This window comes from Pieris brassicae, chromosome 5, assembly GCF_905147105.1.
Source record: "Pieris brassicae chromosome 5, ilPieBrab1.1, whole genome shotgun sequence".
NCBI classification, from domain to species: Eukaryota; Metazoa; Arthropoda; class Insecta; order Lepidoptera; family Pieridae; genus Pieris; species Pieris brassicae.
Window position 1 is genome coordinate 9,864,214 of NC_059669.1, and position 135,787 is coordinate 10,000,000.

At 33.4% G+C, this 135,787-nt stretch overlaps 11 protein-coding genes and 1 long non-coding RNA gene across 33 annotated transcripts in view; 4 read left to right on the forward strand and 8 right to left on the reverse strand.

Moving 5' to 3' along the window:
• The first annotated feature begins 7,234 nt into the window (after positions 1-7,234).
• LOC123710047 lies at positions 7,235-8,559 on the forward strand. 2 transcript variants are annotated; one of them, XR_006753787.1, is made up of 3 exons: positions 7,235-7,476; positions 7,551-7,675; positions 8,364-8,559. It is a non-coding gene; the product is annotated as an uncharacterized LOC123710047 (long non-coding RNA). The 2 variants fall into 2 exon arrangements; XR_006753788.1 differs by having other exon boundaries at positions 7,243-7,476; positions 7,551-7,910.
• Positions 8,560-9,008: 449 nt separating this feature from the next.
• Positions 9,009-10,919, reverse strand: LOC123710330 (glutathione S-transferase theta-4-like). Its single transcript, XM_045662152.1, has 5 exons — positions 10,683-10,919; positions 10,530-10,617; positions 9,903-10,053; positions 9,656-9,836; positions 9,009-9,203 (listed from the first exon to the last, which is right to left on the reverse strand). The coding sequence occupies exons 1-5, from the start codon at positions 10,792-10,794 to the stop codon at positions 9,040-9,042; spliced, it is 696 nt and encodes a 231-aa protein (XP_045518108.1). The 5' UTR covers positions 10,795-10,919; the 3' UTR covers positions 9,009-9,039.
• Positions 10,920-13,120: 2,201 nt separating this feature from the next.
• Positions 13,121-14,737, reverse strand: LOC123710320 (glutathione S-transferase theta-1-like). The gene is made up of 5 exons (XM_045662137.1): positions 14,387-14,737; positions 14,209-14,296; positions 13,956-14,106; positions 13,509-13,689; positions 13,121-13,337 (listed from the first exon to the last, which is right to left on the reverse strand). The coding sequence occupies exons 1-5, from the start codon at positions 14,496-14,498 to the stop codon at positions 13,195-13,197; spliced, it is 675 nt and encodes a 224-aa protein (XP_045518093.1). The 5' UTR covers positions 14,499-14,737; the 3' UTR covers positions 13,121-13,194.
• A 3,699-nt stretch (positions 14,738-18,436) lies between these two features.
• LOC123709459 (ubiquitin carboxyl-terminal hydrolase 5) lies at positions 18,437-35,723 on the forward strand. Its single transcript, XM_045660840.1, has 17 exons — positions 18,437-18,688; positions 20,777-20,896; positions 21,517-21,714; positions 22,184-22,290; positions 22,604-22,769; positions 23,339-23,506; positions 24,572-24,733; positions 25,125-25,228; positions 25,872-26,055; positions 26,737-26,948; positions 28,451-28,573; positions 29,766-29,880; positions 31,426-31,539; positions 31,859-32,006; positions 32,154-32,360; positions 33,709-33,818; positions 34,793-35,723. The coding sequence occupies exons 1-17, from the start codon at positions 18,560-18,562 to the stop codon at positions 34,859-34,861; spliced, it is 2,436 nt and encodes an 811-aa protein (XP_045516796.1). The 5' UTR covers positions 18,437-18,559; the 3' UTR covers positions 34,862-35,723.
• Positions 35,724-35,895: 172 nt separating this feature from the next.
• On the reverse strand, positions 35,896-37,143 carry LOC123709460 (28S ribosomal protein S18a, mitochondrial). The gene is made up of 3 exons (XM_045660841.1): positions 36,970-37,143; positions 36,604-36,897; positions 35,896-36,422 (listed from the first exon to the last, which is right to left on the reverse strand). The coding sequence occupies exons 1-3, from the start codon at positions 37,070-37,072 to the stop codon at positions 36,280-36,282; spliced, it is 540 nt and encodes a 179-aa protein (XP_045516797.1). The 5' UTR covers positions 37,073-37,143; the 3' UTR covers positions 35,896-36,279.
• A 4,209-nt stretch (positions 37,144-41,352) lies between these two features.
• Positions 41,353-56,199, reverse strand: LOC123709816 (perilipin-4). Of its 15 annotated transcripts, XM_045661380.1 has the most exons (25): positions 56,156-56,199; positions 52,814-52,993; positions 51,434-51,568; positions 50,236-50,301; positions 49,493-49,579; positions 48,993-49,079; positions 46,906-46,992; positions 46,597-46,695; positions 46,441-46,527; positions 46,309-46,374; positions 45,828-45,914; positions 45,657-45,755; positions 45,500-45,586; positions 45,328-45,426; positions 45,109-45,261; positions 44,937-45,023; positions 44,751-44,849; positions 44,594-44,680; positions 44,429-44,527; positions 44,275-44,361; positions 44,110-44,208; positions 43,962-43,997; positions 43,563-43,670; positions 42,893-43,086; positions 41,353-42,553 (listed from the first exon to the last, which is right to left on the reverse strand). In XM_045661380.1, the coding sequence occupies exons 1-25, from the start codon at positions 56,175-56,177 to the stop codon at positions 42,464-42,466; spliced, it is 2,427 nt and encodes an 808-aa protein (XP_045517336.1). In that variant the 5' UTR covers positions 56,178-56,199; the 3' UTR covers positions 41,353-42,463. The 15 variants fall into 15 exon arrangements, with proteins under 15 accessions (XP_045517336.1, XP_045517339.1, XP_045517338.1 ...); XM_045661383.1 differs by lacking the exon at positions 44,594-44,680; XM_045661382.1 differs by lacking the exon at positions 44,275-44,361.
• Positions 56,200-67,909: 11,710 nt separating this feature from the next.
• Positions 67,910-82,751, forward strand: LOC123709815 (centrosomal protein of 131 kDa). 2 transcript variants are annotated; one of them, XM_045661378.1, is made up of 16 exons: positions 67,910-68,189; positions 68,320-68,431; positions 68,849-70,841; positions 71,808-71,897; positions 72,433-72,562; positions 74,037-74,144; positions 74,655-74,813; positions 76,141-76,185; positions 76,726-76,931; positions 77,567-77,703; positions 78,777-78,865; positions 79,113-79,324; positions 80,840-80,952; positions 81,450-81,508; positions 81,797-81,939; positions 82,539-82,751. In XM_045661378.1, the coding sequence occupies exons 1-16, from the start codon at positions 68,019-68,021 to the stop codon at positions 82,672-82,674; spliced, it is 3,903 nt and encodes a 1,300-aa protein (XP_045517334.1). In that variant the 5' UTR covers positions 67,910-68,018; the 3' UTR covers positions 82,675-82,751. The 2 variants fall into 2 exon arrangements, with proteins under 2 accessions (XP_045517334.1, XP_045517335.1); XM_045661379.1 differs by having other exon boundaries at positions 67,910-68,021.
• A 1,648-nt stretch (positions 82,752-84,399) lies between these two features.
• Positions 84,400-86,005, reverse strand: LOC123710143 (hairy/enhancer-of-split related with YRPW motif protein 1-like). Its single transcript, XM_045661872.1, has 3 exons — positions 85,886-86,005; positions 85,645-85,740; positions 84,400-85,398 (listed from the first exon to the last, which is right to left on the reverse strand). The coding sequence occupies exons 1-3, from the start codon at positions 85,964-85,966 to the stop codon at positions 84,400-84,402; spliced, it is 1,176 nt and encodes a 391-aa protein (XP_045517828.1). The 5' UTR covers positions 85,967-86,005.
• Positions 86,006-94,460: 8,455 nt separating this feature from the next.
• Positions 94,461-107,282, reverse strand: LOC123709878 (ninein-like). 4 transcript variants are annotated; one of them, XM_045661472.1, is made up of 12 exons: positions 107,061-107,282; positions 106,861-106,972; positions 106,604-106,735; positions 106,238-106,296; positions 104,563-104,719; positions 103,865-104,033; positions 102,960-103,142; positions 101,640-101,787; positions 100,903-101,325; positions 100,027-100,710; positions 97,386-97,473; positions 94,461-96,828 (listed from the first exon to the last, which is right to left on the reverse strand). In XM_045661472.1, exons 1-12 carry the CDS (start codon positions 107,089-107,091, stop codon positions 96,639-96,641), a joined length of 2,376 nt encoding a protein of 791 aa, XP_045517428.1. In that variant the 5' UTR covers positions 107,092-107,282; the 3' UTR covers positions 94,461-96,638. The 4 variants fall into 4 exon arrangements, with proteins under 4 accessions (XP_045517428.1, XP_045517426.1, XP_045517425.1 ...); XM_045661470.1 differs by having other exon boundaries at positions 94,461-95,439; positions 96,619-96,828; positions 100,027-101,325; XM_045661469.1 differs by having other exon boundaries at positions 100,027-101,325.
• Positions 107,283-108,113: 831 nt separating this feature from the next.
• On the reverse strand, positions 108,114-117,200 carry LOC123710485. 3 transcript variants are annotated; one of them, XM_045662420.1, is made up of 13 exons: positions 117,000-117,198; positions 116,672-116,830; positions 116,005-116,117; positions 115,376-115,520; positions 115,052-115,240; positions 113,285-113,411; positions 111,438-111,547; positions 110,924-111,121; positions 110,102-110,288; positions 109,512-109,627; positions 109,119-109,298; positions 108,459-108,563; positions 108,114-108,302 (listed from the first exon to the last, which is right to left on the reverse strand). In XM_045662420.1, the coding sequence occupies exons 1-13, from the start codon at positions 117,141-117,143 to the stop codon at positions 108,204-108,206; spliced, it is 1,872 nt and encodes a 623-aa protein (XP_045518376.1). In that variant the 5' UTR covers positions 117,144-117,198; the 3' UTR covers positions 108,114-108,203. The 3 variants fall into 3 exon arrangements, with proteins under 3 accessions (XP_045518376.1, XP_045518377.1, XP_045518380.1); XM_045662421.1 differs by lacking the exon at positions 108,459-108,563 and having other exon boundaries at positions 117,000-117,200; XM_045662424.1 differs by lacking the exons at positions 115,052-115,240; positions 115,376-115,520; positions 116,005-116,117; positions 116,672-116,830; positions 117,000-117,198 and adding an exon at positions 113,629-114,058.
• Positions 117,201-117,241: 41 nt separating this feature from the next.
• LOC123710484 (arginine-glutamic acid dipeptide repeats protein-like) lies at positions 117,242-124,617 on the reverse strand. Its single transcript, XM_045662419.1, has one exon. It carries the CDS (start codon positions 124,256-124,258, stop codon positions 118,766-118,768), a length of 5,493 nt encoding a protein of 1,830 aa, XP_045518375.1. The 5' UTR covers positions 124,259-124,617; the 3' UTR covers positions 117,242-118,765.
• A 2,856-nt stretch (positions 124,618-127,473) lies between these two features.
• Positions 127,474-135,787, forward strand: part of LOC123709703 (zinc finger protein 568-like) — a 15,400-nt gene continuing 7,086 nt past the window's right edge. Inside the window, exons 1-5 of the mRNA XM_045661208.1 lie at positions 127,474-127,999; positions 128,302-129,553; positions 129,840-130,061; positions 133,910-134,082; positions 135,284-135,443. Of these exons, the coding sequence (XP_045517164.1) occupies positions 127,668-127,999; positions 128,302-129,553; positions 129,840-130,061; positions 133,910-134,082; positions 135,284-135,443 (2,139 nt within the window). The 5' untranslated portion in view covers positions 127,474-127,667. The remainder of the gene's footprint in view (positions 128,000-128,301; positions 129,554-129,839; positions 130,062-133,909; positions 134,083-135,283; positions 135,444-135,787) is intronic.

Here is a 135,787-nt window from a genome sequence, read left to right on the forward strand (position 1 = left end):
TAATTTTTATAACTTTTTTGTAAGTTTTATATTTTTTTGTAATTTTTTATAAGTTTTATAATTTTTTTGTAAGTTTTATTTTTTTAATGAAGTGAACACATATGGTGATAATCTAGTATTAAACTAGTGTTGGGTATTATATTCTTACAAATCAATGTTACTTACATAATATATAATATAATGCATTTAAATTAAGTTATTATATGATACCTAAGCGAAATTAAAGCTTGACCAGTTTAATTCTTATTTACATTTACAACATTAATTATTGTCAAAATAACTTAACTATACATAATATTAATTAACTTAAATCAATTCCTTTTATTAAAGTATATGTTAGTGATAAAAAAGGCAACTTTGAACATTACTCGCTAGTGACTTGTCAATCAACCCTCAATTACGCTACACGGTCAGTCGTTACATTTCGCAACTATACAATCAAACTTTGCGAGGCGGTGAATTCAAGAACAACTGTGGAACGTCAGACAGTGACGTAATAAGGGTGAGTTCGTCATGATAGAAATTCAATTTGATCTCAAAGCGTATATTCAAAGCAGCTTTTCCCCTTTCCATCAAAACATATAAAAGTTAAATAACTTTAATAATAATATTATATATATATATATTAAACTATATTAAACATATTAAACTTGATAATAAAATAAATATAAATCGAAAAAAGGTTATCACTATTGTACTAGTTGTCAAGTTGACCTAGTTGTTTAATATGGGATTTAAATTGGGTAGTTCTACCGAAAAAAACTTAAGAATATGAAAAAACATAATTAAATTAATAATATTCCAAATAAGTACGCCGGTATGACTCCCAATAGTAACATCAACTTCGATTTTGAATTACGTACCGCGATATTTGTTAACAACAGAACTATCCAAATGGAATGCACGAAATCACAAGTCGCTACTGGAAGTTACAATGTAGTGGCACGCATTTATACAAAGCCTAATCCTAAAGAATACATATACCGAGGTACATAATAATTTTATTATAGCGAATCACAGCCAAATGATAATGATTTTTCACCCATATATTCAATACATTCACAACCTATATATAGCCTTCGAGTGCACACGCAGCAGTTTTACTTACGTAAATAATCCTGACATCATCTTTTGCTTGCTAAATTGTTAGTTCAGCGTGTACAGTATTTATGCGCATTTTTATTTTTTATGTTTTATTATTGGTTGAAAAATATCTTCATTAACCAATATAAACCCGAAATGATTACAGTATTTACGTAACTAAATATTTCGAGTGATTTTAAGCAATTGTGATCATAGTAGACGTATGTAAATAATGTAAAAAATTCGCGATTATATATTTTAAAAAAGTATTTAAAACTGCTATTTGTATTTTACTTTAATATCATTAAAAAAATGTTTATTAATAATATATATATGGTTTATTCGTTGACTGACTTGTTATTTTACTTTTGTGAATATATTATAATTTGCAGCATTGGCCTAGTAAGCGTGCGTGTAGCTCTCAATATCGTATTTTCTATTCCCGGCTGTGCACAAATGACTTGCCTTAGACCCAAATGTCGACGCTGTATTTCAGGCATAGAAGGCCATTTTCTACTCCTACTAGCGTTTAAGAAAAATTATTACGAAACAGACGGAACTCTGAGTCCCAAACCTAAAAGCTTGAAGCGCTATTGGTTTTGTTTTTAAATAAATTACAGTCTGTGGTCTTTAATTAATAAATTTAATTAGAAAATGAATTGTCTGTATTTAGCGAGCACAGTAAATGTCAGGCTTATTAAGTATTTACATGTAACATCACTATTCAATATCAGCAAAAAAATCTAAAGATGACTGTTTGTTACTGATAAAGTTATATTTTTGACCGTAATACCTTGTTTGAACTTAAAATTGTGTATTACTATATAATATTTTATTGTACTATTACGCATGTTATTATTATATTAATGCAAAGTTATTTTATAGCGGTTGTATAGGTTGGATTTTACAGCTAAACTCGTGCATATCGTAATTTTTATCTAACATATTCTACAATAACTGATGTTAACTGACCAGGAGCGGAAATGTATTTTAGCGTTAAATCGATTAAGATCGCAAATACCAGTCTATAATTTTATAATACCATAAACTAAGCATGAGCACCGTAAGAAACGCGTTTAGTTCCTTATATACAATCTACAACTATATTAATATAAGCATAAGATCCTATGAAATAATTTTAAAAAAAATATTGAAGTCGTCCTTATATTCCTCTACGCATTTACCACTACGCTACGGCGTAGCACGTAGCAGCGTAGTCGTAATATAATGTCGTAGTTTAGATATGAGTGGCTAAAAAAGAATGTTGAAAGAAAGTATAACAATTGTAGCGTTTTGCAACAAGATTTCTTTTTCTCTAGATATTTTTGAACATTGTGTTTATTCCATTGATAAATGTTTTCGTATCAAAGTTTGGGATTGTTTTTGTGCGTTAGTAACAAATTCCACAAACTAAAGGTACGGATTTTATTGACTATTTTAGAAATTAGCTCACCGTTAGAAATATATTTTAAAAAATAATCTACCAGCCAGAAAATTACTCAAGTTTTGTTTTTATCTCACATTCATTATTTGGGATTATAAATGATTAAAACCAATGTTAGCAATTAAAATTAATAAACGGAATAATAAAACGGAGTATCGATATTCTAGTGTGATTATACATATACCTTGCGCGATGTGCACGTCTACTCTACTATAGCTCCCATATTTTCCCGAATTATTTATTGTACATATCATATAATATACTTAAAATAATTTATATTTCCTAATTTATCGCGGACGGTACATTACCGACTACGGGGATCACTTAAGGATATTAACCGATTAAAAGTTCGTGACCATAAATCCATAAAAAGATGCTTTGAATTGCCATTTTTTTATATTTTTTCTGCCAACCTTGTTTGATTGATTTAAATTAAAGTATCTGCCTGTATTCCGTTCTTGACTATTTTTTTACATGGTACAGTATTAGTGGACAAGCTAGCGATTCTAATAATATATAGTTTATATTTATATGCGAATTGCTTGTTCGCGGACGGCGCAGGAGTCGTATAAAACTTTAAAATCGACGACTGGATCACAGCTTACCTTGCTTTTACCTGAGCTTAATGAGACAAAAAACAGTTGTAGCGCCTCTATATGTATTTTTTCTTTAATACAGACCAAACATCTGTTGTGTTACATTTATTTTACTTTAAAAATAACTATCTGAGGTATTAAAAAAAGTAAATTTGTCTCGGAATCAGATTTTGTGTAGAATAAAACGAGAGTTTTCTAAAATATACTAAAAAATTCGGTATTCGTCATTTTATAATTTTTTTTGTGAAATATAGGCTCTGAATAATATATACAGACAGTTTAACACCATCAACCTTATATTTAAGCCAATAACATATATGCGCGAGCGCATCTCCTAATAGTAACGGCTAATATAGACACATATTTTTTTTAATAAATACATTTACTGTCACATACTACAATAAAAAATCTTATTTTAAACAATGAAATATAAATGTTTCCATATAATTAAAACATAATGTATTTTTTAATAAAATTAAAAAAATCTAAAATGATTTTATTTGGAAAAATTAAATTAAAATTACTTGTCTGGTGTAGTAGACCTTCTTCTTGGGTTTTAATGAAATTAAACATGCATACTGACCTGATTTCTTCTGACGTTGTTTACCTGTAAAATTCTAATACGTTAATTATATATATTCATGTACTAAGTTATTATATATTTGTAATACTCTCTGAAAATTTACGTGAGTTCTCTTAATGAGTTTGATTTTAAAACAGCTCTTTTCATATTCCTCAGTCCTTGGTAAACTTCAGGCAAACTTTGAAGGTTTGCTAACGTTAATTTATTTATTCATGTAATATCAATTTATTTCCTTAATTAGTTGTATAAAACGAAAGAATTACTAGTTTTAAAATATAAAAAGGGTTTGTAATATTACAAAATTTATTCGATAAGCTTACCGTATAGTCACATGTTCGTTCATAGTGTCGTTGAAGGTTGTACTTATATACTGAATAAAATAGACAGTCAGTCGCTTCACCGTACGATGCAACAGAGCTAGACCACTAGTCTGGTAGATAACGCTCGCAAAGACTTTTATATACAGTAAGATAATGTCGAATCTATTTCGTTCCATCCTAGCTGCCGAACCTGTAAAAATACTTACGGTCACATACTAAAAAAAATGAATTCAAACAGAACGTTATAAAAAAAATACAATCTCTATTTTCTAATAAAAACCTATTAAACACGAAAAAATGTTTTGTGGGGAACCGAACCGAAGCTTTTATGCGCTGAGCCAAAAGTGTTTTACCGAATCAAAAAAAATATTACGAGTGAATGGTGTATGCCCGATCGATTTCTGTGAATATTTTTTATATGACGATATTTATATACTTTTGCTGATAGTTCACTCATCAACTGTAATTTTTAATCGCAAGAACAATCAAAATCATGACATATGATATAGGTCTTTTATAAAAGACCGATAAAATACGAAAAATTTAAGGCAAGATTTTTTCATTTTGATTACCTGTTAATTAATAATCTACGTTAAAAGCCTTGAATTCGCTCAAATAAAACCACTTATTTAAAAAAATTTAAGAAAGTGAGAGTCATTTGCTCAAATCGACGCAAAATAAAAAAATACTTAACTAAACATTTTATAAAGTCTACTAAAATTAAAATAATATTTATGATACAGTTGAAAAATTTAGGGATTAATTAGAAGGCAAAAATCATAATTTTTTAAACTATTAATTAAAAGGGAGAAGGGAAATTTGCACTAAAGGAATAAACAAAATTTAAAATATTATTAAAAATAAGTTAATGGAAAATTCTTACCTCTTGGTCCCAGGAACTCTTTTCACAAAAGCTTCCGCGGGATAACTTTCTTTGAAATTATAATCAAAATTGTACGCCGCAAAATTAAAATGGCTTTAAATTCACAATAATATAAGCTCAATTCCAAAAATTAATATTCACTAGATAGAAAGTTTGGAACAAAGGAGACTTATTCAGAGAAATACTTGTTCGTAGTCTGAGGAGCTGTGATAGACTGGCGGGAAACCGGGCAAAGCTAGCTTTTATAGTTGCATCTATGGCGGGATGACGTAATTACACGCCCAACCTGTAGCATTGCACCCAGATTTCAGGGAGGCCACCCTTTTACACCCACTGGACCTAGGGTTGCTAGTCTCCATTTTACAATTCGATAATTTCTCTAAATTTGTCACATTTATGCATATATAATATTATAATTTTCGTTAATAATTTCATTGATTGATCGTTTAATGGACTTACAATAGAAAAGTTTACTTACAAATGATATATCGAAGTTGCTAAAAGTATAATTCTAAAGGTCTAAAGCTTAAAATAATGCTTTGCGAGATAGAAACACATACCTTTAACATATAATTTCATATAATACCTATATACTTATTGAATTCCATAATTCCATTAGTAAATTCTCTAAAACTTTAAACTTCCATTACCAAAAATATCTAAAACAGAATAGAAAACAGTAATAGTATTAGTAACAGTATTGATCACTCAAGATTTTAACCCATAGCAACAGCAAAATATTTAATGATACTGGTAATGACGAATAGATAATTATCAGGGATTACAACACCATGGAAACGGAACGTGTCAGATTGGGAAAAGGAAAAAGTATTGTATAAACAAATCATCCATAAATCACGTATATTTTTAGAAGGGTCGTTGTAGGAAAATCTTTTCAAGAATCGTATAATATACCCTTTAATGGTTTCGAAGATATATCGCTTGGAATGAGGCTTTTTATTAAATCAACTGAGTATTATATAGAACCAAGTCAAATGATACATATTGGATATTATTTTAAGTTTATAAGATATATTTAATACCTTTAAATATTTCTTATAAACCTATCTCAACAAGCACTTGTTGCACAGAACACAATATTCGCGTATTGTAGCGGCTATTTTATCTTGACAGATTAACTGATCAGCTGCTTGTTAAAGAAATGCAGAAGTGTATCTTATAATGTTGCAATATTAAACGTGAATACAGTAATATAAGATGTGCAACAACCCTTACATAAATAACGATATACCAACTGCGCCATTTATTGATTTTTGGTTATTGTAAGCATTTCTTGGTAAAAGCTTACAGATATATGTATATAACAGTTTTCGAATTATGAAAATCCACATGTAGGCGTGGCTAGCTAGCACGCCCATTCTATGACCACGCCTCAACACCCAACCCATCCCAAGAAATTTTAAATTTTATATAAGCAATTTAGTAAGCAATTAATTTCTATAGAAGAACAAACAAATCAGAATGAGCTTAAGATAAATTGTGCATATGGATTTTGTAGATGAAGAATTGATACTATTATAGCCTAATATTATTCTTGCTAAACCTAATAATTTCAGATCATCAGATTGATGGAACTGTTGGACCAAAGTAATATTCTACATTTATCTGCAATCGTATAAGTAATGACTATATGAATATAAATCACAATTCCTTATATACCAAATATATATTTAAACCTAGTTTAATAAAAATTTAGTAAATATTACTATGATATTATCATTAAACTCCAATACGATTGTAATACAACGATAATAAACATTACTGACACAATGAACAACGTTGACCTAGTGACATAGTGCGTCCCTGAATCCGAAGTTCATGCGATTTACATAAAGAGCACCTACGGTAAAGGTAAATATTGTAAGAAAACTGATTACAAAATGACTGATCAAGAGAAAAAACGATACAAGCTGTAGAACCGTTGGTCTACATTACACATGACGTGGCTAAAAATAGTCACGAAGTTTTTCGTAGCGCTCATCGTAGCACTTTATATACTCGTAAGTGGTTTATAATTTCTTGAAATTGATTATGGATTAACAGTATCTCTTATTATTTCGTTTCCCTTTCTACTCTAGTCTATTTGGATTAAGACAGAATAATTTAAAAGTAAATCCCATATACAAATGTTTTTGTTAAATATTTACCAGGTCAGCGACCTATTTTAATCTAACAAAATCAATCAATAGTATCTTATAAGATCTATATCTAAGATCGTAATGTCCACTTTTACTTGTCTATGATGCAATGCATTTGAATTTGGATTATGTTTTTTTACTTTTGATGTGCGGTGTCATTATGAATTGTGTATTTTCTCATATATATTTAAACACAATGTTTTCAAGTATTATTTACGTTTTAAGTAATTGCTATAGCCGCTAGGACACCCTATCAATTTAGTCTATTGCTTAAATGTAAAAAATATTTTTTTAAGGTCTCTGATTAAAATAATATAGTTTACCTACCGTGGCTAAAAACGAAACCCTAGCTAGCTAAGGAGGTGGCGAAAAAATAACGCAGGCCTATCATTTTTTTTTCATGAAAAGGTTTTTAACTTTAATAGGTACCCTATAGTAAATGGGGTGTGCTAATAACGAATTTGTTGCGTGTTTGGTTTCAGGTAGAGCACTGGAAACACAAGTTTTCATTGAAACTGCCAAAAATATTGAAAAAGTATTCATTAGAAAATTACACTGCAAAATTAAGTGGGTCAAATCAAACAATGGAGTGTAAATAATACTCTACGTAAGACAGTCGTTGTTTTTTTATATAAAATAGTTCCCTTTTTTCCTGAAAACTGCGTTTTGAAGTTTTCTTTTTGTGGATTTATGTAGTCCCTCTTCAAGCAATAATCAGCCATCATGCTAATATCCCTTCTTCCTTGGTAAAGTTTCTCCATCACCTTTATGTATTGATGGAACCTCTCTCCCTGTTCCTCGCGGACTGGTCCAAGATTTTGAAGGAAAAGAGTGTAATGTAGGTAAGGATGTTTTACGCTCATATTTCATCCCAGTTTTTTTTATAATTTTCGACCATGTTGGGCATAATTTCTTTGGACAATCTAATCTATGTTAAGGTTCCCATTTTAGGGTCTTAAAAAAATTCCTTCTTTGCTCGAGCATGAAATTTGTCGCACAGGTATTTAAAGTAACCTTGTTATTTAAAACTTTGACGAACTGCTTCATCAATCCTAGATGTAAATGGGAGGCAAAACAACTAATTTTGGGTCAACTAATGCATAACGCTGCACATTCTACCATTCTGTTAAGAATAACATAATGTAAATTTCCTCGACTGTATCACTCGCACAAAAAACATAGATACCGCTGACCCAAAATCTTTGATATTATCTTAGTCTCCATAGAGTTGCCAACAATATTAGCTATATATATTTTTTTAGCAACAGCTCAAGATTTTTACACGTTTCTTTCAGGTGCAGGGAGTGAGCAACAGGCACCGAATTATAATTATTACCATTGTGTAACAAGACATTCTTCAAACTTCTCTTAGAAAAATCTATAATTAACCTCTATGATGTGGAATCGTAATTGTTAGCTCCGAGTTTCATGAGTACTTCATGAATATTATTACACTAGTGAACCCTCTTGAAATAAATAAAAGAAATATGGTGCTCTTTTTACTATAATATAAAATATCTCACAAGGTTTTTTAATTTATAGAAATTTTATTTTAATTGCTGACGTGATGGGCTGCAAACAATATACTATTAAGAATCAGCGTACAATACGAGTATGTAAAGAAAACTTATCAAACAAAAATCATGTCGGCCTATGTAATTGGTGACCCCACCTACTTGCATTAAAATTAATCAGTAAAACAGAACAAAAATGTGTCAAACCTATGCCATAGTTTGACAGTTCCTTAAACTTGATTTAAGATTGCTTCAATCAATTTGATTGACGTATTTGAATGCGGGGCACGACTTTTGTTTTTCAATATGTATTGGGTTTTTGTAACAGAAAATTGCAGACACAACCACAAATCTTAGTTATGTTTCAAATGAAAAATGATTAAATCCCAAAAACTTTAATAAAACATTAAAAAATATATTACATCATCTTAAAATATAATTGATCTCTTTTAACAGGTTATTTTGTTATTTTTTTCAACTTAGAAGCATTTATCTTAATAACTTTATTTAAAACAACGTGTGCTTCGTCATAACACGGATTAAAATGCTCCCGTACTTTAGGCCACCATTTTGCAATGTTCGGAAAGTCCGCCGCCGGATCGAAATCGAATTCAGGTAGTTCTGTAAAAACGGAATCAAGTACCTACAGTAAGTAGATGTAAGTCAAACTCTTAACCATTATTGTATAATATCATTTATCACCATTTTGAACCAACTGACAAAAAAACGATAAGATATTAAAGAAATAATAAAATCTGTGGTGCTTGAAACATATTAAGACTTGAGCTCAAATAGCATCTCTTTCTTTGATAATTTTAATTTTTATAGACAAGTATCCATATTCTAAATATATTGTGCATTTCATGCATTAGGTTCATCACAAAGATCTCCATACAAGTGTTAGTTAGTTATAAAAGACAAATTTATTGATGGATAGCTGGAATTTGAACACAAATTTGGCTGTGATTTGCATGCTTAAAACACTAAACCACCACTAATCTTCGACTTAAAAAATATGATTTTGATTAAACCCACTTTTAACCCAAACCATTTTGTCCTATTCTGAGACTTACTTAGTTGCTCTAGGTCCACTGCAGCAAAGAGATCAGCAACATTAATAGTGTCACCTGTCACAAACTTATTGCATCCAAGCCATAGTGAATCAAACTCTTCCAGGGCATTTATCATTTTCTGTTTATAGCTGTCTACTTGCTTGGGGTCTGGACTTTTCCCAGTCATAAGTGGGTTTATAAACTAAAAAATGCAACAAATCAAAAGAAGCCATTACATAAAATATAGTGAAATAATTCAAATGTATACCGTAGTCCTAAAGAACAGGTTACCAGGTAATTTTAAACCAACATGTTGCCATTCTAAATATTCATCTACTCTTGCTTGTCCTTTACTGTCTTCTGGATATAAAGTTTTGGGTATCATGTTCTCTTTAGCAAGATATTTTGTTATGGCAACACTAAAAAATTATTAAAGCATATTAATAACAATGTAAAACATGTCGGAAGCTCAATAAGCTGATGTATGTTAGAAGATTAGATGAAAACAATATCTAGTTATAGTAATTTAGGTCTAAGCTTTTAATATGGCAGGTATGCAGATATATACTGCATTTGTTTGTTAATATTTTTGAGACATAACTAGACTTTAAATCTAGCAACATGTAGCAATTATTTTGGAAGGGCAACTAGTAATTTTTTTAAATATTTTTAGCTTTCAAAAGTGCCTTTTTAAGAGGTCTAATTGAAATTGATTTGATTTGACTTGTTTCTGTAAAATCGAACTTTGTTTGAAAATGGGCTCTGTTAGACTGGCTTAGTTTTTAAGATCCTCTCATCTGAAATCTCATCAAAAAACTTATCATAGTGAAATTGCAAGCTGTTTATGAAATATTGAAAAGCAATAAAATTATATTAATATATATGTAGAAAATACCTTTCCATTAAAATAAAGCCATTGTGATCAATAGCAGGAATCTTTTTGAATCGGTTTATCGCTTCATATTCGGGCTTTAACTGATGTCCTAAATAAAATTAATTAGATATTGAAGTAAATAAACAATAAAATATATATAAAGCTTGTGATTACCTTTTCCCATGTCTAACAACTTCGGTTCAAAATTACACTTCGATTTTTTTAACAAAACATACATAACCCTACAGGGTGGTGACATAAAATCATAGTACAATTTTAAACTCATATTAACTATTTTGTAATAAAAACTTTAGAAAAATAAATTCAGTTAGAACGTGGTAAGAACTAAGTTCAAACTTTTAACTTTGGAACTATGAACTATGGACTTGATAAGTCTTGAAATCATTGGATTTTAGAACCACAGATACCTAATATTTGTTTGAAACAATCGGTTGTTTTTTTATAGATAATATTAATTACATCTTACATATATATATATAAGTAAGTAGTCCTTTTCATGAAAGAAGTCCCGTGGTGATCTTTTGGAACTAAATTTGACAGGTCGGCATTGTTGTCGTTCGTCGATGTTATCAATTTCGTTTGTTGTGGTAGATTTTTGTGATATCGAAGGTGAAAGAGCTCTGTGAAGCGGAACAAAAGAATGGAGGTGTCTTAATACCACTAAACAATGTTCGGAAGAGAGTCGCCGGATAACGGATAGCTTGCAGAGTTGCGATATAATATTTTTTTGCTGTATTGATGGGACTATTTTATACATAGGGATATAAATACATTTTTTGCGACAAAATTGAACAAATACATAACGTGATGAAACTAGGTAACTGAAATTCAAACAAATATTACATAGTAAATAAGCATTATAAACTTAAAGTTACTATTAATTTTGATTGTTAATTATTTAATTGGAGGTGTGTCAGAGAAAACTGTAACAATAGTCACAAAAGTAGGTTAACAGCGGCGAGTACTTCGAAAAAAAATTTCACTCCGGGGAAGAGTGTCGAACATTTAGATTAGGAATATTTAAAAAATTACGGCCTTATGGATGAAGAGATGGACCGAATAATTATATCTATGGCTAGTGATATTGAAACAAAATCTGATTCTGTTTCGATCCACTCTTCAGACAGTTGTTCCTATGGCTTCTGATAACAATTATTCAATAAAACTAAATAAAAAATTGTAATGCTCTTTTTGCTTACCCTTTTTTCTCATCTTTTTCCTGTAAGAAGGTAGAACACCGCTTATATAAGTGAATAAAAATATACTTTTTACATAACAGATAAAAAATAGAGAGTAAATAGAGATAAATAGGCATTTTTATCAAAATGTCCACCAACCCACTCATGGGATGACCCATGCAATAAGTCCAAATAACTAACTTTATTATGGTATTGTGACTCTGTAAGTGTCGTGTTATTTTTACTTAAGACTTATCAGAAATAAACATGTTTCACTAATCTGAACTATTATTATAGTATGGGCTTGCTTGTAATGAAATTACAGCCTATCTAAAATGTATTTATTTCTTAATATAATTTAAGAGCTTATATTGTTAAGAAAAACACTTTTTAAACGGATTAAAGCTATGTATTATTATTAAAACTTATAATTATTTACATAATTTTAAATTTTTTACCGACGTTTCGCGTGCTTTTCAGCGTGCGTGGTCACGGTGACAAAAGACAATAGCTTATATTGTTTCATCGAAGTATGCAGGAAATAGTATTATTTGATAAATGCCATATGTTAAATGTAAAAAAGGTAATTTTTTTACTCATAAATGGTAACATTATGTCACGCGACTACAGCGCTGCGTCTGGGGGACTTCTTTCAGTTTCATGAAAAGGACTCTAGTTTAATGCTAAGTGTTCATTATAAAATTAAATGTAAAGTAGACACTAAACACCACTTGCGTTAAATTAGCAGTAAACACGTAATTCATTAGATATATCAGCATATACATTTTCGCAGATTGTTACTTTGTATTTTTCACTAGTAAAAATAACTTAAAAATGTCTAGCGCCACTATTATCATTATTTAAGCTGCTTAGTACTTTAGAAGAGATTAAATTAATAATAAATAAAATAACATAAGTCTATCAAGTTATTATTATGATAGTTGTAATAAATAATATTAGTATGTTAGATTTAAGATACATTCAATCACAAAATTTTAAAATTAATTTGATTTGCATGCAGGGGCATTACGATTTACGACCATGTCATTCACGTATCTTATATATATTAAACAAATACCCTCTAAGTTACAGCCGACATACTGCTTGCTGAGCTCCTCAATCAGTCCATTAATGTACAGATTGAACAAGGACTGAACTTAAACATATTATTTATTCATTCTCGCCCCAGAACCTTAAGAGCAGATAAAATATAAATAATTACTAGTAATAATAATTAGTTACCTGACAGAATAATAAATTAACTAAAAGAATTCTTTATAATCTTACATACTATGTACCTACTATGACTATGTGGTCAGATTCATTACTTCACAAATTAGTTTTTCTTCATTAAAGTTGTAAATTAAAAATGCATTATTCAACAGCCATTAAATATATAATTTTATATAAATTGATTACACCCGTATCATAAAAAATATCATTTATTTCTTACATACTAATCAAATATAAAAATAATTTCATACTTTTCACAATTTAGACATATTTTTCTGCACAATTTTATTTAAAATAACATGTGCTTCATCATAATATGGATTATAATGCTGTTTAACTTTTGGCCACCATTTTGCAATGTTCGGGTATCTAGTAGCAGGTTCAAAACCAGCCATTCCTATAACATAAAATATGTTGACATAAGTTTAAACTTGCAAAGTAAATTTACATTTAGTTTAGTTTTTAGTTGTGTTACTTTACAATTATTATTACTTCATACCTTGTCAAAATTACAAGTCAGCTGATCAATGATTAGTCTATTTCTTGCATGTTTTGGACCAATACTTACTTGGTTGCTCTAATTCAACTGCTGCAAAAAGATCTGCGACAGTAATACTGTCTCCTGTTACAAACTGATTCCGTCCTAGCCATAGAGTATCAAACTCTTCAAGAGCATTCATCATTCTCTTTTGATAGCTCTCAACTTTCTTGGGCTCTGGCTGTTTGCCTGTGTATATTGGGTTTAAGTACTAAAAAATTTAAAGTAAAATGTAAGCCTAGAGTTAAAAAAAGTATATGTCCCTATATCATTGTTGATAACAAGTAGTAACCTGGAGATCCTGACTCCAGGGTTTACTTTTCAAAAGGTTTTATTTTCCAGCATTAAATTTCTTTTTGAGGACATTATTTCCTTCATAAAAATTAGGAATACATAGACCCACAGACTCCTTGGCAGTATGAGGTTATAAGAATCCTAAAGTCCAGAAAAAATTACTAAAAAATAAAAATATTGTACCTTAACCCTGAAAAACATAGCACAATGTAATCTTAATCCAATTTGGTGCCATTCTAAGTATTCATCTACTCTTGCTTGCGCTTTGCTATTTTCTGGATATAATATTCTTGGTATCACATTTTCACAAGCTAGGTACCATATTATTGCCACACTGTAAACATTATAATATAGCTAATGTTGATATTACATGTAGTGATAATTGAATTTATCGTCGAAATCGTGAAGTATTATGAATAATTTAAGTTTTCGTAACCTTTCTGTTAGTATAAAGCCATTATGATCAATAACAGGAACTTTTTTGAATCGATTTATAGCTTGATATTCATCTGTGTAGTGCTGGCCTAAAAAAACAAGTTGTTTGTATAGTTTAATTTATTAAACAAAATATTTTTGATACATCGAGTACACTGCAACATGTTTTTAAACGTTACCTTGTCGCAGATCTAAACATTTTGGTTCAAAATTACACTCAGATATTTTTAATAAAATATACAAAGCCCTTGACGGTTGTGACATAAGATCATAATACAACTTTAATTTCATTATATTGTATTTGTGATTAATGCTTTGCTTTACTTATAATATTATATAACTTATTACTTAGGAAACTAGGTCACAGGTAAGAATTAAGAACACAGCTTAGAAACTTTACTACTACTTTGTCAGAAACCGCGGTAAATTAGTAAACCAAGGAATATGGTGATATTTATTTTCTATTGATGTAAAAACGAGATAAAACTAGGCTTGTCGTATTTCAAATTGCGTATAGTCCGGGTCCGGTTTGAAATTACAGAAGTCATAGTCATTGTGATATTGATGTCGCAGCAAACTAGCTTAATCAGCCGTTCAAATAACAGCCTAGCCGTTTAACTAACGGCCTGAAAGCTAGGCTGTTCATTGAACGGCTAATTAAGCTAGTTGGCTGCTAAATTGACATCGATAGTTGATTTTATACGAATAAGCGAACCGACCATCCGGTGCCCAAGTAACAGTGGATGTAGTTATGGAAAGTTACAAAAGTCGTCAAAAAATCCATAGTACGCCAATTTAAACTGTTTCATAAATTGTTAATATGATATTGAGCTGTAAAAAATAGTCTAATGGATTGTGTAGAGGAGGTTATGTGCTAGCTATCCGCATCAACACGTATAAAAAAATAATAAAGTTATTGTGCGCCGGATGAAATTTAACAAGACTAACTTTAGTTAGACTTAGACCGTCGGCTGACGTAGTAAAAATTTAAAATATGGGAGCGTTTCTAGAAAGCTAAATGCTTTTACACACGTATTTCGAGACGCTCAACCTTGGATAAAGACGCCGGTTTTGAAAATATAAACTTCGACGTTTCATCCAAGAAGACATAAGTATGTGCGTTTTTCGTTAAAAATCAGCCTTTGTCGCTACGCCTCTTATCCAAGACAATCTCCTTAAAGCCTTAGCTAGCACTGGAATACTGGGCGAATGATGTTCAGTTTCGCGTCACGTGATGCTTGATTGACTTCTTAGTCAGCCAAGATTTATTAGGCATTAGGCTAGGCAATCGATCGGCGTAAAAACACCAGGTAAGATGCTTCCTCCCGAACTAGAAACGCCCTGTTCAGGAAGGACGCTTTTTATTCACGCGATAGCGATAAATACTATTTTTAATTTCAGAATAGTTATATAGATTTGGGTAATGAAACAAACATATTAGGAGAAAAATATATAAATAATTAATTGTAATAAAACATACATACACTTAGTATTTTGTTCTCCTTAAGTAAGACTAGTTTGCTAAAAGAGTACTAATATTTCTTCTTTATGATTAATGTTACCATAGCCATACCATACCAATAGACAATTCTTAATAACATCTCTTTCTTTTAATTTCTTAATTGGTATGAGTGGTTTGCACTTCAAATTAAAGTAACTTTACAGGATTTAGAAATTAATTTCTTAACAGCATTCATATTACAATGTTGTTGTAAAATTTCTTGAATAAAAATGTGTATTTAGTTCTGTAGTGGTTTAGAGTGAAATTAAGTATGGTTTTAATCGGTTTTTATTTGACCTGTCTTCTTATGAGTCACTGATGAAATGATTAGTTGTTTTCGCTTTAGTTTGTATTTAAGCATTGGATTAATAATAATTATTGAAGTGAAACTTCTTTAATTAATATGAAAAAATTACCGTCACATTTTTCGGTTACACGCCATCTTTTACATGTCCCTACCACGGTTGATTTAATAGATCATTTTTCGAAAATTAAGGTCTAAGAAGTTTCACTTGTTACGTGTGTACATGCACACATTTTTTTTATTTATTTAAGTAGACATAAGTCCAAATGGTTGATTATTGTGTTAGTTACGATATTTTTCTAAAATATATAAGTTATACATAGGTTCGTTTTAACGCATATTCAGACATAAAAATAAAAAAAATGCCGCCGGTCAAATCAACGCAATAGTTTTTGTGCCTACACATGAAGGTTATTGCGATGACCGATGTATATGTAATGATAAGGTAGCTTTACCGCAATCAGCGCGAGCATGCTATTAGAGCTCTCCCAGACGCGCCTCACCAGTGATGTAGCTAGCTTGCGCATTGTGCCATAAAAACCACTACACCAGTCAACACCTACCCAACCAATCCACCATTTTTGTAAATGCGCTGCAATAGCAAGGAACACCATCAACATAAAGGGGATTGTACGATCTTTTTGTATAAACGACCACAGGCTACAGGCATAAAACGATGTACAATATATTTTAAAGCAGTGACTTAAAATAAATGCGGACTTCTGAGCGTTACATTTATCTGTCACCGAGAAAATTAAACAAAATTTACATTGAAATGGCATGGGATCAGAATTTGATAAATGACTTTACGACCACTAAGTTTATGATCGTGGATTAGGTGTCTTATTCACCCAAACACATGTCATGGACCGTTTGGAGCGTATAGTTTCTATGGTTAAATTCTTATTCTTAGACTGGGTCTTCATTAATTGAACATAAAGGTTATAATGGTCTGGAGGCAGGCGCTTGCTTCATCCATAAAATATGGCCACAGAACATTTAGATCAGTTACGGTTGTTTGTCGCTAAGCACCGGCTCTTAAGTATTTGACATATGAGAAATGACCTCTGTTTTCTGACATAGTTCAAATTAGTGATGTACCGATCCGATTCGAATTTGAGGTAAAACAGATACAAATTTAAATTTATTAGATTGATGGTATATATGTCGCAGTAAAGTAGTTAAATCAGAGACTTAATTGAATCTCTAGACCGTTATTCAATCAAGTCGCTAAACTACCGTCAGACAAGTGAGTGGACGAAACGTTTAACGAGTTTCCTAGATGTTCCTAGGCAACAAGATTAATCTAACCTAACATTTACAATAAAGTAAAACACGGAATTTGTTTTACATTGTTAATTAACACGCTGGCTTTCAGTCAGATAGTTAGTTAAATGTTTTCGACGCTGCTTTATTTAAATCAAAATGCTAGCGACTTGATTGAAAATTGACATTTAATTAGTTAATTAGACAGTTGTCTAGGGATTCAATTAACTCCTACTAAACTACTAACAAAAAAACTACTTAGTGCGACATACATACGGTGTTAATTAAGGTACGAGCATAATCTAATTTAAGTTTATATACCTGCTGATGCTAAGGACTCAATAAATAGTCGACCAGGCACACACAACACGACCCATGAACAGCGACACTGACAGTTTAGTGAGCATGTCGATCCATGTGTGAACTGTTAACGTTATAAAGATGAAATAAATATTTACGACATGAATTACGGCATTCACTTAACATTAAATTACATGATTGGTTTTGACAAAACTTCTTGAAAATTATTATTAAAATATTTGAACGAGAACAATCTAGTCGCAAGCATCAAGAAACTATTTAACAAAAAAAGTTAAAAAGCGTTATGTAGTAAATTAACTTGTACATAATCATTAATTTATTTAAAAAAAAAACAAATTTTAATATTGATTTTTAATAAATTAATCATTTAAATACATATTTTCATAGAAAACTGTTATTGATAGAAATCTCTCTAAAATATGTGTATTTTTGAAAATTGTGAATGATTTCATTTAGGAATGATACATGCAGAACTTGAATTTTCTTTAATTGTTTACAGACTTGGTACAAGATAGGAACTGCCGGACATCTTTGCCGACAGCAGCGTAAGGGTGGGTTCTTGAAAATATTAGATACTTAACAGAATCTAAAATGATTTCGACATCCACATAACTGTTGAACAAGCAATATATATAATATTATAGTAGTAGTATTGTAGTATAGTATATAATAACAATATGTCATTACAAATAAACTATATATTATGTCTGATTGTATTGTACAGACTACATATTAACTGTGTTGAAACTACTTATTTATAATTTATCGCTCAGATTCTATGTATTCGATCCAACCTGAAGCTCAGTTTTGTCCATCACACCACTATACGAAATTTTATATCAATTGTTGTTGTCACTTGTATATACTGTCAAATTTGAATTCTAATTCACAAATTAGATTTACTGTATTCTTATTTCTTATTGTTAATTAATATTACCATTATTGCTCTTGATTTGGCCTATGTATGAATCTTGTGAAGAAAGGATGGTGCCAATAGAACTTTTAACGCCGCATTTGTCTACAATAAAAATACCAACATCCCAACAATTAGTCTATAAAGATGAATGTGTTCTTTCGTTCGACAACCCGGTGAGTTGCATTTTGTTTCTAACCTTCTTAGTTTTAGTTTTAAAAACAAATTATGTTATTATATCCAAATATATGAGTAACTCCCGACACATACTGTTTTAAGAATTAGATAAACAAAAGCTAACTTCAATTGTGTTAATATGAAAAATGCATCTTTATTTCCTATAAATATTCCTAATACTACATTGAATTTATACCGTTAGCAGTGTTTTTGTTATGCCGGAACTATGATGTTATCATTAAAGTGTTTAGTGTTCATAAAATTTTTCACTGCTTGATATAAATTTGCAACTGTACTAAATATAGAAGTCCTGGTACCTTGCATTGAAAATGAACATAATATCAATGACAAAAATGTATCAAACATCACTGGTGACCAAAAAAGTACATTATACAGTATATCTTGAGTCACATACTTTTTTACTGCACCTTTCTTTACATTCATTGTATGTATTTTGGTCAAAATTACTAAAGATATAGTAATTGGTACAAAAAAGCATATAAAAGATATAATTACCATGTATAAAAGAATATTCTTGTTATTAATGATACAAATTCTCATGCAGTCATTAGATTTTGGAATCCTTGCTGATTTAGTTTGTGCATAGTAAAAATCTGAGTTATTATTGTAGTTGTTTAATATGTTGAACACATTATTTAATACTACACCTATTTCATCAGTTGTATTTTTGTTGAACTCCAGATCTAGCACCTGTGAAATGTTTGGTCTTAGAATATATTTATGAATAGGTAGAGTATAGTTTGAATCACATTCTCCATTTGTTAGGTCCAATAATGCAATACAGTTATCATGAAGGTTTCTCATTTTATTCAGAGACACTTCATGAACATTCATTGGGTACAACATTAATGCTGTCATTATAGGCAGAATCCATTGTAAAAATATTGTTATGTATGTATAATTAGATTTCGCAAATGTAATAACTGCATTTAAATTTGTGTTTTGACTTCTTGAATTTTCTCTTAAATCCTGAACACTATCTCTACTCTTTTCTTCTTTTACGTTTTGATAGTGCATATAGTTATCAATTACAAGGCTCACAAAACTATTCACCAGAGATGTAACCAAAGGTCCATAGCCAAGTAATAAAGCAGAGAATCCACATGGGATTTTTTCACTATGTGATGGCTTCAGCATTCTTGTATCAAATTCTTCCATGTTCACATTTGCTGGTTCAAGAGAATAGACTGCCCGACATAAAAATGCCAATCCAATACCGATAAGAATAATATTTTGTGATAGTAACACATGGTAAAATTTACCGTTTCTTCTTAACACTCTTTTTAAATTCAATAAGGCAATACCTAAACCACTTAGAATAAGAAGTATTCCTAGATATAAGTCAACAGATTGAAACATGTTGTTAATGTGACAGCTTGTTTAAATGTGCCGACAGTAGCCCCCATAGTTTGCAAAGTTTCTTGCCAGTGATAGCTTATCAGTATGCAAATTATAGGGGCTTTTTTGAATCATCAAGTAACTTTTTCTACTTGAATATTTAATACTTTTATGGTAAAAGTTGTTTTTCTAATCCTGATTAAAATGGCCTGGTTATATAAGGGGCAAGAGTATATATATTAAGCCATTCAATTTTTTTTAATTGAAATTTGTCTCATTGTATAAAGCCCCCTAATAACATACCTAACCTATGGGGCAGATACAGTTCGACATGCTTCTATTTAATTGATAATTTTTGTGTGATCAGTGCCAAATCAAGGCAGTATCATCACTGTTTTTATCTGCACCGTATGAGTATGCTCAAATATATATGCTATATTTGCTCACATGGAAAGAAAATCTACCAATATATTTGATGGATTTAAGTGTCTTGTATTCTTTCAATTATATTATAACCTTGGCTCTACTTTTGTTGTTGGGTTCTTTTGTGATCATGATTAGTAATGACTCAATTTGTATTAATCCGTATCTAGATGAATATGTTATTTATGAAGAATTTAATTTTGGCCAAGTTTTAAAAAATGTAGTCTGATAACAACAGAATCTTATGGTATCCAAGTAATCTTAGGGTGAATATCTTATTTTAGTCTTTTTTTCTATTTTTTCAGGAGTCAGAAACCGGACTTTACGTGTCACTGACATCTTTCCTTGGCTTTGGTCGTAATTACGTGGATCATTACTATCAGAAGACGAAAAATGCTGTGTTCCTACATATTACGAGGAGCAAAGTATGTAACAACATGAACTGTATAATAATCAATTTTTATACGATACAACACACTTTGTGTTTCATCAAATTGGAAATACATGGTTCCACCTGTTATCTTTATGTTAATATGCTACAAACTCAATTAATAGGTCTTCAAATCAATCTGCTTTCTGTGCCTGACACATGTCGATTAAGATCTTCTTTGATGAAATTTTTCCACCATTTATCTGCTACTGGTCCATATAAATTAAGACATACATAGTTTTACTGTCTTATCTAACATACTACCTCACGTCTATTAACTGTCATGTTATGTTATTTCAACATGCCTCAGCTGGAGTTTCCAGATATGTGTTGTAGCGATATTTATTTGGGCAAAGACTGCTTACTGTTTTATTTCAATTTAAAATGTAACATCAATAGATTACGTATCCTCGTAAAAAAGGACACAGGGTTAATTGGGTCTTGTCTCCCTTCACACTCTCGGCAACTAAAAAACTGGGTTGACACCAACTAAGGATATATTTCACCTTTTTCCCGTACACCCTTAGATACACGACTGCCTCAAAGAGGTCTCGGGAAACTTCTAATGTGACTACAAGATACTAGACACAAATGAATATTTCCTCAACTTTACAGGCTCTAGCAGCTCACGAGGATGCAGAGGAAACCGGCGATGGACCTGAGAAGAAAATTACTCGACTTGCGATTGGTGTTGAAGGAGGTTTCGACCCCGAATATGGAAAACGGAAGTACACATACACAGACCACTATAATGTGGTTGTCTTACCTGACTACTACATGTTCCCGTGGCCCAATGATGCGTTACCTGAAGTGGTAAGTCGGAAAAATGTAGTATAAAAACTTTAATAACTTTTGTATGTTGATATTGCTAAATTCGGAGTAAGACAAAAATAATTTCAATTGATTCGCGTCTAAGACTAAGAAGAAACTGTAATAGTATTGTCTTTTGTTAGTGTCTAGTGTCTTTTACACATTTAAAGAAAACGCTTTTTTACCGGATTGAAGCTATGTATTATTATAAACTTGTAATTATTTTACATAATTTTAAATTTTTTCCCGACGTTTCGTTAATTATAAGTTTATACATTATTAATACATAGCTTCAATCCGGAAAAAAGTGTTTTCTTTAGACACTGTAATGGTACTTGGATATTAAGAAAAATAAAATAAAGTAAAATCCCATTGATTGGTATAATAATTCTAATTAATCTAAGTACTTAAGATAACTATGTACTTGAAAATAAATCTGTGTGGACGGTATAATACAAAAAGTAATCTCCAGGTCAAGATGTCGGTTCAAGGAATCATAGATGCGCAATCTCCCTTCAAAATAGCCGAAATGGCTGCATTGCAAGGCACTTGGGATGGAGAGAAAAGAGAGGTTTCCGTGTAAGTGAATTTCTCTTTCTTTCTTTATGCTAAATAAAATCATAAATGAATATGACTATGTATGATGGAATTTGTTTTGTTTTGTTCATCTCTCAATTCTCAGAAACTCAATTTGTTTTAAAATATCCTTGACTTAATCCTTTTTTAAAGTGCATACTTCTCCCGCAAAGGACGGCAACGCACCCACTAAAACAAGAGTCAAGTTAAAATCTTTTTCTAATTATGTAATCATAAATTTTTATTATTTACATAATGCGACCACAGCGTTGCCAATTATGGCGGTTACATTAACCATATAGGTTTACAATTTCAGACACTCAGTCAACCTCAAACAGCTAGACAATGGTGTGAAGATCCCACCGTTGGGTTGGAAGTGTGAAAAATGTGATCTCACTACCAATTTGTGGCTGAATCTAACAGATGGATCTATTCTGTGTGGCCGAAGATTTTTTGACGGTTCCGGCGGAAATGATCACGCAGTGAGTTTTAACGCTAAGTAAGCGTTCAAGTATTACGTAACAAGTCAAAAGTGGGGGGGGGGGGGTGACGAAAACGTCATACCTGCAAAAATGCGTCACGAATACTTGAATGCTCCATTATCAATGGAGGGTAGGAAATCGAAGCCTATTTTTATTAATTAATTTTTCAAGTATTTGAGTTCTCCTCTGTACCTATTGATGAAATCATACACACACATGTAAAATTGTATTTTTTGGCATCACAGCTGGTTACTCTAGATTTAAATGGGGTGTTAATTCTTTATTAAGTTTTCGGTTAAATATAATAATAAGTTTTGTGTTTCTTGAAAACCGTAATAGAAGCACTTTGTAGTAATCTTGTCGGCTTGGATCCTATATTCTTTAATTACACATAAACAGGTCATTAATTAATGGAACTGTCAAACTGCACAGAGCATAGAGATTACACAATTCACAGACTATAACAAACAAAAATTACACCTTGACACAACAATAAAAACTATTTCGTCAAACACAATTCATCGTACATGCGATTTCCTTATAAGTATTAAGTTTTTGTTATCGATCAGGTGGAGCATTATCGAAAAACAGGCTACCCTCTAGCGGTGAAATTGGGAACTATAACAATAGATGGCAAGGGAGATGTGTTTTCATATGCCGAAGATGATATGGTGGAAGATCCCTACTTGGCTGATCATTTGAAGCACTTTGGCATTAATGTACAACAATTGCAGAAGGTATGTTTGAACCATAGTCGTTATATTAGATACGCCAGTGCACTGGTATCCTCAAACTAAAGTGAAGATCCTCGGCCAGCATCTTTTTCAAACTCAAACTAACTTTATTCATATAGGTAACTTATGACCGTCAACCGGGAAGATGTTAAAATGATTTTAAATTTTCATTTACTACCAGTTTGCAAGTCATGGGTTGTAGAGCGGGCAAGAAGAACTGGCTAAAAACAACTGGCTTTTTAATCGACAAGTTTTGAGTCATACAAATAAAATAAAATAAAAAATAAAAATAGCCTTTATTCGAGTACACATAGTTATACTAAGTTCATGTCAGATATGTTTTTCCTAGTACTCGACCTCCGACGGAGTGAAGGCCTCCTCCAAATTCTTCCACTTGTTCCGTTCTCTGCGACAATTTTCCAATTTTTTCCCGCTAACCTATTTATTTCGTCTTCCCAAGTTTTTGGTGGGCATACTCTCTTTTTTCTTTCCACTGGGCCATTCCTATTAAGGGTCTTTTTGACCCATCTGCCATCACAAATGCTATCCATCCAATCCATTTTAACCTTTTTTGTATATATTATAACGTGTTTTATTTTTGTACGGCTTCGTATCACATCGTTTTTTACCTTGTCTTTTAGTGTCAACTGAGGAATCGAGCGCTCCATAGCCCTTTGGCATACTCCAATCTTATTTATTAACGCTTTGTTAAAATTATCATACAAATTGTTTGGAGCAAATCAATCCCAAGCATTGGGATCATTTAAATAATCGTCAATTCTTATATACTGACAATGCACATTGGTGTTGAGGTGAGCTTCCTGCCCGTTTGCCTCCAGTTAAATAAAATAAAATGGTTATATTTTCCGGGTTTTAGGTAATTTAATTAATGATCAACCGTTGGGTGATGGGGTGACTGTTTGTGATAAAAAGCAATTGTAAAATAATGTGATGTAAATTTAAGGACATTTTTTATTACTTATTTTGAGAACATTAAATAATGAATCATATTAGTATAAAGCATAAAATTTATTTATTCATATTCGTATATTTACGTTATCTGTTCAGACTGAGAAATCGATGGTGGAATTGGAATTAGAATTGAACCAGAAAACCGGTGAATGGAATACGCTTCAAGAGAGTGGGAGTGAACTGCAACCTTTGAACGGGCCAGCTCTAACTGGATTGAATAACCTGGGAAATTCGTGTTATATCAACTGTGTGATGCAGGTGAGTGAACGATGCTTTTTGCTTCTGATTAGAAACGTACCGTTTTACGATTTATGTAATAAATAAAATTTACGATATTTAAAATATCTTGATGTACACAGAAAGAACTTATGTATAACGCTACTATTACGTATATTAAGCGGTCGACTTAGAGTACTTCGAGAAAAGAGCTTGCCAATTCATAAAAGGCTGGCAGCGCACTCGTGAGCCCTCTGCCATTGAGAGTGTCCATTTGCCCCTTGTTCTATAAAAAACGCTCTCAAGACGAGATTTTGATTTGTGATTCGCATTAGAATATGTACCATAGACAGCCTACATCTGTATACTAGAAAATAACATAAATGGACAATGAATACGTTCTGGCATGTAACGACGTATTATTAAATTCCAGGTTTTATTCCGGATGCCAGATTTCGTCCAACATTTCGTTGATGGCGTCGAGGATATTTTCTTAAATCTCCCCGAAGATCCAGTCAACGACTTCAATATACAGACGTTAGTTATTTTTCATGTTATATGAGAACCTGTCATTGTCTTAATGTCAAAGTCAAACGGTTTTGACAACCATTTACAAACCTTACCATCGCTTAAAACTCTAAATAATGCATATTTTTTTATATTTTAGGAATATAGATTATGTTATGAAATATTTTTTTTTAATACTTGTAAAGATATGATTGGAAATGAATGAATCGATTTTAATTAAAGATAAATTGTTTCCGATGTTGGGTGATTTTAATAAAAACGATCATAAGAAAACACTTTTTAAACGGATTGAAGCTATGTATTCTTATTATACTAACATTATTTAATAATTATTTACATAATTTTAAATTAATTTTTTTCCGACGTTTTGCGTGCTTTACAGCGTGCGTGGTCACGGTGACTGAAAAGACTATCTTTATATGTCTAAGTTTAGTCATAGACATAGCATTTATTACTAACAAAACACAAAAAAAAAAATATTAATCAAAAAAGGAATATGTGAGTTGTGACTGTAGCTGGCCCTGGTTCAGCACTATGAGTAATTCTTATATTTATTAACAAACATACACGTCACACTGATAATAGATAAATATTTTTCAATTCCAACAATATAAGTTTGTAATCAGTTAAATTTTGATGATTGTCTTTCTAGGGCAAAAGTTGGCGTAGGCCTGATATCAGGGCGGTATTCGTTTCCCGGGGATGATAGCGGGTTCCAGCCAGGAATATCACTCCATATGTTCCGACAGCTTATTGGCAAAGGTCACCCCGAGTTTATGACCAAGAGACAACAGGATGCGCACGAGTTCTACCTACATTTCCTTACTCTATTGGAGGTAAGATCACAACTATTATTTAAAATCTACTGAAATTACTATTCTTTTTATTTCTCTTTACTCTTTTTGTCTCTTTCCTTCAAGTCTTCAATTTACGTAATAAAAAGAAACAGATCAGCGCTTTGATTGAACTGATTTTGTTTAATGAAGATTTTTCTATCCTAACGCTTATATTGCAGCTTATGTGGGTCATTCCTTTAAAAAATCTAGATTTACAATCTTAAAATAAAAGTATTAAAATTACTGTGATGTGGTGAATTGATATTAGAATTCGATTTTTAAAAAATGATTATGGAAACGTCAACATCATTTACGTTCACTTGACGTTTCGAGACTTCTTAATCGCAGACTACCACACCATAGATTCTTATTTTTTTAATCCAGCTACAAGTCGATTCGCCGAAATTTTGATATTTGTAGCTAAATTCTAAGTTGCCTAACAAATTGAATCTTACTTAGTTAAATTAAATTAATATATACATAACCTGCATATTATACGTCACCTGCAGTATAACATGTATAAACTTAACAGGGGAATGTAAATAAGTTTGGAACACACACGGCGTAATTTTTTTAAAAATTTTATATTTATATATATACTGCTGTTTGCACATTTCACCCACTTGGAAATTCTACTGAATTTTTCAGCATTAAAATAACTATTTAATACTGTTTTTACAGCGCAACAGCAGGCATAAACAAAACCCCTCCGACTGTCTCAAGTTAGTCGTCGAGGAACGTATACAATGTACGGAGTCCCTTAACGTGAAATACGTCAGAAGACCAGAACATTATTTGCCTTTGCCGGTTCCAGTCGCGGCGGCGACTAATGCCACTCAAGTAAGAGAATACGAGGCAAGACGGGTGGAGGCAGAAGCTAGCGGACAGAGATTGTAAGTACATAAAAATTTTATAATTTTTATTAATAATAAAATAAAATTCCTTAATAAAATCTTTAGTATTTGTCTACTCTACGGATAATGAGCGCAAAGAATTATAAGTATTTCTCTATATTAAAATAATGAATGTGTTTAACCCTAGGTTAATATTAAAATTCGTATTACAAGTCACAATATTGACTTGAGCACTGTCAAATGCGTCAAACTTTAGAAAAAAATGATAGCTCTTGTAACAAGATTAAAGTTATTTCTAACGTTCTAGAATGTTTGACGTCATTAGATTATTTGAAACTATTAAATATATAATATATATTACCGAATAGTTCCATGTGTTCATTGGTTACTAAATTTACAGTATACTGGATTGTCAATTCAAAACTTTATACAGTGGAATCTCGAACTCGAATGTTAAGGGAACTGCAAAATAAAACTTAACAAGAACTTTGAGATACATATGATTTAACTGCTAAAATTTCGAGTTACACAGGCGCGATTTCTAGAGTCGAATTTGAATAACAATTCAAGTTAAGTTTTGTAGTATATATTTTTATATGAATGTATTTATTCATTGCACGTGTACAAGACAAAAACATTAGATTAGAAGCCCCGAACTCGAACATACATTTATGATTTTATTGCTATTATTTCGGGGAATTCCAAGTAAGACGTCATTATATTTTACGAACTATGATTTACAGTCTCTTTTTTGAAATTCGAATTATAGAACGTATTTATGTATTATAAATACTTCGTTGGGAAATAACATTTTGTTCGAGTTATCGAGATTTCACTTATTGTTGTTTATTTGTGATCTGTAAAGTTAGCTTATTTTAAACGAAAAAAAAAAACAAAGCAATCGTCGTAGTTTGCGTAAAGCCGCGCAGAGCCATAATCGAATCAGCAGTAAGCAGCAGTTTCTGAAGTTCCAAAAATCCGAAATTCGTCGATATATATTTATTTAAATCTATAAACGTATAAACAAAATGCTGTAACAAATCCAAAGGTGCAACCCCTTATCGTTTATAAGCAATCTCTTTTGGGTTTAAAGTCAGCCAAAAGTAGCACAGAAGTAGAAAGCGTATACGTGCACATATTAAGTACGTATACATACACGTATTCCCTATATTTTATAAACCGGTTTTTTGCATCGGCTACCTATTGATTGTCGATGTTTGAATGGGTTCTTGGCACTATAGTCATTATAATAATTATACTTCAGTGGTATTAGTATAAGTTTTAAATATGTTTGTCGTCCTAATGGACAGATAATTTGTGTCCGGTTTATGTTTCCATCACACTATTGTAAACTTCTCCTTTTCGGATTATGTAAACAGTAAAATAAAATAAAAGATTTTTAAAAGAGGTATAGTCGTATGGAATTAGGAAGTTTATTTCATGAGTGTGTATCGAAGACTTAAAAGGACTTGGAAAAAATTTGAGATTCCAGAATTCCTTTGATTTGACAACCTTTAACGAGTACGACTAAACTGTTTCAGGGACCCATCACAGACAGTCCGTCCAAACATCCCATTCAAGGCTTGCCTCGACAGCTTCATGAGGGAAGAGTCCATTGATCAATTCTTCAGTTCCGCTGTTAATAAGAAGGTCACAGCTAAGAAGTAAGTAAATTTTGAGTCAAACAGAAGACGCGTACACGCAACGCACACATAGAAGCGCGCTGCTTCTATATAATGCGAAGTCACACCAAGTTCGTGGCGCTTCCCGACAAAAAAGGCTCGTAGGAGGCCTCGACATATACTAACGGATCCGGATGATCCAATTACCGTAGCTATAATATATAAAAATAAATTAAAAGCCAATAATAATAAAAATAGCGAAAAATAGATTAGGGTAAAAAACCGCCTTTACCGGGGAAGGACCTTTACTACGTACTTCGCTCTCTCCAGTGAGCTTCCGTCCTGCCCTTCAGGCGATTGACCACCCCGCGACGGCCCAAGCCGAGGTTTGAGTCTCACAGAAGACACCCTTGCGCTAGCCGAGGGATAAAAACACAATTTAAGGCCGAGCTACGCTCGCCAAAACAGCACGAGCTGAGCTGTAAAGGCTCTTAAGGCTAACAGCGATATTCCTTTAAAAAAAAGTTCGTGGCTAGATAGATGTCTGTGTAAGTCTGCGAGTACGATAGCCCTCCTGGCTAGGCTAGGGTCGTCTGCTCGTGGATCTTCAATGGCTTTTCTATGCTCCGCGCCGTTAAGTTAAGCCTTAGCTAGGTGAACATAAGGGTTGCGATGCCCCGCGTCCTATATATACGGTTCAATATGAGGATATATTGTATGTAAACAATATTGTATCAAGGAGAACAATACATTACTTTCTTAAGGACAATTTGAATTTACTCAACAAGGGTGTTACAGCCTTTATTTATCGACATCTTATTTACATACAAGAAAAGTGCGTACCGATTCTGGTAACGCGCTTGCAATCCTTCTGGCAGTGAGAGTGTCCATGGGCGGCACTTAACATCAGGTGATACTGCTGCCCGTTTGCCTCCTGTTACATAAAAATCATTTTATACAAAATAAATATATGTACAATATTAAGATTTGGTCCACCATTGGTTGGTGTTTTTTACCGTCATCCAAATTTTGTCAACTACCCTCTTTCATGGCATCGGTCCATTGGTCTTTTGGTCTGTCAATGTTTCTTTTGGGCCAGTTCATTCGGTTACCGATTTTGAGCATCTGCCATCTGTATAACTGGCTACTTAACCTACCCATCTCCATTTGGGTTGTAGGGCGTGTTGCTCAAGAACTTTGCATCAGAAACTTTCATTTTTTTTTTAAATTTCAGGATAACTCGTTTAGGGACATTCCCGGACTTCTTGTGGATTCAGCTGAAGAAATTCACTATCAAAGAAGACTGGACGCCCGCAAAGCTCGATGTAGAAGTAGATATGCCGTGGGAGGTAATTTTTACATTTATTAAATTAATTTTCTGTATATAGAAATGAATTGCTGTTCCTTGTCTCGCTGAAACTCGACAATGGCTTGATAATGCTTGAAATATTTGTGGAAGTTCAGGGAAGGTTTGTATTTTCTCTTCTTGTATGAATTGAATTTTCCAATTGAAGCTGTTCCTAGCTCAGAAATTAAGTTCTTTTTTATTTTTAGAAATAAAAAATGGTCACTTGGTTGGTCATATATTTATAGATGCTTTCAGAAATTTATGTTTCATAGCTGTAGGTCATAAGAGGTCCGATCTCTGGTCCAATAATAACTTTAACATAAATACATATATGTAGGTGATAAATTCAACGGGTCATCTAGTATTATATGTTATGGAATATTTTGAATGCAGCCATATAATACAAACTAGTATTTTCTGTATGCATCGGTTAGTGTAGGTTTTATTAGATGCTGATTAATAACAATAATAATTTACCTTTTTCTAACTACTAAATTATTTTTCAATAATATTTTTCATAGAAATTTTTAATTTGTGTGAAGAACCAACCTAAGAATTCACCGGGCACCTCTCAGATTAAACAGTACTTACTTATATATACCTGGATATATTAGCTAGTGGGCTTATTTTAAAGAAAGCATTGTTGAGTGCCTCATACCTAATCCACTGTTCTGTTGGTATTCTTTTGTAACATTTATGTTTAACAGAATTTTCATATATTTTAGAAATATGTAATATATACTGTAAATAAAGTATTACGTATGATGTGGTAAACTTAAAAAAATAAAATATTACTAAATTAAAATACACTAGTAATTTTATAACGATAACGACATGAAATATAAGAGGTTATATATTTTAAATAATTATACCTACTAGTAGAAGAAAGTAAAAACTTTATTACACATAATCTAAAAGTCTTCTCGCTTATGTACTCCTTTCAATGGTCCAGTGAATAGGCTCGCTCTTACAACTTAATTACAAACATTGATGTGTTTTACAACAGTCTACCAACTTACCGTAATTTTTGCAGGCTCTTAATGTATTTTAAGTTTTCATTTTGTTTGTTTGTTTATTACTGTTATTTTTTAATCTCTTAGTTTTGGTTTATTACAATTTTTTTTGTTTTGTTTTATTTTGTGGTTGTTTGTTTAATTTTCTTTGTCCTTTGATATACTGCTTATGTTCTAATGTAATTGATGTGTGTGTGAAACTACTGTTGTACGAAAATACTTTCAGTTTTAGCATAGGACAGGTTGGGATGTTGCTTACGATTGTTAGTGACTGCATAAGTTTTGAATCGATAGTGATAATATTGTTATGAAAGGTCCTCTGAAAGATAAAAGGCATTTGTAAGGTGTGGTGTGGTCGGTGATTCCAAAAAAGTAGGTCTAGCTGTTAGAAGTTTTGTTTCATCATACAATTTTGAAGTAGCCGAAAACCTATTGTGTTAATTTAAGTATTTTTTGGCTTATAAAGTAATAGATGCTTTATAAAGGTTCCACTGAATTGCCTTGAATTTTAAATTACATTGTTCATGTTTTAGATAGACCTAAAGAGTTTACGAGGTCATGGACCACAGCCCGATGAGACGCTTTTACCGGAGTCAAGTCCAGACACTCCCGCGCCGGTCTACGATGAAGCTTTGCTGGCACAGTTAGTGAGTATGAAGAACTTTAGTGTTAGGTGCTAAAACCCCACGGCGCCACCAGCAATCAGCCGGTGAAATCACGGCCTCCTGTGCCCATGAGTGGTTCACGAACTAATGTTACACTTACATTTGCTTTCAAGAGATTTTTTGACACTTCCCAAGCGGAGGTTTTTACTTGAGATGCTTTAAAATGCCGTACTTTTGGTAAAAGTAATTCAATTTCTTTTCCTTAATTTATATTTTACTAACATTTGAATCTAAGACCGCATGACGCAACATAAAAGCCAATTTGTTTCTTCTATTAAATATTTTTCCGATTTATTTTTAGTTGGACATGGGTTTCCCAGTCGAGGCGTGTAAGAAGTCGCTCTATTATACAAATAACTCCGGTATGGAGGCTGCGTCTAACTGGCTCATGGAACATATGACTGACTGGGACTTTGCCAACAAGTTTGAGCCGCCCGGATTTAAATCAGGTAATATGGGAATCAATAAATAATTTTTTTTTTATAAAACTACTCGGAAAATAGATTTTTTAGATCCTTTTTGCCATACTTAAAGTAAAAAACGCCAGACTTTTTCGTTCTTTATTTTTAAATTTTAAAAAACATTTTTTCCCATAGACAATGCGGTGACAGTAGACCCAGCAAGCGTGGAACAGATAACTGGCATGGGTTTCACAGCAGCCCAAGCGGCCAAAGCTCTCCAGGCCACGGAAGGGGACGTTGGCAGAGCGCTTGACTGGATCTTCAGCCGGGCAGAACAACTGGATGTTGACGAAGAAAGTGTCCCGAAAGACAATAATTTCGGATGCAGAGATGGTGAAGCGAGTAAGACATTTTTTGTAATTAATTTTGTTTTCAGTAACTTAGGTTAAATCACTTATTAGTATTAAGTCAGACTAGATTGTAACATCCAATGATAGACATCAGTGAAGAGAATTAAAAAAAGTGTGCGTGTACTATTGTACACACGTAAGAAGTGAAACTTCTTTATGACCTTATTTTTCGTTAAATGATCTACTGAATGCAACTTTACAGAAATTGGTTAAATAAAGTTAAATTAGATAAATTTTTAACAAAAGGATTTTATTATCATAGACATGAATACAAATAATACAATTATTTCATTTTACCTGATTACTACTAAGGTTATTACAGAATTTCACTAATTGTAATAAATTTATTACTATAATTGTTATCGTTATAATATATTTTTGTTATAAATGCCTTCTAATATCTTCGAATCAACCGTGGTAGGGACAAGAAAAAGATGTAACGGATAAATGTGACGCGTACCCAAGAATGTGACGGTAAATATTTTTCCAACGCCGATAAAGAAGTTTCACTTCAAAAACAACATATTTTTGTCTACTTAATTTTTTTATCAATATTAATATTGGTGGTATGTGATCAGCCTTCTGTGCCTGCACGGCAACTAAGCAAAGCCGGTTTATCGCGATTTTATCCTTCACTGTAGGTATAAGCGAGTGTTAAATTGGCACATTACAAGGGCTGAACAAAGGGCATACAATCTCTAAAATTACAAGGGCTGAACACTGCATTAATATAATGAGTCACTTTTATAATAAAACTTCTGATTTTACTGAATAGAGACCAGTGTGGTGATCATGAAGTACAATTATTGTTTACGCAGCATTTCATTTATTCATATTAGGGAGCGTTCAAGTATTACGTAACGAATTTTGGGGGAGGGACCTCTTCTAAAACGTTACGATGCGGGGCGGGGATTGAATTACGCGTTATTGTTAATATTATTTTTCACTTTCCAGTACTTTACACCACATAATGGTAAGTTTTAGGTATAAAGAGACACGGGTTGGTCACGAAACGTTTTACTATTGAAAACAGAAAAGTTACGGCGCGTTTCATGGGGGGGGGGTCCAAATCAATCTCTTAAAATTGCATGACGTAATACTTGAACGCTCCCTTAACTATCAAAATGATTATGTCGAATAACGTAACAGAACATAATAAAAGGTAATTTAGCACTGCACAATATTACCTTGGCTTAATGAGTGAAGAAGAGTATGGAGCCAGTTCCTCATATCCATTTTACCCACTTGATTTGACAACTGTTCATATTAATAAATGATTTTTTTTATTCTAACTCACGCCTCTTTCCGCACTGAGTACATTTGACTTCTATATCTTTAAGGGTACAAGTTGGTGGCGTTCATATCTCACATGGGTACGTCGACAACGGTCGGCCATTATGTATGTCATATATTACGTCAAGACGCATGGGTCATATATAATGACAATAAGGTAAGTTTTAGCTAGTTTAAATGTTTTATTTAGACAAAGTTTTGAAGGATTGGGATAGTTATAATTATGGAGGCAAGGCAAAGTGGTATGATGTTATATTGAAAAAACGTCTTTACAGATCACCCTAAAGCAAAAGTATCTAAAATAATAAGTAGTACAAAAAAAAACTTGGCAATTAAAAAGAGTGGCGGAGAGTTTATTGCCAGTTCTTCTCTTCCGTTCTATGCCCTTGATTTGAGAACTGGCAGTAAATGTAAAATTAGAAGCATTTAATATATACTTCTTTTTTATTGACGTTCATAAGTGTACATTGTGTTACCTATATGAATTAATGATTTTTGACTTTGAAGAAAAAAATTAACGAATAATTATGGCACCATAGACAAACATGTACAACTTCATTAAACTAATCAGCAAATGCTACAGCGCATTCAAATTAAGGAAAGCAATGAAGGATAGAAGATATATTATTATGTATATTATAGCCATGTTAAATGATATCTAAGATTTAATGAAAGATTTTTGAGATTGGTTTAGTAGTCTTTGTTTATCTTTTAAAAATAATTTATATTATAATTGTAGACTAGTAATAACAGCGATCTAGTTCAATTGAACACAGCGGCTAATTATTCTCACTAAGATGGGATATCCGACACAGCCCCAGTATTTACGTTATACACTAACTTTCTCCCTTACTTTGAACCTGGGACTTCATGTTGGCGAATAAGACGGTTAAACCAGTAGTAGTCACATTTCTAACAATGTTAAACTTAGCATTTCCTCTGAAGCTTATATCTGTTAAAGTTATTTTAAAACCTTTCAACAATCTAAAAGCATATTTTACTAAATCAAGTAAATATTATGCAAATAAATTCAGTTGATCAGTTGAGAACAGGTTGAAGAACATTTATATTTTTTAATATAATTAAAAAATATAAATGTTCTTAAATATAAATATAAATTTCTTTCAACAGGTGGAGTTGTCACTGAATGCACCCAAAAATCTTGGATATCTTTATCTATACCAGCGTATTGAGCCTTAACTTAAGTGATATGATGTGAACAAATTACTATTTGAATTAACTTAAATGGGCAAAAATGTAAATTTATTTTTAGAAGTGGTCTATCTGTAGACAATTGCTTCGTCAAGTTTTCATTAAATGTCATAATTCGTTTGACATAAAATTCAGTGTTAGAACAAATCAAAAAAAAATTTACTTGACGCTGCCAAAAAGAATTTTAATTTTTATAAATCTACTCGCAGTGCTAATATGATACAAAACATACTGTATGTAAAGCATTGTCTCCAGTTTTGACAAAAAAAAAACTTTTTAATATATGTATAAGAAACCTCAAATGAGTTATCCCAATTAAAATGCATTTGTGTATTAAAATAAACTAATAAATTCTAATGTTTTTTTTTGTCTCTAACACTATCACTGCATTGTGTTATTATATGAACACAATTTAATTTTTTGTATTAACTTGATGTAACAGTTCCCAAAGGCCCAATAAATTTTATAACTTATTAAAAAAAAATATTTTTTATATTATTAATTATTAGATTGTGCTGCCAATATCCATGCTGGATAAAAAGTGAACCATCACAGTAATATACTTACTTACATATTCATAAATACTAAATCGGTATACTATAGCTATTTAAATAAAGTACTCATGTGTCATTTTTAATCACAGCATAAATAATATGAAAGAAAGAGATCAATAATTACTAGGTTGTACTGTGACCAAAGTACTTAATATTACATTTATCAACTGTCTCTCTCTGCCTGTATCTCTTTGCTTTGTTATTTGTATATACTTTAGTATTTACTGTGAGTAAAAATAATGACTTTAGTTTTTCTTACGCAAAAAAACTAGTGTGGATCTATATTTTTTTTACAAAAGTTGGCAATAACATTAAATTTGAAAAAAAGTCTGATACTTATAGTTGTCACAAGTTTTGAGCTTTTAAATACTTATACTAACATGAATTGTATAACTTTATTTTACAGGTTTATTTATATCAAGTTTGCCTTTGTTCATTTCAGAATCTTGTGTAAAAACAAATAAATTATTGTCTAAAATTTGTTTTTTTATTTATTCACCAACAAATAATATTTAATATAGTTAATGCTTTTAGTTACCACAATAAAGTGGGAATACCCTTTATGGCTGAGATGTCTGTAAGGGATAATCACCTCTGAACTGAGACAATGTTTACTTTCTGATCTTTGACTTGCCAGTTTTATCATTATGACTTCACCAACCAAGTAAATGTTAATTGTGCTACATGTAAAATCTATTTTATACCCATATGCAAATACCTGACCTTGGTATTGATTGACTGATTACCTCAAACATTTTATTTTAGGCTGGTACATTACATACATTTTAATATTTTCTATATGGTTTATTTCCTAATTAACTAAATATCTCTTACATACAATAATTTCTATACTCAACGCTTAAACCTGTCATTTTGGTTTGGAATTCTCTTCCAAAAAATGGTCTTCTCATCATAGTATGTATTAAACTTCTTGTAACCATACCTCTTTTTCGGGTCTTTTTTACAAAAAGATGGTGTAAGGTTAATCAAAAGACCTGAAAAAAACAATATAAGGAAAATATCATGTCTTCTGTTCACTATAACACTGTTAGTGTACAGTAACTAAGCTTAAGCTTTGGTTTTACCATTCTGTATTTACTAACAAGGAGGCTATCAATGTCTGTTTCAACCTTAAACAAATTAACTTCTACATGTTAGTAATGTCTTAAAACAAACCTGCTTTTTGAGCCATTGTAACCATTCTGCCTACTTTTTTCTGCTGCATACGACACAACCCAGTAATTCGACGCGGTAACATACATCCATCACTGCGAACGAACTGGCTTAGTATCAGAACATCTGTGTGCTTAACATCCAGATCTAATTTACACAAGTAACACAAGGAATTTTCACTGTCTTTGGTCGGTACTAAATCTGGAATCTTCTCTGCTCTTACTATCAATTCTGATCTCGGTGACGGCAAGCTCACACCTTCAATAATTAATTTATTTCCCTCTTTGTATTCACGTACTGCAAGAAACAATAAAGTATAAGGTTATGATTTACTTCACAACTATATAGTTTTTCCTTTTTGTAACTTACGTTCTTTTATATTTAATTTACTAGTTACTGATAATGCTCGAATGTAGGGAGAAGTCACTGCATTTTTAAGAAAAGAAAATGCTTTAGTTGATAGTAAAGACATTTTCACCAAGGGAAAATAAAAAATACGAAGCAGTGTACAAGATTATCGGATTCAGTCATAAATAGATGTTTGAATTATGCTTACGGGCTGTCATACCGGTTATAGCATCTGTGGTTTATTATTGTAACTGACGTTTGACTAGAGTCCGCGCCACTAAAAACGTCCCGCGGCAAAAAATACAATATTTAACAAAATGCCAACTTGGGGTTTCTTCACCAAATTTAGGAGGGAATTAGATCTCCAGGGGGATTTTAGGGGGTACATTTATATAGGGGAATTTATAAGGGGGTTACTTAGTTACAATTACTTAGCGAACATATCCACGACATTGAAAAGTAAGTGCCTTATCATTGCAAGGATTACATCGTACGGAAAATATGAAAAGAAAAGTTGCAGAAAAGAGTGTTGCTCAAAATGCATAAAATACTAGTATTAACGAAAGTAGCCTTTATAAAAATTATACCTTATTTTACTACATTTTCTTACGCCATCGTAAGAAATTGAAACATGTGAACGAATATTTAAAAAAATATTGGTTAATTGATGTAGAAATGGACAGATTTGTGATTTCCCCAGAAATCGATAGCAAAACAGATTCTGACAGAGCTGATAATGATAACAGTGACTGCAGTATGTTGAGAATTAAACCTAACGGTCACCATAACTATTAGAATTCTAAATTATTGATTTATTGCACTATATAATATACACGATATAATTATATTTATAACTCTACTCAAGAATGCAAATTTTAATTACTAGTAAACCTTACATTAAGAAAAAATAAATTATAGGTAGGTAATTGATGAGAATTATGTTGGCAACATTTTGTTTGTGGCGCAGACTGAGTTGACATGTCGTGCTTCCTTTTAGTTAATATCCTCGGAACTTTTCTTTTACTTTTACCAAGTTACTATTATATAAAGATAGGAAGTTATTCTATTTTATGAATCAATGGAACACCTTTTATCCATACTTTATTATTTATAGCTTGAAATAATAAATAATAATTAAGCCTCATTTATTCCTTGAAAAATTTACAAAATATAGACACATAAATACACATATATATATTTTTTTCAAGGACTTATTGAGTATAGGCCATCTGCCATTGTACATTTGAGCGGTATGGCCGCCTATTTCCACTTAAGTTTTTTGCAAAGGGATAGTGCACCACCAATAACCTTTGTTTTGTTTCTTATTTGTTTAGTTCTGAACTTGTCCTTCAAGTTTAAATTGAGAACACTGCGTTCCATTCCTCGTTGACAGTTGTTATTTTTCTATGTGTGATGCCGTCAATTTTTAACAGCTATTTCCTTACCCAAGTAGATGTATTGTTGCTCGTATTCTAAGGGGTATTTATTAATTTGGACAGGATCTTGTAGGTGATTTGTCATTATTTTTGTTTAATTCTAATCCTATTGCTCGGCTGACATATCAGAGTTCGTTTATTATTTCCTCTAATTGTAATGATGTTTCTGAGAATAAAACGATGGCGTCAGCAAATCTTAAGTTGTTCTTAAATTAACGTCTTAATTAGTAATTACCGTCAATAATTATACCTTTATGTGTCCAATTAAGCTTTTGCATTATGCTTTGAAGTACTGTTATAAATATGGCAGGAGAAAGTGGGTCACCTTGTCTAACCCCTCTTTTAATGGGTAATAACAATATTTTGGGTCCCCTTTTTTCTAGTTTGATTCGGATTAGACTTTTTGAGTATATATCCTTAACTAGTTCAATCAGCCCTAATGGTACCTTACATTCGTGGAGGGCATTTCACATACTGCTATGTGAGATGGAATCGAAAGCTTTTGCGTAATCTATAAATGCCAGATATAGTGGTCTCTCTTTTTATTTATACTTCTCAATAATTTGATCCACAACATATATATGATCAATTCTTGAAAATGCTCGTCTGAAAACAGCTTGTTCTGTGGGCTGAAAATCCTGTATATGCGTGGAGATTCTGCTCTCTATGCATGAAACAAATAATTTGTAGAGATTCGGTTGTAAGCTTATCGGTCTAAAGTTACCAATGTCTGTAGGATCACCTTTTTTATATAAAATGATTATATCTGACTCTGCCCATGCATTAGGTATAACTTTTACCTCAAGTATTTTGTGTTGTTATAATTGGCGTTAATAACAATTTACCTTGGATTATGGCTTCGTTGGGTATTCCATCCAGACTACAAGTCTTTTCTTTTTTTAGGTTATCTATCTTTCTTAGAATTTCAAGGGTATCAATTTTTTTTACTATTTCTGGTGAAGTAGGAAAACTGTGAAAATTTACATAATGTACACATGTATTTCGTTCCTCACATAGATTTTGGAAGTACTTTGTAGCAATCTCAATTATCTTGTTTCTAGAAAACTCTTTTTTGTCATTTTGGTTAAGAGTATTCACTTCCATAAGGCCTTTCTTAACGCTACCTTTTTTAATTGATTGATTTTCCAGTGTCTGTAGTCTATGTGCCTCATATACCCTTTTTATATTCTTGTGTACAGATTTATAAAGAAGGCTAAGCTCTTCCTTTTCCCTTCGTGACTTTGTTTATGTTGCAATTCACTCTTTCGTTTTTACATATTGCTTGTGTTATCTGAGAGAATTCTCTGCTATCTGAGAAAATAAGAAAACGCCATCTTTGAATTTTTATGGTTTTTGCTGAATTTAGGCTTTTTAAAATTATTTGTTTTAATTTTTCATAACAGGTCTCGATGTCATACCAAATTTTGAAACTAGTGTATTGTAGACTGGATGCTAAACTTTCGAGAAAAAACTTTTCATTACATATTCTGGATACAAAAGTTTTATTCGCACTATACTCAGCCCTACGCGGTTTTATTTTTTCCAATGTGACAATGCTTCTAATTAAGTTGTGATAACTTGGAAAATTAAGATTACATATCACTTCTGAGTCTGAGTCTTAGGGCGAGATCTATAGATTGCAATTAGATTTTGCTCAGAATTAACTTTCGAGTTAAGTCACAGTCGGTATTTATAGAGCAAAATGCGAATCTCTCTGAGTGCTAGCTTAGCTTAATCTCAAGTCCACGAAATCGACGACTTACCAAAAACTTTGACTATAAGCCTAGCAAAAATAACGGCCCAAAATTAACTTTACCGTCATATCTATTACTTGACTTTTTATTTTTGTCATAATATAAAATTAACGGTGATGCCATCGTATATTGGAGTTCCATAGACTTCGGGAAAAATAGGATTTGAATTCAAAGAAATGATAAATGATCTTGATTGGTCGTTACGAGTAAGGGTTGTTGATTTTCTATAAATATCTATAAGATTTTTTGTTATGAGACATTACGAAGGTGTAGAATGGAGAATTTATTTTTTAACGTGGTTTTGAAGAAATTAAATGGTGAAATCAATGCTCAAGTGGCTGTAATTCACAACGTATTCCTGTTACTATAAAATAATTGAAACTTCTACAATTCTTAAGCTCATCACTTCACCTCTCCATAAGAGCTGTAAGTGCGAGCGAGACAGACAGATTAATATGATTTATGACCCGAAGCCTGAGTTCATAATGCGTCAACTATAGCTGTGCCGCGTACACGTTTGGGAAGCACCATTTACACGCGCCTTGCGCATCCTCACGCTGTAGGTACACCTCCGTTGCGGAAATCTAACGTCTAAACCGCAATAGTTTTGCGTTGTAAGTCATTTGCCAAAAGTTATTTAAAAGCCAAAAATTAGCGAAATTCTGAATTTCTGAAAACTGACTATGAAGTTGTCACGAACGCGTCTGTAGCAGTACTATGCATGTGAGACTTATCTTACAGTTACACACTGGGTAAATTCTGAAGGATGCATTATTTATAATTAGTTATAAAAAGTTTTAGTTATATATTTGTATTATGTATTTGTTTTTAGTTTAATTTTTTTAAGTTTTCTTTTGTATTAGTATTGTTATTGTAAAAAGAGGAAATAAGGAGATCAATGAAAATTTAGGTTTCCTTTATGCGCTTCGTAAATAGTTACGTTTACAAACATCATGTATGACAGAAACGTACGTCTTTAAAACATCTAAAAACGTTGTTTTAATTTGGAAGTAATTATTTTAAAAGAACAATTTTTAAAATGATTTTTTTTTCAAATCGTTCATCAAAGTGTTTTTTATAATTATTTATACAAATTTTAACCAAATTTCCGGACGTAATGTTACACATGGAAAAGAGGAGGTAATATATTTTATTAAAACTCGGCAACGAATACAGGAAAATATCAGAATAATTATGAAACAAATAAAACTCAATTGGGATGACAAGGATTTATTCAACAACAAAGATCAATGTAAGATGCTTATCTAATTATAAATAATTTCCAATAAAATATATAACATAGAAATTTAACATAAGATCCATAACTGTATGCATAAATATTAAAATATACGCATATAGGTAATATATAGTTTGCGAAATGATTCATTATCAAAAATTAATTGTACACGTTGAAGGCATGATACAGTAATTTAGCACTTAGCTTAATTTTCCATATTTTGAAGTTTGTATGATACGACTATTGTGCAACTATCGGAAAGGCATCATTGGACGGCATTTCTTAAGCCAAGCAAATGGATAAATTGCATACAAATGCGCATATATTCTTATAACTAGCTTAAAATATGAGTTGACAGCGGTTAATTGTCAATATGTTAGGCTGAAACTGAGTAACTAATGTCAAACACCTAAGAGATTAAATTATTTGAGACAAAGGGAAATCTAACAAATTGCAATCTCATTTAAGTTTTCTGAAGTATCTTTAACAGTTAATAAATTATTATAAAGGTTTTGTGCTTCGTCGAAAGCTTTAGCAAGAACAATACGCAAATCAGCGATGCCAACTTCTACATAATGTTCCTAGGACTTCAAAGTCTAGGGGCTTTTAATCGATATCAAAAACTAATAAAGTTTTTGTTGTACACTCGGTTTGAAAGGTAAATAGTATAAAGTAGCTGTCATTTGATTTTCTAATATTTAAATTTAAGTTACGCTTGGAGTTTACATTTTGTTTAGTTTCTCGGTTGTGTTCGAGGCTTAATATTAATTGTATAGAATGGTTCGGTTAAAGAAAATATTCTTAAAAAATTACGCCCTAAAATCAGCTGGACATCTTAATTTCCCCAAATTTGGTGGGAAAGCCTTCAAGTTAGCATCGGTAACGTAAAGTCGAATAGCTATTGCAAAGAAACTACATATTGTAAGATCGATTTCGAGCTGTCAAAACTGACAGTATCGTATTGACGTAACGTTCGTGCTAGGGCCTCTGTGGTTTATATAAAATCTGTGTATAATTATTTTTATTTACAATGCAGTCTGTCAGTTTCCCGAATGAATATAGCAAAGGAATACAATATGTAATAAGATTTACTTAGAGAATGGAGTCATGCCTTTGCTAAGAAGACCTGCTGCCGCGTCAGCGCCATCTTTTGCTGTTGATGTTAAGTTTGAGACCAGCTGTAACAGGAAATGTAAGATTTTCGTTTATATCAAAAATTTTACAGTTTTTTAGTATTGCAATTTGACAATGGTTTTTTGTTCTTTATAGGCCAGCAGCGCCAATCCGAAACAATAAAACCTCTGTCTGATATCGAATCCAAGTACACCAGGTTACAAAACGCTGTATGTTTTGTAAGTTTAATATAAAATAAGGTTTAAAAGTCTTGAAAAACTTTTATTATTTAAATAATTATGAAGTAGCAGATTATAAGGAAATAACTCACAATTAGTTTCCACATAGAACCCCCTTGTATAGGAGCAAATCCTCTTAACCTCCATCATACATTTGGTACTTACATTTTCACGTTTCTCATTGAGGTACTTGTCGGCATCCTTAATCTTCCCATCAACGACGTGGCTAGCATTCTTCAGGCCTTCATCAGCGGCTCCTTCCATACGTTTTAATGTGTTGTCGATGGTACTGTGAACAGCATTGCTTGCATCTGCTGCAGCCTTTTCTGCTGCCTTCTTGGATTCCTCTACTGCTGCATCTGATTGAATGTTATTAGTATAATAATTGTCACTTATGAGTAAAAGTACTAGCAGATGTTATATAACGGAAGAATAAAAACTTGTTTATATATTATCTTCACACGTTTAGACAACATGTGTCATTGTTAGACTTGAGTGTTAGTGCTAAGCTCCAGTGTGTCAAATTGGAACAAATTTTTTAACTAAAGACAAAGTAGAGCGCTGTCAAAAATATGAAACTTCATAGACAAAACTTCGTTTGACAGCGACTAGGTAAACAGAAGCTTTATTTCATAATGCGCTATGGATTAAACAAGTGTGAAAGCAAACGGCCTTTAAATAGGTAATATATATAATAGGGCAAGAGGCACATGTTATGGTAATTTCTTATAAGATATTGTAATAAAATAATAAAACAAACACACAATTATATAACCAATGACCATTTCCAGAAAATCCAAGACAGCAACATTCATTGTTAGCACATAAAACTTACTAGCAGCTCGTTTAGCCTCTTCCTTCGCGGCCTCCGCAGCCAACCTTGCCTTCTCTTTTGCATCCTCAGCAGCCTTCTTGGTGTGATCTACCGTCGTGTTAATTGTATCTATTGAACGACACAAAATTTTAGCTACATGTAAAGCGACAAAGTTCATGCTTATTCCCAATAAAACACGTTTGTGTTTGAAATACAATATACAATGTTAGAAATAAACCACAATTGATATTAAATAAAACCATAGAAATTTCATTCTTTGATGTTCCTAGACCCTATAAGCGTACCTGGACACATTAGAGACACTAATTCCACAACAAAATTCACACAAATCGGGTTAGACACTTTAAAGCCAACAGCGACACCTGTCTTAATACATTTAAAATAACCCCAAAACCTTACCATTGGAACCGCCCGACACCACACTTGAGACCGTATCTATAAAAAGTTAGCATTAATTAGAACGCATGCAGAAGAATAATAAAATAAATAAAAGGGAAAGAAATGTTTAAAAACTAAGTTTATACTGTGAAACTGTTCAAAGAAATACCTTTTGCACCCGTAACGAGTGACGCACTCTTGTCGTAAACTGCGCTAGCTACATTCTTTGTAGTGTCTACTGTATTTTGGACTGTGCTTGTTACTGAATCTATAAAGTAATTATATGGTTTTTATTGAGTTAATAAATCACGACGATTTAACGCAAATTGGATACCTTTTGCACTACCAACTAAGGAAGAGCCCTTTTCTACTGCCGATGACGCTACGTTTTTGGTAGTATCAAGAGTGTTCGCTACTGTATCTACAAATGAATTAACTAATAAGCATGTGATAGAAAAAAAACTACGACATACGAAATGTTTAGCTACCTTTTGCTGCCTCTACTAATGAGGATCCTTTTTCATAAACGGATGAAGCCACGTTCTTACTAGCATCTACTGTACCGTACAATGTATTTGTAACTGAATCTACAAAAATGATAAAAGTGAAATAAAAAGTATAAAACAAAATAACGAAATTTTTAAAATATCTACCTTTAGCACTTCCTACTAAAGAAACTCCTTTATCGACAGCTGATGTTGCTACATTTTTAGTACTATCTATCGTGCTAGATACTGTGTCTAAAATTAACGAGAATACATGAATAAAAATGTATTGTTAAGAATTTATGTCAAAGGTTTCATAGCTGACCTTTCGCTGAGTTAACGTAAGAAGAACCTTTATCGTACGCAGATGTTGCTGCTGATTTAGAAGTATCTACGGTAGAACTGACTGAATTTGTAACTGTTTCTACAAATAAAAATCAAAGTATAAATAATTGATAAATCTTCAAGAAAATAAACAAATAATAAAATAAAGGAAAAATCAAATGTGTACCTTTAGCACTATTAATTAAGCCAAATCCTTTATCGGCTGCTGATGTTGCTACATTTTTGGTAGAATCAACAGTGCTTGCTACGGTGTCTACAAATTAATAATAATACTTAATACTTTGGCAAAATAAATGCATTTTGAAACAACAAAAACATAGATAAGCGCACACGAATACCTTTAGCAGTGCCTACTAATGATGTGCCCTTTTCTACAATATTTTGTGCCACAGATTTGGTTGTTTCCACTGCGCTTTGTGCTGCAGTTTTAGTTGTGTCTACTGCGCCTTGTGCGACTGATTTTGTCGTATCTACGGCATTTACTACGGTGTCTAAAAGCGAACATAAAATGTTAGAGGCTAGCGAACGAGTTTAATCAAACGCACGCAAAAAAATACCTTTAGCGGTGCCAACAAGAGCAGTGCCTTTTTCAACAGCGGCTTGAGCAACATTCTTTGTTACATCTAATGTGCTTTGTACAGTATTAGTCACAGTATCTAAAATTAAGACGATACGTGATGAAGCGTAATGAACAATTTGCTTAAATCAATTAATTTACGTCAAGTCTACCTTTAGCTGCACCAATGTAGGACGACCCAGTATCAACAACTGACGTGGCCGTTTTTTTGGTAGAATCTACAGTGTTGGCGACAGAGTCTATGAAAATTAATTTATATTTAATTTATAATTTTAATATGGCAACTAGATGATCATCATTTCAATTTACCTTTAGCTGTATCGACATAAGATTTTCCAGTTTCAACTACAGAATTGGCTGTGCTTTTTGCTATATCTATTGTGCTCATTAATGTGCTTTGAACTGTATCTATGAGACATAAATGGATTAGCTTAAGCAAGCTTTTGTAAGTTACAAGATACTCTTAAGTACGTGAATTACCTTTGGCAGAGTCAACGTAAGATTTTCCGGTTTCCATTGTGCTTTGAGCAGCTTTCTTTGTACTATCAACAGTGCTTGTAACAGTATCTACAGGGCAACATAAGAAATAATATCTCTAAGAATTCCCAACGAAAATGTAACAAAATTAATAACATTAATAGCAAAATATAAAACTATATGCAAAAAAAAAAACACTCAAAATATATTACAACAAAAACAATGATAATTGGATTTGTTGTTAATATAATTAATGTTATAAAGAAATCTCACAATGAGTTTGGCGTTGATTTAGACGCCAACTTTGAATTAATTTGTAATGTAATCAGCGTGCCTAATAATTATTGTTAGCAGCAGAAAATCACTTTTATATACGAGCGCGCATATTTATTAAAATAGCTCTTACGGATGCCACATGTTAAGATTAATGGAAAAAAACCGTTTGTTAGATTCTATGAAGACTACATTTCACATACAACAGTACCTTTAGCAGAATCTATATAGACTTTGCTTGCTGCGACGCTTGCATTTTTGTTCACATCTACGGTTTCTTTAAAAGATTATCGATTAATAAAACAAATCGATTTTGTTTATTAACTCATTAATATTTTATTACCTTTAGCAGTATCTACGTAACTCTTTCCAGTATCAAAAGCAGATTGTGCTGATTTTTGTGCAGCTTCTACTGTGCTTGATAACGTATCTAAAATAACATAATGACTTAGATATTTTGTGGCTTTCTTACGATTTATTAGATAAGTGTAATAACTACCTTTAGCACTAGTGACATACGATTTTCCCGTATCAACAGCTGATTGAGCAGTTTGCTTAGTCGTGTCTACAGTTGATTGAATAGTATTTATAACAGAGTCTAAAAATATTAATTTTCTTTTATTCAACCATTGCAATTTTTGTAATTTCCTAGAAGTGTTTGTTTGTGTTCTTAGTTTTAATCGGTCCATTGCCAATCATAATACAACTAGGTATTCTAATCTTCTAATCGGATATAAAAAAATCACTTCCGTTCGATTTGTTAAAATGTTTATTAAAGGAAGGCACATTAAAATAGAATCTGTGTTACCTTTTGTTGAATCGACGTACGATTTTCCTGTTTCAAAGGTACTTTGAGCAGCCTTCTTTGTGCTATCTACAGTACTTGATACAGAATCTACGGAGCGATACAAGAATCGTTTTAAGCAGTTAACATTGACGATGTCTAATGGTGAAAAAACGCTTTACAAAAATGACCGTACCTTTAACAGGATAGGGTAGTAAAAGAGTATAAAGCACGCGTGAGGATAACATAAAGACACAGAATTTTGTTATTAGCACAGTACAGCACAAACATTTATAAAACATTTCAAAGTTCGTTCCGGAAATATAAATATCGCACAGTAACGTTAAACGAACCTTATTTTTGGCACAAAACGAATATTTCTGTCGATTGGTAACAATTATTTCTTATCGAGGATCTGAATTATCGCAAATACTCTTACAATATAACAGCCTTATTCAAGAAGTATATACTACAGATACTAAAATAACTAAAGTGTGACTGTCACTGAAAAGCAAATCATCACTAACTTTTATCATTCGCAATATTTTGACTGTTACCTGTACTAACTATATAACTTTTACATGTATCATTACTGATGGATCTTTCTTGTGAGCAACATTTACTCGTCTAATTGTTATTTATCTGAATAATTTAAGTAAAATAAAAATATTTGGTGAAAAAATTGTAATTTTCAGTTAACTCCTTCTTTATATTACACAAAATAATGATAATTTAGCAATAATTATTCAATTCAGATCATAAAAGTATGTAAATTTTTCACTAATGTTTTTATGACGTTATCACGTAAAATTGTCGACCGTAAACCGACTTTACAGACAACCAAAAAACTGGACTGGACCTGAAGTACCACCTAGGTAACTTTTACTAGTATGATACACGAGAAGACAGTAGTTTGAGCAACATTTTTAGTACTCGATAATTTATCTAAACTAATAATTAATTTTATTTGAAATTCTATCAATCTATATTTTAACCGGCTTTGGATAACTTTCCAAGTTTTACCTTTATCTTTATCTAACTAACCTTTGCCGCTGTTATCGTCCTCAACTCTTACAATAAATATATTTTAATAAATTCAATTGCTATAAATAGGAACTTCAAAAACATTGTTTGTTTATATACCTTTAAGCTCACCCCACCGTTTGTCTGTATTTATAATCGTTTCTAAAAATAATTAACTGATAAGATTACTAAGTCGTTTGTCTGTGTTGCTAATGTGTTTTATTATCACAAGCGGAATGAGCAGTTTTCTGAACAACATTAACTATCATTGATAAAGTATCTAGAATATAAAAATTTTAAAGCACATAATCCAATTAATTTTAAAGCACAATCTATGGCAAGTAATAACATTTAGAAGACACTATCAAGGTAGCTTTTGCTGGTCAACTGTTGATAAATAAACCCCGTATAAAATTTTAATATTAAGACTAGCCCCGACCGGTCTCACCTCCTTGGGACAAGCGCAAAGGCTGACGCGGCCGCAGAGCAAAGGAAAATAATAAACGGTTAATATGAGTTTTTTCTTCAACTTTGATTTTATTTCCACTGAAGAAGAGAATCTGGACGCGGGGATCAAATACAAAAGTGCTAATTAAAGGTTTAATTTGGCGCCTGGTATATACTACCGGTGGCCAGAGCTGGTGCTTTCCTCGCTCAACGAATAAGTATCGCAATACAGCAAGGAAATGCTGCCAGTATTAAAAGTACACTGCCACAGTGACCATGCCTAATTTTTTAAATTTTTTATTTATTATTATTAAAATGTATATTAAGAATATTGTAAATACTGTATATTTGTGTGATGAAAATAAATATATTAAAATATTTAAAAGTATCAATTTGTTTGTTAAAACGTCACAATTCTAAAACTAACGTAAAACCGATGTATTTATGTTCTACACAAGAATTTAAGTATAATTTATTTAGCATTACTAATTTTAAATATGTGTTAAAGAAAATACTTAGAAAAGTTAAGGAAAGGAAATGGCTATCTGAAGACATTGAAATAAGCTTTAGATAACTCTGGCTTTATTTCATAAATCTAGATATTGTATAATTGCGGTAATAAATCATTATTTCTTTCTTACCTTTTACACTAGAGACATATTGTTTAGTTGTCTCTAAAAACGAATCACCACATTCCTTGGACATTTCTAATGAATTATTAGAACTTTCTACAATAAAATACAAATTAAAATACTACTTTGTTTTACGCTTTAATTTCTTTTAATATCTCACGACCGAACTTCTACCTCTACGAAGATCTACCTGTTTCTACTATATTGTTTCAGTGTTAAATAGTGATTGTGCCAATCGAGATTTGTTTGGATAAGAACGATAAAAACAGATTATTCTGTAATCATTGCTCAATTCAGTAGACAGTAGAATTATCTGATTAAATATAATACGTAATATTAAAAAAATACTATACTGTGCGTAATTTCAAATTTGGAAGTATAAAACAAAAGAAAGAAGAGAGTCGTGCAAGTTATAGAAGTTAGTAAGCCATTTACCATTTGAAAATCGAACTTTATTTTACTTAACTAAAGAGTTTGTATATAAAGCATAATTAGTCTTATAGAAATACCTTTTGCCCCAGTTGCGTAACTCTTTCCCGTATCCACCACAGACTGTGCTGTGCTTTTAGTTGTGTCTACTGTGCTACTGAGCGTATCTACAATACATGCATCGTTTTTAGATCTTATATGATAAACAAGGTTAAAAGGCGCTAACTTTTCAAGGTCTGTACACAAACATCAATTTAGCGCAAAATATCGTTATCTTTATGAACTGATTTTTAACAATTTGTCATCTCATCAAAAATGTAAAGAAATTTGTGGTTAATGGTGTAATCCTTCAGTCACCAAGAAGTGTAGTGTAGTGTTATTTTGGTGTTTCAAAGGTGCTGTCAAACCATTTTTTCAGTATGAATTTTGACATATTGAGAGATACTAATTAGGATATGAGCCTTAGTTGATCTTGATAATAAAAAAATGACAAATGTATAGATTGATATAAAATAAAGCTCATATCCTGAAATATTAATATTTTAATGTATTTTTTTTAGGCATTTTACCTTTATTAAGCGTGTAATTTAAGATGGCTTTTATTTTTAACAGTTTTTTTACTATTTTCAGCTATCATACGGGATAATACTGAATAAGGGTGTCAAGTTATAGGTGAGCCGGATTATCCTCTATTTTCAAATATTTGTGGAAGACGAATTTTATCCGGAATACCTTATATTTTTATACATATAGTTCTAAAAAATCTATTTTCCTTAAAGTAAGCGCTTTTTAAATGATATCTATATATAAGTACTTTACTTACCTTTTGCTGTGTTCAGTGCTGTTTCCGCTGCTTTCTTTGTGTTATCAACTGTCGTAGCTATCGTATCTAAGGAAGAAATAAGCGAAATAAAAAATACATAACTGGTGCATGGGAAATTGTAGAAAAAATTATAATTGAAACTGAATACAATGATTCACTCAATAATTGGTGCAATAACAGCTCAATAAGATAAAGCATTAAAAAATCATTCTACAAATGGTACTAACGTGAGTGAATAAGCTGATTTACCAATCGACAATTGCAGCATCTGATTCCTGGACCATGTTTATGCTATTAAAATTAAGTAATAAAGATAATTATGTATCATATCAAAATTATAGACCCTCACTGGTACCTATCAAAGAAAATATGTAAAGCTCTGTAATAAGCCGTCAGGTGTCGCTCTAGGCATTCTACTAGGTACGATTCCACCAATATGCTGAACTGTACGTGACAGTGTTGCAAGCGTACGGCACAAATGTTTGTTTGTCGACTCATTCAAGCTAACAGTAAATAATTGTGTGCACAGTTCGCGCACACACACACTTGTGTGCGCGTCGTCACGTGAGTAATTTCTGAATAATCATGAATATATTAGAGGAATCCCGGGCTCTTGCCCGTTAATTTATAGATGAACAAGTTCGTGAACAAGTGTTACACCCGAAAGCTACATAGAGCATTGCCGCTGGAAATAGAAGCCAAACGCAATACGCACTTAGTACGTGTGCTGCTATTGTTTTGCGCAAAATGTTAGTAACAAATGTCCTCCAATTTTGTTGGAATCAAAAGTGTGTACCCATAGAAATACTTTAGCCTTTCACTCGAACCACAACAACTTTAATTATAATCTGCGATCTGAAATCCAGACTTATATTCCGGGGGTGGCAGACCCCAAAACAACCACCAAGACACCAAAAAGACAGCAACAGCCCCACACTGTTAACGAAGACTTAATGTCGTAAAAAAAGCGTGTACATTTGAAAGAATATATATTACATAGCATATAAAACAATATATGTATAATCATTTTTACAATACCCCAGCTGCTTGCTTATAAATCATAATTTAACCCAGTACATCCTCTATTCACCCTTGGTTATAGTTAAGAGAAGAGAAACATGCCTTTCACGCCGAAGTTTCTATTTCACAAAATAACCAATAAGTACGAATGTATTTCAACCTATGTATCCTGTATTACCTTTGGTGGTGTCAACGACCTTCTTGCCGTCAGCTACTGCCTTCGCTGCCGCGTCCTTTGCCTCACCAGCAGCTAGGGACACCTTCGACAGCTCCTTGTCAAGAGCATCGATAGCCGATTGCTTCGTTTCATTTGCTGTAAATATTTGTAATTAGCGAGCATGTCTCACAGTACTTTATCACCTCCTGTATCTTTTCTATAATAATTTTATAAAATGTTAGGTAATCAACACATTACTTGGTTCACCCATTATTACGTGAACTCTAGAAAATGGCATTCAATAATCCTTAGTCGTACCTGGGCCATGCTGCGCCAAATAATTATGATTGGTAAAATCTAAGGAAAAAAATCATGACTTCGTAACGTTTGGTATTGCGACTACAGAAGAGTTGCTGCATCTGGCACAGGACAAGACACACTTCACGAGACTGACAGTCAAACTCCAGTAATGGAGATGCACCATAAGAAGAAAGACCCTATGTATATAGCGTCCCTCTTTACATGATACACGAGAAAGAGACGAAATAGAACTTCATTAAAGGAATTGTTGTAAGACTGATTCAGGTAGATTAAATTAAATAATATTGTTTAATATTTATTTCTTATACGGAAAATACGTTCTATTTTACTATAAGCAAAGGTTTTGTTCGTTATATAAATATTTAAAACATTCGATCGTGTTAATAGACTTTTGAATTATCATAATGTTTGGTGTCACCGATAATTGCCCTAAATTAGTCAACCGTTACGAAATAATTATGGAATAATACAGTTTTTGATAGCGTAAACAGAATATATGATGAATATATTTTTAATAATAAAGAAACCTATCATTGGAACTTTTTATTTACAGTAAACTTTTTTAAAGAATATAAATACATTAAGATCATTTTTATGTATTTAATTTATATGATTATAATTTTGCGATTCGTTTTTATTTATGCAAAACTTTACTACTTTTAGGAATCAGTGCATTATAAGTATGCTAATAAATACATCGTGAGACTTTTAGTTTAATCCAAAATATTATAAACTCGTAATTATAAAAAAAATATAGTTCAAATTAATCTACTCAAGTAGACTGCTATTAATAAATAACGAAGTGATTTTTTTAAAGGAACATTAAACATATATATTATCACTCGAGAAAGTGGATCAGGGCCTAATGCAGCTGAAAGCCAGCACTGACGGAAAATCCTATCGTACAGAGACCGGTGAAAGTTTCTCGTTTCGAAGGCAAGGTCACTTTTTTGTTCAAACAGCCAGCTTATCAGACAGACAGCAGGAGCTTATCAGAACTGAATTGAAGTTAGAAGTTTTGTAGCAACTACGAGATAAATATAATGTTTGTATGGAAATGTATTACATTACTACAAATACCTGTGTTAGCAGCATCATTAGCGCTCTTCTCAGCACCAGCGACCAGTTCACCAGTCTTTTTCACTTGCTCTTCGACAACGTGGGCGGCCTCAGCTACTTTCTCTTGGGCAAGCTGCTCAGCATCCTTCTTCTTCCTCTCGAAGAGTGATGCTGTTTTCTCTCCGATGCTTCGGAACGCTCCTAGAAGTTATATATATAATGAAACAGGTATCAAAATTTTAAAAAAATTATAATATTTATTTATAAAGTATAGCACAATACATTACATTAATCTTACATTTGATTATATCCTATGTTTTATAAAATAATTATAATAGTACTTCATTAATTCAACTATATAATTATATTAAATAAACACATTAAATACGTACAATTACGATTACATTTCGAATAATATCAGAGATCTATTTCATAGAAGTATATAGGAGTACTCATTGCCCGCGCGAACTTCTATTTTGCCTTAATATGCTTAACGAGCAAACCTTTTTAGTGGGTACATACTAACATATTTGGAACATTTTGCTACCCCATTAACACTATTCTCTTTTCCGGAATAGAACGGAACCTAAGTACTGAATAAATATTTTTATATTTTTTCTCTCCATAAAAATCTTGCTCAGAGTAAAAGGATTTAAAAAAATATATATTGGAATTGAAATTTCTTAAAGATTTCCGCTTAGCAACACTTTTTTTTTCGATTCATTTGTATTTAGGTAATAACATTTTAAAATTTAAATTTGCGGTCACAAATATGGTTCACAATTAACAAGTAGGTCATGTAACTTAATGACAATATAATAATGAAAATAATAAATCACGTATGGTGTAAGGCGAATTTTCGCAGACTCGCCAATAATAAAGTTACAATAAAGTATATAATTGACGTAAGTATTTGTTAATTAATTTTTCAATAATTTCATTAATATGCCTCTTTTCCTATAGAAGATCACATATAATTTCGATATATGTAGAGTACATATATGCGTGAATATAGTGCACAATAGTCTCACAAGTTATGGAGGCTATAAAAGTGCCCAAGAGAAAGATGATACCTTCAAAGGTGAATACCTAATTAAAGAAACAGTGCAGATAGGATTGGTGGGATTTGGAGGAGGCCTTTGCCAAAAAAGGGCACACAGATACCTAAAAGAAGATTGAAATAGAAGCGTGTTTAAATGTATTTATATTCCAAAGTAGCAGAAGCCATTGAGGGTTAAAGGGTAGTAAAAGTTAACGGAAAGGTCATCAACAACATTATGCAGAAGATACTGTTTTAATAGCCTCATCAATGGACAATCTGCAAAATACAGTTCATAGAACTAGCGAAAGAGACGGTTTGATACAGTAAAGACGAAAGTAATGGAAGTTTCAAGAAACGACGCTTTAAAGCCTAATCTAGCTGGAAGGAAGTTGGAAAAGTGCAACAGCTATACGGGAATTTGGGTTACAAACGAGTGGAATCCTGATCAGGAATTCCGGGATTTCCGGGCAATTGTCCGAGAATCTTTCAACATAATAAAGACAGTTGTCGGCACTTGAGCAAGTGAGACCTTAAACTCCGAGTCCAAATTCTCCTTTGTTACATATGGCCAATTGTTCTGTACGGCTGTGAAGCTTGGACAATAAAAGAAGATATCTGTCGGTGCTTAAACGCATTTGAGATGTGATGTTATCGTCGTATCTGGATCCATAAGGTCTCTAACGAAAATTTTATTAATGGAGTTGGAATGTCGAAAAAACATATGCAGAACATCAAACAACGGAAAGGTGCGTACCTGGGCTACGTACTACGACCGCTTGCACGTACTTCAATTAATTACAATGGGTAAAATAAAAATCGCAATAGCAGTTTTGACTTAGTGGTTTCAACGTCCGACTCTCATCGCAGTAGAAGCTCGATCACCTACTTGTCTATAAAAAATGATCAGGGAACAAATACAGAAATCTGATGCCCAGACCTAAAAGGTTGTTGTTAGGGACTGGATGGTCATTGCGTCTACGGAAGAGTTGCTTACTCTGACATTGGACAAGACACGGTTCACGAGACGGCCAATCTCTAGGAGAGGAAACCAAAATAAGTTACTCGCAGTACAATAAATATGATCAACAATCATAATTATAAACGTACAAGTATTTATAAGTCTCCCAGACAGCCAGGTTATCGATTACCTCAAGCGGTCAAGGTGACCGGCTTGCGATTGTCAGTAAAAACGGGCATTATTTATGAACTTGATACTGACTTTAAAAGGCTTCGTATATATCAAAAATGTATTTTGGGACACGTCTACTGTATAATTTCAAAATGCTTACACAAAATTTATCTCTGTTATATTGTAGGTAATAAGTGAGGAGTTGGTAGATTGGTTCACCTGTACAGCTGTGGACCTGGTAACGCGACGAGGGTTTAAGATGCGGTAGTGTTCATATGTTTTCGTGAATATACTTGTCGATCATGAACAATGTGAAAATTGATTTGTTAATCTTTTTTTTAATACCTTTTCATAATATTCAGTATTTTATTTCATCCCGAACAAGACAGTACTTTCAACCCGCACCACCATATCGGTGAAACCTCATTAACCATCGACCCTAAACCTGTTTTTGTGACGGCGTGACCCACTATATAGGAATGACTTAAGCTCACGCAGCACCTAAGCGATCGAACACGTCTGGCGTCACGCCTATTACAGTTTTTATTTCAGGCTCGGTCGTAGTCATGCTGGTTTCAGTGTTAGATTCAAAAAAGATACGTAGCACTAAGACTGACTCCCATGCGACAAAAATTTATTGGAGATTTTTTATATAAGGCAAACTGGGAGGAGGCTCATCGGATGTTAAGTGAAACCGCCCATGGACACTCACATTGCAAAAAGGACTGCAACGTCGAGTACGTCTTTCAAGAATTGGTACGCTCTATTTATGAAGAACCCTCAATCGAATGGGTTCGGAACTGCTTTAGTTTGACGGAAGCCATAGTTTCGTTTAGAATCTCACACTTATCAATTAATCCAGCTCTGATATAACGTAATATCATACACTGGATATAATTTGATTATTAAAATCCATAACATTACATTTGAGTTCCTTTTAAGAATGTCATGGACCAATTCAATCCCAGTTGTTTTTCTTCTATTTTAACCTAAATAATTTGGAATACATAAGAAACAGTTTTCATGTTTACGCTAAAATTATCAGTATATTTTTATATTATAAATCAATTTTGTTTAATTGAAACAGGAAATAATGTTACCATTTAACTATCATAATTAGTTTCAAGGTTTATGCTACGAATTGGTGGTAAACAAGGAGACAAACAAATTAAATACTGGTTATGGCACTCACCAAGGTTCTTGTCTGTCAGCATTGAAACATAGAAAATATTATTTAGATATATTCTTATTAAGTCTAAATACCATGCCATATGAATCATGCCATAACTACTGTGTGAGAATTATGATAAAGTAACAACTACGTGCCTAAAACGACTTGTCAAACGGAAAGTATTCATACAAAGTAATGTAGGTTAAGATGACTTGATGATCAAATCCACAAAGTAAGACCTTTAACCTAGGTTGATGTTTTAACAAAAAAATTATGAAAAATCTCGTCAAGTATATTTTGACGGTCGATATATCTTTTTTTATAGAACAGTGGGCAAACTAGGAGAAGCCTCACCTAGTAAGTGATACAACTAAAATGGACACTCTCAATGCCAGCCTGCCAGTCTTCTTATAATTGTTACGCTCTTGGAGGACCTAGGAAATGCTTCAGCTAGCTTGGACGTTGTAGTGGGCGGAAAAAATTGCTTACAAAACGTATGATTGTTTTGTTTGTACACGTTTTTCTCCTGATTTTTCCATCTCAATAGATTACTACGATCTTATGATTATTACGTGTGTTTAATAAGATATAAAGAATGATTTATAACTAATCTACACTAAAACTACTTTATAATTATTTCTCGTTAAAAATCAATGGTAAATATTATGAATAGTATTATTCTTAAGGGGCCATTTTTTCACGAAAATGTATAGCTACAAGGGTGTGGCTGGTAGCAACAGCCCGCATTTACGGTTAAACTATGCAATATTTTTAGTATGGCCGGGATATATTGCCTAATATTCTTTGTATATCCGATGAATGTTTTGTGTCCCAGCCGTATGGCCGGAACGATTGCATTGCAATCGAAAATACTGCAATATTTCTCAGCCATATTATTGCTGTCTCTTTTTACGGTCCAAGTCCGTCCCTTTTTCATGCTACGTGAAGTTTGCCACGATTCGTTTGAGTAGCGCTATGTTCGTTATAGGTACTAGCATACTAGTAGGACATAATATTGAGCCATATACTGTAGCAGAAATATTGCCGAGATATACACATTTCAGGCATGTGTTGCATTATTATTATTATTTTTTTTTCGGGATGTAGTCGGCAATGTAGCCACATATTTTATTAAAAGTCTAGCATGTGTAGAGGCCCCTTTAGATATGGATATGAAAGCATGCAATAATACTTTTTACATTGTTTATTGAGTTTATTGTGTTCAAATAGCATTAAAAAAACGTAATAACAGACGCAAACCTTATATAAAAATATAATGTCGGAGCAAATAATTACGAGTGCTCCGATGATATCAATCCAAAATATCATTTATTCATATACATACATACACTTATCAGCGTAAAAAAGTGCTTCTAAATTTACTGTCAGTTTTACCGTCACTCTTAAATCGCTCGCAAAGTCAAAGTCAAAAATCATTTATTCATATAGGTAACACAATGTACACTTATGAACGTCAATAAAAAAGAAATATACATTAAATGCTTCTAATTTTACATTTACTGCCAGTTCTCAAATCAAGGTCGTAGAACGGAAGATAAGAACTGGCAATAAACTCTCCGCCCCTATTTTTAATCGCCAAGTTTTTTTTGTATTACACAACGTTTGTAAGGAGCTGCAACCATCACACCATATTCCACATGACATCAGCAGGAGGCATGGTGAAATAGGAGCACGCTCTTACATTCTCGTGGGAACAACACGCAAATCTACAAAATGTACAACCTGGAAGCAGCGCTGGCACTCTTTTGTCTTTAATACTGACTTTTTAGTACCACATATCAAGGTTGAACAGTAACAGTGTTGGTATACATAACAATTGTTTTAATTATAAATTTCTTAATGTCCCCGACGCTTTTATCGCATTTGTTATTAAGGAGACTAGCGAGAGGACTGGTGAATCTTCTCTTATAATATTTCTATTCCTATATATATATATATATACATTACACTTGCCAACTCGACTTTGCGAATTTTAAAAGAAATTTTGCATACCATCTTTATACTATGTAGAGTCTCGTATTCATAAAAACTAAACAAGTCCAATTGTTCTTTTTTCTTACGTCTCTTTCTGTCAAATGTGTGTTTACGCTCTGCTGAAAGAGATAGACTTCTGTGATTGTTTTATATATAACAATCTAGATCTCTGGATAAAAGCGTAAGAAGCGAATTGGTTATACACTTGAATAACTCTCCGGGTATTCCAACGTTAATAAAAAGAATTCCTTTTTTTATTTCCACATCCTTACATTTCTATTTCAAATGATGTTAGTATTAAAATCTTTAACCATTTAATCATGCTAGTATAATTTGTATACGAATAGAGTGTATTTTGTTTGTTTGTTTGTATAGCTATAGTTATAGCTAAATGATAAGATGTTAGCCGCCTGGATATGGACCACTTTTGGGTCAAGACCTCTTCCAAACCTTTCCAGATGTCTCTTATCTTTGCCAATAGTCAGTGGTTTCCTGCAATTTCTATCGAATCAGCCCATCTTCGTTTTGGCCTCCCACTCTTCTTTTCCTGGCTTTCCAGGTCGCTTCCATTGTTCTGTCTTTAATGTTACAACACAAGCCCCTTGCCATATTTTAAAGCTACGTTAATCCAATCATTTTTAGCGCTCGATGCTAACGTAAAATACTTCGGAACGGATTAAAAATCTTACTTTATTTATACAAGTTAATCAGGTTATTTGTATTTTTAAGCTGCGCAAGATTCTTGGCTATGATATTAAATTTTATTGGTTTCTTCCTATTGCACCTACGCAGATCACTATGGACCACTGACCGGTCATCCTAGTGCAATGATCTAGATTGTCTTGGTTAAAATAGATCAATCTAATTTAATAACATTTGTAAATAATACTTTTCCGTGTCGAAAATATTAGAATAGGTATTTAACAAAAGAGCCCTGAAAACTTTAAAAGCATGTGCATGTCATTGAATTTAATATATGTATAGTGTATGTAATAGTTAGTATTTGGTAAATCAGGACTGAAGATGACACTGAAATGATATCTACAGGTGTAAAGACTTCAGGTTTACAAATGGTGTTTAGTTTGTAGTAACTTTATGTATTCAATCAATCTGTTGTCTCTGTACCTACCGAAAATGTAAAAATAAAATAAAATTAAAAGAAAACACTTTTTAACCGGATTTAAGCTATGTATTATTATTATAAACTTATAATTATTTACATAATTTTAAATTTAAATTTTTCCGACGTTTCGCGTGCGTGGTCACGGTGATAATAACACATAGCTTAAATCCGGTTAAAAAGTGTTTAGTCTTTAACAAGAGACAATACTATAAAATAAAATGTTAAAATTGAGTATAAATTTGATTTTTATTTGATTATCTAAGCAAGTATGCGGCCCATCCTTTCTGTATAAAATATAATTATTCTTTCAATGAGCTTGAAGTGTTTCAGATCTCAGAGGCTTCTTGTTTAACCGTTTCATCAGTTATACACCAGAACTGGATCTATTATAGTTTGGGAAGACTTATGTAAATGGTTTTATTTTACAGTAGAAAAAAATAGTATGTAATTAAGTATATGTATTATAACTTAACTCGAAAATTACGTCACGTGCGTTAACTATGACACGGAGACGGTTCAAAAACTGACTGACAAATTAACAATGATTATAATCTATCATAATCAGTTGTAAGCCGACCTTGATTTTAGCTAAGATTACTAAGAGAATATACTAGATAAGCATAATTAGGGCGACATGGTGGCCATGCAATACTCAGAAATGAAAGTTATCATAAAAAAGTCTCAACTAACTAAGGGACACTCCCTTTTTTGTCAAATTGTATTTACGCTGTAATAAACAAAGTTTATATGCGATTAGGGAATATTGAATATAATTGTGGCTATAGAGTATAAAGTATATATATTATTACGTATGTGTATTTATGTTAAAGGCAGAGAGAGAGAAAGGGCTCGACTAAGAAAGTGTTACAATTTACATAACTAAATGGTACTAAAAAAATTAAACAATATATAAACTTTTAACGGTTATAATCGTAATTATATATTATCAACACAAGCCGTAGGTTCGAACCCCTGCTGTGCACCAATGGACTTTCATTCTATGTGCGCATTTAGCATTCGTTCGAATGGTGAATGGACTTCGTGATGCCTTAGACCCAAAGAGTTTATAGCGTATGTCAGGCATATAAGGTTGTTCACCTACTTGCCTATGCCTAAGTAATGATCACGAAAACAGAGGTCTGAGGCCCAGCCCTCAAAGTTTGGAGCGCTACTGTATCTCTTTTTAATTACATTACATTTACAATCATATAGTCATAATGATCGTTATATAACATATGCCCGAATACTCAAGGGCCACTCGAACTATACTATAAATACAGCCGAGTAATTTCATTGGAATGTACACAGGAACATTGTAAGTTCCTAAACATTGAATTTTGCGTAAACACAATGCATGTTTTTTATTCTATTTGTAATGTACGACTCCTGTGTCATCGGGGTTGTATAAATAATAGACGATTTTAGTATTACTCTATATTAATCACTTGCGTACAATAGAAGATAAGCGAAATAATTAAATGTTAATTGCTATGTAAAGAATGTAATGTAACCGTTAAAGAGAGTGCTTACGTCAGGCTATACTCTCGGGGCGTAACTTCCAAACTTCCAGGCTTTCGGATCCCCCTGCCTAAATATTGATATACAATCAGGATCTCGCTTCTTACTTAGACATTATTCCATTTGCCCCTCCTTTCCGTAGAACGCGTTTTGGTCAAAGCTCACTGATGTCCACTTAAAGCATTCTGATATTGATAGTTGCTCCCCTAACTTTAAAACCAATTTTTATTTAGATTTTTGTAATTGTAATTTTTTTAATTAGTTATTGTTTTGTTTAACATTTGTATGTTCTCTACGTGTATGTCAAGTTTGCCTATAAGTTCTTGTCACATTAAAAATTGTATTTTGTGGTTCTTTTACCAATGTATCAGCGTGCCGAGCGTTGGCCAGCTTTATAAAATAATAAAATAAAATAGGCATTTCTTTTGCTTCCTTGTAATTAATATTCAAATGATTCAGTAACCTATAGATTATCATTTTATTTTTTATAATATATTATAATTCTGTGATATTTGTAATTTTATATTTTGTTACTTTAGTATGTGAGTAGTTTGACAACAATTATAAATAACTTATTATTATGACGTTATAATATTGTCTTATTATATGACATTATGAAAATTAATATAACATTGTCATGACTATATTTATATGGCTCATTATGTGGATTACCAATGTACCAATATTATTTATATATATATAAGAATATTTTCTGTATCATCTTGTTAACCTGTCCTAGGTTAACAAGATATTTTTTGACATTTTTTGTAAGTGTATGTAATGTGAGTTTTGAAATGATGGTGATAATTTTGTTTTAAAGGGAGTGGTTAAAAAATGAAAGGGCCTCGGAAGGAGAAGAAGCGTTAGGCGAAGAAAGTACGATTTTTGGGTTGCTTATGTATAGGTTTGCGTTTTGTTTGATGTGTTGCGGCGGCAGTTTAATCACCGGTTGTCTAGTAGGAATGGCTTGTTAGCAATAAGGTCGTTGCATAATAAACTACGTTACCTAGTATTTACGTTTAAGGTATAATAATATTTTCTAGCCAATTTAATATTTGCATATTTATTTATGTATCATCTATAGTAGTAAGTCACTATCAAATTATATCTTTAAGAGGCTAACATGAATTTCCAAAAGGAAAAGTCTATTTTAAGACCAGAGAGGATACCAGACTCCGCTGGACTTAAGCAAATCAGTACTTTAGTACTAAATTCTTTATGATTTATCATAAAGAATTTGTTGGGAAGAAGACTTATTGGGGTTTATGGCGTCCCTATTTGACTGTGCAAAACAGTTTTGATATAATATAATATTTTGATACTGAACTTACATTAGCCAAATATAATAACAGTAAATTTATATTTTTCGGAACCTAATTCTAAACTAGTTAAATGAAAGTTTATATATAAAATAATCGAAGGTTATTCAATGCAAAACAGTGTATTAGCTTACGTATTGTATGTAAAATGATATCAGAGTTCCTGTTTCATAATACATACATTTCACATGCATAATTGAAAATTCTTTGAATAAATGATTAACGTTCAGCGTTAGAATATTTGTACTAGTATTGTCTTTTGTTATCATAGCTTTTACACATTAAGAAAAACACTTTCTGAACGGGTTGAAGCTATGTATTACTATTAAAAACTTATAATTATTTACATAATTTTAATTTTTTCCGAAATTTCGCCTACTTTACAGCGTGCGTGGTCACGGTGACTGAAGACAAAAGGTGTTGAATGTCAAAAGTATCACAGCTGTAGAGAAAGTTGTGTTATCTGTATTTATTGCCCCGAAGTTGATATCAACTAAAAGATGACGGGTTTTTGCAAAAATTACTCACGGTGTCCTCTATTTTCGCCCCCAAGACAAACAATCCGCCAACAGTGTTTTTCTTACTTGTACTATTTAAACTGGATCGAATACAAAAGTTCTTTCAATAAAGGATCTATCGCGCCAGTCTTAAGGTGTCCTAAGACTCGCTACCACACTCGCAACAAAACTTCTGTTAACGTTTAGACAACTATACATAGTAACAACACCGACCACGTCACACAACGCCAACATAAGCTGCCCAAATAACGCATATTTTCGCCCAACGCTTTTTTGTTTTGGAAGCTCTTTCATTTCAGTTTCTTAAATACAAAAATACACTATCAATTTAAAACTTTTTACTAACAATTTTAAGTTTCGGCTTCTCAATCTGTCATAGCCTCCAAAATAATTCTTCTTTTACAACATCAATTATAAAATTGTAAAGTTATGTAGAATTTATTACCTAAAATCATTAATATATCAAATGGAAGAGACACAGGGAATCCTAGTGCACTTTCTCTTTTAACTATACAACCTTTTTTATTATGTGTAAAAAAGTTTTTTCTTTATTTTTTTTGCTTATAGCTGGTATTATAAACGCCTTGTTTAGACAACTTCATGCCTACCCGGTAATGATATCGCCAAATGTTTTTTTTTCAACTAGCATGCAAGTGTAAAATATAATTTAAAAAAATTGTTACTTGGTACGTCATATCTTATAATTTAAAAAACGCATAATATATCTGCACTATGCATTTAAAATTAGAATCACAGTCCCCTTGAAAGCCTTACACTGTTACAAGGAAGTGATGTGTAACTTCTGGGATAAAACAGTACGATTATTTGCTGCATGTTGGCACCCACAGCCTTGTTACATCGCTACATACAAGCAATTATAAATGAATTTTTAAGTAAAATTTAAGAAATTGGTGGACTGATAATTTTTATATTCATCTTGATGTTAACATAGTTTTTTAATGTGTAAATATTTTAACAGCGATCAGACTTATTTTATCAGATTAAAGGAAAAACAAATCGTTATTCAATTGTTTTTTAGCAGGACAAATAAAAAACAATTCGGCATTCAATTGTTTTTGACGAGAAAGTTCTCGAACTGTGTGCCGTCACCTTGTCTGGCGATTTTATGACCCAGTTGGTCTAGTGCCAATATCGATCGAGTTTCCTCATTTCTAGGAATTCTACGCCATAGCTGTTAACTATGTTGCAAATATAGTCTATCATAAATAATTATTTGTGTTAGTTCTAGACTCTAGAGACTATTGTATCGCATTATATAATGTAAATTATACAGTCTTAACAAAAGCAATAATGTCTCCTTATATTAAAGCATACATACATTTCGACAGAAATAAAATTAGCAATTTAGTTTTTCTTAATAAAGTTTGGGCATACACCTTTTTAAAAAACACAATTAAAAAACACCTATAAATAGCGAAAAACAGGGTAATAAATGAACCTTTTTGGATATACATATTATGCATTCCATCCATTGTTGTATATAAGACAGCTGTAGAAGTTAAATAATAATAAACACATTAGGTTAATAAATAATGACTACACATGAATGATGTCATTCAGCCATTAGGAGTCTCGCCTACTGCGTAGTTGTGTAAAGTCATAGAAAGAAAAAGTACAGCAGAAGTGTTGGCCTAGCGCAGTGTTTCCCGACGTGGGCCCACGCCCCACAAGGAGACAATTTGATTGTTAAGGGGGCAATCAAAATCAGCTGGATATAACACAACGTGAAGATAGAAAAATCTTTATTAAAATTATTTGGAATTTGAATTTGTTTCGCTAATTAAATAATTCAATTTTTAATATATATATATATATTATGCTACATAGAGGGCATAAGAGATTTAGGTAGGTTAAAGGGGGGCCTGGCATAGAGGCTTTTAAATCAACATTGAAGTCGTACGTTCGAATCACGGCTGTGTACCAATGGACATTCTTTGTGCGCAATTAATGTTCGTACGGAAACGTGATGACATGCTTCAGATCCAATGGCATATGTCAAGCACAAATAACAAGAAACAGTGAAATCTCAGGCAGAGTAAGGATTTTAGCGCCATGGTTTTTTATTAAATAATAATACAGATGAATACAGCACTATCAGATGAGCACGATCCAAAAATTGTTTGTAAGTAACACCTTCTATATTAACCTAGTCGAGTAATTGCAGAAAAAATAGGCGCACGAGGAAAGGCCTACCATCGCGAAGACATGAATCATTAATGTTCTAGAACTTGCCAGTATTCGTATAAAAATAAATAAATCATTGGCGCTACAACCTCTCAAGGGCATCTGATTTCTGTATCTGTTTTATGATCTAATAGGCAAGCTGGTGGTCTGTGCCTGATACAGGCCGTCAACGTTTTGGGTCTAAGGCAAGCCGGTTTCCTCACGATATGTTCCTTCTAAAATTTACATTTAAATGCGTACAAAGAAAGAAAGTCCATTAATGCACAGTCGAGGGTTTAACCTACGACCTCAGTGATTGGGTTCGTACGCTGAAGCCACTAGGCCAACACTGCTCTGTTAAATTACGTAATATTGTCGAATAGTTATTTCTTTATCGAAACATCGAAGATCCTACATATATCGTATACGTACTATTTTACTATAACCAAAGACATTGTTTCATAGATAATTTTCTGTCTCATTTATTTAATTCGTAATATGAATATTAAAAAATATATATAGGCAGTTGGCCAATACGTATCGTATGGAATAATTTAATAGCTTGTGCAGCGGAGAAACGAAATGGCGACCAAATTTGAATGAATATCTATCCAGACTAAGCTAATTAGAATTTTATGCTTCTCAAACATCATTAGCCTTAATGGTGTTTTGTTACATTTATTCATATACAATAGTGATAAGGAAAATCACTGTTTTTTGTTTTTAACGCTTATAGTACTTTTATTAAAGTAGTGTAATTGTTTTTAAGGTAGTAAGTATTCATATATTTTTTTATTGCGCTGTTACCCAACGAGGTGTTAAAATAACAATTGTATTGTATTTAATTGAATAAATCTAATTTAGCCAAGGCTATATATTTCTGCAGCAACTAAAATAATTCTGAGTCACCTGTGACCAAAAAAGACTATAAGCATGCGAATGAAAATAACAGATTACAATTGAAATTGTTATTCTGTTTGTAATAAACGTATTGCCAGAAACTTCTACTAACCTCTTATGTCAAAATCTTTTGATAAAAAATGCTAAAAATTGCACTAACATTACCCCTGCTACATAGTTGACACTAGAACCGCATACAGCTACACTGAGTCAAGAATGCTCGGTTATAGGTTACATTTCAGCTAACGACCCGTTAATGATAAACATAAACTGTTAAGTATGGAATATACATGACGAACCTAATAATTAATAAGTCCGTGTCGTTCTTACACTACAAGTTCGAAAAGGATATAGCTATCTGATTCATAGACTGGGCGACCTTGGCGTTACCTCACTGAGAATACTGTGTAGTCCAATATTTTGATTTTAAATAGCAGTACAGTAACAGTCTATGGTTTTCGACATTACCTTAGAAATACAATAAAATTATTAATTTTCCAAACCGTTATGTTATTATATTTATTCTAGGCAAAATATCAACTTGATTATCGATAAAAAATAATTTAATATTTTGGTGAATTAATCATATTATTTTTTATAATGTATAACTATTTTAAGTTGATTTTTAAATAATATATGCGAATGCTTATCGAAGCAATATTTAATTATTAACGTTTACGTGTATTTTATTGATATAAACACGTTAATTGTAATTTTACTGCGCAAATGCGTTATTGCGTTTCAGAATACCAAAGCTCGCGGCTGTAGAAACCGAAATTATTTTCAATGATCACTCCATTCACTATTGACTTAAAAATAGATACAACATATTTACATTTTGCGTAATTGTTTATAAGGAATAAGAACTAGAGTGAAATAGTATTACAGCCGGTGGGTACACAAAGACATTACGAAACATATTATACCCTTAATAATTTTTTTCAGTTTAACATGTGATACCTAAACATAAAATTAATTGATGTATTTATTTATAGAATTCCAGATGTGTAAGTATGACTCCACGCGCTATCTCTATAATGAGTATGGGATAATAATAACAATAATTCAATTAATTAATAGTTTGTTTGTCACGTAAACACGGCATGTTAGTTTGATTTACCTATTAAAACATAATTACCGATAAGATCAGATGTTTTTTATTGGATTTCCACGAATTTGTCTGCGTAGAATATAGCAGTTATACATAAAAGTGTAAATAAGAAGAGATGTCTGATGTTTATTAGATTAAATAAAAAAAATGGCCTATAGGGATGCTTTAGAAATGATAGCTAATGATACTTTTATTAGCAATGTTTAGTTTCGGATATTGTAACAATTCTCTTCTCAGTATGTCGCAGTGTTACGAAATGTGTAAAATCTTTAATTCTAGCTTATTTAAAAGTTAAAATTCGTTACAACTGTAACTGAAAAGTAATAGTTATTCGCGATGATAAAATAATCATGTGTCTGTATGTAACTACAAGACATTGTTATTATGAAATATTTACATAATATTTAACTTACATGCATCTTGAACTTGAAAAAATTTAGCTACTTCTAAAGTTATTACTACCAGTAATTACTATAATAAACTACGTATTTTTATTTTTAAAAATCATGCTAACTCACCGTTTTAGTCATTATTTGCATGAAATACAATTTAATCGAATAAACAATATTAAAATTAAACATTTCTTACCTGCGATTCCGCTGAACATTTTTCTAGCTTTAAAGAATTGTGCCTGGCCAAGAAAATCACAATCAACACAAATTAATATAAGTTTTAATAAAAGCCTAGTTAAGATTTTACCAAAATAAATCCCTAACCTTCAGAGTATGGAATTCGAGCACTATTTGTTCACTGACTGAATAACACACAGGCTACAACTCACAAGGACAAGCCGGGCAAGTTGAGCAAGTACCAAGATGATCAATTCCAGTTATTTTTATCTCTGACGTCATTCCTAAAACGTTTCGTTTAACGGATAAAATAACCATTGTATTATAAATCAAACCACTATATATATAGTAGTAGTAGATAGTAGGTCATCGTTATAGGTAAAGTTAATGTTTGTGTTGAATTTACGTCTGAATATGAAATGGCGAAAATTATAAATTCGATCTACGTAACGGAACGTAAATGTAAACGAAGTATCAAATATCAGCTTTGATTAGTGGTTTGACAGTTCACAGTGATACTGTGTCCTGTGAACGGTTGCCTAGCAACTGAACTATATTTTACTTCGATAAACACCAAACAAATGAAATATAAAATCGTTACTTTGGCCTTTGCGAGTATTTTGTAAAAATACTTACTGAACATGTGAATGGTGAATATTTTATTAAATAACGATTTAAAGTTTGTAATGTCTAAAGAAAATAATAATTTGCGGTTACTCGGTTCACCTGTTAATTTATCATATAGAAATAAAAAGCGAGAAGATAAGAAGAATAATAAAGGCCGGCCCCGTTCAGCTCTACAAAATTCCTCTGTTTTGGTAAATAAATAATGATGCTATTATATTCGACGAATTATCTCCTCTAAAACCTTAGGGTTAATTTAATTTTGATTAAATCAATGCAATGCAATATGTTATTTATTGCATTTTCTTGCAATTTCTTTTACAGGATAATCAGGAACATTACAAGAGACCTTTCTCTGCTGACACAAAGGACAGGGCACCAACAACTAGGTCTTTTTTCAAGGCTTTTAGTGCTGAACTGTTTCAGTCATACAGTAGTAAGTTTTAAAACTTTAATAAAAAATTACTCATAAATTAATGTATTTTCTTAAAGGTAATTTATTGTTTCGATAATATTTCTAAAAAAGATGTTTGCATGACCACATATAGTCATAAATATCTGTTTTTGGAATTAGTTTTTGAGCAGCAATTGATCAAATCAGTTTATTAATTTAATAACTAAACAAAAAAACAAAAGTGGCAATGAAAATACTTCCCAGTGATTTCTAACAAATCTTTATAGAATTGCATGCTTTGGGGCCATATATGCTGTCCCAAAAAAAACCAGACTGTATTATATATTTAATATGGTTAAATTTATGCTGTCATAAAATAATTAGAAGTATCTGTAGTGCCTTATATTTTTGTACATTTTAAATACTTATGTTATTTCCTATTATTCCTTTTACTTTCAGATTCACCACTTACTGTAAAAGTGTTGCCACCAACAGAGCAATTGCTAGGAACTTCTAAAACATTTGAAAAAAATGCTTTTAAAAAGAATAAGGAGATATGTAGCAATGCCTCCGATATTGGTTCAGAGGATACATTTATTAGCTTAGGTACTAAAATTAAAGCTAAAGCACAATCAGGACCAAAGAACAGAAATCCAAATCCAAAGAACGCATTAAGATACAGAAGCATAGCTAAGAAAACCAAAAAAAATATGGATGACACAAATAGTTGTTTGACTAAAGACAATTATGGAATGGAAATAACTATTACAGAACGGCCAAGATCTACATCACCTATCAGATATAGGGATATATATCAACATAGATCATTTTCACCTCCTTTAAAGAACCAATATGAATCATATTTTTTAGCCTTTAATGAAAACTATAAAAACATTCATGTGCCTACCTATACATCTTCCCTAAGTGTAGATGAGGCTAATGCGTTGGAAGTGTTTGACCGTCGGCAAACAAAACCTCAACTGTCTTTAGTAGAGGAAGAATCTACACAAGATCTCGATAGTAATGTTTCACAAAATGTGATTAGCTTGCCACATGATAGTGGTTGTCTAGACAATAAGGATTTAAAACAAAATGACAGTAATGATTTTAAAATTACAACAAACTGCTTAGATAATAGCGATAAAGAGAAAGAAGATTTTTCAAATGAATCACACACTTACAGAACATTTTTGAATGATTTCCATGCAAATTTAATGGACAAAAGTAAAACAAGCTCAAGAGTTCACACAGATTCTTCTTCTAAGGATTCTGGTTATCCAGAGAGTGCTGTCAAAGAAGATAAACAGTATTATCAAAATTATTCACTGCCTTCGACATCCTTCAATTTGATAACACATGAAAGCAAAGAACCAAGAAGCTTTGATAGTGCGTCATCTAAAGAAAATAATAAAGAGAATTCAGATAAATGGGCGGAGCCCTTTAACCACAGTAGATTACTATATAAAGATTTTTTTCTACAGAAAGAAGGTAATATAGCATTACCGCCACAAAATACACCTAAAAACGACAAGGCACCAAGTACAAATGAAGATTCTACTAGCTCAAAATTGGATGATAATGTTAATTTAGAATATCCATCGTATCTGCTGAATAGTTCTACTAAAGCATACACTTCTAAGGTTATTGAAGATTATAAAAAAGAAATAGCTGCAATAAATACATTGCACGAGCTCACTTTAAAAGACATAAAAACCGACGCAATTTCGCCTACACCTCTCAACATCAATGAAATGTTTGACCAATTTTCTACCACAAACGACAATTCAACCTCCAATAATGACGATTCTAAATTAACTGATAAGAATTTGTTAGACGCAAAGAACAGTGATATATCAAAGGTTTCAACTAAGGAGTTAATACAAAATTATCTAAAGGTAAAGAGTGATTATAAACCAGAAAACCTTGTAAGGAATACAAAAAAGTTCGACAAGAAATTAAACAATATACAGTCTAAGAATGAAGAAAATTCGGGCTACAAAAGATTTTGGAATAACAGAACTGCAAAGAATGTAGAGAAAAATGTATCAGCAAATACACACAGCAATGTTTTTACAACACGCACTCCATTAAGTGCGCGAATAGACAGTGTTCAAACAGACAAAGATATAGAATCTTGGATGTCACTCTCTGCTTCATCTCCGAGACTCCTAGAGCTAGATAAAGAGGATACAATAGATATAAAACAGGCACAAAGATCAAAAAGTCCACTAACCAAGGAAATTGAACCTGAGAAGACTGAAACTCCAATTAATACTGATATTGAAAAGTCAAAAGAATTAAGTTCTAATTCCACAGTACTTGATATTTATTCAATGCTTAAAGAAATAGAGAGTTATGGTGACAACCCAGTGACTTCAGTAGCTGATACGCAAATGTCTAAAACAGAATCTAAAGAAGAAGAAAGAAGTTATAGTCCAAAGGATAATTTTATGTAAGTTCTTGCTCTTTGAGCTTTACTTAAATATTTGAAGTAAACTTAGTGGTCTAAGATCCCAATTAGATAACTTAAGTTTAAGGAATTATCTGGTAAAAGTGTTTTTGAAGCAAAAAAATACTCACCAGTATAATACTCGAAACAGAACAAATCTAAGCGACCAACCAGGCTCCTGAAGATAAAGCACTCCTTAAATGGAAATTGTATTCGTTTTTACATTGAACTCCCAAACGAAAATAGAGAATTATCACTGAATCAATTCAAAACTCTCGTGATACGTAAATTAATCAAGAAAGCTTTTTATAAATATGACGATTATTTAAACGATTTGGTCCAGATCAAACAATTTGTATGACTCAAAACTTAAAAAGGCGATTAAAAAGAGTGGCAGACAGTTTCTTGCCAGTTCTTCCTGCTGCGCCCTTGCGAACTGATAGTAAACGTAAATTTAGAATCAATTTTACATCTTTTCTGTTAACGTTCATAAGTGTACTTGGTTACTTATATGGATAAAGTTATTTTGAGTTTGAGTTAAATAATCAGCCGCAATTAATTTGTTGATATAAATTGCAACCACATGTTAACGTAAACTGTGAGCGTAGTTGTCCTTATTTAAAACATTAATTCATAATTATAAAACTTTAATTATATATTAAAATAATAATATCTAACGTTGCGGCTGGCTGAGAAAATATTTTTTTCTTTAATTCTTTAGACCATTTCTATTAAAATGACTTAAAATTGTTTAAACCGGTACAATAAGGGCTTCGGAATGAGTGTGTGTTCCGCGACCAAACTGTTTGTGTGTTTTTTATTATAAACATATAATAAGATATAATAACATAAGATGATATGTTTTGGTTGTTACCTATTCAATTGTTTTCCTTTTTTAACTCTACGATGAAAATTGAGATATAGTGCCGAGTTTGTTAAAAGATTAATCTGGTAACATTATATTTTCAGGGAAATATTCCAGTTTTTGGAGAAAGTTGAACAAAGTGCGAACGACGCGTTATCCGTAGTTACAACAACAACACCTCAGACAATTCCTAAGTAAGTATTGTTGTATAAAATTGCTTTTGAAATTTTTGGTTACGAACGTAAAGCCTTTTTTTTACAAAATAAATTAGTCTTGTACCGTTTTAACTAAATTACTTATTTGTCTCTTTTCATCACAGTATAAACACAATTTGACAGAAGGAGACAAAAGAGTAGTTTAGTAAAAAGAGACAATGCATGGTACTTATTTAACGTTTTACGAAAAAGTTAAATACCATAAACGTTAACGTAAACTCCAAGCTTGGACGCTTATTTTGACATTTTCCCATCATTCCTTTTTTATAGAACTTGACAATAATATAATAATAGGATAGGAATTTCCTTCAAGAAAAGTGCGTGATAATTGTTAAAAGTCTGGCATCGCAGTTCAGAACCTTGTAGCAGTGTGGTTAATGTTTTATAAAAACGTATGAAGGGAGAACGTCAAAATTAGCGTCTAAGTTTGGAGTCCGATAAAAACGTTAAGTACACGTAGCGTTTATTCTCGTCACTACACTCGTCTCACAGTGGAATACTTGAATCATTCCAGACTGGAATCACTACTTAAGTTGCCACAAACGGAGCTCGCTCAGCGCTTAGTGACGGCCTCTTTACAGTTAGAAGAAAGGTCTTGTTGTATTGCCCTTTTGCAGGAAAGCCTTACGAATCATAAAGAACAGGTAAGTAGGGTCTGATAAAAGAGCATCAGTGTAACAGTAACTTAATTGATTTTTATGTATACTTTGATTTTCCATATTAAGTATCAAACGATACGGTTGAAGTATAATGGCGTCATAATAAAAAAAAAGTATTTAGCCCTGCGCCCAAATCCTACGACAGTTCTCTTTCAGCATTGATTCTGATATACTCATTATTTTACCCAGATTAAATTTAATAAATATGTAAAAATGCCAATGAATTTTATAAAGTTGTTTTTTAGTTCCACCACTATTTGTCAATTGTCATTTTGACACCTGATTGAAATTTAAAAAATAATCTTCCAACGGCAGTTAACTGCTTACTTAAATTAAAAATTCCGATTACATATTTTGTAATACGTCAATCTAAACATATTGTACAAAACCTTTGAAGTAAAAGTTGTTCACACACCTGTGTGTGTTCCCAGCTCTTCCATAATAAAATTATTAGTTAATTCCATAACAATTTATTTAAATACATTGTATCCAAACAACGAGAATGGAATCATTTAAAGTAAAACAGCACCTATAAGTATTTATATTTTTCTTACAAAAACAGAATCAGACTTACGTTGGTAGCTGATAACTGCTGGCGCGATACTTTCGAGCTATGATTTTGATTCTGTATTGTCTTTGTGTAGAAAATATTGTAACAAAAAGATGCACTTTTCGTATCAAGTAATTTTTATCTAAAGAAATAAATTGGTTCTAACAATTTGAAGTTAGTTTAGATTCATTCGCTTCTTTCGTTGTTTTAAGCGGGGCACATGACATCTATTAAATTGTATTATAATCTAAAAGATTTATTTATTAAAGTAATCTTTCGGCTCTGTCTTGCTTTTACGCAGGTTAAAATTTTAAATAGAATTGATGTTTAGTTGCCAACAGGTGGCGCTGATTTCTATTTAAGATATGTTTAGTGAATTTCTTAACGATGACAATACTGTTTATAACTGATTAATATTGGTAACGTATAACGTATTTTTCACTAGCGTCGGCAGTGACTATTAGGTTTTTTTAACTTTGCACTTGAAACGTTAAGTTATGTAAAACTACACATACTTTTATATACATTTCGCTGAAGTAACAAATAAATAAACTGCTTTATCATTTTATATTACTCTTATGTATATTTAAGAGCAGTGGCCTAATGACTCTCGTCCCTGAGCTCGTAGGTTCGATCCCCGGCTGTGCCAATGGATTTTCATTCTATATGCGCATTAAGGCATAACATTAGCTCGGATGGTGAAGAAAAACATCGTGAGGAAACCGGCTTGCCTAGACCCAAGAAGTCGACGGTGTGCGTCAGGCACAGAAGGTTGATCACTACTTGCCTATTCGATTAACAAATGATCATGAAACAGATACAGAAATCTGAGGCCCAGGCCTAAAAAGGTTGTAGCGCCATTGATTTTTTCAATGAATATTGTATAACCATTTAACCATTTGTTTACAGATGATTACGAAAATAAGTAATCTTGAAAAGCAGTCGCATCGCAATATTGGTAAGGTTAAGCAGGAGTGTGAAGAGACCATCAAAAGACACCAGAATTTTATTGACCAGGTAATTAAAATACTCTTTTTTTATTCAAATTTATGTAATTTAAAAATTAAAGAGAATTAAATCATTTTTATATATAGGTAACATTTTTCAGTGCTAACGTATGAACTCATTTTAGTAAAGTACAGGGAGAGTTACCTTGAATAGAGTTTTAGATATAAATTAATGAAAAATGTCCAGACTTATTTAATTAAAAAGAACGACGTCCAATAAAGATATTATACAACAAAATATAACGCTTATAAATATGAATTTGTATCAAAATGATACAATATTTTCTGTACAAACTTTATAATTTATGGGTTTATGATTCGCTTAAACTATGGCCCGTATCTTAAAACGTAAATAAAAATTGTTTTAAGAGTAATTTTTCATAAGTTTGACATTTGACAACTCTGACGAGATGTGACGGTGATGTGAAGATTTTACGGTTTTTAGCAGAATTTGCTTTAGGCAAAATTGGGGAAAGATTCACTACTTAGAGTTTTAATTTTAAAACAACTGAATTTTCAGTTGATAAACGACAAGAAAACACTTAACCATAGAATAGAGGAGTTAGTTGACGAGCGAAGGTCTTTAGAGGATAGGTGGAAGAGATCTGCGCAAACACTGGAAGAGAGATATAGGCTGGAGCTAAAAAACCAACACGACAAAATGGCCGCTGCGCAACAGGTATAGTACCTAAGTTAAAGCGGTAATAATACCGTGTCCAATACAAATTAGTGACCTTCAAGAAAGAGCTAAAAACACGCTATGTGGTATGTAAAAGAGTACGGATTTGAAAGGCTGGCAACACAGCGAGCCCTCTGACATTGAGTGTCCATGGGAGGTATCACTTAACATCAGATGATTATTTATTTATTGAATCATATATTGAATTTTCTATATTATATTTTACACATACATGACAATTACCTTAAACATAAATTTTACTAAAAATAATAAATACACTTCCAACTACAAATTTTAGTTTTTACTAGTAATCAAATACATATTCACTTAAATTACGGATAGCCGCTTAACCGCGCTTTATTTTTTTTATTTTATATTTAAAACTAGCGGACCCGACAGACGTAGTCCTGTCATAACTATGAATATTGATTACCAATATAATAACTGAGATCAAAGCATTTATTTTAAACGATCTTCATTTCTCTTACATCCTCTTTGAAGATATTTGCAGCACGCATTCTGTCAATGTTATGTCAAACGTCATCAGTTTACATCAAAAAAGTTTATAGTAAAAGCGCTATGCACTGGAAAAAAATCTTAACATAAGTCAGTATTACTTAATACATGTTCTAATTCTCCGTGACATTTTCTTTCATAACTTTCTCCTGACAATAACAAACAACAAAAAAGAATGATCTAAATCGGTCGTGCCGTACACACGTGATGCCGTAACCAAGGGAAATAGGGATTCATTTTTACATACATAGATAAGCGTTGTTAAGTGTGTAAATCTTATTTCTATTTAACGAAGGTTAAAATATTAAATGGAATTGACTTTTAGTTGCCAACAGGTGGCGCTGATTTCTATTTAAGATATGTTTAGTGAATTTCTTAATATTCACGATGACAATACTGTCTATAACTGATTAATATTCCGAATAGGATAACGTCTTTTTCACTAGCGTAGGCAGGGACTATTAGGTTTTTTGACTTTGCACTTGAAATATTAAGTTATCTAAAACTACACATACTTTTATATACATTCGCTGAAGTAACAAATAAATAAACTGCTTTATCATTTTATATTACTCTTATGTATATTATGAGCAGTGGCCTAGTGACTCTCATCCCTGAGCTCGTAGATTCGATTCCCGGCTGTGCACCAATGGAAATAACAACAAAAAAATGGTCTTCGGTGGTAATGTCCATGACACAAATGTCTGCCCCCTTGAGATGCTTTTTTAAAGTCCCAGACTTGTTCTGAATTTTTTTCATAATCGGTATTAGAATGTACCAACTAGATAATAAGTGAAATTATTTTTTTCAGGTGGCTAGACAACGCTGGGTTCGACAGAAAGCGGAAAAAATCAAGGTATGAATTACAAAACGTAAATTAATCATTAAGCTTTTTATAAATTTGACGAATATTTCAATGACCATGAATGGAGGAGAGTTTCTTGCCAGTTCTTCTTGTGTGTGCCCTTTGATTTGCGAACTGGTAGTGAACGTAAATTAACAATTAATCATTTTTCCTGTCCTAACTATTATATAAGTAGGTTATTTTATAGTATATCATAAAATTAAAAAGAGCAAATGCAATGCAATGCCGGGAGTTAGAGCTGTCGCACGCGCCTCTCACCAGCTACAGCTGACATTGACGCACTGCAATAGCAGGGGAGCCCTACCAATATCCTGAACATGATGAGCATTGTAACATTTGTATAGTAAACCACCAGCAAAATCATGTACAAATATGCTCTAAAAAGAACGAACAAAATTTTTTAATAGAAAATAAAATCAGTCAAACAAGAACGTTTGAATTTAAATCGTATCGTTCTTTGATATGGCAACGGGACCAAATATACTTCTCTCAAACCGAAGAAAGAAAGAAATAAAATAATTTTGCTTTCAGGAACTAACTGTAAAAGGTTTAGAAGGAGAGTTAAGAGAAATGGCGGAGAGGCAACAAAAAGAAGTGTCGGATTTGAAGATGTTTCATGCGGAACAATTTGGCAAGCTTAAAGCCCAATGTGCGAACGAGATGGAAGAACTCAGGCGTACTCTTGAGAAAGAGAAGGAAGAAGCCCTCGTTAAAGAGAGACAGCTAGCTAGTACCAGGTTCGTATTTTTTGTTATATAACAGGGGCCAAACGTGCACCAGGCCCTATTATAGGTAGGTTAAGTGATACTGCCGCCCATGGACACACAGATTGCCAGAAAGCTTGCGAATGCATTGACGGTTTTTTTAAAAATTCGTAGGTATGCTCTTTTATTGAAGGGCGTGGTTTGAGTGGTTCGTGGTTCAGATTTTTTTTAAGTAAAAGGAGGGCAACGAGCAGGAAGCTCACCTGATGTTAAGTGATACCGCCGCCCATCGATACTCACATTGCCAAAACGTTTGCCAGTGCGTTGCCGGCCTTTTAAAATTGTAATGCTCTTTTCTTGAAGAACCTTAAGTCCTGGTACGTAAATACTTCAGTGGGCAACCTATAAGAAATACCTTAAAAACGCTCACCACAATACGGGTGGAATTTCGTCTTCTGCCTCGATCTCTGATCATGAAACTCAGCTGTAGGTATTATCCTCTGAAAACATGGAGAATGTTAAATGTGGTAGAAGATGCAGAATGACCCCACATATTTAACGCAACGCAACGCAACTATTAGTTTATATTTCTTCATATCGACGTTGTTGAATTTTATAAAAAAATACAATTAAAAGCATTTTAATATATGTTTTTCTTGTCTTTAAAGAATGGAGAAACAGATACTAGAATTAGAAATGACGTATCAAGAGCAAAGAACGAGATTAGTCGCGGAACTACGCGCTGAGAACGAACGAGTTGCGCACGAGTTGAGTGAAAGAGATAGACTACAGAAACGGGAGTTTGGTGAGTTGAACTATACATATGAGGCGAACACTGTAAAACAAGCACAGATAGGGCATTTATTTGGTTTTTTATTTTCATTCTGTGCATAGCAACGGTCTAATTACAGGTTTATTTTTGCTATATATATATGTGTGTCGCAGTAAAGTAGTTAAATCAGAGAGTTAATTGAATCTCTAGACAGTTGATTAAATGTCGATATTCAATCAAGACATAGCATTTTCACATAAATCGAAAACGTTTAACTATCTGTCTGTCTTTATTGTAAATGGTTAGGTGAGGTTAGTCTTGTTTCCTAGGAACGTTTAGGAAACTCGTAAAACGTTTCGTTCACTCACTTGTCTGACGCAACTTTAGCGACTTCATTGAATATCGATTTATAATTAACTGTCTAGGGATTCAATTAACTCTGTGATTTAACTACTTTACTGCGACATATACATTAATTGCTGTTCGTTTGTTGCTAAAACTCGAGAGTATCTTGAAATTTTTGTGGAAGTTCAGGGAATGTTTAGACGGTGGAAAACAATTGAATTTTCCAATGAAAACTATTCCGAGCTGGTCTTTGAAGAAAAAAACTTTGACTGTCATATATTTAAATATTTCTTCAGAACATTGTTTTATGTAGGTTTTATGAGGTCCAATCACTTTGGTCTGTTTTAAAAAAAAATATTAAGTTTTGGCATAAATATATGTTGGTGTTACGAAGTTAATCGGACAATATAGTATTTATATTGTATAAGCAAGTTATGACATAAAATAAAAATCTAAATGCATATGTATAACAATATGCTAATAAAATAGTATATTGTCCAAATAGTTATGTCAACGGGATATGACAGTCTTTCGCTCGTTGTGAGCGTGCATAATTTTAAACCAATTGTGACGTATTGAACACGTTAAAACTAAAATTAATAATTGTTTCGCCTGGAATTAAATTTTTTCTATATTTTGACATTGTTGGTAATTTTTCTGTAAATTGAAAAATAAAATTACAAAAACTTTTCCCCTATTTATGGATGAAAGATTTCAATATTTAACTCAATTTATTGATGTTTATAATTTTTCTTATTAAGAAAAATGGCGAGAGGAGCAAGAGCGTTTGTTGGAAATAAAGAAGCAAAATATAGATCTTGAAATAAAGAAGGAAAAAGAAAAACTTGAGGTAATTTTTTTAAAATTTAATTGAACTCTTAACAGAAGTAGTCTTTCGTCCCTTTCTATCAAATTGTTATTGTGCTGTGGCCAAAAGGGGCGGATGATGTAGGTACTTAACTTATGAATATTAAAATCTATGTTATAAGACTGAATTACAAAGACAGATGCAAAGCGATCTTGGCATCTGTCATTTCTAATAATTCATGCTTATTTTAACGTCTCTGAAGTGTCAAAAATCATTTTCATAATTTCAGCTACAAATGAACGAGAAACGCTTACAATTAGACGCAGACTTTGAGAAACACAAAAGAGAATTCGAAGCAGAACAGAAAGTTTTGTTCAAGAGGAAAGTGACAGAGCTAACGGCGCAACACAAGTTGGAGAGAGATGGAGAGATCGAGAAGGCCATAGAGAGTTTGGAAGCGGAAGCTCAGACGGGAAGAAAGGAGCTGCAAGATGCATTAAGGTAACTGGAATGTAATAACGAATCGTATTTACACTTCATAGACAAAAAAATAACACGATACATAAAAATTATAAGGGATGCAACGGGCGGCCTTATCGCTAACAAGTGAATCTCTTCCAGGCTTCCTGGTAAGGGAAAAACTAAAAAAATAAATATGATGGGTGAAGTGCATAACCAAATCTTATAAAAAATATAGAATCACCAACCTTAATTTGAAATAATTAAAAAAGTAATTCATGAATTGCGACGCAATACAAAATAATACAAGAATTACAAGTCACGATTGAGCAGTATAGGATATGGTGAAGAAACGTTTATGAAGAAGAGTTTTAAAAGATGGTAGGGAGGTATTTTAGATGTAGAACGCGATTAAAAACCCAACGCAAAGAATATACTTACAACAAAAAGGTTGTTTATTTTGTAGCGATACCTACTTTCTAACGTAACGTAATGAAAACGTAACGTAACGTAACGAAGTTGTTTCGACCGCTTGGTACAAAATAATTTATTGGCTTTAGACAATCGGTGGTTAATCTGCTCAAGGATCCAGACCAAATGTGCAAATGCCCAATCTTAACTTTGTAGTTTGCTTTGAAAATTGTGTTCTTTGTGTATATTACTATGTCAAAAACGTATTGGTTATTTATCTTTAACAAGTGGGCTATCATAACATATGACTCCAATACGGCAACTGTTTACATTTATATCACGAACAAAATAATACATACACAGAAAAAACATGTGTGCAATTCACACGTAGAAGACGATTGTAATTTTAATTTTCAAGTTAAAACTAAATTAGTTTTTTTTCTATAAAGAAATAAATTTGTAAGTTTAATGTCAATCTTTAGTTTTGATAAAAACTAAAATAATTAAAAAAATCATAATTAATGATTTGTAAATTAAATTGATAAATTTCATCTAATTTTTTAATCTATTTAAATTAATTTTTTATTAAAAAAAATTACGTCTATGGTTATTTTAATTCAAAAAATTATCAAATACACACTAATTAAAAGATTATACAGTGTATAATGCCTCCTATCTGATTTTCTCCTACATTAAAAAAAAATTAATGTCTTTATGTGTCTGTCGCTTTTTCGTTTCATCGAGTTTCAAGTCACAACGATGCTAAATAATTTTTAATTTATATTTCAAAATGACTAATTCTTACAAAACTAATTGACATGAATACCTTTTGTCAGTTCACTCAACGGACAGTTAAAAACGTCAGTTAATCTATGGAGTTCATTAATAAATTCCATACATCGTGTCATATGTACCGTAGTTTCGTAAAGGTGGTCGATGTCGCCTCCTAACGTTGACGGAAGTCTCAATTTTCAATTCTACCCTCACTTTTCTGTGTTAGGCTGCATCTACATTATATCGTTCACAATTCTTTCTTGGTCTGGGGAAATAAACTTCATATAGTTTGTATTCGTCCGGAACTTGAGTTTGATTTAATTTTTTACAAGACGAAAACGATCCGTGAACTCATAAAAACGTTTTTTGAAGGAGAAACAAAGAACACTATGAGACTGAATTAAAAGAATTGGCAGAGACCGAAGCAGCGACGCTGAAGCGCTATCAAGATGCCCAAGCCAGGGTTAGATTGCAGGAAGATAAATGTAAGTCCTAGTCAAATAGAAAAATAAATAATATAATAATTTTTTAAATCCTCTGAATCTATCTATGATGCCACATATAGAGAGCCATCTCTTATTTTATTCCCTTTTTTCAAAAACAAAAAACACAATTTTTGTTACGTTCATGTGGAACCAGCTGCCCACTGAAGTATTTTCCAACCAATTTGACTTCGGACTTCTTTGGAAAGTACGTACGAAGTTTTAAAACTGGTAATTAAGATCGTCCATGGGCATTAAACCTGCCCCCTGTACTTGATTTATTAATAAAAGTGCACCACATCTAAAGCATTTTCTACAGTAATTGTTTCAATCTCGGCGGTAGTATCACTTAACATCAGATGAACCTGTCCGTTTGACTCCAGTTCTATAAAAAATATAACTGCAACATTACTAATATGTAATATGTTTTTAAATAAAAATTGTATTTTAAATACTCGACAGTTTCAAGATTTTCAGTCGTATCATTTACATGTTTTTAGGTGCTGAGCTGGAAGTTAAAATAAGCCAATTAGAAACCAGAAATAGAGTTTTAACAGAGGTATGAAATAATTAATAAATATTCGCTGTTTTCATCGACATTTGTTAAGCGTAATTTCACATTAGTAAAATTTGTGTAAAATTATAGAAATAAGAAGTCTTTTTTATAATTCAATTATAAATATGTTTATCTATATTGTTTTAGTGTATCTTTTTAAGTAGTTTTTTCTGATTTTACTTGATTAAATTTGGGATTTTTGTTTTTATAAATTAGACACTGGAAGGCCGTCACTCATAAAAGCATTCTAATTTAAATACGTTATATATTTTTTATTATTTTGATTTCTAGAAAAATATTCAATTGGAAGGACGCGCTGAAGAAGTAAGGTCGAGCTGCGAAGAGGCTTGGAAGAATAAAGTCGAAGCATTGCAGAGGGAGATAGAAGAGATGAAGAAGACACACGAAGAGCAGATGCATCAGCTCTATGCTAAGTTAGTTCGTAATATATATTCGTGTTTTGATTATTATTATAAAGTTTATTTCTTGATATATCGTTACATTAATAATCATACCATTATTTTTAATATTTTTGTCGGGTGTGTTTACTCTATACTCAGTGTTAGTATAACATTGTAGAAGAAATAAACGATCTAGGACACACAATTTTGTCACTATGTTCCACTGTCTTATATAAATAGTTATATGAGTCAAGACTTAACGGTAATTATGTCAAAAATTTTCAACTCTCAATTCTGTGCCTTGAAGGCTTACTCTCGACTTTGAATAATCATAATTAGATCAAATAAAGATTTCCACTTCTGTAGGGTATTTTTGTAACAGAAGGCAAACGGGCAGGAGGCTCAGCTGATGTTAAGTGTTACCGTCGCCCATGGACACTCACATTGCCAGGCTCTCTTTTCTTGTAGGACCGTAAGTAGACTTGGTTCGGAAGTACTTCAGTAGGCAGCTGGTGCTGTGCTTCCAACGATTGACTAAAGACGTGTCCACCTCTGCACTAGGTTTTAGGGTTTAACAGAATAAGATAAATTTGGTCATTGTTCCGCTCCTTTATGTGTATTTCATTTTGCAGAGTGAAAGTAGCAGTTGCCAGAAAAGACTCAGCGATCCAGGCCTTAACTCGAGAAAGTGCTAAATATCAGGAGAAAGCGACTCTCCTGGAACAAAAGTTACAACAACAGAGGAAGGATTTTCTCAAATCTAAATAAATATGAAATTATGATATTATTCCGTCCGAAACTAAGTGTGAATATCGTGTGAAGTAATGTATTAAGTTCTGTGGTTATTTATTTTAATAAAGCTTTTTAATAAATTTATTTTAATTTATTTTTCATTTTAAATTATTAAATTAGTGAGACATCTTTGATAATTTAATAATTTTAACTTCATAGAAAATGATTTTTTCAGAATGTTCTTGTCTCTTTGTTCATAAAAACAGCTTTACAGTATATTCTATATAACTCAAAGACGGCGGTCAAATTAGAATATATATATATATTTTTAATTTATTCCTTGAATTCTGAGGTAGGATTTTATAGTTATAACTTTTTTATTCCGGAAAAGCGAACAGTCTATAAGGAGTAACAAAATGTTTCATATGTCGGTATGTTACTAGTAAAAACCTAGGCTAAAAAAAACCTAGGGTAAAGAAATCGACGTAAGTCGAACGGAAGTTCGCTGGGGCAGCCGATAGATATCAAGATACAGTGTAAACTCTTTATAACGACACTGAAGGGATTATGCATTTTATGGCGTTATAGAGTTGTCGTTTATTTATTTATTTATTCTATAAATGATCTTAATAGAAAGGAAGTTGGTGTGGTGGAAACAAACTGTACACAGTTTTTCTGTCCACCAGGACGTCGAACATATTTAAATCATTAACATATATATATATACTAAGGCCAATGACATAAAAACTCTAACATTATAACAATCAAACCATTAAAATTGCACGTAAAACGTCATAAAGCAATTGAAACATTGATGCGCCATAGATAGCCGATGCAAGAAACCTGTTCTTGACGAGAATTCTCATTTGAATACAGGTTATTTCTTATATTCGAATATGTATTTAATGACGATAATGTCTGATTAGCATAATTTATAATTGTTTGATTTATGTAATATTATTTTAATTTAAATTTAATATTGTTTTTTGTTATATTAGGAAGAAGTGTAGCTGGTAGCGAGTTCCTTAAATTTGGAATAATGTAATGTTTTTTTTTTCATATAAATTATTGTATATGGGTAATAGAAATTCGTTTTTTTAATTTTCTACGTGTTGAATAGTGTTAGTGAATTTTAATTGTTTTGAGGTAATTTTCTGTTAATTAATGAAGTAGTTTTCATTTAATAATCCTAGTTGCACTTTCTCATGTATTTAATTAAATTAAATTATAATTTTAAAAAATGCAAATAGCTTCCCGTAGTCCTCTTTATATTGTGATTTTAAATTTTATAGGAGCAATTGTTTTTAAAGTACGTATTTGTATTACAAATATTTAAAAGAACGTACACAGCTGCGCAGTTTTTACTAATTTTAGAAACTTAAAAAGAACTTTATTAGGCAATTGTTATTGAGAGTGCGTGTAAGGCTATGTAGAGTGTATGGAATGGAAGACAAGCTAAGCCAACCAAAGCCAATTCGATTAATTTCGATTCTTTAGGGACTTCGTCGTTAAATCGAGGGACGTTACATGAAGTTTACACTTTTTAATTTGAGTTCAATCAGTAGCAATTGTTCAAATCCAATCAAAATGCCATCGATAAAAATAATATCTTTACTAAGAATACCACATAGGTAAATTCTCGCTCTTTATAAATTCTTACTCTATATAATATTCATTAAAGCTTGCATGTTACAGTGTAAACAGCACCACACGTAAAACCATATTTATTAGCTATTCCAATTGGAATCTTATTATCACAGTTCACCAAGGTCGCCACATTTCAGTACTCGTGCCTTGAACAGGAGATTTTGAACTTGTGTCTGCTTCAGCCTTGTCTTTTACCACCTTACTTGTGCTGGACTGTGCCAAGGATTCTGCAGTATGGCTTATAACAGATCGGCTTTGTGATGGCACCTCCATCGGTACAGGGATACTTTGCGGTAGCGATAACTTTTTTTCATTATGCAATATCCTTTCTGGTACTCTTCTGAACGATTCTAGGGTTGCGTGGTCTTCTCTCTTTTGTGGGGTTATTGATTTCTCATCCAACCGTAAGACTTTTGTTGGCGGTCCTAAGCTCTCAGCGTGACGTTTATATTTGTGTCTGATTGAGTAGTCCACTGCGCGTTTTGGTGATGCATCTATGCCGATTTTGTAGTTCTCAACATCTATAACTATTGATAGTGGTTCCATGAGCTTCTTATTTCTTAAGGCTTCTTGTTTAAGCGTTTCTGGGGAAATTGTAGTTGAGGATACCGTAGCTTTTTGTTCGGGGCTTGTGTCCTGGTCTGACGCCGAATGGCTGGGTGGTGTTGGGAAGGGATATGTTTTAACTGGGCGAGGAGGAGTTTCTAGTTCTGTTGAGGAGTCGCATGCTGAGTCACACGATAGCGGGCTTAATCGTGGGCTGGTTGGTCGCGTGGATTTGACATAGTGGAAGGCGCTAGGTCTTTCATCGTCGAGTCTTAAAGGGTCTGGTACCAGGGGCGCGTATTCAGAGGGATGTAGGTGTTCAATTCCGGAGATACATGAGTTGAGATGGTTTCCTAGTCGGTAGCGAAGTCCAGTTGGAACGCTTGCTAGTCTTGAAAGGTATCTTCGGACTTCCACTGCGCAGTCACCGAAGCCGGCTTTAAAACGATGGAGGACTCCTGGGTCGGCTGCTATTGCTGCTGCGAGCTGCTGTCTTTGAAGAGTCTGAAGATGCTTCACTGTCATTTCTAAAATATCCGCTTTTTCTAATTTTGAATGGCGTGCAGGCTGAAAAAATAAAATAATTTTGTTAGATTTATGTTATACGTTGTAATTTTTTTAAATTGTATTTGATCATACAATAGTTTGAATTATTACAATTATAAAGCAAGAAATTATAAATAAGTAATAACAATACCAATTAATAAAATAAAATATGTATTTATTTTAATCTATTGCATAAAAAAATAGCTCTTATAAATACGAATGTTATTATCAACAAAATTTTAATTGAAAAAATACACAAATACTTACGTCTTTGTCCATAGAGTCCAGTAGTAAATCCTTCAGTTCATTGAGGCAATTGTTGATGCGCGCGCGCCGCTTCTTTTCCATTATTGGCTTATTTGTCTGTAAATTTTTTTCCAATAAATTACACTGAACTGCACATAATCTTTCTAATTTATTTAAAAAATTTATGGATTTTTATTGAAGCACATTTTTAAACATTTAATATTCTCGTATTTTTTTTTATTATCACAATTTCAACACACACCTTCCTCAACTCGGCCTTAGATAATCCTTGAGTCGTTTCCGAAAAACCATTTTGAGAGTCATCGTCTTCACTGTACTGCATTTTAGGTCACTTTACACACGTCCTTCCTCGACAACGTCGAATTACTTTATGAACTTAGCTCGTACTTGATTCAGGAGCAAGACCCTATGTCCTTTTTCATCCTGTTTTAAAGTTGTACTGACAACTCATTCTATCTCGCTCCAACTAAGGGCTTTAAGCGTTGGGAAATGTATCGGAATGTTTTGTTTTGGTGCTGTCTCTGTCGTTCGCAAACCTGTACTTTGATATTAGTGAATGAACGCGGCTTGGCCGGTGATTAATGGATTTGGTAGTTTTTGGTTCCATAATGGGCAAATCTTTTGTATTGAAAGGCTTGTCTGAGCTTTGACCATTCTTAAGAGACTATTTTTTTTAAATATATTGTAATAAAATTAATTACGTGAATTTCTATATTGTAAAAACTGTGTTTTTAAATTTTTCTTAGCAACATTTCAAATGCAACATAACATTATTATACTTCTTAAGTGTAGAAACAAATTTTTAATTGTAGAAATATTCAGCTAGAAATTACATACTTTTTTGTTAAATAAATTAATATAAATAAAAGGCCGGCAACGCACTTGCGAGCCTTCTGGCAATGTGTCCGTGGGCGGCGGTATCACTTAACATCAGGTGAGCCTCCTGCCCGTTTGCCTACTATTATTATCTTCAAAAAAATTACTATACAACGCTATATAACCTGTTATTTACATTAAATAATTTCCTCGATATTACCTAATTAATCACCTAGGAATCCTATAATCTACCTATAAACCAACCCCACAGCATGGGAATATGCTCTTTAAAAATTCTATAAAACATTTTTCATAAAGTACCACAAACAGCGTCTTAAAACGACTTGCAATACGATACACAAAACTTGACGCTTCATGCGCGCACCGTACCGTGAAGGCAGTTTTTATGCGTGTTTCGTTCTAGGGTGTGTTTCTCACGATGTGTGGGAATTTCACAAGGTGTAAGGGGTTGCTTTTGTAATTATTTGTTCATACTTGTATGAATATGTACTGTTATTTGAAATTCTAAGGTAGAGGACTTCAATTATATTTACTATTTAATTTGGAGGACTTTCAAGAAATTTTTTTTATGTGACTAGCACTAGTATAAAATTGAATCTTGAAGAAAATTATACGACAACATTTTAGTTGATTAAAAGTACCTAACTCTTAAAAAATATTTATTTATCATTAAAAAAACTGACATCAAATATAGAAGAAATGTGAAAAAATATATATATACAACATAAATTATATATAATCATATAGAGTATTGAATTGTTTCACAAATAAGATATTTTTTTATAAAAAAGTATGATCATCATGAATTAGATAAAATCCTAATTGTTTTATTACCTACATAAACAGGCCATATACATGTTGATGGAACTTCGGCGGACCGTACTTTGCCCATCACTAGTCTAGTCGGAAATACTTGGACAAAATCCAAGAGGTACTAAAGAAGGGACTAGTTAAAAGTTCGCATCACCGACGAGCATGCATGGTGAAGGTCGTGAAAGTGGATGGAGAGATAGAGGTATGTTAGGATGTTGCAAGTGAAGATCCGCAGTCACTGTCTACCGCTTCGGGATAAAAAAATGACTACGATATTATTTATAAACAAAAAACACAGTATATAATTTTCTCGAAAAAAGTATTTAAGTTACGTATAATGTCCCATATTGTGTTCAATTTACTATCAGTTAATATAAATAAAATATCAACCATCAATAATGACCCTAATTATCATACGTCCCTCGGACCCCAGGTGGGCTCTGTTTGTTCCCCACATACCGAAACATGTCCCGTTTAATATTCAATTTTCAATTCTCACGGTCTCCCCTATATAACCTAGTTTTCATAAATTTTATTATTTAATCTGTGGAACTGAAATGACCTACTTCTCGAACGCACCAAAGACTATATTAGCACACAAAATATCTTGTACTTGTACTACTAGCTTTTCTTTTCTTGGCCGGCGGCTGAAATTGGTACTACAGTCGCCATTTTGGTGCGTACAATATTTTTTTTACTATCTACCATCTAATAAAAAAACAATTAATATGTATTAACTTTATTCCTTGCATTATTAATTACAATGGCAAAGTTTTAATTATCAAACGTTTCTGATAGCTAGGTATCTTAAAGATATTATATTAATAGAACAGGTAACAAAACCTATCATATCAGTTGTTCCTAAGTTTCTGTCACATTTATTTAAGCTTAGAACTGTATTTTTTAGATACTAGTATAGATTGTTTTTTTAAAACATTTCAATAAATAAATAAGTTAGCTAGCATGACTTTAAATTATTGCCTTATGGTTAATTTTTATTTACTGGCAATACTAATATGACGCTCTTACTGGCCAAGAAAAGTATGTGGCACTGTAAATGGTTAAGCTTGTATGAGGTCGTGCGTTTGATTCCTGTAAACAAGGGATTATTTTATTTACACAATTAATATAATGTGTACCTAGTTACCTACAAAGAGAAAATTTTAGGTCATTTTTTTTAGGCCATTTAAAACTTATCTCTCTGACCAAAGTCGCAAAATACCAGAATTTCTCATAAAATCTATTAAACCTTTTTTTATAAATGGTTAAACAAAGAAACGAACCCCGGTCTTTTTTGTTCCTAAAAAGTAACTCCGCAGTGATTGACACCAAATCCTTTGGGAATAAAAAAAAAATACGTAACACGATCTCTTTCCCTTACGATTTTGAATAGAATTTTCGTTCATTGAAGCAACGGACTCACGCAATCGCAAAAGGTTATCGAACCGACATATGTCGTTGACGTGCTAATAGGATGGGAATATTCTAAAATTAATTATGAGATAAAATTTTAAATTGGGGTAGTTTTGAGTCATCCCTTTAATTTGGACTCGGAGAAAATTAGTATCGCAATACAGCGAGGAAATATTACTTATTAAAGATACACTGCCAACAACCAAACATTTTTAATTTATTTTAATATAAATATATTTTGTTTGGTAACTGTTTACTTTGACTCGGGATCCATTCGTGATCCTGACATTCTGTTGCACTGTTCGCAGTGAACAGTTTTGTTTATTAGTATTATTATTATGCAAGTTAAGAATATTGTAAAAAAATAAAATCATTATATTAAAACTGGATTTATTTGCAAGTTATTATTAAGAACAAAAACCCCTTTTAAGCATTTTTTTAAGGAAAAAGATTTTATTAATCGCTTAATTACAGTAATAGTTATATTTATATGGGTATCGGGAGTTCTGTATAATGATAAAAATGGAAAAGAAATCGCGAATTTGTAATTATTTCTTATGAAGTACTTAGTGGGTTTCAGATTTCTGTTTATTATTTGGTTTATTTATTTTATTCATCCCTTCTCAATATGTACTTACTAGCTGTAGACACAACATATGTCATATACAAAATTAAAAAAAAGTACGCATTGATAAATCTTTAAAATTATTACGTATATATCTTCACTATAAAGGAATCTGAAAGCTTCCACAAATCACAATTCAAATATTCCTTAGATGACCGGCTAAAACAACTATTTCAAGGAAATAAAAATAAATGATAATCTCTTTTATACGATAAGAAAGATGTCACAAAACCACGTCATTTTTTAATGAATTAAAGAACGGAAACAAAAACAATAATAAAAAGCATCCTGCGTCGTATAATCGAAAATGCAAGTTGTTATAAAAACAATTTCTCACAATATATCTTACAAGGGTCGTGTGAACCGGACAGATCAAACTAATCTCGCCCTAGTTCTTCCGGACTACCGTAGGGCGACAATACTATCAAAAGTAATACGATAATATATGAAAATTTGGACGGCTTTCGATTTATACTTGCAAGCCATCAAATCAAGCGCATTTTGTTTTAATTATGTAAATAAAAGACTTCCAGTTCAATTTATCTTATAGTACTATTATTTGTAAGTTTAATCGACCACCATTGATTCATGATAAAATTTTCCTGCTTTCCTTGACTATACCCGAGTTCACATGACAAAGATGCATGCATGATTAAGTTGATATATTTATAAACATTGACTTTTGTATTGGTATAAGTAATTTTTCGCTCTAAGATGTCAGCTTCCTAAAAAATTATTTGAATAAGAATAAAAATTATTTAGGTTCATACCCACGACCTTTAGTTCGAGTGGGATAAACTAGACTAACTGGACATTTTAAAACGATTTTAATTTAACTTATCTCATAGATACAAAACTATTACTTTCATACAAAATAATAATAATTGACTACAAGACTAGATTTTGTCTTATAGTGTAAGTCTTAATTAATTATATTTTGTTATTATCAAAACATCGTGTCGTAACCGAAAAATGGGACTACTATATAGTTAAGTCGATACATTCTATCTAAACTAGGTAAAGCTTTAATATACGTAATGTAAATCAATATAATAATTATTATAAAACGCATCGAAAAAGAAAATTTTCAAAATGTCGCAGAAACTTCCCATGCGTGGATACTTTAGGTGACAGACTGAAGATTTATAAACCCTTGGATCTGCAATCGCTTAAGCGCGATTTCTTTTAAGGTATAAAAATACATCTTCGACTGACTTTTATTTAACGTAACACAAAAATAGCGATAATTACAGAGCCATCTTTATTACGTGATACGAGTTTTGTGACTTATTGTTTCTTATTTTTCCTACAATGTCCACAAGTCATTTTTGTGTTCTCTTTTCTTTAATAAAATACAAATATGGAGGATTTGTAATAGTCTGTAGCTGAATAATAATTATAATAATTAGAAATTGATAAATAATACTAAAACTAAAACAATTTGGACCCTATGACAGTGTACCTTTAATCTGCTCTGCGGTAATCGATCAATCTACAAATCTTAGATTAACGCCTGTGCACTTAAAAAACGATGGTCTAAGGAGTCTCTACTCTAAAGGGAGTAGTTTGATAGCTTAAAGATGGAAGCACAGACTACATGTGTATTTCATTTAATAATATAATAGATACATAGAATTCATATACCTTGTAAATCACATTGTCCCACTATTTCTTATCGTACTCAAGGACTCCATATATCCGCATAGCTACAAACTTTATCGTTTTACTTACAAATATTGATTGTATTGAAGCTATCCGGAAGCCATCCCCGGATATAACTGCGGATACGATGTTATAAAAACGAGTTGATAGGGCGCTAGTTTTTGTAAACACCTGTTTCTATGGGAACTATGGGAATTTAAAAAAATAATGAGATGAAGGAAAGTAAGAGAGGGGTTTGAAGATGTTTTTTGTTCATTAAATCTCTGTGTATCGAGAAGACGACTTTTTACATAAAGCAGAATTTCTTCTTTTTTTACATACGTACGTTTTTACTACTACGAATAAATGTCGTCGAAAAGACATTATACTCGCCGTTTGAACTCCACATAACCCTGTTAGGGTTGCAGACTATCATTATAAACGCCTAATGACTTAGTGCTTAACTCATCGAATGTGTATTGGATTGGTTTATTTACTTGCCATACAACTTACTAACAAAACAGTCTCAAAATGCCCCGTTTTTAAACAAATATGGAGAAAGGTGATATGAGGCAAAAGTTTATCAGTTTTGTTGCATATAAATAAAAAAAACCAATAATACTAATAAGGTGTTTCCCGTTAAGCAATACGTCATACGTATTTATTAAATCAAACGACTCCTTCCTCCCAGGACTAGGGCCCTATATTCTCACGGTCGACTCTGGGGCGACAGGTGTGCTTTTGAGTAAAATAAAACACGAAATTGAACTTTATTTCAATTGAATAGGGCATGCAATTTTTGTTGCGTGATGGAATGACCTCTTTTCTGCATTTCGATAGTTTTATTTTAATAGAGCCGTGTGAATTTTTGCGACGAAATAAATTTTTAACCAACGGAGGTTATTAACTGACCGATCGTTGTTGAAATTGGAAAAGACTGTATATGTTACTCTTCGTCTACTAATAGAAATTTTATGTTTTCTTTTAAAAGTAGGTACTTAATTTTAAAATATTGAGTAATTTTAAAATTGTGTGCGAAATGAGGACAACTGTCCCTTAAACTTAGTCCGAATAGTAACGAAACAGTAATCTTGGTAGAGTTAACATTTATGACTGCCGCGGCGGCAGCACTTGAACCACAGGTCCTAGGTTGTTATCAGGCACAGAAGGCTGATTCGTTCTTAAAACACAGAATGAAAATCCCAAAACGTGGTTGGCTGTCTTCTTGTCAATCTTTAATTGAGGATAATTTTAGAAACAATAGTAAAATTATATTCTATAATGGTCATTGAAAAAACATTTAGTTCGTCATAATTTTAATAGACTTTGATCACTCAATAGAATTCAAAGCTAATCTTTTTTGGATTGACCATAAAATTAGAAAAAAAGTGCAATCTTGTGGGAAGCTTTTGGCGAATCTTTTCTCATTGGCCCATTGTAATCGTAGCACCTTGACTTCGTAAAGGTCTTTTGTTATGAGGATTATATTTTTTTTATGGTCACTTTATTACGTAGTAGACATATCCTAGTATTACTTGGGCGCGAGTTTGTTATCACTATTAAAAAGTTGAATGCCATCAAAAACATGTGAAAACGAGTCTCACAATTCAGTTCTCACCGTATAAAGGAGTGAGATCTATGTACCTAGTGTCTAATACCAAGTCAGTTAATTTATTCGACCCTACTTACGGGACCTTTTGTCTTAAGTTATTACGTAATTAGCTTACCCAACATTTTATATTGACAATATCAATATTAAAAATCTTCTCTCATCCCTGGGGTCGTAGGTTCGTTCCCGGCTGTACAACAATAGACTTTTAAAGAAAACACTTTTTAACGGGTTGAAGCTATGTATTATTAGAAACTAATTATTATTTTACATAATTTTGACCCGACCTTTCGCGTTATGTTAATAAACAAGTTATGTTAATAAAAGACAATACCAATAGACTTTCTATGTGCGTATTTAACTTTTGCTCGAACGGTGAAGGAAAACATTGTGAGGAAACCGGCTTGCGTAAGCTCCAAAGTCGACGGCGTCCGTCTGGCACAGGATGCTGATCCCCTATTAGATTAACAAATGATCATGAAACAGATACAGAAATCTGAGGCCTAGACCTAAAAAGCTTGTAGCGCCATTAATTTATTTTTTATTTAGTTATTTCGTTATTATCAACAACCCGTATAAGGGCGTGCTTTTAAAAAATACCTACGTGTTACTTCACTCCTTTATATTCATAATAAGATCAAGGCTGGAACTCCAATAGCGATCCCAATATTGGGGGGGTTTTGAACCGCAACTTTTTGAAGTTATACTTCTTTTGGGGCGTTAGGTAAAAATGATGAGAGTAAATTTTTACGATGCGCACGCACTCCACTCAGACACAAAAAACCGAAACTGCAGTTGCATAGTCAACGTTTTAAAATAAAAAATGTCCATTTCTTTAATAATGTAGAAATATTTTTTTTTGTGATAATTAAATAAACTTTATTAACGATAATGCACTGTAAAATAACATTTAAGATAATGCGTTATAATAAAACTTTCAATGTTTTAAATACCTTTTTTCTATTGTTAGTGTCGTTTTCTCTACAAACGTAGAACTATAACTAACGCGTGTACATTAATAAGTACATACACATGTTTTTTTTTATTGTATTGACTGAGAAAGATTTACAGCTTGTAGTACTTACTACTACGTAGTTACTTATATTAACTTACTAAATACCAGAAAGCATAAACAAACTAAAAATTGTTTGAGGAACACGTAGGGTCGTAAAATTTATACACTTACAATACTCTATATATTTCACTTAGGAACTTAGATGTCAGAGCTCTGGTTGCCGACACTACACTTGAGGCTAACACGTCAGTATCAAAAGTTACATTGTTAAACTTACTCGCCGCTCTAACCATACAGCAGTTCCCTCTGTAATTGGTGTTGACTTTAGGTGTAGTGTACAAGCATATTTTTTTTGCGTATTATACACACGGAGACACACTTTACTTAGTAACTTTAGTTCAATTCATAGGACATTAGTGCAATTCATATGCTACTGGTCTTACAATATATCCTGATTCACTTATCAACAAACCAGAATCTGTCCCATCGTCACTCCACGTATCAGTCGTCAATGTTAGGATCTTACAACTAAAATAAAATTAACTTAACTACTTTAAATTCATTTTTTATTAAAATGCTCAAATAAATGAAATGTACAATTAAACAATTATAGATTTCACATTAAAATTAAATTAAGAAAAATAGTTCACATATTATGTCAAAATGTACCTTGTCTTTATGCCAATTATGAGATAGAGACGACCAGATGGCGCGTATCGTTTGATTGTCATTGGTCAACGGTATATGTAGTCCACAGACTGTATTTGACCAATCACAACTGTTTTTACGCTACAGATAAAAAAAACTGTATAAAACTTTTTGCCGTATTATAAAGTTTACGTACAAATTAAAAACTTGCTAGTTAAATTTATAAAGGCACCAATTTATTATAATCTACATAACATATTAAAGTAATTTCAACTTTACAAACAAGTCACAACCTACATCTATTAAAAATAAATGCAGTAATAACTGATGAGGAAGACATTTTCAAACATAGATTATAGAAATATTTGGCATAACCTTTACGTAAAATCTATGTATTTCCTAAGGTCAAAATCTGTAACTGCGAAACTGTAGTCTTTTTGACATTAGTACTGTTACAATATTTTAATATTGATTTAATAATTACTGAAATTAAATGATTATAACACATTTTTACTTTTCGTTGCGATGATATTTGGAAAGTCAGTCTAAGAGTACTCAGCAACGAGATTTAGCGATACATAACATTTAAATGGCGCTAAATTTTGAATTTCTCGTTATGGGCGTTCTCCAATTGGTATTTTTGACAAACCCTATGTTTGCTTCTCATTTCCGAGGCAAACAAGCATCTACATCAACATCTTTCCCTTATAATAACTGAAATATATGAAACATTTTTGCGTCTATTAAGAAATTGTTACTGGTAGACATTTTAATAAAAGAACATGAAACTTAGTATATTAGTATCAACTTAAAAGTATTTTTGGTATCAAATTAATACTTTTAAACCTAAAATTATACTCTAGATTTATCTACAATTATTTTAACAAATTTCCTTAGTATGAGATGCGACAGAGATGTTTTTGCCTGTCCAATCCTATCATTGTCTGGAGTCCATATTTTGATTCGAATCTCAAGTCACAATCTCGACTGACGCGCTGTCAAATGTCAAACTTTACGTGGACACGGTTTGAAAGTTCTTGAGATTTAAGATTGATGGACGTTTCAGAATGCGGTCGTCGGAGATTGTTATTGATCGAAATATATATGATAACGCGTAAAAACTTGACATTCATTTAAGAGTATTCATGGTATATCACAGGGACTGATGCGACGCCATCTTGTTGTGGCAGGTTCCTGAATTTATGTTTATTTTATATTAACACAATTATAGATAACAGTTTGTCTAGGTTCCAGTCACTAATATATAATCGGAAATCTGTTCTGAATCTTGACAAATTGTTATTTACCACCATATCGGAAAAAAAATGTCCACAAACTTGTATTATTATACTAAAACATTGATAACTTTTTAATTGCATCAATAAACCTTTCTACTCCTTATACCAGCCAGTTTTTTGGGCGTCAAAAGCAAAATTGTATAATAATAATTGTAGACCCTTTAAGTTTATAGTTGAAGTAAGACAAGAAATAGATGAAATACACATAGCACTAGAAAAGCGACATTCATATATTTAACCCTAAAATTAAATGCAAATGAGATTCAACTTTGAATGTTTGCACTTAGTATTATTGTTTTATTAAAAGTCCAATCACAATTAGAAGCTGCTCGAAGTACTATTTAATATATACGGTATCTTTTCATCATAGCGTTAACACAATTTAACAGAAAGAGATAAGTTATGTTTTCGCAAAAAAAACAAATCAAATTTTATAAGTATTTTTCGCAGTAATGTGAGAATCGGTCCAGCCGTTTTGAAGATTATAAATTCCATTTCAAATCGTTAGTTACTTACTTAGTTGTACTAATATAATCAGGTCTTATAAGAGATATGGTGATATCTTAATCAATGTAACTGTGTACTCTGTGGCACTTTTATCACAGAATAGTAATCTGTACTGTTTTTGTATGGAAAATTTGAGCGCGAAAAGCCCTCCGAGACCTAATTTGGAAAATCGAACATTAATTGTAAAGAATACATATTGTATAAAAAATGGATGCGTTGTGTCAGCGACATTATGAGCAATACCAGACGAAATCACCAAAACGTTCATGCATTAATTTTTGTACGTCTTCATTGGTTAGTTATAATAAAAAAACACAAACGCGCTTAAATTAAGTAAATTGCGACAATTTGGGTAAAAAATCTCAAAGACAATTTTGGTCACGCAACAAAATTGAAATAGATAAAAAATTGCACCTCCTTACCTCGTATTAAGGTCATTTTGGATTAAAAAAAACCTAAGTCTACTAACATCGCAAGTTTTGCGAAAGAATAGAAACTTAACTAACAATGACAGCTGACAGTTGACAGCTGACAGTTGACAATTGACAATATTTTAACGTATATTTACCATTTACAACAACACTAAGTCTACATAGGTACATCAGCTATATACTCGATACGGAAGAACAGATCCATCAAATCGTGAGGCTGCAGCCAGCTCCAAGGCGCCAGAGGAGTGCACGGAGATTGCCAACGCCGACTGACGCCATACAACGCGGAGAGAGCGAATATAAAGCAGATGACAGCGAACGCTTGGAAGAGACACTTCAACGGGTCCCTGTAAATAGGCTGAATGAGAACTTTAGACATTTTTTGGACCTACCTAATAAACGTATATACTTTGCCTATACTAATAAATAATTGTATTAGACGTAATTTAGATTTACATAGTTATTTTGTTAAAAATAGCTAATGTGAAGATTTTCACTGAAGCATTTCCGAACCGATTCGAATCAATACTTTAATAAGAGAACGTAGCGATTCTTTAAAGCCCGGCAACGCACATGCGAGCCCATTGGTATTGAAATTGTCCATGGATGGTATCACTTAACAAGTGAGCCTCTAGCCTGTTAGACTATATATACAAAAAATGTCTATATATCAGAACATATACTGACACAATTACAATAAACACAACGTTAAAAACACTTTTTACAAGAAAAACCGTTATTTTAAAGTCATATTTTTGCACTAGTAATATCATTTAATATAGCTTTGTCTCGTAAATGACGTAAATTCATTAAGATTGTCAGCAGGGAGGATATTATACAAAAACGGATTTAACTATAAAAAATTCTGAAACAAAAAAAAATTATAAAATTTAAAAATGCTCACCACAGATACTTCCTCAAGCGATGAGCTCCGGTCCGTTTAGCGCAGGCGGAACAAGGCAAATCTGTTTGCGAATACGTTGACACTTGTTCTGAAAAACAAAACATCAACTTAAAATAGTTGAGTATGAAAGAGCAATCTCGTCAATAAATGATCTCGTTAGATTTTGTTAAAATGAAATGAAATCGTTGTTTTCATTTGACCAAACCCCTTATAATTTTGCTTTAGGTATTTTGTAATCATTTATTAGGCCAGTAATAGTAGGGGAGTTCACGACTAAATAGGGATTTATTAGAGCGTCATAGAGAACTTTCGAGTCGCGAAGGTTAGATAATAATAAGAAATAAAATTTATATAATGTATACCTTTTTTAAATGTAAAACAAACTGTGCCATCGACATACTCGAGCGCGTCAGATATTGATAGCATCCATGTCTTACGTACTTTTAATAATGTACGTACGTTAATCTAATTGTTTGGATGATGGGGGTGGTAGTATGTAAGGGTTAAAATTGAGAGAAAAAAATATCGAGCGCGACAGATTTTCTAATGGGATGTTAAGTGAACTTAAACACAACACAAACTCGTGGCCATAACTAGAATATACAAAAATATCGCCATTTTGAAATACTCAAGCGCATCAGATTAATATATATAGTTCATTAATCTACCACGCTGTAGAACGAAATCCCAAAATCCCCGCTTGGGCTCCCCTACAGGACACATCTTCATAATTTATTTTATTAATTTACACCTAAAGTAATTAAAAAAAACTATTTCCTAGACTTCTCACAACTTTTTTTCTTCAAAATATTCAAAGTTGGTTGATATGTAATTTTTTTTATATTTGTTATCATTTGCTTAATTGAACATTATCATCTAGCCTAACTAGACAAAAATAAGTAATTGAAGATCTAACCTAATTTACTAAAATGGATATTTGATATGAGAAAGTGTCAAATAAAACTGCTTACAGTCTCTATTAAGTAGTTCTTAATCTATTTTATACTCTGATTTTTAATTCCATAGAATTCTGACAGTTAGTATTTTTTGACATGTCAGATATTACAAACCTTTTTGGCCAGGCACATTTCAATATTAAAACGATTCACTCGTTCTAATATTGAACACATCTTAGTCTATGCATACATTTTATTTGTTAGTAACCATTCTATTAAGTACGGTCCTCCACAAAAAGGATTTACGGCGAGTGATAATTACGTCCTTTTTATTTTTCCATTACGTCACTTGGGTAAGTAAATATTAAGGTTAACGTTTTTGTAGGTAAAACATAACACTTACGAAATGTCAGAATTCTATGGAATGAAAAATCTGAGTATATCTATATCAAACTAGAGCGAAAATTATTTGTAACATTAAAAGAGTTATAACTACACTACACTATACACTACATAATACTTTGAATCCTATTCATAAACGTACCATAAACTGTAAAATTATATTAATTGTTATAAAATAAGTCTCCTAGCTTCTGCCGCGTTTATCACCTTGTATGACACGATAAATTCAAAAATTCCCGTATAAAAATAGTTTAGGTGTTAATTTATTATAGTTTTATCTAATTTGAAATATAATTGAACCATAAAGAACGATTCTGAGGCCTCTATATATTCTTAACAAAAATAAAGGCACACGATTGTACGCCGTCAGTATAAGGACTAAATTAGCATGGGGACAATGAAAAAGGTTAAACTATAAATATAGTAAACTAATACTTTGCCGTTAAATATTTCACAATGTGTTCACAACACACAAAAAAGTTTTGGAATAAAATTGGCAAAAATGTAATAAAATTCTAGCGTAACCCAAGCGAAACAAAGTAAAATAAACTAATGTGACGATCGGCCGAGTTAAAATATTATGGATAAAAAATCAAAATATGTTTTACTAAGATTATTATCATCTCTATATATATTAAATTCTCGTGTCACAATGTTCGTTCCCATACTCCTCCGAAACGGCTCGACCAATGCTTATGAATTTTTTTATGCATATACAGTAAGTCTGAGAATCGGCTACTATCTATCTCTCAAGAGCCTAAGTGAGAAGGGGCGTCCACCACAAAAATTTATTTTTTTAGAAAAAAAATAGTTTATATTTTTTTAGAAAAAAAATAGTTTATATTTTTTTATGATACAGCATACAAAAATACATACAACCCTTAATTGTCACCCCTCTAAGACCAACCCCTATTTTTTCTATAGTAGATAGGTTATTTTCATTGAACTTAAAAAAATGTTTCCTGGAAATAATATACATGGCAACATGACATTTGCCGGGTCAGCTAGTATATATATACTAGCGGATCCGACAGACGTCTTACATACAAAAGAATAACTAATAATGTAAATCATTCTCGACTCCACTTGAACACAAAAAAATCATCAAAATCTATCCAGCCGTTTAGGAGTTTAATTATGCAGAAGATTTATATTTATATATATATATATATATAAAGATACGTTTATAAATAAGACGTAATACCTCTAAAAAATAATCGAACGAAATACTTAAACATGCATCTATACATACAAGTTCCTACATTGGACAACACAGGACGCTTACAATTCTACATTTTCAACACAAATTAATCTCAATCGCCACTAGAGCTACTGAAACATACCAAACTCAGTTTGCACTTGAATTGAAGACATAGAACAAGATAGTTTCTCTATTTCTTCATTTTGCTTAGAACATGCCGCCTCTAAAACACTCAAATTAACTCTCAACCCGTCAACAACAGATTTCAAATAGCTATTCCTGTCATTTCCCTCATCAACAATGTTTTTGAGGACATTTAAATTATTTTCATATTTCTCGATTTCATTTTTCACATCTAACAGCATGTTATGGGAATTGTTATAGTCTTTTTCCAATTGAACTGTATATAGATCGAATTTATTGCATTCTAAACACTTGTTGAGATTATTATTTGTATTTATATCTGTTTGTATAGCTGCGTCTTTCTTTGTCCGCCTTAATTTCATAGGAAATTTAAAATTTCGAATTTTTGCTTTGTTTTGTGTATTTTTGGGTTTCATTTCAGTTTGTGTTTCAACATCGGTGGTAAGAGTTCTAGTTTCATTTGTTTGTACTTCAGAATTAACTAACTTATTTGCGACATCGGTTCGTTTCATTTCAGTTTGTGTTTCAAAATTGGTGGTAAGAGTTCTAGTTTCATTTGTTTGTACTTCAGAATTTACTAACTTATTTGCGACATCGGTTCGTTTCATTTCAGTTTGTGTTTCAACATTGGTGGTAAGAGTTCTAGTTTCATTTGTTTGTACTTCAGAATTAACTAACTTATTTGCGACATCGGTTCGTTTCATTTCAGTTTGTGTTTCAAAATTGGTGGTAAGAGTTCTAGTTTCATTTGTTTGTACTTCAGAATAAACTAACTTATTTGCGACATCGGTTCGCTTCATTTCAGTTTGTGTTTCAACATCGGTGGTAAGAGTTCTAGTTTCATTTGTTTGTACTTCAGAATTAACTAACTTATTTGCGATATCGGTTCGTACTTCGGCATTTTTAGTTTCATTTTGTTCTATAATTGTTTGGCTTTCGACATCAATTGTTTGGTTAGACGCTTGAATTGTTTGCATTTCAGCATTTTTCAAGCTATTATGTTCTATATTGGTTTGTGTTTCATGATCATTTGTTCGCTTAGACTCGTTAATATCAGTTTGTACTTCAACATTAAAATATTCTACATCAAGAACACTATCTTTATCGTTATCTGTACTGTCCGTCTGTGTAGCGATCTCAGAGTTAAAATTATCAAGATCTTTGTCATTCGTACAAATATCAGTAATATTATGGCGGGACATGTTACAAAAGCTAAGTCTAATTTCGTCAAAGAGAGACATGTTAGTTGGTCGACCTTCGTCGTTGAACGTGAAAGACTCATCTATAATCCGTTTATCTATGAAAAATATTTTTTTTTTAAATCAGAAGGCAAATGAGAACCATGCTTTAGATTAAACTTAGTACACAAAGCGAAATTTTTTTTAAAGACATGTTACATTGATATACAAATGGGGAGCATAATAAAGGATTGAATTAATTTCTATTCTAAGATTCTAGATCTTTTTAAATAAATTATCCATAACATTAAAGTACATAATATTATAAAAACAAAGGTTAAAAAAATCCACTCTCGGTTTCGGTGAAACAAATATGGGTGATGTTCACAGAAGCTTCGCTGTCATTTACATAAGTTACCTTAAAAATACTCACCGATACAGAACCTGCTGTCAGCATTAAGACTGTCCAGTGCCGTCAACATTTGATCTTCCGTGTAGCTGATGTCGACGGAGCGGTCCATCCTCAACTGTGTCTGGTTTGTTTTATTTAATATCTCCTTCAACTCCATCTCCAATGAAATCTGAAGACATACATGGTAATATATTTGTTAATGAATAATACTTTTTTTTTAATGTAATAATAGGCTACCGGAGGCTCAGCGGATGTTAAGTGATACCGGCGCCTATGGACACTCACAAGTGCGTTGCCGGCCTTTCAAGAATTGGTACGCTCTTTTCTTGAAATACTTCAGTGGGCAGCTAGTTCCACATAATTGTGGTACAAAAACTGCCTTAGAAAACGCTCAGTTGTGGAATGACAGACGTCGAGGTGATGCGGCTGGTATTTAGTATTATGCCTTGACGTCCGATAATGAAACTTATATATATCATATTTTTGGTAGTTTGTTGTTTTAAGCTCAAAACTCTAAGATAGCTGGACAAATACGATTTTTTTTTTCTTGACCTCGGAAGATTTTTAAAGGTATAGAATTGGAAAAATATTTATTTAGTACTTAGGTTTTTATTCTGGATAAACAAAAAGTCTGTATCGGATAACATAGCAATATGTTGGCAAGTAGCTACTAAAATAGTAGGCTAAGTATAAAAAAAACATTAAGGCGAAGTTCGCTGGGACCAGTAATTATATAAAATTCAAAATATCTTCAAGCAAAAAGTTTTCGAGAAATTGTAATAGTTGCTTTGAAAAGCATTGCATATGGCTTAGTGCCTTGATCGAGCGACTCTACCTGAGGGCGTAGGTTCGAACCCCGGTAGTCCACCAATGAACTGAGTGAGGACACTCGCTCGTACGCCTCGTACGCTCGCCTTAGTTCCAAAAAGTAGACTGACTGTTCACGAAACAGATACAGAAATTTGAGGCCAAGGCCCAAGAGTTGTAAGCACCACTAGTTTTATTTACCACAACACCACAAGTTACATTTGTTTGTACGCATAAATACAATTACATAATTTTTTTTATTTAGAAGTAACATCTCTGGCAAATGAAAGATATATATACAATACAAAATGTCGAACGCTGCCGAACGCGGAGGCTGATTGTGCCTCTTTGTCGCTCGTTTCGCGCTCTCGCTTGCACTTCAAGCCTTAAATGGAACGCCTCAGAGCGAGGTAACGCCGCATGAGTCATGTTTTTTCGTGCGTGCAGCCGGCTCCATTGAATTATAAGACGTTGTCACGTCAAAAATCAGTAAAATCCCTAAGAAGTTATACTACATATAAATAAATCTGTTACCTTTTCCTTTAAGACAGTCTGCATAACCTCATCATGGTCTTGCAACCTTACGCTCAGGTCAGCATGCTCGCTGCGCAGGCGCTCATTTTGCTCCAGTAACGCACTTTGCCTATTTGCGTATCTGTCATTTATACGGTGACATTCCTCCTTTGACTTCGCGAGAAGCTCGCTCAGTGTCAGTTTCTGAAATAATCATTAGAAAAATTAATGTACAAAATAAAAAATTAAATTAGAAACTTCATTTAAAAAAAAATCCATTGCTCCAGTCGAGTCTGTTTCGTCATAACATTTATTAGAACAAATTTAATTAAATACTAGATAGAAGCCCATACTATATATTTTTTTAATTAAAGTATTCCTACAGCTACTCATTAAACAATATACAAACAATTACATTATACTCAAAAACCAAAAACGGATACACATTTATACAAAAAGTATGACAAAGTACAAATTCATACTAAATTCTAAATTTAAAGTTCTAAGATTCATTGATCATTGTAATAAATATTTAATATAAAGGAAGAACAACATATATACATACAAATCATATTTTAAGGTCTATAAACTACAGAAATAATGTTTTGCCAACTTTATTTTTAAGACTCTAAAAAATTTTTTTACAGTTAGTTATATAGCCTTATTAGGAAATTTGTCATTTCATAATTTCCATATGTATTCTAAGAAAACTTTGGAAAACCTCTGCAAAAATTAAACTTAACAAAAGACATATCCCTTAATTTTCACTCTTCTACAGGAATGTTTCCGAGCCAATTAGTAATACTATGTCGAGTTAAGAAATATTTTGTGATATTTATTATCAAGTCAAGACTCTATACTGTATACTAATGAACATAGAGAAAAATACTACAGATGAAATACATTTAAGTATTAAAATTTAGTACCTCGGTCTCAAGTGTACAAACTTGTTGGGTCATCACTCGTAGCTTCTTCTTGCTACACTCAAGCTGCCTTTTCACATCATCCAATAGCCGTTCACTATTACATAATCGCTCACACACATCTTCATAGTCGCGTCTGACGTGAGTTAATATCATATTCTCCTCGCGAAGCCTGTAATATGTAATAATCAAATAGTTTTAGGCGGCAAATTAAATAAAAAATAATATGTCATAAATTCATGCCAAATTTAGTCTGTGATAGGAAAAAAATCGATTGAAAGCTAGGTTATTTTCTAAATGTTTGCGTTATAAAGGAAAATGATCGGGAAATAAAAACTTGTGGAGCAAGGTTCCTCCAACCTAAAGGAAGGATCCAATCTGACCTCTGACTGGCCCAAAGGCCCCAGGGTTTTAGAGCCAGCCGTCATCGTACTGTTTCTTGGGCACACTTAGGGAAAAATGATGAGCGCGCACACCGTCACAAAAAACCGACACCTTCAACATTTTAGATAATGCGTTATAATAAAATTTTCAATGTATTACATACCACTTTTCTATTGTTAGTGTAGTTTTTTCTACAAACGCAGAATAAGGCAAAAGATAAAAAAATTAAAAAGATTTTTATCTTGTTACGTCAAAAATGTATAACTTCTAACGTACTTACATAAGTACACACACATGTTTTTTTTAACAGAACTTACATATTAAGATGCGATCGTAGGGAATCCCGCTCGGCAGTGAGCGCAGATACCGCTTCTTCGTGCTGTCTGTCCGTGAAGTCTAGTTGGCTGCGCAACTGATGTGCCAAGTGGGATTTTTCTCTTAGCTCGCATTGTAACTCCTCTATAAGTTGAAAACCTGGCAAATTTATTCCATACTCTATCATAAAAGAAGAATATTCTAAATATTAGTTGAACCTTAAAATTATAATATAAAGGAAATAAAAAGGTTTATCTAAATGGTTTAACATTCGGTTAGAATGCTTCACTAAAAATGTAAGCAAAAAAAATAATTTCATTTAAAAAAGTAGTTACAAATCTATTCTGTTAACTTTATCCCGCACAACTATCACAAAATAATTGACTACTGTATATGTCACTCACGAGTTACGTAGATTTAACAAAATAAGTTTTACCAAATAGGTACAGTATTACTTCCGTCATAGAAATACAGCAACTTGCAAATGAATAATGAAGACTTCATATTTTTCATCACTTCTTTATACGTGGAAGTGTTTATAAATTCACAGAACAATTTATAGATCAAGCTGGGGCTTGAACGTTTAGAAATCAGAGTTTAGAAACGCACACATTTTCGCCAGTATAACATCTTGATTTTGCATTTACCATAAACTAAAGAACAGAAAACTAATTCGAACATACCATAGTAAATAAACAAATCCATCAAATAAATATAATAACTAATAGCATTCCTCAAAACATAATTAAACACTAAAACACTTGTAACTTTTGCCATTTTTAAAATAATTGCCACTTTGGCCCACAAACAAATTGACTGCACTTGCTTATCACCAAATGAAATTAATATTTGTTTTTCGATAACAGTTGTGTATACAAATGTGTTCCAAATCTACACATGCATGTATCTTATATTAAGATATATCTATCTAACAAACGCGAGTATCAATTAGTTAGGTAATTTTAAGTGTGGGTCATTAAGGCTCTAAGGTCACGAGAACCATTCATTTAAAAATATTAACTAATTAAATATAAGGTAATTTAAAAAACATAATAATGTTATTTCGTTAATACAAATGAGTATATTATCTTTATAAAGGTATTTTTTTTCATACTATCATGAAAATCTTAAGTTAGTAATATTTGTTTTTATTTGAAAAATATTGCAAGCATGATAAAAAAAATGTACAAAAGGAATCATTTACAAGAGGTTATTTAAAAATATGTATCAAAATGACTACATGCTGTACCAATTTTAATTGAATCTAGGCCAAACTGTTAAAATAAATTCAACAGCCTGGAACTTCCTTATCACAATTATAATCAAAACAATTTAAAGTAGAAGGTCATATGATAACCTGTAGACAAAAGCCGAAATCATCTCATTAATAATAATAATTCTAACATATTAACTGTGAATATATGCTTATCGAGGTTTAGTTCTATTCACAATTAATTTTGGCAAAATAATAGGTGGGAACATAAAGTTTATTTGGCTTTTTAGTGTTTCAAATGTCCAAGTATGCTCCAAGTAGTCTAATCAGAGTCCAAGAAAAAAATACCTGCTATCGTAATATATTTTAAGGCCAGAAGACAAATTTATTTGGCATTTGTGTATAACCCGTCACCTTTATTTTAGTCAAGCCACCACTTAGTAATTAGATTTGACTATATTTACCATCAGTTGAAATTCCAGAGTCTGAATCATGTGGAGCCTGTCCATTTCTCAAATTAAAGCTGCAAGAAATGTATATGATTATTAATATTAAGTATTTACCTTTAATGAAAACACGAATTACAGTCAAAACCATTTACAACGACATTGTTTAGAACAACAGGTTACAGGTCGGTTATATTGACCAAATACAAAGGTTTGATATAAATTACACATATTGATAACTATATAGCTTTACCTTAACTGATTCTAGATTTATCCTAAAAAAATTAAATTAATTTAGTTCTATAGGAGTAGAAGACTGGAACTATTTTAAAATTTATCAAAAATATATTTTTAAGCTACATTCCTATTCATAATAAACCTTACCTTTCTTCTAGATCCACCTTAGCTTTTTGGCTTTCACTGTACTTATTTAAACATTCGGCCAATTTTGGAACTGTAATTTCTGGATTGTTTTGATCTGGATCTAAGAGTGATTTGAGGTAACTGTATTCACATCTAAAAATATTTTTACGGTGTTAATTATTATCAACACTTCACAATATTTTTTTTATTACTTATAAAGGACCTCTGCAGAGATCGTCTTATTATTATTTATAACATTTTAAAAATAAAACTATTACTTGTTTGTTTTAACGAAAGGCGCGAATTTGTCCATAAGAGCATCCACCCGTAACGAGATAGAACTATCGGCTCCACAATACTCGAAAATTTGAAGGGCTGTGACAGCGTATTCTAAAAGTACAAATTATGCTTTAAATAGGTGCACCAGGAAGCATACCAACGCGGTGAATTATAATTGAACTACTTAAATAGCACGAACCGTCCTGAATTCCATCTCCTTCAAGGCTCATTTTACTTTTCTGTGTTCAACTAAAAAGTTATTTATGATTGTTAGATCACGTTAACGGCCTCGGTTGTTTGTTTATCAATATTAAATGAATGAATTCTCATTTAACTCGTTACATGCTACGACCGGCTAAAAATAGTATTTTACAATTTTTTTTTTTAATTTTCAAGCAAGAATCATAAAACTTGAAATAAAACGGTCGAACCGTGACAGTTGACAGAATTTAGGAACAGTCAACAAATGTCAACAATTGTCATGAGATTGTTGTTTTAGTGTTGCCTACTAGTTGAAAATGTTAAGAAATTAGGCAAGTATTAAGTTTAAAAAATCCTTTTCAAATAAGTACCACGCATACTTTCTTGTGTCTAAAAGGTCATTAAATTATTGATTATAGTCAATAGATTTAAAGCATCGATAATTATATATTGAAGCTAGTGTGGAGGAGGGGTGGTGAACTGTTCCCCCAACCTAAAGAGAGAATTCCCGACCAATCTAACCACAGCCTGGCTAGCTCGAACGGCCTGGTAGCTAAGGTCAAGAAGTTTTCTTTATCCTAGATAAGCTCCCGGAATAACTTTGCGCGTTTCAGAATATGAAAACATCGCAGTGATTTTTTTGCGCAGCGCAGGTTGTAGATGTCGCTACACAAGTAAATGTGATTTACTTGTGTACCGAAATTAAGGAAATTATTGTATGAGCTCAGTCTCTGTTATCTCTGTGTCTAAATATTACTGGTTCTTAAATCATCCTAACAAATAACAAAATAAAAATATAAAATATAGGTATCACACATCATTAAATTTGTATTGGTAAACGTCATCGGCAAAGAAAACACGAGGAAAAACCAGTGTAAAACTCGGTAATTTTTTATAAATATCAAATTATCATAAAATTGACTATGGCAAACAGATAGAAGAAACCAGGAGGGAGATAAGGTCCGCTCTTTTACATACTACTATTACTTTAGAGGTTTATAACATAAATTTCTATAGTTTTAAAATAAAACGAAAACATTTTGTAGTCAATTATTTAATATATTACAAAACGTATGTACATGCCTATAAAATACTTTATTAATGAGATAAAACAAAATAAAAACAACATTATTATATATCACTAACGCCTGCATATTGTGTTCAGAATTTCTGCTAATCCTGGGTGCATTTTGAGCGTGATAAGTTTTGTCTCCACCATTGAAAAATCGCTAAGTTCCATCTGAAATAATTGACATAATTATTATATTTAATTTGAGTTCATTAACCAAAATGCATTTTTGATACCAAGGACTTTATGATTCGGAATTTCTTCTGTCTACATTTCATTTCTTTCATGTGCAACTTAATACTGTCAAAAAATATAATAGACAATTACCCCGTCTGGAGAGTCTTTGTCTCTAGGAGGAAAGCGACCATACATCCGTTCACAGACGGCGCATAATCCGCACCAAGTTCTATACTTTATTGTATTTACATCCACCTGTCACAAAATAAATATAAATCAATACTATTGTGTGGCTTTAGAGTGAGCCTTAGAAGAATCACATGGTACAGCAAAGTTATGGTGGTACAACCTAAACTTCGCATATTCTACCACACATAAAACGGCGTGCAAATTAAAAGTTATAATTTTACACAGAAGTTACATTACATTATGAGTCATATCGTTATAGTCAATTCTTATTATATATACTACATCATCACATATTAAAATATAATATTATTACTTTAATAGGAGGAACTATAACTCCCGTTATGTCAAAATGTCATGCGTATTTGACGTTTAGCGCTAAGTAATGTTTCTAATATCATCTTCAGACTTCAGTATCGTCAACATTTAAAATTTCTTGCACAACATATAAATCTAAACCGCATACTCAGACTTGATTTACGACGAAAATATTTATTTTTTTGAAGATAGTAGACTTGAAAGAAATGACTCATACCGCAACCTTACCTTTTTTTATAGTAAAATAGATAAATAATCTTTAAAAAAAGGAAACCAAAAGTCTCACGGGGTGTAGGATAAAATTACCTCTCCATCACCTCCTCCACTATGCCTCCTATAGCCTGTGTCGAGCAGAGTCAGTTTGATCTCATCTGGAAAGTTCTCTTCATCTTTATAGCAATCCCACTCCATGATAGTTTGAAAATGACTCACTTGTTCATTGGTTAGAACACCACCCATCATGAGTTTAAGACCTTCGGGGATATCCTGGAACAAAATTGTAAAACTATTTCTTTTTCACTTAATACTCTTATATTTTGATCTTTTAATGCCTGAGGCGCTTAATGCTTCCTTTCTGATAATTTGGTGTGTAATTAATTAATTAACGCAATCAATAAAAGACACACTCGGATCTATACCTATGTTAGAACTAAGGAACTTAAGTTGACAGGAATTAAGAAATTTGCAACAAGACCTTACCTTCAACGGTATCCTGTAACCATTTGGCCTGAATTTGCGTAACACGGTTAAATAAAGTAGCTGTTTCGGCTTTTTGATAGTTACGAACCTGGCTGCGTACAGCATTGGAGTAAGTGCTTAAAAAAATAATCACTGTATACTCTATGTACATTCAACTTTATGAGATATGTTTTTTTTCTCTTTATTATACAAAATAATATAATATAATCAGAATATGTTACATTAGAAAACCGCTGTGGAGGTAGGATGGCGAATTATTCTTCATATAACATAACATTTGCTCGAACGGTGACGGAAAACATCGTGATTAAACCGGCTTGCCTTAGACCCAAGTCGGCTTCTGTCAGACACAGGAGGCTGATCACCTACCTATACGACAAATAATCATGAAAGATGTACCGAAATCTGGTTCCCTTAAAAGGTTGTTACACCACTTATTTATTTATTTAGAATATTGAATTGCATAGGTTAGTAGGGGCTTCAAAAATTTAATAGCCAAGTGGCGGCAAATGTATTGTAAATATATTTTTTATGACAACGAACGCAATAATTGATCCGTTACAAGAAAATTGATAAATAGGATTACTCACTCTCAAGATCATTAGTACCAATAGGCAATTGGAATTGCGCGTTCTGCCTAGAAAACACTCGTGGTATGTGCAACCAATCACCCAAGCTGACTGCTGGGACTCGCATTTCGCGAAGTAGGTTTTGCATTTCCTCGCCATAAGGGCGCTCTGGACGCGTTCGTAGTGCCTCTTCTAGGACGTAACGACGCTGAAATAATACACAAATCATAGATAAAAACTACTACAAAAATGCTTGAAGCCTTGCGTGTGTTGCCAGCCTTGAGTAATTGGTATATTTTTTTATTGAATCGGAAATACTTTTGATAGTTATCTGGTTCCACATAATGAAGGAAATTGTTCTACTTATAATCACATGAGTCATTTTAAAAACCTCGTTTTTCATGGGACAATTGACACAAGCACAGATACCGAATACATATATCAGGTCTATAGGACCAATTCGCCAGCAACGTACTCGCGAGCCCTCTAGGATTAAGTGTACTTTTTTTTATAGAAGAAGGGCAAACGGGCAGTTGTCTCACCTGATGTTAAGTGATGCAGCCCTCCATGGACACTCTCAATGCCAGAGGGCTCTCGAGTGCGTTGTCGGACACTACTACTTACATCAGGTGAGCATCCAGCCCGTTAACCCCCTTATTATATAAAAAAATGTATTCAAAATCAAAAAAAATCTTTCTTATAGTAAAAAGTACTATCTTAGGTAGTTCAATTAATATTATTAAGGTGAAGTGGTTACGTTACAAACGCAAGAGCGCGCTCGGGAACGCATAAAAATAACATTATTATTACAAAAAATTATGCAGCTTAAATAATAAGTCATACTTTAACATCAAATTCAGTTTCGATAGCCTCTTCATCGACTTCTCTATGGAGATATTTGAGCATGTCATCATCGAGGAACGAATCTGTTTTCCGCGTGACACCAGTTTTGACAACCGGAAGTATAATGTCAATGTCATTTATCGGCGCTATAGATGCGCGGGAGCTTGGGTTTTGCGAATCTGTTCCTATTCCTGCGATCTGTGTAAGAAATAGTAACATTGAGTAGACTGATTAATACAGTACATAAACAGAAAAGTAATTTACTATGGATAAACTACGTTTATTAATTTATAAGAAATATATAGACTATAGAGGGTTTTTTAGTTTAAAAAAATTGTTTCAGGTATATAATATACTAAAAGCAGACAATTTTCAATTTTAAAATATATAAGCATAGTAAAGAAACATAATATAAATTTATCACGAAACCGTAGATAATAAATGAGATATTATAAAAAAAATGAAAAATTTGATTGAAATTGAATGAGCGACTAAGTAAGTAATATCAATAAACCTGTGTTTCAGGGTCTTGTTGCGTCTGCGCAGCGAGACCAGCAGATGTGAGACGATCACTACCTCGGCCCTTACGGCGACGTTTGCCTCGTCTTCGCATTTCCAATCCCCCTAAAAATGGTTTGAATATAAACAGTGTTTATATAATATAAATATTTTAAACAAACTTTCTAGTTTACTAGATTACTGACCACGATGGATAAAAAGCGCTTTTAACGATAAATAAGATTAATATAGTATGTATCAATAAAAAAGCATTACTATTTAATCCTATTTAAATCCATAATAGTAGATAAGCGCTGGACAACTTTCAAAATGAAAGAAGCAAGGCTATTTATCTCTAAGATATAGCAACAATATAGCAAACTCTAACATTTATTCTTATATAACTTTCTCAATAATTTAGTTTATAAACACGATAAAGAAAATTTGTAATTTTATTGAGAATAAATTTCATTCTGTTTTGAATCTGTTGCACTAATATTATTAAAAAATACTATTTACCAATACAAATATTTCTATGCAAAGGACGCTTTTCAATAAATATTAGGTCCTTACATATGAAATTGGCGTTTTGTCGTACTGACCAATTTGACCTCAAATACCTCGTCTTTGGTTAGGAATTTCAAATTACAGCTATTTACTCATGTGTTTGTGCTTCGATGACCGTCATTCATTTGTTTTTTTCTTCTGTTTTTTTTCTGTTTGCGTCACTCATTTAACAAAATGGAAAACTTAAAGTATCGCATAATTTACGAGTACGAGTTCCGCCGTGGCACTAGTGCTGCGGAAACGACTCGAAGGGTGAATGATGTGTGTGGCGGTCATGTTGCAAAAGAAAACACAGTTTGTTTTTGGTTCCAACGTTTTCGTTCTGGAAATTTCGACCTGCAGAACCAGCCCCGTGGACGGCCTGAGGATCCAAGTTGATAATGAAGTATTGAAGGCTATTGTGGAAGCGGATCCATCGCAAACCACGTCCGAGTTAGCTGCAGGCTGCGGTGTTAGTGATAAAACTGTTTTAATTCACTTGAAGCAAATTGGGAAGATTAAAAAGCTTGAATGGTGGGTACCTCACGAATTGGCTGAAGCAAACCGGCAAACGCGCGTCGACTGCTGCGTTACATTACTGAACCGGCACAATAATGAAGGTATTTTAAACCGAATCATTACCTGTGTTGAAAAATGGATTCTTTACGATAATCGGAAGCGCTCAGCGCAATGATTGGATCCTGACCAGCCAGCCAAATCGTGCCCCAGCGAAAATTAACCCCAAAAAAGTTACTTGTAAGCGTTTGGTGGACTAGTGCCGGTATTGTTCATTGCAGTTTTCTCAAATCTGGCCAGACTATTGCGGTTGATGTCTATTGTCAGCAATTGCAAACTATGATGGAAAAGCTAGCGGCTAAACAACTTAGGCTGGTCAATCGCTCCACGCCACTGCTACTTCACGACAACGCTAGACCACACACTGCACAACAGACGGCTACCAAATTAGAAGATCTTCAACTGGAATGTCTAAGACATCCTCCGTACTCCCCGGACCTTGCTTCAACAGATTACCATTTTTTTCGAAATTTGGACAACTTCTTGCAAGGGAAAAAATTTAACTCTGATGGGGCAGTCCAAATCGCCTTCACAGATTTTATTGATTCCCGTCCGATTGGTTTTTTTAGTAAAGAGATCAATGAACTACCTATGAGATGGCAAAAGTGCATAGAAAACAATGGTTCATACTTTGATTAATTAAATATATTATATATATATAAATATTTAAAAATATTCGACTTTTTGTTCTTCCCATACAAAACGCCAATTTCATATGTAAGGACCTAATATAAACTTTACCGTCATCCATTGGAGGCATCTCATCAGGATTCTCAGTGTCTTTCTCGCTCTTCGATCGTTGTGATGAGGGTGCATCATTCTTTTTGTTTCTTGGAGTTTTTCCAATATTCAAAGCTTTGAGTTGGTTCTGTAGTATATGGGAATTTCAAATATATTATACTCGGGTATAAAAGGCTAACAATAACAGTATTTACAAAGTAACAGAGTTATATACTCTGAGGTCGTGGGTTCCATTCTCGATTAACAATAATTATTTTTAGTCGGAGGACAACTTTTAAAAATTATAAAACGTTTAAAATTTTGGATCAGTTCTAATATGAAAACAAAAGCAACGATAGAAATACCTCTAACTTCATAAAAAACTCGTCACTATTACAACATTCGTTAATCGATTTGGTTTTCTTTTTCTTAGCTACAGTTTTAACGCTGGGCAATCTCATTCGTTTTTTCTGTCCAGTACCCCACGTCATAGAAAGGACTATCTTTGATCCGTCTCTCTTTCTGCTTTTTGCGGCATAACTAACAACGATCCGGGTTACATGCATTAAAGAACAATCACAAGCTGGCGCTATAACCGACGGAAGTGCTAGCAATTTCCGTTTCACGCGTTTAGATTTGATAGACGCCAAATTTTCGCGCGAAATAACAATATTTTTTATCTGTGCATCCCGCTTTGAATCTTCTTTATGCTTTGGTTTTAAATGAAAATCTATCGGCTTATCTCTTTTGATTTGTTGTAACTTAGATTTCGAGATTATTATCGGAAACATGTTTAATTTACGGCGACAACAAAGTGACTGGCATTTACGTGTTTTATTGATTAGGCGTTATCGTGTAATATGTTGATAGCCGTCTAGTTGGATTTGAAGAGGATAGTAATAAGCTTAATTGATAAGAGATAAAGGTATATTGATTACGTTGATGTTATTCAATGTACATCAGCGTTTTTTAAACAACCCCGACCTCTATAGTATGAAAAAAAATAATCATGAATCGCGACCATTTTTATACAAACCAAATATTCAATACAACACATGCATTAGTATAAGATTTAGATAAATACATAAATTCTTATTCAATACGTCGCCATTCGATAACAAAAAATGTTTCTATACTTATATCGCGTGATCCTAATAAAGGCTTGAACAAATCACGAGTCAAATCACCGATTCATAACCGTGTATAGTCAAAATATGTTTATCAAAAGGAAGTTCATACATTTTCTTGAGAACTTGAAAATTAGGACTTAAACTTAAATTACTGTATGGATAAAATAAATAGGCTATATTACTAATAATAATCTTTTTTTATTATGACAATAGTTTTAACTTTATGCCAGTTTCAAGTAAAAGATAAGAAAACTACACGCGAGAAAAAATATACAAAGACATCAAAAGAAAACAAAGGCATAAGCTAGTTAAAAACAAAATATGTACATAAACATATTACATCTTAATATTATTATTGTATTATCGGAAACAGAACATGTAGTAATTGTAAGGAATACATAAAGGAAGGTGCGGTCATATTGGGAACAAGAAAACAAAATATGGTCGAGGTGACCAATTCTACACACTCACAAATATTACTATCAATTATCTAATCTTACAAGCTTTACTTTACTATTGTTTAGACAAATAAACATAAGATAAAACTATTCCATATAAAGTAAAACCTTCTTAAAAACTCTATTCCCATATTAAAGAGTACTATACTATACTAGAGTACTATATATGAATGATTATACATATTTTTTTAAAACCCTACCTTTTTAGCAGGTTCTCGGACAGCTCTTTTAGATAACACAAGGGGAGAGGCTAATGGCGGTAATTGCTCACATTGCCCCTTTAGCAGTTTATGAGCACTTTCGGATAGGTTCAGTGAGGGAAGTGACCTCTCATTGGTGGCTGCTGCGGTTACCTCTGAGGTTGTATAGCCATGGTAGTAAAGGGTTTCCTGCAATTGAATAAAAATATATTTAATTTCCACTTAAATTTCGCATTGTTTAGTGTGAACACTTTCCGTTAGAAAAAAAAATCGTATTATTTTAAAACTTACTAAACGTCGTATCGGTCTGGCTCTGGTGCATACCTGACTATGACTCCTGCGCAGATCTAAAACAATGGTAGTCTTCTGTCTAGGCTGGTCTGGGGTCAGGCACCTTCTAGATCCCCGGGACTTGCCACTCGCTAAGGTAGGGGCTGGAGTCAGTGGTCGGGAATCAGTTTCTGTGTATCTGAAAAATTATGCAATAAATTCAAAATAATAATCTAGTTAAGAGATTAATTAACTTGATAGTCACGGGCTTTTTGTTCCATTATCACAAATTAAAATTTTGCTTCTTTGAAGTTCGTGGTAAATTTAATTATTGTGAAAGTTTAGTACTAGACTGCAATTGGCAATATTTTGTTACATGAATCTGCTATGTGCAGATTTACGGACTATTTCTTTATAGAATTCGACATGTATGTCTAGTCTCCCGTCTTCCATCAGTCTGCTACCTAGCGAATCTGCGCTTCTTTGAACGTATAGCACGCAAAGGTCTCGAAAACTTGGAGAAGCTTGCGGTGACAGGTAGTGGAATGCACGAGACCCCGAGGCCTATCCCCTACTCTTTGGACCAAGTCCTTACAGACCTTAGTACTACAAAGGCGCTACACGAAGAACGCGACTAAAGAAGATATATTCAATTGTAGTAAAAATGTACTATCGAAACTTGCCTTCTGAACATTTCCTCTGTGACAATATCATGAGGCGTCCTATTCTTCTCTTTATCCTGATCTTGACACGTAGACAAATCTTCTTGGAAGTGATGACCTTTTCCTTCCAGAACCTAATGAATGTGTAAGCGATATTTTACGATAACTATATATGAAAGCAGATTTAGTTTTGTAACATTATGAGAATACAAAAATATAAAATAAAAAAGGCTTAATTTTGGGATAAGTTCCTTTTCCTAACACACATAGAATTTTTTTAAAGTTGGTCTTAAAGGGCAAAATGGGTTACTCAGGGACCCTACCAAAAACGCGTCTTAAGCGAGAAAGCGTATTATGCAGGATATGGAAAATAATACATACTACATATTATTATGTTCTAATTTTGGTATATATAGGTATTAAATTATACATTTATAAATTACATTAAATACGTAGTGTAATTATAATTACATTATTTAAAATAATCACTTATTATGGTTTGACAGAAAGATTTTAATGTCTAATGCATTTAAAATAATTTCAACATAATTCAACTTCAAGTTTCAATCGCAACCCTTAAATTGTTTAGGACTGATCAATCTTTAATTGGGAACTCCTAAGTGACACATATACGTATCATTGGTCTCCGGAAAAAAATATTATATTATTAAAATTATTTAGATCTTACCCATGCATCCTTCGCTCGCTTGACGAATTCTTTTGTGGTAATGTCGGCGGGATGGTTGCAGAGCACGGAACACGTATTGGAGAAAGGATTGTACAGGCCTGCATAAGGCCTTAGCATAAATGGGGCAGCTGTCACTTCGCAACGTAACTCTATTGTACCCTGTAAAATATAAGACCACCATTAAACTCTTGTTCGACAATTTATTTAGGTTAATAAAATACGTCTTAACCGTTAAATTGATGTATTGTTTATATACAAAAAACAACCTAATATATATCTTTATGAGTAAAAGCAAGCCGATTTGTGCAAGTGATTTAAAGTTACTTACCCGGTCTTTGAGTGATGTAATCTTCTGTGGAGAACTAGCGAGCAATCCTGTGTGACTTGTAAGACCCATTATTGTTAGTTTAGTATGTAGTAAAAGTAAATAAACATAAAACGTAAGGCGAGTTTCATAGAAAAAATTAAACATGAAATCTACGAAATCTTTATTGATCAATCCATCACATAGATACGTCAATCAAATTTTGATTCTTGCAGCGTTTGTTTTTATCTCTACGAAGGCTGAACTATCGTATGAAAATAGATAAATTCAATAATATATTCTCGATCTAATGATACCATTATCTTCCTAGAAACTGTTTCGATTAAAACCTAAGTACCAACTCGAAATTCAAAATTAGAACAAACAAGTCATAACAAACGAGTTTTTGTTAAGGTATGACGTGTTAATGAAACATAAAAACAAGACTGAATTTTTCCACATATATTATTCAAAAAAATTTACACAAAAGCACTAAGACATCCATTTACCTTATTGTCTAAATAAATGACGTTTTAAATCGACACGCAACTTCTTAAAGATATAATTTGTATCTAAAAATAATACTCATTTCTCTTTTTAAATATCAGAAAGTAACTATGGCATTATAAACATAACACCTACAAAGCATTGTTAATTTATTACAAACTATGATAATCTTTAATAACTCTAACAGTTCTATATTTTGATACAAATGGATTTTTTTACAATGCAGTGCATTAAATTACTTGAAAGTGTACATTGGGTGAGAACAAGTTTTACATTTACAAAAAAAACTTTACATCATCTTTATTATCTAAAGGCTAACACACATAGCAGAAAACTAAGGATCAAGAAATACCGAGACATGTGTCTTAGCCTTTAGTAAATAGCTAATGTTAATTCGGACTATGTAACTAATATTTTATATTGTATTGTTCGTGTCTAAATGAAAAAATTCAAATAGTTTGTACTCGTTCTAAATATCCACGCCATTTCAAGACTACGCTATACTATAAAATATAATTACAATAAAAATTCACATAAGTATCGCGTTACATCTTAACTGGGTCTATTATAATTAAAAATAAATTATTATTCAAAACAATTTGCATTAATAGTCTCATTAAAGTTATGTTTCTGTTAGTGTGTGTCATTATCAAATATAATGACCGTTGTGCCTACAGACACGGAATTTGTCAAAAATTAAGTAACAAATAGGATAGAATTTTCTAGTTGATTTATCTGACACAATTTTTTTAAATTGATATGTAAATATAAGTAGCCAACTTGAAGTTAACAAATTCTAGAAATATTGAAAGTTACTAGCACTTTACAGTTTGTTAAAAAATATATTTACTTCGTGAACATAATCGTGTTGAGATTATTAATTTTATAACCACATGGTCCATTCACTTGTATGCTGCTTAATGTTACATACGTCTAAAATATATAAAATAATATAATTTAAACTAACAGCACTCTGTTATTAATAGTAATGTGTGACTCATTTATCTGTCTACAAATAATATTTAATTATGACTAGGAGATATAATATATAGATTTGAGCATGGAAAAGAAGATACTGTACTGCCATGCTATAAAAATATAAACTTATGTGTGTTTAAATTACAGATATCGCCACACTTTAAAGTTAAATAGTTCGGTCCTCAATCCCGTATCACTACCGCGTGAACACTTGACAATAATATTTATACAAGGCATTTGCGTCTGTTGAGCGTCCTTTACTCGATCAAGACTACGTCGTTGTCGGGCTTAGGGCGCGCGGCGTACTAAGGGCGGGACGCTCTAGCGGCTTCTTCGAGTGCCCGCACTTTCAGCTCCCTCTCTCTTTGCTGTCGTAAAAAGTCCTCATGATGCGCAGGATGTAAAAAGCCTCGCTCTCGCTCCAAAAGCAATTGTCGCTGGAGTTGCTCATGAGCTGCTGCTTGCTGGGCCAATTGTTCAGCATAGGGCCTCCCGAGCAAGTCAGGATGTGGCAGCGGCCGATATGGCCCGCTTCCTCCCAGTCCAAGACTTAAGGCATCTTGCTGCGCTTGTGCCGCTGCTTGCTGTCCAGGATGTAGGTGTAAATGTGTGTGCGAATGTGCATGGGTATGAGCGTGCGTGTGCGCATGGTATTCAGGATTGATACCCGCCATTTGCAGTCGCACCATTGGATCTGCAGCTAGAGCTAGCCTCTCAGCAGCTTCCAGTTGGGCTGCAGCGACCCCGGGATGTGGATGGTGTGGATGATGAGGGGGGGCACCGCTAACGGGCACATTTTGTGGTGGCCCGCCTCCACCCCCTGGAGGAATACCCAGTCTTTCTAGTCTTTCCCGTTCTAATTGGGATAAAGCACCCGGTCCATGTCCTGGCGGATAAAGGCCAAATTGAACTGGTATCGCACCTTGAGGTGGAGGTGGAGGCATCCCGTATCTTCGATGCATCTCCAACCAATGAGGATCCAAAGCTCTCGGACCTACATTATTTTTCATTAGCTCTTCTTTTAGTCGGTCGTTCAATTCTCTTTCTCGTAACTCTCTTATTTCTCTATCTCGTTTTTCTCTTTCAAGGTGTTCCAACTCGAGCCGCTCTCGCGCCCCAGCTGCACCATACATTGAACTAAATTGGTATTGCAGCATAGGGTCCATACAATGTCGAGGAAGATTTCCAGGGCTAAATCCAGCATGCGGTCTAGCATATTCAGACAGCTGCCTTAAAGATGGCGAATCAGGGTACCCAGGTGGGCGAGGAAATCTATCATACGGAGAAGATATGGTTTCTATAGCACCTCGTGAAGGTGGTTTCGTGTCAGGTTTTTCTGGTGTTGCTATTTTTCTGTGCGCTTGTTGAGCAATTTTTTCTCGTTCTTCTCGATCTCTTTCTGCCTGTTTTCGCAAACGCTCTTCTCGCTTGCGTGCAAGCTTTGACTCAGGCACCGGTTTAAATATAAGGTCAGTCCGCGTACACGAATTATAATCACCACGATTCCAGTGACGTAAGAATATAGCTGATTGTGATCTATGACACTCAGTATCTTCAATTTTAGGTTCTGGGCTAGGGCCATGAGAAATATGGGCTGGGCTTGGAATTTCTTCTTCTTCTGGTACAGATTGAGTTTCTAATTTTAACTCTGGATTATCTTCAGGCATTGGTCGAGGGGGCCCTCTTAAGTGTGGATGTCCTGGGCCAAGTTGATGGGGAGATCCTGATCTAGCATGAGCTGCTTGAAGCCCAGCTGCAGCCTGAGCATGCAGCCTCAAGCTTTCGATCGAGCTAGGTCCGGGGCCTGGTGGAAGTGCTAAGCTCATAGGGTGGCCCATCGACGGAGGTGGTATCATTAAGTGGTTTGGATTGCCTGGCAGCATCTTAGGGTGGTGCCTTAAGAGCATAGAATCTGCTGGAGAGAGCCTTTCAGGATGGTGAGCTAAGTGATGTGAGTGGTGATGTGTGTGATTATTCGATACATTAACACTTGAAGATGAACTTGTTGTTTGTGAGAGACTTGCCGCCAAATGATGGGGCGAACTTGAATGGGCACTACTTTTTTGTTGAGTATTAATTTTATGTTGTATAGATTGCGACGAACTGCTTGATGTTGAGTGTGAAATAGATAGAGTATGATTTGTTCCACCACCCACATGATTAGGCTGTTTTTCTGTACTCGTATGCACTGCACTATGGTGGCTTGTTGAATGATGATGTGTCATTGTTGTTTCATGCAACTGATGTCTTTCTGTAGTTGCATTTGGATTTCTAGGATCTTCTGATGACTCTGATATCTCCCTCAAGGACCGTGTTGTAACAGATGAGCTGGTACTATGATGAGCACTTAACATTGTTGTTGATTCAATTGTACTTGGCTTAATTGGTTCATGCCTCCCTGGAGTACTTGCCGAAGGGTGCATGGGAGGTATAGGATGGGGTTGAGGAAGTGGCCCATATGGATATGGGTAGGGCATTGAATATCCAGGATGTGGGTGTGGGTAATAGGGATGCATTGCATGAGCTGCAGCAGCTGCTGATAATTGAAATATTGATGATGGATGTAGTAGAGGGTGGTGAGGATGATGAAGGTGAGATGCAAATGGATGTGGTGGGCCATGTTGCTGACTTGAATGTATAACAGGACCTGCCATTGTAGATGGAATGGACAATGGTGTTGGATTCATAAGGCTTAGAGCTGAATGTGACACTGGTGTATTTGGCTGCACAGGAGATGCCGATATTTGTCTTGGCTGAGAAGGGCTTGTAAGATGTCTGGAGAATGGTGATGTAGTAGCAGAGGGGTGGGGATGATTGGGTGTTCCATTATGGCCTGACTGACTCTTAATTGGTGTTGGAGTGTGAGGACTCTTCACAGGAGGAATGGCACTAGTGGAATCTGAGCTGCTCCCTTGATGTGAAGAAACTGGGGTAATATGAGGCTGATGGAGAAAATCTGGTTCTTTTTTTATGCTCTCTATTCTTGGTCCCAAGAATGCACTCTGCATGCTTGAATTCTCATTTGTAGGTTGACTTGAAGGTCTGCTATTGTTTTCAACACTTGACATTGAATCTCTATCTCTTTCAGAACTTAAATGTTGTGCTATCGAACTTCCGATGGGATACCCAGGCACTTTTACTTCTTTAAGGGATTGTAAAGGATCTGTGACATTTTGTGTTGAAAGATTAGCTGGCATGTTATCTGGCACTTCCTGTTTTATTTTCAAGTCTTGTGGCATCAAAGGATCATTTTGACTGGATTGTGATTGCATTAAACTAGCTCCAGCTAAGCTATGTGATGGAGGCATTTGTTGCATAAGAGGTGGTAAGGAATTTGGTTTTTCTAATCCGGGATGTCCATATAATCCTGCTGGCATAAATCCGTAAGGTCCAACATTACTTGCACCTCCACTGACTGAAATCAGAGGACCGGGAGGTAGCAGGCCAGATATTGAGGGCTGACTTAATGGTGGAGGCATACTCTGTCCAGACACAGGTACAGTTGGTGCTTCTGAAGGCCTTAATCCCAAATTATCTGGTCTTATTGGTGCAGGGAACATAGGTGGTCTATTATTAGTATTTTGGTTATCATTTTTAGGCATTGGTTGAGTTTTTAAGTCAGTGGGATGTTTTTCATCTTGATCTGATTCTTGTGCTTTCATTTCCTGTGTGTTAGCTGGAGAAATAGGTTCTGTGTTCATTCCTGAAGAATGTTCTATATGAGGTGGTGATGATCCACGAGCACTTGTTGGAGATGGACTTATTCTTTGCAGAGAATCATGACGAGGTATATTTGGTGAATCAACTTTATTGCCAGATATTGTTGCAGTAAATATTTCAGGTGTATTCTGGTTTTTCATTTCAGATGCTTCATCTCTGGGTTCTAATTTTATAACTGTTTTTAAAGGGTTAATTAATTGATTGTGTTTATTGGGATCATTAGAAAAATTTATATTTGGAGGGTATGAGAATGAAGGCATACCACTTGAAAAGTCTTTAGCACTTCTAATAATAGAATTACTATCTTTTGTAATGTTAACAGGGCTGAATATTGAATTTGAAACAGGCTCTATTTTAATGTTATGGCTGAGTTTAGGATTATAAATATGACTATCTTTCACAAAGAAGTTTGTGTGCTCTAGGTTAAGAGGCTTGTTCACTTGATTTATTGAATGTGGTGGATAAGTTTGAGCCAGGGGGTCTTTTTGAAATTCTTCTTTTTGCAAGTTTAGTGACTGTTCATCTGTATCTATCTCTTCCTTGATTTTTATCTTCTCCATACTTTCTGTGGGCATATTGACTTTAGGTATAATAAGTTCAGTCTTTGGAAACACTGTGAGTGGTCGAGACTCTATGTTCTCAAGAGGTTTAACTAAATTTGAATCGGTTTTAAGATCTAAAGCGCCTCTATCTTTTTCAGAAACAGTTTTAAATGCAGAAGGCAAGGACTCTTTCTCCATTTTTATGATGGGCTCAATATTAGGTTCAACTTTAACTTGTGCATCTACAGGTTTAATTGATTGTTCTATTTCAGCCTCTTTATTTTGCTCAATATTCTCTTTATCATTCTTGTTAAAGCTATAATCACAGGCTTCCGGTTCAGCCTCTGGAGTTTCAGTTTCATCCATAGCTGGGAAGCTGTCATTAGTGAGACTCTCAGATGGACTTTCAGGAGGTTCGGCTGCTTTCTTTTTCTTCATTTGCACATCACCATCCATAATTCCTTCAATCTTAGAATCTTCAGGAAGTCTCTTTTTAACTTTAGAAACATCCACCTTTCCATTTGAAACTTTTTTCTTTGGATCTTTACTAACTGGTGAAGGGGGAATTTTTTCTGGTGGATTGATTACTATATTTGTGATCTGTGGACTTGGTTGATGATTTGAGGATTTAGTTGGTTTTTTAACTTTCACATCAGTATCACTTTCCTCTTGACTCTTTTTATTAGGAGTTGTTTGTTCCTTTGACTTATTCCTTGTCCTCATTCTGCTGGGAGAGTCTTCAGGGTTATCCCCACTTCTACCATTATCAGCCTTGGCAAGATCACCTGCATCTCTTGAGTCACTGTCATCCTCAGAGTTTTCATCTTCCGTTACCGAACTCATTTCACCACCCTCTTTTGGATTTGGTGATGGACGAGAACCATTCGTTTCTGGTATAGGAGGTGTGGCTTCTGGTGTTTGTTCTTTAGGAGTTCCTGCTCTAGAATTTCTAGTATTCCGAACTCGTCTCAAAGCCTGGCGTCTCCTCCTATGAGGTCTATTACTGCTTGCACCTGGGGTCTTTTTCCACAAATAATAAAATTCCACTAACTCTGCAGTATCTTTATGGGGTAACAAATCTTTTTTTATTTTAAAAAAGTTCTTACCAAATTGTCTGATACCTTTAACAAACCTTTTTGATTCTTCTTCAGACCATTTTTTCTCGATTCCTTTAGGGACCGGACATTTTACCAGAGCTTGTAAAGCCCGACCTGGGTCGTACCCTGAATCATGGAGTACATCAAGTGCGTTAATAGTAGTATCATCGCGACTGGCAGCTACGCAGCCATCGTCAGGTGAACCGCCGTCACACATACCAGCAAATGCTGCCATAGAACGTGCAGCTCTTAAATACATAACCAAGTCTCTATCAGTAGCCTGCGCAGGCACCCATCGCAATTCTTCACCACCAGGACACGGTTCATCTGGTCCCAAAGGACCATTGGTTCGTATATCAGGTAGGCAAGCATAAATATCCTTGTCTTTATTAACGGGTTGATTCGGTGTGACCTGAATCTCCCCTTGATTCTGGGCCATCGTAAGGAGACTATTTACACTGAACTATAATCACTTACACAACGCCGAGAAACTGTATATTTACATGTTGTTTGATCTTGCAAAAATTAAATGCACAACACTTAACTCTTAGTCAGTTATTTGGCAAGTAGTACACCAATAATATCCATAATTATTATTGCTTATAATGGCCACCATTACACGATGCAATTGAACTTCATCTTTCGAATATATCTTATATCACTGTATACTAAACATCGACATTAATTATAATGTGGATTAAAATTATGCATTGGCAGTTAAAATTATTTATTATTTAACTAATAATTTAGTAAATGTTATCTACATTCTAGCCTTTTGTTTAGCTTCACCTTTCTTTGGATTTGCCATAGACAACTTTGTTTCTATAAAATGGCCACCGCGACAAGATATTTTTGCAAAACGTTCCATTTCTCACAAAAAATTAAACGAGTTATGATTCACGAACAGGAGTGCTTTATAAAATATCTTTTTTTCATTGGTATTTAAACTGAATAAGTATTGGTATATATTATATTTGCATATATTAAAAGTATTCTTATTGACATTGTCACATTCGAAAAAAAAAAGATTTACATTTCGAATTAATTTTTCTCTAAAATGTAACAAATTAATTCTAACAATAAGTAAATAATTATTTGTTTCTTCATTAAAAAATACTTGGGGTTGTGACAAGGTTTATTTTTTAATATTATGGCAATAGTTTTAACTTTAAGCCAGTTTCAATTAAAAGGTTGGGAAACTATACGCGAGTAAAAATAAACAAAGAAAAGAAAACAAAGGGATAGTGATGATATTAATTTATCCCAAATGAGAAAGGCAACAAATGGATAAGCTAGTTGTGACATGTTTCTACTTTTTAATATTTTTAATGATTAGGTATATTACTTACCTTTTTTTTATTTTAGTCTGTGGAGTGTTTGAGTGCCTAAAACTTAGACGGTAAAATATAATATTTGTATATTCTTGTATATTATGGATAAATACACATTATAAAACTATAGTAAATACTTATCGCCAGGTTGCATAAATTAAAAACTAAACAGTTACGCTGCCACAAGAGAGTTTTCATTTACCAATAAAGTACTTAATTAAAAGTCGCGTCAAGATTTTCTATAAGAAAAAATCTCAGTAAATTATGCTTTCATGATTTTTCTAATACGTTTTACTAAAAAAATCTGAAATGCCTAAGTATTCATATTTTTTGAACAAGATAGAACATATTTGATTTATAATTCTATGCGTTAACTTTTTATCTATATTTTATACCTACTCTGTTATACTATAAGATACGGGTTTAAAAAGATAATTTTCAACAACACTACATATTACTATATTTCTTTTACTTAAAAAAAACTACTAAAAATACTTATTTTCATTCACTTTACAACACTACACTTTACTTTATAATAAAAATAAAATCTGTACAGGCTAATATTACATTTTTATGCTTTTAATAATATCCAAAATATGAATATACAGAAAAACAAAGTTACTAAAGTTCCATATCCTACTTAAATTTACCATAATTAAAGTTCCATGTCCTATTTATTTTCTATACTCGATCTATAATCAAGAATTATTTTCAATCCAGATTTTTTTGCGATCAATCAAGAATCTGCATATTTTCTACGTGTAATCAATATAATAAATCAATCCACCTTTTCGGTTAATAATTATTATCCGTATAGATCCGAAAATCTATTGGTTCGTATCTGATCTAGGAAGGTTTTTATGAGCGTGTTGGTTTATGCTACACCCTCCCTCGCGAGGGGGGTGTTTTGTCCTGTTCGGGGCGTATGCCCCCTTCGGGTGGTGTTTTTATTCGCGCCCTGCTGATACAGGGCGGTACGGGGGCGGGCATATAGCCCTTGGTGAGGGCTGCAGGCGCGCGGGGAGACTCAGTCTCTACCCGCTGCGCGCAGCCGATGGGGTCATATCCGGAGTGTCAAATCCGGTGGTAATGAGGGGGCCAAGGAGTAGTCTCGACTTGGCCCTGGTGTCATGATGGGTGGTATCGGGCAGCTAGCGCGGCTCGCGGTCAAGCTCCGCCGGGTGAGACCCCCGGTGGCCCCGGGGGAGGCCCAGCGAGGCGACCAGCGGTCGAAGCCGCAGCTGCTGCCCTGGAGTCGTCGGGACCCGCGGAGAAGAGCTCACGCGGGTACTTGTATCGGTCGGGCGGCCTGGAGTGCCACGGTGCGATGTTTTGGAGGTGAGGATGTTGAGAGGCGTCCGCTCGATCAAACATCCTCATCGCGAGCCGTGCGACGAACTCGTCGATTGACTCCATCCGCAAGTCTCGCGCTATGGTGGCGTTCCTCACGTAGCGTGGTGCCTTTACTGCGCGTCGTAAGACGGTGTTTTGCACGATGCGCAGTCTTCGGCGGTTGGTCTCCCTGGCGTAGGAGAACCACGCCGGTGCCGCGTACGTGAGGTGAGGGCGCACATACAGTTTGTGTAGCGCGAGCTTGGTGCGGGGTAGGTTGCCTGTGATCAGTGGGCGAAGCGTGTGCGCCGCCCACTTGGCGCTCCTTACAGCCCTGGAGATGTGGTGCTTCATGGTAAGACTCCGGTCTATGGTGACCCCTAGGTAGGTGACCGGCGTCTTCCACGGCACGTTTCTATCCAGGAAGCGTAAGGGTGGTGGCAACCTACCCCGGCCGAAGGCAATTGCCTGTCTTGTCCGGGTTGGCGGCGAGTCTCCACTTGTCCAGCCACTCTGGCAGGAGGTCCAGAGCGCGTTGGAGTTTTCGGGCAGCGTGCGAGGTCCCCAGCGATGTCGCCACATACGCCGTGTCGTCGGCGTAGAGGGCGAGTGTGCACCCTTCGGGGCACGGAACGTCGTCGGTATAGGTGGTGTACAGCAGGGGCGATAACACGCTGCCTTGCGGGACTCCCGCCGTGATGGGTCGCGGTCTCGACGCAGCCTCTCCCGTCGCAACGAAAAACGTGCGCTCGGTGAGAAAGGCGCGGAGCACGGCGACCATTCGGCGGGGGTTTTTATGAGATCGCCATCCCTTATTCAAAAGCCAATAGAATGAGTGATGCCAACTTAGAGTTTCCTCCCCATATTTAGGGGAATCAAGATGTCTTTGGAGGTTTTAGGTAGATCTATACGAGATTTTTATTTTTTTGAAATACAATTCTATACAATTTATAGTAAGCCTAGAACTCTAGCAACAAACTAAACTAAATATAAATTCAACAAACTAAAAAATATATTTGAATTGGGTAGAAGTTGGCATCACTCAATAGATACAAGAAACACAAATGGATAAAAGTTTGTATTATGATCGTAGTGGAAATTTATTAATACCCTGATTAGATGTTATGTGATTCACTTCGAAAATAATTGGTTTATAGTGTTACTCACATTTATAAAGCCACAAGAATGTTAGATTCCGACGAATCCGATGATGAGCCACTGTCTGTTTTGGCAGCGAAGAAGTTGAATCCAGCTACTATTTTAAACGAAGGGGAATGTGAAGAAGACACTAATACCGGGCTAATAAAAAATATTGCCTTAAAAACTAAATTAAACCGTAATTCTTCTGCGACACCAATTGTTGTGCAGAGACCTTTGGATGTATGGCTATATTTAAAAGATTTTAATACCACTGGCCCATTTAGCTGTTTATTATGCCCAGATTGGTTTATAAACAGACCAAAAGTTATATTGCACTATGTTTTAAATCATAAGAAGGATTTTTGTGGCATATGCAGGTTAGTACACTACACACACATGATAGTTTTTCCATGGTTTCATTATAGACATTTTCAAGAAATCTAGCTTTATCTCAAACTGGACAATCTAGACAAAATAATATTGAGACAAATAATTGAGTTGTTGGTTTGTTTATTGATGAATTTCAATTATATTTGTGAATTCTACCTATTTTGTACATAACTAATATAATTCACTTCACAAAGATTATTAAATAAGAGTGAAAAGAAGTGGGTAGCAACATTTATATATACAACCTACTATTGTATTTCATCTGTTAATTTATTTGTTTGATTTGTAGATATTTTGTACCCGATAGACAATCTTGGAGAGAACATGAAAAGTTTCATGTCCCTTGGCCATGTTCACAATGTGTATCATCATTTCAAAGCGAAGATTTATTGCGTGACCATTTTAGAAGTGAACATAATCTCGTACACTGTCGACTTTGCCACTTTAGAGTTTCTGCAGATACTAATTATGATGCCCATCTCCTCCAAAAGCATAATGTTACTAATGCGTCAGGTGTTTATGGAACCTTGTGGGAATTGGACCCAGATGATGCTATTTTTTCCTGTGTTCTATGTTCAAAAACAGAAAATCTCTTAACAGCGTTCTTCAGCCATTATATGGGCTACCATCACTTTACACTTAAATGCCTCGCTAGCTTAGTCTCTGGGAAAGATCCACCATTTACTGTAAAAGGTGTTGACATAAGTTCACAATTTTTGGATTCCGAGTTAAGTGGTCAAACTAGATATGGCTATGTTGATTTGGAAGCACCAATGCCACAACAAAATGATGAGGTAGAAGAAACACAAATCCAGTTATCTGATCTTGTACCAGAAATAAAAACGGAAGCACACAGTGATGATGAAGATATTAAAGTCCTTGAAGAAGCTAGTAAGGAGGAAAACCAAAGTGAAAGCTTAAATGAAAGTCAAAATGAAGAGTGTATTGACTATCGTGGAGAAATAGATTTCGATATCACCTTAACAGAAATTCTCCTATTAGATAATGCTTATTTTGACTATATCTCAAAAGTTTATAAAAATATAGATGAGGGAGTGGTACCAGACTTTTCAAGTGTAGATTATGGTAGCAAATCAGATTTTACTGACTTAGAATGCAAATTATGTAAAGTGGTTTTTGAAGATGCACCAACATTTACCATGCACATGACTAAGATGCATTCTGTAAAAACTGAGCAATTATACTCCTGTAGGGTATGTTTAGCTTCGTTTGACACAAATTATGCATTAATAGCGCATACTCTTCAGGAGTTGGGTGATTTCGAAGATCTGTGGATATGTCAGTTTTGTGACAAGGAATTTAATAACAGGGAACTGACTAGACAGCATTTAACCGACCATTGGGACCAATTAGAGTTTGAAAATTGCTTTAGCCCACATCTTGGTTTTAAATGTAGACTTTGTCCAATGTTATTCTGGAATGAACAAGACAGAGAACTACACCAGATTAATTCACATTTTGAAAAATATAAAGAAAGTTTTTATAAATGTGAGGATTGCTCATTAATTTTTGGGGATAAGGTATGTTATGGTATGTTTAAGTAATATTAGAGCAAAAAGTTTTATTTGGCAATTTCTTTAATTTTGTTGCTTGGTAGATTATCTTCATGAACTTGAACAAATTAAAATAAAAATTCTCTACTACTAAATATGAGACATACCTGTAGTATTAAATAATGATTCTCAGTATATTATTCTAAAGCTCAGTAAATTCTAAAAAATATTGTATAAAGAATAAACTATCTAATAAGAAATGGTTTACAACTTTGAAGTTTAACTTTGAATGTAAATGAAAGTTTATTTTTAGGTGTGGTTTGTGTACCATTACATCCAAAAGCATATAAATGAACAGACCAGAGCAACCTACTTATTGAAATGTTGTTTGTGTTGCCTTGTTATTTCTAATATTGAAGACATGAGGAACCATTTCGAAGAATATCACCCTGAGGCTAAGAAGTTATATTGTTCACTAGATACTTGTGTATTCCGGCCCTTAAGTCAGAAGAAATCTTTAAAGGTTCATGTTAAGGTAAATATTTGTTTTCTGTGCTAATTGCACAGAAAACAAAAAAAGCCCTTGGCTTTCAATTAGGGTTAGAATAATAATTTACCACTAATAAATAGAATATACAATGTGTAAAATTTGGGAGTCCTTTTAAGTATAAAATACCAGGTCAGGGTTGCCAGCTCATTTAATATTTAATTATTTAATAATTATTGTTTGCAAAAGAACTAATTTTTAACAGTGTGAATTAATGAGTGAACGTAATGTGTATGGAAATAAATATGTTTTTTTATTTTTTTTTATTGATGTAATAGCAGGCAAACGGGCAAGAGGCTCACCTGATGTGAAGCGATACTGCTGCCCATGGACACTCACATTGCCAGAAGGCTCGCAAGTGCGTTGCCGGCCTTTCAAGAATTGGTACGCTCTTTTCTTGAAGGACCCTAAGTCGAATTGGTTCGGAAATACTTCAGTGGGCAGCTGGTTCCACATAGTGGTGGTGCGCGGCAAAAACTGCCTTAGAAAACGCTCAGTTGTGGAACGACGGACGTCGAGGTGATACGGATGGTATTTTGTATTTTGCCTTGACGTCCGATAATGAAACTCAGCTGCGGGTATTAGACCGAACAACTCTTCTGAACACTCCCCATGGTAAATGCGGTAGAAGATGCAGAGGGACCCAACATCTCTACGCAACGCCAAGGGATCAAGCCGCACGGAAAGTGATTGGTCGTCGTCGATTCGAACCGCTCTTCGTTGAATACGGTCTAGTGGAAGGAGCTGGTACTGGGGAGCTCCCGCCCAGAGGTGAGAACAGTATTCCATGTGGGGCCGAATTTGCGCTTTATAGAGTTGCAAGCGGTGGCCCGGAGTGAAGTACCGTCTCGCCTTGCTGAGCACACCAAGCTTTTTGGAGGCTAATTTAGCCTTCCCTTCCAAATGACCGCGAAACTGGACGCTATTCGATATGTCAACGCCCAATATTCTGATGTTAGCTGAGGCTTTAAGGAGAGTGCCTTCAAAGAGGGGAGTAGCGACAAAGGGAGTTTTTTTAGCGGAAAACGCGCATACTTGTGTCTCCTTGGGGCTAAATTGGACTAGATTTAGTCTACCCCAGTCCGAGACTCCACGTAAAAGAGTTTCGACTTCAGACACAAGTTTGTTCCGGCACTCATCAACAACAGCCCGAGAAATACCTGCCCGGCCCGTGTAAAAAATATCCCCAGTGCTGTCGTCCGCATAGCATTGAAGGTTGCTAAGTTGCAACATATCATTAATATGCAGAATAAACAGGGTCGGGGGTAGGACACAGCCTTGTGGGACACCAGCATTGACGGGTTTAAGGTCGGAGCATGCTCCGTCGATGACGACCTTAATGCTCCGATCAGCGAGAAAGCTGGAAATCCAGTTGCATAATTTCTCGGGGAGCCCATAGGCTGGAAGCTTCGAGAGCAGTGCTCTATGTCACACCCGATCGAAGGCTTTCGCTATGTCCAAACTTACCGCCAGCGCCTCCCCCTTGGACTCAATTGCCTCTGCCCACCTATGTGTAAGGTATACAAGGAGGTCACCAGCTGAGCGACCACGACGAAAGCCGTACTGAGAATCGCTAATCAGCTGGCTGCCCTCTAGATACCTCAAGAGCTGGCCGTTAATAATGGTTTCCATTATTTTGGAGAACAAGGAGGTTATTGCGATTGGGCGATAGTTGGACGGATCAGAGCGATCGCCTTTTTTAGGGATCGGATGTATCAAAGCTGTCTTCCAGCACTTCGGAACGGTGTTGAGGGAGTACAGGTACCGGAAAAGGCGCGTTAGGACCGGAGCCAACTCAGGAGCACAAGTACGCAGCACAATTGGGGGGATGCCATCAGGCCCGCTCGACTTATGGATGTCCAGGGAAAATAAATGTTTACGGATAGCACGTTGCCGGAATGTAACTTCAGGCATCGTAGTATCACACCGCAATAATGTCGGTGGTTCCTTCCCCTGATCATTCAAAGTTGAGTTCGACGCAAAGAGACAGCCTAGAAGATCGGCCTTCTCTTTTGCAGTATGGGCCAGTGAGTCATCTTCCCTATGCAGTGGTGGAATAGAGGGCTGACAGAAATTCCCTTGGACAGCTTTGGCAAGAGACCAGAAGGCTCGAGTTCCCGAAGGAAGGTGGGCCAATTTCTCACCAAACCTGGCAATATGCTCTGACTTTGCCTTAGCGATTTCCCGTTTGAAGGACCTAGAGGCTGAATTGTATGCTTTTTTACGTTCGCCGATAGCCGCATCACAGGATGTCGCCGCTTCTGCCCAGGCTTTAAAGTATTCACGCTTACGGTGCAAAGCCTCTTTGCACGAACGCCTAAACCAAGGCTGGGACTTGCCACCGACCGGCACCGCAGAGAATGGAATAAAAAGTTCCATGCCCTGCAGGACCACATCAGCGACAGAGTCAGCGACGGCATCCGGAGTACTCAACGAAAAGCAAATGGGCCCCCAAGGGTAGGACGCAAAAAAAGACTGCATCCCGTCCCAATCTGCTGACTTATAGTGCCACACACGGCGACAGCCCGCAAAGCTAGGCCGTAAAGGGCGCGTGAGCGGCACAATGCTCCATACCACACAATGATCTGATGAACCCAATGGCGGGTCAACAGAGACTTGGTAGGTCTCCGGATGTGAAGTCAGCAGAAGGTCCAATAAAGAAGGTTTATGACCATCCACATCTGGTATTCGCGTAATCGCAGGGACCATTTGCGTCAAGTCGTAGGCTAAAGCAGTGATATAGGTAGGAATCCTTTCGAGCAGGGAATCTGTAGTCATTTGGATGTGCTCAATGAGTCGGTCAGTTTCGGTATTTCCGCTATGGGACCTATACAGGCATGCGTAGAATCGCGGATGGCCATCGCAGTCTACGCGCAGCCAGAGGTTAGATAGGTCCCTTCCTTCAAGCGTCCCGAGGCGTCGAGGACAGATATCCTCTCGGACGTACGCGCAAACTCCAGCCCGCGGCACAAATGAATGTTCCAATTTGTACCACGGGTAGGAGAGGTAAGAAGTATCAGCCGGGGAGGAAATCTGAGTCTCGGTAAGAAAGAGCAAGGCCGGCTTCGCAGTCTCTAAATGATAGTGGACAGCGTGGATGTTGGAGTTGAGCCCCCTAATATTTGTGAAGTCCACGGCGAGTGTGGATGGGGGTGCCTTTGTTGGATTGCTCCGTTTGCCCCGAGACCGATATTTTTTTTTTTAAAGAGCGCAGAATCCCCCCCCCCCCCCCAGAATACGAAGGGCAGCCTGTGCGTCCACCACCGGGTGCTGAGTGTCCCGGTGGTGGACGCCCAGAGGGGGATTCTCCACCGCAAGCGCGTGTGGGGTAGATTCTGATTCTTCTGCACCTTCATATTTCTTGTAGAGGGGGGGGGGATGGGCTCCGGGAATCTTTCTCACCGCACGAAACGCGAGTACAAGAAGGCGAACCTTTTGTATCACTTTACGCCGGTTTTCTGAAAGACAGTGGTACTGCCCCGGTCGTGCCTGCCCGTTTGCCTGAAGCCAGAAGGCAACAGCATGGCACTCCCACTAGGAAGGGATTGACTGATTGCGCTGGTGAAATAACCTCTGTCACAGGTTATTTTACCAGTGGGCGATGGGGTCGTCACGTCCCGACGCCAAAAAATATAGGTAGGATAGGCTTTTTTGACACGTTGTCCAAATTTTGTGAAATTATCGATTGGTATATGACGTATACTGATTTGGCATTATTGTGTTTAGGAGTTCTATTAAATTTTTGAACCAGTTTTATAGTCACATTGTTAACGGCCTTGTTTAGTCTTCAACTAAATGCATTTTGTTAATATATCATTGCTTCTATTCATTTTCAGACAGTACATTCAACGAATCGTGATCAGAAACCGAAAGTATTCAGCTGTCATGTATGTCAGCGACGATTTCCGAACTCTAGATCCTGCAATACCCATATTACTGCTGCACATGGCACGGCTGGCAAGTTCAAATGCAAACTGTGCAAAGATATGTTACAGACTGCTGATGAACGGTATGAACTGTTTTTGTCTTAAATTTTCTGCATATAAAAATATAAATAACAAATATTATTATTATATTGTACTGATTAAGGGTATGGGATTAAAAAAAATAGTTTTATATATAAACTGAAAGATTACAGATAATAATAATTTTCTAACTTATAAATTATTCTATGTTTTATAGTTATTTCCATACATTTTAAATCGGGTCACGCTTGCCCTAAAGCAATTTGTCTATGGTCCCTGATAACCACTGTTTTATCTATAAAAGGACCTCATTTGATATTAAAACCGTCGTTTATGCGCCAGAAGTCTTTTATAAATCAAATGCCAATTAACTGTTTAATTAGATATATATATATATATATATATATATTTATAGAACAGGATAAAAATACTGACCGTAAAGATAAGATTCTAAATGACAAATTATTATATGTACAATAGAACCCGTTTAAGACGATCACGCTTAATACGATTTCTCGCATAATACGCCACTTTACGCCAGTTTCTGCAACTTGAGACTTATTTTCATACATTTGTAACACTTAATACGATTCGTCATACCGTTTAATACGTCCGAGCCCGAGCCGAGAGTTCTAGCCGAGCGCTCTAACGAGAGCCGTCAGAAAGGCCCCCCGCCTGCTCGTGAAGAATCCGAGATACTTCAGGGTTTTCCTGGATATAATTCTATTGATGACAATGTAGCACCATACGAAGTTCAATCACAAAACGAGGCACTAAGTGATAATGATGAAGACGAAGATGAGTCAAGTCAAACGCCCAGGCATTATCAGTTGTTAATAATTTTAAGACACTATGTAGCTTCTTTGGATCAAAGCTAAGACGCACTGCAAAAGTTGAATTATGTTGAAATTATTTTAAATGCATTAGGCATTAAAATCTTTCTGTCAAACCAAAATCAGTGATTATTTTACACGTGCTCTGAAACTGTCTAACAAAATGTTTCAGCCTCTCGAAAACGAGGTTAATATTATGCAAATTACAATTATCTAATATGTGATAGAGCCTCTCCTGAAACGGTCTGAAACGTTTCAGCTTGCTGAAAATGTCTCTAACTGGTGGCAAAATTCTAGAAACATGTCAACCCATAACCTACTTCATAACAATATTATAAGTAATGTGGTACTCTTGCATGGAAACATTAACATTTGGCAGTTAATATTTTACTGATAAAATCGTAATTTTTAGGAAACTCCACTACCTACTTCGGCACCCTGGTCGTCATCCTTTCGAATGTACGGAGTGCGGGAAGTCTTTCCAATACAAATCATCGTTGTACATGCACAAGCAGGACCACCAACCTAACAAGCAAAGTTACACGTGTGATTATTGCGGAAAAATATTTGCCGTATGTATAAACGAATACGAATTAAAAGGCCGGCAACGCACTCGCGAGCCCTCTGGCATTGACAGTGTCCATGGGCGGCGTTTTAAGAATTGCTACGCTCTTTTCTTGAAGGACACTATGTATAATTTATTGCCTTTATTTATTTCGTTGCTAACAAAAATTATATATTATAAAAAACCGGCAACGCACTCGCGAGCCCTCTGGCATTGAAAGTGTCCATGGGCGGCGATATCACTTAACATCAGGTTCCTGCCCGTTTGCCCCTTGTACTATTAAAAAAAATATACTAAGATAATAACATCAATAAACAGATTCATACATTAATTGAAGGTAAAAAATCAATA

What these genes read in the sequence shown, in the direction of transcription:
- LOC123710330 (XM_045662152.1), bottom strand. Translation starts at nt 10,794, where the DNA reads ATGAGTTTAAAATTGTACTATGATTTTATGTCACCACCCTGTAGGGTT. An exon ending in GTTGTTAGACATGGGAAAAG is followed by an intron (nt 10,618 to 10,682) that starts GTAATCACAAGC and finishes AATTTTATTTAG; the next exon opens with GACATCAGTTAAAGCCCGAA. An exon ending in AGTGGACCTAGAGCAACTAA is followed by an intron (nt 9,204 to 9,655) that starts GTAAGTCTCAGA and finishes CCGTTTTTACAG; the next exon opens with AACTACCTGAATTCGATTTC.
- LOC123710320 (XM_045662137.1), bottom strand. Translation starts at nt 14,498, where the DNA reads ATGAAATTAAAGTTGTATTATGATCTTATGTCACAACCGTCAAGGGCT. An exon ending in ATGTTTAGATCTGCGACAAG is followed by an intron (nt 14,297 to 14,386) that starts GTAACGTTTAAA and finishes TTGTTTTTTTAG; the next exon opens with GCCAGCACTACACAGATGAA. An exon ending in AGTTGAATTAGAGCAACCAA is followed by an intron (nt 13,338 to 13,508) that starts GTAAGTATTGGT and finishes TTTATGTTATAG; the next exon opens with GAATGGCTGGTTTTGAACCT.
- LOC123709459 (XM_045660840.1), top strand. Translation starts at nt 18,560, where the DNA reads ATGTATGAATCTTGTGAAGAAAGGATGGTGCCAATAGAACTTTTAACG. An exon ending in TACATATTACGAGGAGCAAA is followed by an intron (nt 20,897 to 21,516) that starts GTATGTAACAAC and finishes TCAACTTTACAG; the next exon opens with GCTCTAGCAGCTCACGAGGA. An exon ending in ATATCAACTGTGTGATGCAG is followed by an intron (nt 24,734 to 25,124) that starts GTGAGTGAACGA and finishes ATTAAATTCCAG; the next exon opens with GTTTTATTCCGGATGCCAGA.
- LOC123709460 (XM_045660841.1), bottom strand. Translation starts at nt 37,072, where the DNA reads ATGTCTTTACTATCAACTAAAGCATTTTCTTTTCTTAAAAATGCAGTG. An exon ending in TAAATTAAATATAAAAGAAC is followed by an intron (nt 36,898 to 36,969) that starts GTAAGTTACAAA and finishes TGTTTCTTGCAG; the next exon opens with TACGTGAATACAAAGAGGGA. An exon ending in TACAATGGCTCAAAAAGCAG is followed by an intron (nt 36,423 to 36,603) that starts GTTTGTTTTAAG and finishes TGTTTTTTTCAG; the next exon opens with GTCTTTTGATTAACCTTACA.
- LOC123709816 (XM_045661380.1), bottom strand. Translation starts at nt 56,177, where the DNA reads ATGCTGACAGACAAGAACCTTG. An exon ending in TCTTGTTGGCACCGCTAAAG is followed by an intron (nt 45,262 to 45,327) that starts GTATTTTTTTGC and finishes GTTCGCTTTTAG; the next exon opens with ACACCGTAGTAAATGCCGTA. An exon ending in TCAATGAGAAACGTGAAAAT is followed by an intron (nt 42,554 to 42,892) that starts GTAAGTACCAAA and finishes TTCCTGTTACAG; the next exon opens with CTGGTCTCAAACTTAACATC.
- LOC123709815 (XM_045661378.1), top strand. Translation starts at nt 68,019, where the DNA reads ATGGTGAATATTTTATTAAATAACGATTTAAAGTTTGTAATGTCTAAA. An exon ending in ACCAGAATTTTATTGACCAG is followed by an intron (nt 74,145 to 74,654) that starts GTAATTAAAATA and finishes CTGAATTTTCAG; the next exon opens with TTGATAAACGACAAGAAAAC. An exon ending in AGACAGCTAGCTAGTACCAG is followed by an intron (nt 76,932 to 77,566) that starts GTTCGTATTTTT and finishes TTGTCTTTAAAG; the next exon opens with AATGGAGAAACAGATACTAG.
- LOC123710143 (XM_045661872.1), bottom strand. Translation starts at nt 85,966, where the DNA reads ATGCAGTACAGTGAAGACGATGACTCTCAAAATGGTTTTTCGGAAACG. An exon ending in CTAAGGCCGAGTTGAGGAAG is followed by an intron (nt 85,741 to 85,885) that starts GTGTGTGTTGAA and finishes AAAAATTTACAG; the next exon opens with ACAAATAAGCCAATAATGGA. An exon ending in TGGACTCTATGGACAAAGAC is followed by an intron (nt 85,399 to 85,644) that starts GTAAGTATTTGT and finishes TTATTTTTTCAG; the next exon opens with CCTGCACGCCATTCAAAATT.
- LOC123709878 (XM_045661470.1), bottom strand. Translation starts at nt 107,091, where the DNA reads ATGAGCCTTGAAGGAGATGGAATTCAGGACG. An exon ending in CCTTTCGTTAAAACAAACAA is followed by an intron (nt 106,736 to 106,860) that starts GTAATAGTTTTA and finishes AAATATTTTTAG; the next exon opens with ATGTGAATACAGTTACCTCA. An exon ending in CTCTGGAATTTCAACTGATG is followed by an intron (nt 104,720 to 106,237) that starts GTAAATATAGTC and finishes TAAATTTGCCAG; the next exon opens with GTTTTCAACTTATAGAGGAG.
- LOC123710485 (XM_045662420.1), bottom strand. Translation starts at nt 117,143, where the DNA reads ATGTTTAATTTTTTCTATGAAACTCGCCTTACGTTTTATGTTTATTTA. An exon ending in TGCGCAGGAGTCATAGTCAG is followed by an intron (nt 115,241 to 115,375) that starts GTATGCACCAGA and finishes ATTCAATTGCAG; the next exon opens with GAAACCCTTTACTACCATGG. An exon ending in AAACTGAATTTGATGTTAAA is followed by an intron (nt 110,289 to 110,923) that starts GTATGACTTATT and finishes GTATTATTTCAG; the next exon opens with CGTCGTTACGTCCTAGAAGA.
- LOC123710484 (XM_045662419.1), bottom strand. Translation starts at nt 124,258, where the DNA reads ATGGCCCAGAATCAAGGGGAGATTCAGGTCACACCGAATCAACCCGTT.